The following is a 144,179-nucleotide window of genomic DNA, read 5'->3' as shown; positions in this document are numbered from 1 at the left end:
TGCGATCGACAGCAGCATCTCCATACACCTTTTTCAACCTCTTGTGGATGTTTCCCACTGTCTCGTTCTCACAGCACAAGAATTCTATGAGAGCACGATGCTTCGGACGAACGTCAAGTGTAGCAGCCATCTTGAAGACATGCTGTGACGGCGCCACTCACGAGAACAGGTTGAACTAAGTTTGAAAACAAGCAGGAAGGATGTATCTACACAATGTAAAACTTTCACACATACAGAATGAAAACTGTATTTTTACAAAAATAGTGTGCATTTCTTCTGGAGTGACCCTCGTAGATCAAAGAAAAAATAGTGGTAATGTTGGCAACACTACAAAGCACATTATACATTTAGATGTATACAAATATACAGTGAACAGGTGTGTACGAAACTGTGCTCTGTTAAACGTAAAAAAATGCATAGTGTTTAAAGTAGCGTAAAATTAGACCACAATTAATAGTGCCTAACGAAGAAAGAAACGAAAGACGTGTTAGAAGACGGCATTTCCTGATGTAGGTGAAAAATAAGCAGAAAGTACCTCAAGTATCTTTATTACAGAGCACTGATGATACTTTACTTTAGTAAAGCTGAACGCGTATGGTAAGAAAAACAGAATTTTCTTGTAGCAAAACGACGGAACAAAAATATTCTCCGGATCTTAATTAATTTTGACTACCTCAATGGGTAAACAGGCCGTTTACCTGTTTGCGCATTGCTTCCTTCTTTGTCTCCTCCCTAATTTTGGACCTCTTTACCGTTTGGTACTTTATGGTTCCCTCCACTTTCAGTTTTTTTTAAAATGGGTTTTAACACTTTTAACAGTTTCCCACTTTACTCTATTTATGTCTTCCAGTAGTATTCAGTTTATATATTCTATTATACGTATTTGACTGTAATCTTGTGTGCACCTGATACCTAGTACTTTTCTCACACTGCCAGTCCGCCCTAGGACTTCTGCGCTTGCGTATAGTGGCCTGTCGTATGGTTGGCTTTAGTGTGCAGTTAGCCGCGGCGCTGCTCTGATCCACAAATATATGGCATGATTTTCCCCACCGCACCGTATTTTGACGGTTTATTTATATTCCATTTTAGGTGCCAGCTGTTGACTATCCTCCTATATTATTACATCGTGGGCTGCGACACGATTTTTTAAATGCAGCGAAATTCTAGGAATTGGGGGAAGGTTTAATATCAATTGTTGTCCATTGTCATGCTGTAACAGTATCGGTTATTGCCACATTTGATACTACTTGCATTCAGCCGCTTTTGGCAATGATAGTACGTTCTTTTTATCAAAGGTGCTCCTTACCTGATGTTATTTCGCGGTTTCCTTCTGTTCAGAACTTCACCTGATGATGTAACTATCGTTGCGAAACCGGACGTGCATTTTAAATAAAGTAACCTTATATAGCTGTAACGGTGTTTTTTCACTCGGCATGAAGCTTTTTGTACTGGGGATTTCTGTTGAATAAACATTTGTGTAGAGTGAAACAGGACGTTACGTATCGACTCTCGTACGTTCATCCCGTGCTGAGACTTGTAATGGGTTTTTGGTTCTATTTAAAGTTTTTGTGGTGGTGTGTACGTGTTATTTTAAAACGTGTGAAAATGTAGCGGCAAGAATAAAAGTATTCTTTGAAAGAAAGAAATAATATCTGATAATTCTTATTTATGTGCCGCTGAGCCCGACTATAATGAATTATTTTGCCATATATTATCTCTACAAATAAACATTGAAATGATGTTTCACTAATTCAGTAAGTGACATTAAAATGTATGCACCAAAGAGTTAATAATCGTATATCACACCGAAACCTCTTCTCATAACAACACTGCTGTCGTAAATATTGTTATTTAAAGTCACTGATTAATTACTATGAGAAAAATTAATCTTACACACCAGCCACTAAAATTATTTCATTTGCGTAAAGTCTAAGATTGTTCTACTGATTGTTATTTTCACTCTTAGAATAGAAAAGTAATAAATTCCTGTGGGTTCTTGTCCTCGGAGTTCAAATATTGTAATATCGATCCAAAGAATTAATGTCTGATTAATTCTGTAGGTTTAAGGTGCCGCCCCATTTGCTGACGTAATGGCGACAGGCAAAGCACAATGTGGACTGCTGCGTACACAAAACATTTGTAGTTGGTTATCTAGTTAAGAATAAAAGTCCGTACACTAGAATTCCATTTAGTAAATTGTACGTTATATTTTTCTTTTGATGACTTATGACTACCTTTTACAATATTTAAAAGAACAGACGTCAGCTTCTCTTCGATCTCGTCCGCTTCACACATCATAGAGAACAACAGAAGCAGGAAAAATTTTCACAGACGATACAATGCCAATACATTCTTTTAGTATTATTATCTTTTGTTGTATGATTATTCTTTGTAGAAAACTGGTTATAAAAATACTGAAACATATAGTTAGTGGAAAATATTTACATTTCACAATATAATAATAAGTCTTTTGTCAGTTCTCAAAAAAATGGTTCAGATGGCTCTGAGCACTGTGGGACTTGACATCTGTGGTCATCAGTCCCCTAGAACTTAGAACTACTTAAACCTAACTAACCTAAGGACGTCACACACATCCATGCCCGTGGCAGGATTCGAACCTGCGACCGTAGCACTCGCGCGGTTCCGGACTGAGCGCCTAGAACCGCGAGACCACCGCGCAGTTCTCAAATATAGGTTTAAAACTCACTTCTGGAAAAACATTCATCACTTCATAAATCTCGAGCACTGTCGCATATACTGGTGACACAAAATATTGACGTTGACATGACAGATTATATTGAGGCTGAAATATCTGACACCACCAATGGTCGTCAAGCCACAGTCACTAAAACAATAAACTTTTTAAAAGGTTACAAAACTGGTTTTGACGCACTGAGTCGTCATTTTCAAATGTAATCAGAAACCTAAAAAACTGCATTAAAAATTGGACCCACACTTCTTTGAAATATAACGAAAAATGCACTGAAACCAGTAAACTGATGCAAAGGCAGCGGAAACGGGTCACAAGACGTAATGACAGTTTTTGACAGATTAGCCATTTCACACCTTAATACAGTGTTGGTGAAAACTGCATCGCGATGAAAGATATTATATACTCTTGAATTACGTCCTACAGTTATGGGACGACCATTTCACAAACAAAGGCTCCCACGTCGTAATAAACGTGCAGCAAGCCCGAAACATCACATAATTGCACTGTTCTGCTAATGAAATCTTACAAAGACGATGCACTCCCAAATTACTGAAAGTTTACGACGTGCGAGCCTTTCTTTTCAAATGATCGTTGCATTAGAGCAGGACGTAATGCAACAGTATACAGGATCTATAAAAAGAATCATCCGATTTAATAAAACCATAACTATTATGTTATTTGAAATACGTGCGTGAACAACATACTGTTGGAAAGAGCAAACTCGCGAGTTTTACATGGTTCCAGCTGGAGAGCAGCAATGTGCGCCAACTTCAGTTCTAGTAAAAATGGCGTCGAGACAACAAAATGTCTTCTACGTTTTGCGCAGTGCGGGTCAATAATAACTGTTCAGCTGACTTTCGTACTAGGTATGATGTGAGTCCTCCTACAGCACAGAGCTTTAGTCGATACTATGAACAATCTAGAGAAATAGGCTGTTTGTGTAAAGGCAAATCGCCGGGCCGTACCCGAGTGTCTGACAAAGACGTCGAACGCACCCGCCATAGTTTCACAAGGAGTCCACAGAAATCCGTTCGCCGTGGAGCTCGACAGCTCAACATGCTCCCGATGTCTGTTTGGCGTGTGTTACGTCAATCATTGCGAAATCATACAAAATTCAGCTACTGCAAGCTCTTCGTGAAGGTGACGAACGACAACGTGTGGAGTTCTGCAATTTCATTCTTGGCAAGATGGAGGATGACAGTTTTCTTCCACGCTTAGTGCTTAGTAACGAAGCAACATTCCATTTAAATGGAAAAGTGAACCGTTATAATGTGGGAATGTTGGGTACGGAACAACCACATGAAATTGTACAACATGAGAGGGACTCTTCAAATTTAATGTGTTTTATACAGCTTCACGGGAAAAGGTGTATGGTCATTTTTCTTTGCCGAGAACTTTCTTTTCCCATCGTTGGAGACTGCTTCGAACGACTTCATATACCAACAGGATGGGGCGCCACCACACTGGTATCTGGAAGCACGGTAATTTTTAAACGAAGGTATTAATGAACGATTGTATCGGTCGCACTAGACCAAATGATTGAGCCTTACATTACTGCCCTCCAAGGTCACCAGTCACTGACATTAAAATGTATGCGCCAAATAGTTAATATATCACACCAAAACCTCGTCCCATAACAACACTGGTGTTGTAAATATTTTTATTTAAAGTCAATGATTAATTACTCTGAGAAAAATTAATCTTACGCACCAGCCAGAAAAATTATTTCATTTACATTAAGTCTAAGATTGTTCTACTGAATGTTACTTTCACTCTTAGAATAGAAAAATAATAAATTCCTGTGCGTTCTTGTCCTCAGAGTTCAAATATTGTAATTTGTGATTATTTCTTGTGTGTGTGTGTTTGGGGGGGGGGGGGGGGGTTATCAAAGACTCTGCTTATGTGCCTCCGTTACCAACAACAATGAATGAACTGACACATCACATAACAGCAGCTGTTGAAGCAGTAACTCAAGACATGCTCGCTGCAGTGTGAGAACAATTTGAGCACCACATTGACATCTCAAGGGGGGCATACTGAACTCCTATGAAAAGGTATTAAATTTTTTTTTTGAGTTTCCCGTTCATCAAAAACAATATTTATTTCATATGTTTATTATATTCAGAAATATAGACGTGCCAAATCGGATGATTCTTTTTGATACATCCTGTATAATACCTTACAAGCCGATACAGTTTTCATCTACACAGCATTAAGGTGTGAAATGACTGACTGAACAAAAACTATCATAGCGACTTGTGACCGTTTCTGCTGCCTTTGCTTCAGTTTACTGGTTTTACTGCTTTAGAAAGCATCGCTCCTGCGAAACACAACTCGTCCTTTTTTCACATGATATTTTGCGAACCATGGATGAAGGGTATCAGACGGATGCCATATTCCTTGACTTCCGGAAGGCGTTTGACTCGGTGCCCTACTGCAAACTCCTAACTCAGGTAACAGCATATGGGATTGGTTCCAAAGTGTGTGAGTGGGTCGAAGAGTTCTTAAGTAATAGAACCCAGTATGTTGTCCGTGATGGTGAGTGTTCATCGGAGGTGAGGGTATCATCTGGAGTGCCCCAGGGAAGTGTGGTAGGTCAGCTGTTGTTTTCTTTCTACATAAATGATCTTTTGGATGGGGTGGATAGCAATGTGCGGCTGTTTGCTGATAATGCTGTGGTGTACGGGAAGGTGTCGTCGTTGAGTGACTGTAGGAGGATACAAGATGACTTGGGCAGGATTTGTGATTGGTGTAAAGAATGGCAGCTAACTCTAAACATAAATAAATGTAAATTAATGCAGATGAATAGGAAAAAGAATCCTGTAATGTTGGAATACTCCATTAGGAGTGTAGCGCTTGACACAGTCACGTCGATTAAATGGTTCAAATGGCTCTGAGCACTATGGAACAGCTGAGGTCATCAGTCCCCTAGAACTTAGAACTACCTAAATCTAACCAACCTAAGGACATCACACACATCCATGCCCGAGGCAGGATTCGAACCTGCGGCCGTAGCGGTCGCGCGGTTCCAGACTGAAGCGCCTAGAACCGCTCGGCTACTCTGGCCGGCGTCGATTAAATATTTGGGCGTAACATTGCAGAGCGATATGAAGTGGGACATGCATGTAATGGCAGTTGTGGGGAAGGCGGATAGTCGTCTTCCGTTCATTGGTAGAATTTTGGGAAGATGTGGTTCATCTGTAAAGGAGACCGCTTATAAAACACTAATACGACCTATTCTTGTGTACTGCTCGAGCGTTTGGGATCGCAATCAGGTCGGGTTGAGGGAAGACATAGAAGCAATTCAGAGGCGGGCTGCTAGATTTGTTACTGGTAGGTTTGATCATCATGCGAGTGTTACGGAAATGCTTCAGAAACTCGGGTGGGAGTCTGTAGAGGAAAGGAGGCATTCTTTTCGTGAATCGCTTCTGAGGAAAGTTAGAGAACCGGCATTTGAGGCTGACTGAAGTACAATTTTACTGCCGCCAACTTACATTTCGCGGAAAGACCACAAAGATAAGATAAGAGAGATTAGGACTCGTACAGAGGCATATAGGCAGTCATTTTTCCCTCGTTCTGTTTGGGAGTTGAACAGGGAGAGAAGATGCTAGTTATGGTACAAGGTACCCTCCGCCACGCACCGTAGTATGTATGTAGATGTAGATACTGTATTTTTCGTAGTATTTGAAAAAAAGTGTGATTATAATTACTAATGCAGTTTTCCTCATTTACGATTGCATTTGAAAATGACGACTCAGTGTGTCAAAACTAGTTACGTAACTTTTTAAAAAAATTGTTGTTCTAGTGAACTGTGCCTTGACGACGGTTTGTGGTGTCAAATAAGCATTTTAAATTTCATTCGGGCAAACTCCTTAATGACAATTATATCGCAACACAAAATACGCTGTGGTTAGTTGAACAGGTAGTGACGGAGCGCGCAGTCCTTGTGGCGGAGTCTTGGCTAGAGAGAGAGGGGGCTGCTTTCAGGAGGGCAGCAGCCAGTGGAGTGGGGGGTGAGGCGGCTGCTGAGTGCTGACGGTTCGCGCCGGCCGCCGGTAGTTGGCGCTATTTTCAGCGGGTAAACACATTGTCGGTGGCGCCCCAGTTCCCGAGTTGTGACGCGGCACCGCGCAATGACAGCGTGGGTTCGCGGTCGCTGTGGCAAACACGTGTATGCCCCACACTCCCACCAGACACTCCTCCTCCTTCTTTTTCTTGTTCTTCTGCTACCACTATTGACACGCCACCTCTCAACTTTTCTCTTCCCTCTCTTCCTCTCAACCATATTTTATCTTGCAGTTTTGCTTTTGTTTCATCCTTTAACCCATTCCATATCCTAATTTTGTCTCAATTTGACTTTTAACGTCTCTTAGCAAGACACATATTATATGTGGTAAAAAAAGGAGAAAAGAATAATTGAACTGGATGATAGTAATTGCGTGAACAACAATTAAGTGAACTGTATGTAATAAAGAGAAAGCATTATGTGTCATATTTTGTTCTTGTATAGAATTATGTACTCATTTTTTTTTTTTTTTAGAGATAATATCTGTGTCGGCGAGTAGTGAAACCGCCACAAACGATACTTATTAAATATCAAACAAAGATGAGAATATGTGACAAGTATAAGTAGTAGTGACCGAACATTAATTTCTCTGTTGTCTTCTTGGAATTACGTGAGTAGGAAGAGCCTGTGACGTTATATTGTAAGCTTTCGTAGCATTCTTTTGTCAAGATTGTGAGAGGGACGCCATTAGACATAGATTTGGAAAGGAGTGTAATAACTTAATTTGTTTAAATGTTTTGAATAGAGTCACTTAGTGAAAACTTTCATTATGATTTATAATAAGCTTGCCTGGTATTTTATCCCATCCTTTTAAGACGTTTTCAGCTATTTAAATATTATTCGTGGTGCAGAGCTGCGCTACGAACGAACGAGCCGCTGCCGCGGCGCATTCAAACTGCATTAAACGAAACCAACCATACTGCAAAGAAGCGGACAGGTAATAGTAAACTAAAATTGTTTCTTTCAGCTTTCGGAATTGCAGAGCAGAGCAGCAGATTTTATGATGTGTTTTTCAGGTTGAAGCGGGCTGCTGATGATATATTATTGACAATGCAAAAGATAATTTACCTTCATAACATAAAAGAAATCTTACTGTGCGTAGTTCTGCTCTGGCAAACCTTGTAGTAAAAACATCTTTTTCTATGATAATAGTCTCATGTTCTCTTGTTAGCCGTGGCACTTACTGGTGTTTTACTGTTAAGAAAAATCCAATGCAAAATTTTGATGTTGAACAATCATTCCGTATTGTAACATCAGTATTGATAACGAAATAATTTTCATTAACCTTTTCAATAACTGTAAAGTAAGGAAGATATGTTGAACTTTGTGGCGACTTACAGTAACGAAAAAATTTATTTAAAAGTTCATAAAAATATTTCTGAATATTTGTCGACAATTGATTTCACGTAATCTTACAGGAACAATGAAGTAATTCTGCAGCGATAAAATAATTTTACCAAAAGATGGGAACTAAATATTAGAAGTTATACATTCATATCTATTCATTTTTACGAAGAGACGGTGAACATTTATAATCGATAATACAATTTGAATGTGCCGAAAGTCATTAACAGAACTTCGGCTGCAGTTTATGATGTATGAAATATCTTTGGAGCAGCGAAGTCAGAGGGCCACTTTACGTTTCCATAGCGACTGTAAACTGAATAAGACGAGAAGAATTTATTTCAACGACAAGAAGTTTCTCCTCTTTTAATGTAGTTCTACGAGAGCGTAAGAACTTTCAAGAATGGGTGAAGAGAACATAGTTGTGATGGAATTTTACGGAAAAAAGTATATCTGCGATGTGACCACTCTGAATAAAAGTTGCGAACACGCGACAAGGGTTTGCATCCACTCCCTTAAATTGAATCGCTTCTTTCTACTGCGTTCCAGCGGAACCTGATAGCAATATAAAAGCGTACTGCTACATGCTACGTAACTACTATACCCACAATCTTCTAACTGGACTGGCATTTGGTAGGAGCTCGGATTGAATTCCTTCTGCCTACCCAACCTCAGCTTTTCCTTGGTTCCCCGAATCTGCTAAGCCAAATGGCAGTACAGTTCCTCCGAAAACGACACTACTGATCTGCTTTCCCAATCCACTCCAATCCGAGAGTGTTCTCATCTCTAATGACATAGTCATTGAAAATTGAGCAGTTAGCATTCGTGGAGTTGTAGCGCCTGCTCCGTTCACAGCCACTGTCTACCATTATGGTGTGAGGTCTGAAGAGGTCTTAAATAGACCGAAACCGGTAACCTCATAAGAAAAGAAGTTTCTTGCGGTTGTGACTGTTCATACTGATTTGCAAGTAGTAAAAAAAATAACTGTTCTCTAAGCGAAAAATTATATAGTCGTTGATTTGACTTGAAATGTTACTTCCTCTCTCTCTTCAAAAATTTCCCCCTCAAATTTTATCCGCCTTGCACTAAAATGTTTGCCCTTCTCTGCTCTTCCCCGTGTCAAATTAACTATTCCCGTTGAGCGTAAGAATTATTCCGCTACGTTTTTCCTTACATGTCTTCCGGCAACTATTTTTTATTTATACCGAGTATGCATTTCGCGTTCTTCTGTAAACTTAATTTTTATCAAAATGTTTGTTAGGAAATATTCACCAATAAAAATTGTAATAACGTTGTGTCAGATATGGACAAAATATCAACCTGGTGTAAAAATTGGCACCTAGCTCGAAGTGTATAGAAATGTAAATCCGTAAACCTCATGACACGTAAAACTGTAGCACTTTCATATAATATGGGTAACGGGGTAGGATTGAAATCAAACATTTCATAAGAATATATGCAGATGTAATGGTGTACGGCGTGGAATGATCTCATATGTTTGTCATCGATGGATGAAGAATTATAGGTCGGGGTGTATAACTGACAGGAATCAGCTACGCAAGTAGCACATTACTTTTGGAGTGCACATGGGCTAGTAGATAGTCTGTGGTCCTCTGATAAACGCTGGTCAGTCAGTACAGAGATAACGAAATTAGATAGCCTACTTCGAAACTCAGTTTTGTAACACTAAATTGCTGAAGCTTTTACCGCCCTGTTAGAAACCTGTCACGATCAAAATATATTCGAAACCGAGAGCCGAATGAAACAGTAGTAGAAAACTCCGAAATGCTTAACATGGCATGGGGCTTATATCGAAAAGCCAGGTTAGACATCACAGAAGGGAGTGCCCTCATTGCAATCGAAAGAAATATTAAACCTTTCGAGTTCGAAATTGAGTCTGACTGAGCAATTATAAGGACGCGAGTACCCTGATAGGAGAGCTCAAATTATCCTCAGATGATTTTACCTATCGGTCGATGCTGTTCTACGAGCAACAGTCATAGAATGGTTCACAGAAAGTCTATTTTCATAGCGCAGAAGTATCCCGAAAGTAGAGAATTAACTGGTGGTGAGTTGAAACCCACATGCGACGTCTATAAATTCAATGCAGGTAGCACGGACAGACCTTCTTCCAAATTGTTTTGAACGCTTTCTCTAAACGCTGTCTTTAGCAACTATTGCCGGCCGCTGGTGGCCGAGCGGTTCTGGCGCTACAGTCTGGAAAAGCGCGATCGCTACGGTTGCAGGTTCGAATCCTGCCTCGGGCATGGATGTGTGTGTTGTCCTTAAGTTAGTTAGGTTTAAATAGTTCTAAGTTCTAGGGGACTTATGACCTCAGCAGTTGAGTCCCATAGTGCTCAGAGCCATTTGAACCTTTTTTTAAGCAACTATTGCGACAACCGACACACAACAGCTAAAGACAGTGCTGGCCTTATCGAGAGTGTCAGTATAGGGCATGGACTGGCGATCATGATGTCATTATAAACACGGATGATTACTAGAGATAATAAGTCAATCAAGAAGGCTAGGAGAGTTTTTGTAGTGCAAAGAGCTTCCCACTAAGACAATGAATGGACATAATTTAGTTCCAACACAGTGAAAGCAGAGGAATTACAGCCGGCCGGAATGGCCGAGCGGTTCTAGGCGCATCGGCCTGAAACCGCGCGACCGCTACGGTTGCAGGTTCGAATCCTGCCTCGGGCATGGATGAGTGTGATGTCCTTAGGTTAGTTAGGTTTAAGTAGTTGTAAGTTCTAGGGGACTGATCAGGAAAAGCTGAAGCCGATAGAAAATAGCGCTTTGGGGAAGTGCGTGCCAATAAATTGGATCAGGGACAGAAAAGACCGACCATGATTTAACAACAAAATTCAGAAAATACTGACGAAACAGAGTTGTTGCCCTCACACTTGAAAACAGAACCCAGAATATGGACAGCAAAAGCTAGTGGAAATGCGTGTGTCTATAAGAAGAAAGATGCGCAAAGCATACGACAATTTTAATCGTACACTTTAACGAAAGAACCTGCCGATAATCGTAGAATATATCGGTACCATGTAAAATCTCTAAGCGAGTTGAAGGGTTCTACTGTATTTTACCACATAACTCCCCCCCCCCCCCCCCCCCCCGTCCGCCCAAGCATATACCCCTCCTGTTAAGAATGTTCATCATTAAAAAATTATTTTATTAACATCGCGCAACGTGCTCGATCGTGTTCAAAGTTGCAATCGCCATCCCAGAATTGCTTTCCAACAGTGGGAAGCAAGAAGCTGCTTAAAACATCAATGTAGGCCTATGCTGTGGCAGTGCCAAGCAAAACAACAAGGGGTGCAAGCTCACTCCATGAAAAACACGACCACACCATAACACCACCGCCTCCGAATTTACTGTTGGCACTACACACGCTGGCAGATGACGTTCACGGAGCATTCGCCATACCCACACCCTGCCATCAATGGCCACACTGTGTGCCGTGATTTGTTACTCCACACAACGATTTTCTACTGTTCAATCGTCCAATGTTTACGCTCCTTTGATGAAGCGAGGCGTCGTTTGGCATTAACCGGCGCGATGTGTGACTTATGATCAGCTGCTCGACCATGACATCCAAGTTTACTCACCTCCCGCCTAACTGTCGTGTTCAAAGATGCAATCGCCATCCCAGAATTGCTCTTCAACAGTGGGAAGCAAGAAGGTGCTTAAAACATCAATGTTGGTCTGCACTGGGATAGTGCCACGTAAAACAACAAGGGGATCCTGATGCAATTTGGAATTCCTGTGTGATGGTCAAGATAGATGTTTCCCTATTAAACATTACGACCCTCTTCAACTGTCGGCGGTCTCTGTCAATCAGACGAGGTCGGCCAGTACGCTTTTGTGCTGTACGTGTCCCTTCACGTTTCCACTTCATTATCACATCGGAAGCGGTGGACCTAGGGATGTTTAGGAGCGTGGAAATCTCGCGTACAGACGTATGACACAAGTGACACCAAACCATCTGGCCACGTTCGAAGTCCGTGAGTTTCGCGAAGCGTCCCATTCTGCTCTCTCACGATGTCTAATCACTACTGAGGTCGCTGATGTGGATTACCTGGCAGAGGTGGCAGCACAATGCTCCTAATATGAAAGCCGTATGTTTTTGGGGTGTCCGGATACTTTTGATCACATAGTGTATTTCTAGGTCAGCTTGTTACAAGTGGTCATAACGTCGGAATATTCAAACTACACGGAAACAAGTAAATTGAATGTGTTATCTTAGCCCGATACAAACGAAGTGAACGTTGCAGGAAGATATTTCTCCGTTGATCCTAACTCAGTTCGGTACTGGCGGAGGTACAAAGATAAACTCGTGGCTTCAATAGCCAGGTCCAGATCTTTCGATGGGTCTGAAACAGGGAAATATCCCGAAATTGATAATGGTGTAGTTGCTTACGTTAATGAAATTCTAAATGATGGCTGTGCTGTCTCTTACGAAATGATTCAGAAAAACGTTCGCGAGATAGCTGCCACGTTCAACATTGACAGAAAGGATTTTAAAGCAAGCGTTGGTTGCGTGATTCGTTTTGGTAGAACGCAAAATCTCAATCTACAATGGAGAACATTGTTGTGCCTGCGTTTATCTAGAGACTACACAGATCAGGCAATCGAGTTCCGTCGTTACTTAATGCAAGTGCGACAGCAATACTAGTATTCGCTCCCCCAGATTGGTGACGCCGAACAGATGCCAATGTTTTTTGATATGCCGCATGACACAAAAGTTGCTCCAACTGGCTCAAAAAGTGTTCTTGTGAAGCAGCTGTGATGTTGCTCATTACAAGCATTACGGTAAATGGCAATAAATTTCCATCGTATGCCATCTTTAAAAGGAAGGCATTACCAAAGGAGACTATTCCACATGGAATTCACTTACAAGTTCACAAAAGGGTTGGACGGCAGCAGATTCGATGGTGGACTGGTTGGAGAAAGTGTGGGGAAGACGAGCAGGGGCAATATTACAAAAGAAGTCCATTCTTGTCCTAGACAGTTTTCGGGGGCTCCCTGTGGTAGCTGTAAAGGAGAAAATCAGACGATTTTTTCACAAATTACTAAATAAATTCACAAATTACCGGGTAAATATACGTTTCACCTACCTAATACATCGTTTCCCTTCCTTTCTGAATCCCTGGAAGCACTTTACTCGTATAATCCTCTCCCTACTGTTTTCAAAAAGATTTTTCGAGAAAAAGGTGGGTATTATGCGATAAAACACAGTAATTAGTGAGTAGCTGCCATCTAGTGCGCCTACAGCAGACAGCAAGTGGAAAGCTAAAGTTTTAAAAATTTTTTCATCCAGGATGATGCATTAACACAAAATCATACAGACATACTACAGTTTCACCCTCGCACAACCTCCCTTGTGGAGGACATATATATAGGCATACCTTGCGTTGAAAAGCAACTAAAAGATTCTCTCCCCCAGTACAAAGTCCCAAGTGACTGGGAAAAAAACGTTAGGTGACTTCCGTAAACGGAAAGGATAAAAGAACGGACTCGCAAAATCGCAGACCAATATCCTTAACGTCGATTTTCTACATAATTCTTGAGCATGTTACGAGTTGTCCGAGCGAGGTGACACATTGGTTAGCACACTGGACTCGCATTCTGGAAGACGACGGTTCAGCCCGCTTCCGGTAATCATGATGTAGGTTTTCCGGATTTCTCTAAATCGCTCCAGGCATACTCCTTTGAAGGGGTACGGGCGACTTCCTTCCCCGTCCTTCCCTAATCCGATGAGACCGATGACCTTTCAGTTTGGTCTCTTCCCCCAAACAACCCAACCCAACCCATGCTACGAGTTGGGATTTCGTAGGAAGAGAGAAAATTTCTGTCCATAAATCAGGACTGATGTAGAAAGCATCGTCCATGCGGAACTCGGCTCACCATTTTCTCACACGATATACTGCGAACTATGGGTGACGGGCAGCAAGCTGATTCCATATTCGCCGGCCGGCGTGGCCGAGCGGCTCTAGGCAGTACAGTCTAGATCCGCGCGACCGCTACGGTCGCAGGTTCGAATCCTGCCTCGGGCATGGGTGTGTGTGATGTCCTTAGGTTGGTTAGGTTTAAGTAGTTCTAAGTTATAGGAGACTGATTACCTCAGAAGTTAAGTCCCATAGTGCTCAGAGCCATTTGAACCATTCCATATTCCTAGATTTCCGGAAAGCATTTGATGCAGTGCCACAATGCAGTGTTAGCGAGGGTCCCAGCATACGGAAAAGGTTCCCAGATATGTGAGTGATTCGAAGACTTTTTGAGTAGGAAGGCGAGTATTCATCGGAGACAGGAGTGGCGCAGGGAATTGTGTAGGACTGCTCTTGTTCTCTACATAGATCACGATTTGAGGTATAGGTATGGCGTCCGCGCCGTATCATTCGTAAGGAAATAAATGATTTGTAAGAGTGTTGTTCAAGCAGGACCAAGACTGATTTTCTGTGGTAGCTTTCGTGATAGTTTCCTATCTGTACCACGAATATTTGAAAAGATAGGGTTTTTATGTATAATGTCCTTAGGCAAAAGCACTCTCGTACCGGTAGGTTGGTAGTAATGCTCTGCTTTGTAGACGCTCTTTGCATTTCGCATACCAAACAATCGATGTGACGCGAGAGGTGTAGTACAGCGCAATAAAATTGTGGTCGTTTAAGCCACACAGTTACTGAAACTTAACGAAACGCTGCAGCAAGTTTACGGTGCAGATGCACTACCCCGTGCAACAGTACTTAGATGGTTCCAAGATTTTTAACAAGGTCGTCTTGTCTGTGTTAAGCAAGGTGGGCCTGGTATTCGACTTGTGCTGTGACTCAGGAAACCATCAACACAGCTGCTGTGATTGTCGGTGAGGATCAACAGATAACATTACGAAATAGCGGTGAACTGTTGAGAATCTCACATGGCAATGATTTTACGATTGTTGTTGTTATGGTCTTCAGTCTTGAGACTGGTTTCATGCAGCTCTCCATGTTACCCTATCTTGTGCAAACTTCTTCATCTCCCAGTACTTACTGCAACCCACATCCTTCTGAATCTGCGAAGTATATTCATTTCTTGGTCTCCCTCTACGATTTTTACCCTCCACGCTGCCCTCCAATACTAAATTGGTGATCCCTTGATGCCTCAGAACATGTCCTACCAACCGATCCCTTCTTCTAGTCAACTTGTGCCACAAGCTCCTCTTCTCCCCAATTCTATTCAATACCTTCTCATTAGTTATGTGATCTACCCATCTAATCTTCAGCATTCTTCTGTAGTACCACATTTCGAAAGCTTCTATTCTCTTCTTGTCCAAACTATTTATCGTCCATGTTTCACTTCTATACATGGCTACACTCCATACAAATACTTTCAGAAACGACTTCCTGACACTTAAATCTATACTCGATGTTAACAAATTTCTCATCTTCAAACAAGCTTGCCAATCTACATTTTATATCCTCTCTACTTCGGCCATCAGCAGTTATTTTTCTTCCCAAATAGCAAAACTCCTTTACTACTTTAAGTGTCTCATTTCCTAATATAATTCCCTCAGCATCACCCGACTTAATCCGACTACATTCCATTATCCTCGTTTTGCTTTTGTTGATGTTCATCTTGTATCCTCCTTTCAAGACACTGTCCATTCCGTTCAACTGCTCTTCCAAGTCCTTTGCTGTCTCTGACAGAATTACAATGTCATCGGCGCACCTCAGTTTTTTCTTCTCCATGGATTTTAATACCTACTCCGAATTTTTCTGTTGTTTCCTTTACTGCTTGCTCAAAATACAGATTGAATAACATCGGGGAGAGGCTACAACCCTGTCTCGCTCCCTTCCCAATCACTGCTTCCCTTTCATGTCCCTCGACTCTTATAACTGCCATCTGCTTTCTGTACAAATTGTAAATAGCCTTTCGCTCCCTGAATTTTACCCCTGTCACCTTTAGAATTTGAAAGAGAGTATTCCACTCAACATTGTAAACAACTTTCTCTAAGTCTACAAATGCTAGAAACGTAGGTTTGCCTTTCCTTATTCTTTCTTCTAAGATAAGTCTAAGGTCAGTATTGCCTCACGCGTTCCAGTATTTCTACCCATTCTTCTTCTACTGTATTTCTTTCCCCCATTCCTGTCAATTGTTCCCTTATGCTCTCCCTGAAACTCTGTAAAACCTCTGGTTCTTTCAGTTTATCCAGGTCCCGTCTCCTTAAATTCCCACCTTTTTGCAGTTTCTTCAGTTTTAATCTACAGGTCATAACCAATAGATTGTGGTCAGAGTCCACATCTGCCCCTGGAAATATCTTACAATTTAAAACCTGGTTCCTAAATCTCTGTCTTACCATTATATAATCTATCTGATACTTTTTAGTATCTCCAGGTTCTTCCATGTATACAACCTTCTTTTATGATTCTTGAACCAAGTGTTAGCTATGATTAAGTTGTGCTCTGTGCAAAATTCTACCAGGCGGCTTCCTCTTTCATTTCTTAGCCCCAATCCATATTCACCTACTACGTTTCCTTCTCTCCCTTTTCCTACTACCGAATTCCAGTCACCCATGACTATTAAATTTTCATCGCCCTTCACTATCTGAATAATTTCTTTTATTTCGTCATACATTTCTTCAATTTCTTCGTCATCTGCAGAGCTAGTTGGCATATAAACTTGCACTACTGTGGTAGGTGTGGGTTTTGTATGTATCTTGGTCACAATAATGCGTTCACTATGCTGTTTGTAGTAGCTTACCCGCATTCCTATTTTCCTATTCATTATTAAACCTACTCCTGCATTACCCCTATTTGATTTTGTGTTTATAACCCTGTAGTCACCTGACCAGGAGTCTAGTTCCTTCTGCCACCGAACTTCACTAATTTCCACTATATCTAACTTTAACCTATCCATTTCCCTTTTTAAATTTTCTAACTTACCTGCCCGATTTTACGATTATGCATGATCACATCCACAAGACCCATATTAGTGCGCGTTGGATGCCACGTCTGCTGACTCCTGAACAAAGGGCTGTGCGAATGGAGACTAGCCTTGAGGTGCTGCGTGTATTTGTTGAAGGAAGAAATGCGTTTCTGGAATAAATTATCACCGGTGATGAGTCATCGCTGCATCATTACGATCCTAAAGGGAAATGAACCAGCACAGTGTGGAAATCACCAGCAACACCAAAAAGGCGAAAGGGTTCCATCTGGAAGGAAAGTGATGGTGATCACATTTTTTGACTGTCATGGAATTACTTATCAGCATGCAGTTCCCCCTCTTGCTACTGTTTCAGCAGCACACTAAACGACGACATTAGCTAAACTCAGGAACCACATTGCAAGGAAACGATCAGAGCGTTCCCGGACTGACTGACGATTTCATCATGACAATGCGCGTCCTTACGTCGCAAATCAAGTCATGTAGTATCTGGCTCAATTCAACTTTACCTGTGTACCGCATCCGCCTTGTAGCCCCTATCTTGCACCCTATAATTTTTTTTTGTGTTCCCATCACTAAATGCAAAACTTTCGATTTGAGAACTTTGAAGCAGTGCTCAAGAAAAGTGAGGCGATTCTCAAGGAGCTGACAAAAGGTGGCCTGTACTGGTGTTCGAAGACTGGCAGAGACGCTATAGAAAGTAGATTGGAGTGATCAGTATTCAACGACATGCCTGAAATGATCATTCGAAGGAAAAAGTGTAGTGAACAAGGGCTCTAAAATGCATATCTGGAGGGCTATGAGCACTTCCTCATCTCCGATGCTGTGAAACAAATCTTTTGCTGCGAGCTCTTCGCTTTCAATATTTTTGGACTAGCTACTCGTAGTATGGACCAAAGCAAGAAAAACGTCCAGTAAACATGTGATCTACACTACTGGCCATTAAAATTGCTACACCAAGAAGAAATGCAGATGATAAACGAGTAATCATTGGACAATTATATTATACTAAAACTGACATGTGATTACATTTTCACGCAATTTGGGTGCATAGATCCTGAGAAATCAGTACCCAGAACAACCACCTCTGCCCTGTAATAACGGCCTTGATACGCCTGTGCATTGAGCCAAACAGAGCTTGGATGGCGTGGTCAGGTACAGCTGCCCATGCAGCTTCAACACGATACCACAGTTCATCGAGAGTAGCGACTGGCATGACGTGACAAACCAGTTGCTCGGCCACCACTGACCAGACGTTTTCAATTGGTGAGAGATCTGGAGAATGTGATGGCCAGGGCAGCAGTCGAACATTTTCTGTATCCAGAAAGGTCCGTACAGGACCTGAAACATGCGGTCGTGCATGATCCTGCTGAAATGTAGGGTTTCGCAGGGATCGAATGAAGGGTAGAGCCATGGGTGGTAACACATGTGAAATATAACGTCCACTGTTCAAAGTGCCGTCAATCCATACAAGAGGTGACCGAGACGTGTAACCAATGGCACCCAATACCATCACACCGGGTGATGCACCAGTATGTTGATGACGAATACACGCTTCCAATGTGCGTTCACAGTAATGTCGCCAAACACGGATGCGACCATCATGATGCTGTAAACAGAACCTGGATTCATCCGGAAAAATTACGTTTTGCCATTCGTGCACGCAGGTTCGTCGTTGAGTACACCATCGCAGGCGCTCCTGTCTATGATGCAGCGTCAAGGGTAACCGCAACCATGGTCTCCGAGCTGGTAGTCCATGCTCCTGCAAACGTCATCGAACTGTTCGTGCAGATGGGTGTTGTCTTTCAAACGTCCCCATCTGTTGACTCAGGGATCGAGACGTGGCTGCACGATCCGTTACACCCATGCGGATAAGATGCCTGTCATCTCGACTGCTAGTGAAACGAGGCCGTTGGGATCCAGCACGGCGTTCCGTATTACCCTCCTGAACCCACCGATTCCGTATTCTGCTAACAGTCATTGGATCTCGACCAACGCGAGCAGCAATATCGCGATACGATAAATCGCAATCGCGATGGGCTACAATCCGACCTTTATCAAAGTCGGGAATGTGCTGGTACGCATTTCTCCTCCTTACTCGAGGCATCACAACAACGTTTCACCAGGCAACGCCGGTCAACTGCTGTTTGTGTATGAGAAATCGGTTGGAAACTTTTCTCATGTCAGCACGTTGTAGCTGTCGCCACCGGCGCCATCCTTGTGTGAATGCTCTGAAAAGCTAATCATTTGCATATCACAGCAACTTCTTCCTGTCGGTGTAGCACGTTATCTTCGTGGTGTAGCAATTTTAATGGCCAGTAGTGCAAAATGCGTATCTGACTAGCTAAGCCCTGGTTCAGGAGAAGAGATGTGTCTCACAGTAGCGACGGTGAACAAGGCTCGTAGCTGTTAAGGTATGCATTTCAGAGCCCATGTTCACTGGACATTTTTTTGCATACAACCCTTCAAAATATGTGGAAAGCAAAGAGCTTCTAGTAGAAGAAATTTGCTTTACAGTATCGAAGATGAAGAAGTGCTCATAGCTTTTAAGGTAGGTTTTTCATTTAGGAGCCACGTTTGCTATTCTCGTTCTCGCAGTCGAGTGTGATAGTATCGTCAACCTGGCATGGGAATGGTATATACACGAGTCGTTAGTATATGAAAGAAGTGCTCGTACGTCCTGCTCGTTCCAATGTTCAGAAAAGAAAATGTGAATTTTAATACGAGAAAACTGCACGTTGGTGAAGACAATTACTAGTAGACAGACTCGCATCAACGCTAAAAAATATGGGCCGCGCTAGTAGCATCTGTGTGTCAGTGATCAATGGAATACACAATTTAACTTTATATTTTAAAAAATGGTTTCGTATACGGTATAGGGTGTGCAGCGGTCTGCGGCTGTTAGATGATGGCGCTATAACGTACGGGAAAGCGTCACTGTTGAGTGACTACAGGAGGGGATGGCTTTGACGGACCTTGTATTTTGTGATATGAATGGCAGCTTGATGCAGATGAGGAGGAAAAGTAAAACTTATTTTTCGAATACGAGTGGTGTGCTGCCTGACATAGTCACGTCGGTTAAATATGTGGGGAGACTTCTAAGAAAGTGTGAGGCCCCTTCCGCCGGAGGTCCGAGTCCTCCCTCGGGGATGGATGTGAGTGTTGTTCTCAGCATAAGTTAGTTTAAGTAGTGTTTAAGTCTAGGGACCCACGATTTCAGCAGTTTGGTCCCTTATAAACTCAGACACATTTGAAGATAAGAAAGTGTGTCTCATGTACAGTACAAACGAGATCGCGTACAGAACACTCGTACGACCCATTCTCGAGTGTTTGGGATCCCCACCAGTTCGGATTATAGAAAGACATCGATCGATGCAATTCAGAGATGCGCTACCTTTGTTACCGGTAGGCTTGATCAAAGTGGGAGTATTACGGAAATGTTCCGTGAACTCAGTGACAATTGCTGGAGGGAAGAAGAGGTTCTTCTCGCGAAACGTTGTTGAAAAACTTTAGAAAACCGTCATTTGCCACAGACTGCAGGACTATTCTATACCCGCCAACAAACATCTTGCGTATAATAGCATAGAAAAGATGAATCAGACCTTGCACGGAAGAACATAGATAGTGGTTTTTTTCTGGCATCATTTGCGTGTGGAGCAGGAAAGACAATTAGTAGCAGTGTTACAAGGTACCCTCTGTCACGCACCGTGTACTCGCTTGTGGAGCATGTATGTTGATGCAGATGTAAATGGAGATGGCAGAGTCCACGGAAATGAAAATGAAATGTCGTGTGACGAGGGCCTCCCGTCGGGTAGACCGTTCGCCTGGTGCAAGTCTTTCGATTTGACGCCACTTCGGCGACTTGCGCGTCCATGGGGATGAAATGATGATGATTAGGACAACACCACACCTTTTTTTTGGTAACGTAATAAACTTTTATTTACAAGTTAACAATAAATTGCTTGATTAAAGGCACGTTTAGGTTTTACACATACAGTAATCGTATCTTTTCTTTTCCTATAGTCTTTCTTGTATTTTCTTTATGATTTAGTTCTTTCTATTAAGCAATTTTGCTTCTAATTACGTACTTTTTTTTTATTTGTCGGTTTTGTAGTCTCTTTTTATTTAGCTCCAGTTCTGTGTGCACTTATGAGTGCTGTCTTTTTTTATGAATATTTAATGACATTTAATGAGATTAATTTGGTTGGCGCCAAATGATGGCGTTCTTTAGATTTGGCTTCAACCTATTGACTATGACATATTTTTATGGGTACACACAACAAACAATGTATATACACATAAATGGATAATGAATTTAGGGAGAGTTATTTGATTGTGGTTGGGGGAGAGAGAGATTGGGAGGGAGGGAGATAGAGAGTGCGAGAGAGAGAGAGAGAGAGAGAGAGAGAGAGAGAGAGGAAAACATTTGATACATGATAATAATCATTGCAAATCGTCATTTTGCGTTTAGTCACAACTGTTTATGGTTTCCACGATTATTAAAATGAATGTTAGTTGAATTTGAGCAGTACTTACATAATCACCTTTTGGACACGCAGGAGATCGCCATTATTTAAACACTTTACCTAGTTGTGTGACGATATGCTGCTGTATCGCACTCTTTCACATATGAGAACGCAGATGATGCACTGCCACTTTTCACACTAGCACAATCAACACTCATTTAACACGCACTTTGAGGATGTTGGAGGGTGTCTGCGTCAGCAAACGGTGGGGTGTTGAGGGGCTATGGGAGGGCGTGGTGTGTCGGCGTGGTGTGTCGGGGTGGTGGAGGCGGCGGCGGCAGCGGTCGCGGCTTGTGGAGACGGAGGGCGTTCTTGAAGGCGGCGTCCCTGAGCGGAGAAAATCTCCGAAACAGTCGGGAATCGAACCCGGGCCCTCTGGATTGATAGTCTGTCGCGCTGACCACTCAGCTACCGGGAGCGGACAGAGTCCAGGGAAACCTTAGGTCTATCGGCGCGCCACGAGCGGCGGTAACTACGCCACCGTGGCACGCCAGTCCCCCACCATCTGAAGCAGATTGTCACCAGCTACGGCTACGCTAGGCCGCCGTCTTCTCACGGCCACTGCCTACATAGTACGACATCGATCCGCACCGCAGCGTTCTGCCAAATCCGTCGTATTGCACTGCCGCATGGCTTTGACTCCATTAGCACTGGATACCTGTGCTACCGTCGCCTGTATAGTGCGACACCGATTACATCCTGTACTACACGCTAAACTTCTGGAACTTCAAGTGCCAATTTGTTCCATTTCGTTTATTTTCTCGTAACCTTTAATTTTCTTTATACAACGATCCATCGATTTAAGTTTTACTTCATGTCTAATGAATATTGTAACTATAAAAATATTCATTTATAGTGCATCTTAATGTTTTCGCGGCGCAATGACTGCTCCACTAAGTTTCAATTATGCAGTTGTATAAATTCAGCTTTTTCTTGTACTAATATTTCTGCTGTATACCATTCAGTTACCTTCAGAGTGAGCCGAGAGACTGATCCTCCACCAGTCACATCGTTCTTTTAAAGTCGCGGATCTTGCCACAGCGCATGCGGCCACAGGTACGCAGGCGTCAGAAACCTTGAACGACGGCAAAGAAGTACAATGTGCATGAATCACATCTCTGGCTGCGCACTCGATCCAGGCTCAGATGTCGATGTATCGCTCTGGGGTAACTCATCACTAAGAAAGAAAGTATTGATTGCAAAAAAAAAAAACGAACGGTAGCTAAGAATAATATGTGGTGATCACCCACTGACGTCACGTAGGCACCTCTACGAGGACCTGGGCATTTTAACTGTGCCGTAACAATACCTATTTTTGCTAATGAGATTCACATAAACAACCCATCACAATCTGACAAGAACAGTAATATAGATACTTATTACACCAGGGGGAAAATTACTTTTATTACCCATTGTTAAAGCTGTCAGTGGCTCATAGAGGAGTTGTACACGCAGCAATAAAAATTTTTGATCGTTTGTGCAGTAACATAATGTCTAACAGGTAGCGAAGGAAGTTTTAAATCTAATTTAAAATCATTTCTTCTGGACAGTTACGTCTACTTCATTGACGAATTTCTACTTTAAAAAAGTAATCATATATACATACACCGTAAGCGGACTCATTCCACATCATTTCGATAAAAAAATCGTTCAAATGATCTCTGGAACACATAACTAACTAATTACGGGACGCCTTTGTAAGTTTATTACAGAAAGCGCTGGATTCCATGCCTTATCCATGTAGCGTGCAGCGTCTCATACATCTGACAGACGATTTGTACAGTCCATGAAAGATGTACGGAACACCGCACGTACACCCTCTTCTTATAGCCAAATAAATCGGTTGTGGCAGAACATTATACTGATACTGGTCACCCTATGTTGTACGAAACCGTCGAAATTTTAGCGTCTGCATCATCTTTCTGGGACTAAGTGGTGAAAGAGGCAAGATATAATTCATGCACCTTGTACTTCTTTGCAGCCGATCAGCGTCGCCAACGCCTATGTGTCTGTAGCCGCATGCACATTGGCGTGGTCTGAGTGTTCAAAAGGACGTAGCGAGGGCTGGAGCGTCAATCTTTCGTTTCACTCTGAAGACGGCTGAACGATATGCAGCCGAGATGTTAGAAGAAGAAGGAGCTGAATTTATACGACTGCACACCCGATATTTATTTGTTGTTTTGAGTTACAGCATATAGGTGCCGTTTCGGGCAATGAGAGTGACAGTGTTCTTCCTCTTATACATTATTTTGGTTCTCGTATCGTTTTCATTAATTCATCACGAAACTTTTGGAAACTATCCATCTGGCTGATGGAAATCTTTGGTGCTGAAACATCCAATGTTTGACTTTTTGAGGATGGAGAATGACCCTTTAAAAATTGTCGTATTTGAGAATTCCCTGAACGAGAAATAACTCATCTTGAAGAGTAAGTATTGTGAATGTACTAATGAAATGCTAAGTAGTTGGACCAAACATACACGATGGCAGAAAAATGTTTTCATGCTATACGTCCTTAAAGGTAGCCGTTGCACGCTTTGATTGTCAAACGCAATCAGAAATAACACATAGTAACATTTGTCAAGAGTACCGGTCTGTTACTAAATGGGACTTAACTTGCTCCTTGAAATTTGATGTCTAGCAATTTATTTCCTAAACTTAATACAGTGAAATTCAATTAAATTTGCTGTCTCTTGGTAGTCTATGATATTGTCACTTTAACTGAATGCATATAATAGACACGTTGCTGAGGGTATGAGTTCCCCGTAATTAGCCACTGCTAAGCCGGACGATATTGTAGTCTTCAGAGTAGTGCACTGAGGTGTCTGCAGGCACTAAACTGAAGTAATTGCTGGAGCGGAACTGTGTAAAGGTCCGCGGGGCGTCGTGTTGGAAGGATTTCTCTGTCCGCCAGCGCAAGGCGGAACAGTGTAGTCTGCGGTTCACAGCGCTCCCCACGAAGCGCTGGACGAAGTGACGCGAAAGCAAGAGGCACCGGACGAGGTTGTGCCTGTGAGGTGACGGCACCTCACACCAACGACAACGAAACACCAAGAAATAGTTAATGTACAATAATAAAATTTCAGGAACATATTTGTCTAGGTAACATAAAGAATTAATATTCAATGATCACAGGTTAATATAAGGGTGAGATAAGCCATTGCAAATGTGAACTGCTGGTACATAAATAGCCTGTGTAGCCGCAAGAACGTTAAATGGAAGCATGCAAACGTTCATGCATTGCGTTTTACAGGTGACGGATGGAGCTCCATACCTGATTTTCTTGGTCGGTCGGCACAGGAAGGATTAATGCTGTCTGTGGATGACGCTCGAATTGTCGTCCGATGAGGTCCCAAATGTGATCGACTGGAGACAGATCGGTGATCGAACATATCAGGAACGCCATATGTTGGTGGGGATCTCAGTGGCCGGAAGTGAGGAATAATAAACTACTTTGCTTTAAGATTTCAGTGCGACCATGTATTACCTCCTCCCGCTCGCGACGGTGTGAATAAGAGGGGCTTCCTCGGTTTAAAGTGGCACACTGCCCAGTGACACATGCCTTCCTCTTACGTCGGGAGGAGCCCCCCAGTACGTGGAGTTCGGTTGTTTGTGGAAACAGACCAAACAGCGAGGTCATCGGTCTCAACGGCTTAGGGAAGGACGGGGAAGGAAGTCGGCCGTGCCCTTTCAGGGCAACCATCCCGGCATTTGCCTGGAGCGATTTAGGGAAATCACGGAAAATCTAAATCAGGATGGCAGGACGCGGGATTGAACCGTCGTCCTCCCGAATGCGAGTCCATTGTGATAACCACTGCACCACCTCGCTCTCTTCCAGTATGTCAGAGATGTCAGACGCAGCTTTCAGTACGACATCTTTTAACTGAGCGTGTTTTATATGACGACCTGATGGTTAAACTGGTTCTCCCACAGGGTTTCCCTCTATTTTAACTGATAACCTGGCGAATGTTGTTCATGTCTTAAGACTTTCTGTGGTGTCGGAAATTGTTGCCAGAATACTGGGTGCGAGATTTTAATGTGTCACGGAGTGTCGGATCACGTATTATTTCTAAGTCGTTATCCAGTACGATTATCTGTCCCTTTTTTAACAATGTCTTTACAGGTATTTTATTTAGTTATTCTGCTGTGTCTCGTTGGGATTTTATTATGGGATTTTATGAAGCTCACTTCCTTTACGATTCTTGTGCTGGGATGAAACGTAGTTTCGCTGTTTATTGACCTTTTTCCATAGATTTTCACAATCTTCTTCGGTATATCGTTAATGCAAGGGCGCTGGTGACCTTTCTGTTTATCGCCCTCCGCCATAAATCGTCGCCATCATCAACATACATGTCGACACGCTGTAGAGCGTGGGGCATTACAACAGCGGCATGTGGATGATCGTTATCCTATTGGGAAACACCCTCTGAAATGCTGTTTATGAACGGCAGTACAAATGGAATCACTAGACTAACGCACAAATTTACAGTAAGGATGCGTGGGGTAACCATGAGAGTGCTAGTGCTGTCAAACGAAATCGTACTCCAGACCATAACCCCAGGTGTAGGTTTAGTGCGTCTAGCACCAAACAGTTTGGGTACAGATCCTGAATTGACCTCCTTCTAAGCAATACACGGATACCATTTGCACTGAGCCAGAACCAGATGTCACCAGAAAGTGCAACAGATCTCCAACCTGCCCACCAATGAGCTCTCGCTAGACACCACTGAAGCCGCAAATGATGATGTTTTGGGTCAGTGAAATGTACGCTACACGGTGTCTGTCCCACAGCTGTCTTTGAAGTAGCAGATTTGTGACAGTTCGTTGTTTCATTGTGGTGCCAACAGCCGCTCAGATTACTGCTGTGGAGGCAGCACTGTGCACCAGAGCCGTGCACCGGACACGATGATCTTGGCTGTCGGTAGTGCCACGCGGCTGTCCAGAGCCGGCTCGTCTTGCGACCGCACATTCTCGTGACCACTGCTGGCAGCAACTAGGAGCCAGTGGTTACTTCCCTGCCAAGTCTTTCTGCAATATCGCGAACGGAACGTGCAGCTTCTCGTAGCCCTATTGCACAACCTCTGTCGAACTCAGTAAGATGTTGATAATAACGTCTTTCTCGCCTTATGTGTTGTGTGTGTGAATTTCTGAGGGACTAAACTGCAGAGGTCATCGATCCCTAAAGTTACACATTAGTTCAACTAACTTATGCTAAGAACGACACACACACACATGCCCGAGGGAGGACTCGAACCTCCGGCTGGTCTGCCCCTTAAGGCGTTCTTGGGTAACATCAGCTCACCACGTCCAATCTCAAAGGAAACTAACGCTCGCTACCTTTACAGCGCGTATTTAAAGCAAACCCGAGCTGCATCCTCATAGTGTCGCACAGCTTATTTTTGCTGGTGCAATTTTTTTCCTGTCAATGTAGCTGTTTACTTTTTGCTTGGCACATAACAAATTCTTCTTCTTCTTCTTTTCTTTAGCATTCGCCTCCGTCGAGGACGGGATCCGCTGCCCTCATGTGCTGGCAAATTTATTTCTATATAATTTTCCTGTGGACGCCCTCTCTGTCGCCGCGCGCGATTAGCCGAGCGGCCTATAAGGCGCTGCAGTCACGGACTGTGCAGCTGGTCCGTGCGGAGGTTCCAGTCCATCCTCGGGCATGGGTGTGTGTGTTTGTCCTTAGGATAATTTAGGTTAAGTACTGTGTAAGCTTAGGGACTGATGACCTTAGCAGGTAAGTCCCATAAGATTTCACAACATTTGAACATTTTGCCCTCTCTGTCGCCTTAGTCGTCAGTCACCCGACGGAGGGAAATTGTACGCGCCAACTATCTGTCAACTGTGTGAACTTCGTTCTGTATTTGATCGTATTGTAGCTGTTTGCGTATCGTATTGTCTGAGGCGGAAAGTGGCGACCAGTTCAATATTTGCCTAGACGATCATGAGAAACCGCCTAACAGCCACGATCATGGTAACCTGTGCACCACTCGCGGTCGTTAATAGACCGCCCGGTCTCGATCCGGGTCTTGTGACGAGAGTCAGGTTACATTCGAAAAACGTGAAAACAACGGAGGTCCAGACATTGTGAAGAAGGCAGTTAGGTTAATAATCCGAACTGCGCGCCGACCAGAACTGACGCGACAGTAATATTTTATTGCAGAATACCGTGCGATGGAGCATTTCGTGCCAACAGACTGCGGCGTTTCTCTCAGACTGACGAGTAGCGTTAAACTGCTAAGAGCTCATTTCCGGCCCCGACATGCACGTTAGATGCCGTGGTTGGGAACGCTTCAAGTCTGAGGAAAAGCCATCGACCTTCGCCGTGTCGTTAACCTAACTTGTACTGTGGCGAGGTACACGAGTGCTCACAGTGCTTTCAGGTAGATATTACAACAGGCCCGAATTAATTTTGACGTAATTAGTGACATGGGAACTACATGCGATTATTGATTTACACGTAAGTTTCGTGTTGTAACAGTCTAAATTATGTTTTAGAACACTTATTACCAGTAAGGTTAATTTTCACGTCGCTGCTCTGTGCCGTAGGGGCAGTGCTTTTAGGGTTCCGCAGTTCAGTCTGTAAAAGCTTAACACTTGCAAGGTCTGCCTGTGTGTACAGGCTATTAGAACTCTTTTTCTCAGGAACGGGTAGAAGTATAAAGCTGAAATGTATGCCACATACTAAGATCTAAGGTTCCTTGGAGGTGTAAAGAAACTGAAGTTCTAAGTCAATGAAATCAAAGGATACGGCCATTTGTGTCATAATATTATATTCGCATACTCACTCATCAAATTCTTTGGGGTCCTTTCCATTGGTATAAAATCATGAAATCTGGCAAGAAGCAAGGTTTCACAGTACAACTAAAGGAGAGAAAAAACCGAAAATTGTTAAATTGTAATTATATTACATAAAAAATCTTTTTGTGGTTAGAACTTGCATTGCATTCATCATCCATTAAGAGCGTAATAGAGAAATATTCCTGCAGCGAAACATAAAATGTAAATTGTAGTCACGTTTTAATAAGTAGATAAATTTCTGTCTCTACAAACATAAACTGAAGTCCGCTGCTTGCTTCCTCTTGCATGTCCAGTTTAGCCTTAGGAATAGAAGAGATTTTGAGTACAGATTTTGATATGTTCTTGGAATGACTGAGACCGATACGCTGTCAGTATCGATATCGATACCAGGCAAAAATCGCCTAGATTCTCGAGTCCTATTATGGATGAACTAACTGTATACATAGTTAAGTTTGTAGGGAACCCTCAGTGCGTGAGTCCTGCTCGCACTTGGCCAGTTATTTTATGTGTGGATGCACAGCTAATGTAAATTTCGCACAGGAGGTAATTTTAGTGAGCAGGCAGCTGTTTCCTTTAGAAATAAACACTGTATTTCATATTTTAGCTATTAATTACTAGTAATTTAGTCTCCTTGAGCATTATCGAGGTATATCACTATAAAAGTACTTAATGCATGCTACTTTCTGCTTATGTGTGGGGGAAAGGCAATGTGTGACTAGATCCCTAATAAGCTCTTCAGAAAACGGTACTGGTTACGGACACAGCACCTGCACAATGGGGTCCATTTGCAAAATTAAAAATGTGGAGCAGTTATCTAGGTTTTCCCTGTGTTCCAGTAAACAGAGTACATTACAGTTCGTTAAATTACTCAAGTTGAAACATGTGGCACGGATGACGTCTGAAAGTTACCTGTTCTTCCGGAAATTTAATTTGCACCCACTATACAGGATTTAGGGGTATATGTGCAGATATTGTGAGCATTGTTGCCTTAATATATACCCACTTCAGTGTGTTAGTTGCTCTTTCTGTCTGTCTAACAGTCTTCCCGCAAACACATCACACAGTTTACTATCTGATGATTTCTTCACGGTCATAATTGCACCAATTAAGTGAATTACGCCTGTCAGTATAGACTCAGCGTTTTGAATCCAACACGTCAACACCAGACCTGCTGCCCAGAGAAAAATGAGCCTTAATGGCTTGGAGATACCGACCATCCTAAAAACATACTAGCCCTAATAGCTATAATTATTGGTTGTAGAGGAAGTAAATACTGATGTAATGTTGTTTAACGCTCCTTCCCCAGTCTCTAATTAAAATATCTGTTATTATACTCCTAACACACTGTATATTGCTTTTACTAGATCGCAACAGTTATCGTCCCAATACTTTGGGTATCTTTAGTCTATTCAGCTTCTATTGAGCGAAATAAGATCGTTAACGCACATCTTTGCATGTCCACTGAGACATTTCCGCCATCGTTGGGAGGTTGGTTTGTTAACCAATGGGAAGAATTCGCTTTTGACAATTCACGAGTTGTTTCTTGTTTGAACATGTTTCCGCCATTCTGGTTATGTGTCTAGATGTGTTCTGTTCTGGTACTGATGAGAGTTGTGCCTTGGGAGGAACATTGCCGTGGTCTGCTATAGACCTGAGCTGGTTTGGATAGGTCGCTGAATTTTGGCCAGATTGATGCGAACTATAGCGGTGAGTGTTATCTTTTCAATCTTTGGTGTTTTAGATTTGTAGCTAGTGCCCTGCCCTGAAGTATTGAAGAGTTGCTGTCCTGTTATACGTTATATACTGAGGATGTAGCATTCCGACTGCTCTTTGTGAATTTCATGCATTTTTCTACTGATCTGAGGATCCAAGTGGGCTTGTAAATCAACTGTCTTCTTTCCGTATCAATATGTTTATATTAACGAACTACTTCGAGAATCATTACACCAAGTCGTTCCCTTGTTACCTGTCTGTGTTACAGCGTCATGTTGCTACGCCGCCGTATTACTTCAGTTTATCGAATCTAATCACAGGCCTTTAATATTCTTATGCATCAGTGAGCACTTACTGAATTAATTTTGCAAATACAAAACATTAGTAGCAAGTATTTCCTTTTAGCACGAAGTCACATTTCAGGTGGAGAGAAGTGGGTCGACGAGTGTAGTTTCGGCGATCGCTGTATACTAAACGTGATCTGGAGTGATCTGGCACCTTAATCAGATATTAGATGGAAGTCGTATTCATAAACTGTGTTGTTTTTTGATGGTCGTATTAACTGTTATGCCGAGAATCAGTGACTATAAACGTTACAGGACATCCTCGTGAGCACTGATGGACGCTGTACACCAAAAGCAAACACTTATTCAATTGTGGATCAGTCTCTTGATAGATAATTACTTACTGCTCTATGTTAAAATCGTGGCTATGAAAAATCCAGTTTCAATTGCGCTTAGACATTTTAAAAACAAATATGATGTCTTTGACGGTGCTGTTGTGCTGCTGAGTTCTTCGACATTATGCCTTCCTTTGACTGTGACCCCACCATCTGTGTTTCTACTTCGGTAGTTGCGCTGATGTAACGGACTGTAACGTGTTATGTATGCAATACAAGCGTGAAGATTGCACTACTTCATTTTTAACACAGATTTCATTTGTATAATAGCTGTGCTCGAGCGTAATATGAGTAGAGTTAGGGAAGGAGATGGTAGAAGCTGTGACGTTCTCGCTGAAGAGACAAGAATAGTTAATAATTTTCGATGCAATAGCATCGAACTTGGAACCATGGTGGAGAGAAGAAGTAATGCAGACACTCGAGTCTAAATATAGAAATAGCTTTTTCTGCGTAAATACTTTAGTACCGATATAGACGTTCCTATAAACTGCGGTTTCAGCTGTGTTGACTTCTTTAGAGTAAACATTGAGACGTATATTGTTTATTTTAGTGATGAAGCAGAGCACGCACTCACTTTTCATTAGTTAAATGTTGCATAGCTTTTTTTTAGTTTGTACCTGTGTGTGTGTGAGAGATGGCCGGGAAAGGGGAGGGGGGAGGGCAAGCAAAACTACTCACTGATTATTGAGGATGGGGAGGAGCGAATCTATTCAGTGATTTCGTCTAATGTGAATTATGAATTAGATATACCTCTCTCACTAAAACCGTAAAAAAATTATGTATATCGACAATCTGATAAGGTGTCAGGCTACCAGTGCTATGTTGTTCTACAAAGAGAAACAAATCATTAATATCAATAGTCATAAAATGGGTCCAGATTTAAAAGTTCTGCTTTTTTTAAACAAAGAGGGTGGAGCTGCTGACAGACATTCGGGGCACTCTCTTCGCCGTGGAGTAAAAATTCGGAAATCTGTTGTAAGAACTTATGGGACCAAACTGCCGAGGTCATCAAATGGTTCAAATGGCTCTGAGCACTATGCGACTTAACTTCGGAGGTCATCAGTCACCTAGAATTTAGAACTAATTAAGCCTAACTAACCGAAGGACATCACAGACATCCATACGCGAGGTAGGATTCGAACCTGCTACCAGACCGGTCGCTCGGCTCCAGACTGTAGTGCCTAGAACCGCATGGACACTCCGCCCGGCGTCGAGGTCATCGGTCCCTAGGATTACACACTACTTAATCTAACTGAAACTAACTTACGCTAAGGATAAAACACACACACACACACACACACACACACACACACATGCTCGAGGAAGGACTCGAACCTCTGACCGGGAGGGGGAGGGGGGGGGGGGGGGAGGGAGCCGTGCGCGAACCGAACCATGATGGCAGGGTGCCTGAGACCACGCAGCTACCACGCGCGGCGGCTTGGGGTGGGAAACTATGCTTAAAGACGAAAGAATCAACGATGATCAACGGCATGAGGAAGCAGAAGGCAATGGAAACCTTGTAACCTCCCCACAAAATAAAATAATATGAATAATATTCGCATTTAGTGTAACCTCAAAACAGAAAAATTCCTAAACCTCTCAACAGTAAAAAAAATATAATTATGTCGTTCACATTCAGTATAACTTACCAACAGGAAAATTGCGTAACGTATCAATAATAAAATGTGACTTAATCTCTCAATAAAAAAAAATGTGGGTCACTTATAACCTTTCAATAATTGACAGTCGATTTACCTGGTAAATTTTGGACGTCAGCAATGCTGCGTCATGGCCCTGATACATCATTCTGAATAAACTGAAAAATCTTACCTTAATTAGATCGCCGGATAACGCGTATATATCTGCTCGTATAAGAAATTTTCCTGGCGCAGCTAAGTGCAATGCTGCCCGATAGATTCGTCTTATATAAAAGGAAAGAACTGATTTTTCTTTTCAATAATCGGGATGGCCAAGGATTGGAGAAATTAGTAAATTCTTTAAATTGAGATGAATGTCAAAAGTTACTTTTTATGAGAAAGATTATTATTAACAGATTTGTTTTAAACATTTACATGGGACTTGATGTAACAGTACTACATATGCGCGAGGCCGCTTTTACCTTATCCTACAACGCTCAGGCTCCGCCATCGCTGCACACGACCAGCCCAGCCAACACGATACACCAGACTGCTCGCTAGTAACAACTTACTCCTACTGCTACACAGTTCCTACTGCAGTCAATACTGCTCTTTGGTCTCAGATTCTCTTACAGCTTACATATCGCAGGCAGCGCGTGAGCAATACATCGAAATTACATCAGCTCGAGTGCGCTAGCAACAAATTCTTTAATTATGGACCTCTTACAACCTCTGCATTAAAGACACATAGCGTGTATCCACAGGACGTGTGTCGCGTAATTGAAAAGGGTGTCGTGATGGCCTCTCCATTGGCAAAAGACTCCTGACTAGCCATCCATTTCGATCTCCGGGAGGGAACTGCCAAGGGGGAGGTAACCAGGATAGAAAGACTGAACAACCAACGAAAGGATAACGTTCTACGAGTCGGAACTTCGAATATTAGAAGTTTGAACGTGGTAAGAAACTAGAAAATCTGAAAAAGGAGACGTTAAGGCTGTCTAGATACTGTAGGGACCAGTGAACTGAAATGGAAATAAGACCAGGAATCTGGTCAGCTGAGTACAGGGAATATGAACAGAAGGACAAAATAATATAAAGGGTGTAGGATTCATTATGAATAGGGAGATAGGGTAGGAGTGAGTTATTGTGAACAGTTCAGTGATAGGGTTGTTCTCGTTGGGATCGACAGCAAATCAACGCCGACAACGATAGTTCAGGTGTGAGATAGAGAAAGTATATGAGGATATTGAACGGGTAATTCAGTATGTAAAGGGAGATGGAAATCTAATAGCCATGAGAGACGGGAATGCCGTTGTAGGGGAACGAATAGAAGAAAGGGTTACGAGAGAATATGGGCTTGATACTAGGAATGAGAGGGGAGGAAGATTAATTGAGTTCTGCAATAAATTTCACCTAGTAATACCGAATACTCTGTTCAAGAATCGTAAGAAGAGGATGTATACTTGGAAAAAGCCGGGAGATACCGGAAGATCCCAGTCAGATTGCAGCACGGTGAGACAGAGTTTCCGAAATCAGATACTAGACTGTAAGGCTTACCAAGAAGCAGTTAAAGACTGAGATCACAATTTAATTGTGATGAAGAGGAGGCTATAGTTTAAGAGACTACTCAGGAAAAATGAGCGTGCAAAGACATGTGATACGGCAGTACTAAAGAATGAAGAAATGTGCTTGAAATACTCTGAGGCTACAGATAATGCGATAAAGAATAGTTCACTAGCCAGTTCGGTTGAAGAGAAATGAACGTTCCCAAAGAGGGCAATCACAGAAGTTGGAAAGAAAAACATGGATACAAAGAAGGTAACCGCGGAGAAACCATATGTAACAGAAGAAATGCTTCAGTTAATCGATGAAAGAAGGAAGTATAAAAATGTTCAGGGATATTCAGGAATACAGAAGAAGAAGGCGCTGTGGAATGAAATCAATACAAAGTGCAGGGAAGCTAAGACGAAATGGCTGCATGAAAAATGTGAAGAAATCTCAAAAGAAGTGATGCTCGGAAGGACTGATTCAGCATGTAGAAAAGTCAAAAGAACCTTCGGTGAAATTAAAAGCAAGGGTGGTAACATTAAGAGTGCGATGGGAATTCCACTGTTTATTTGCAGAGGAGAGAGCAGATTGGTGGAAAGAGAACATTGAATGCCTCTGTGAGGGAGAAGATTTGTATGGTGTGATAGAAGAAGAAATAGTTGTCGATGTAGAAGAGACAGGAGATCCAGAATATGAATCATAATTTAAAAGAGCTTTGGAAGACTTAAGATCAAATAAGGCAGAAGAGGTAGCTAACATTCCATTAGAATTCCTAAAAATCATTGGGGATTGGCAACAAAACAATTATTCACGTTGGTGTGTAGAATACATGAGACTGGCGGTAAACCATCCGACTTTCGGAAAAATTTCGTCTGCACAATTCCGAAGACTGTAAGAGCTGTCAAGTGCAAGAATTATCACACAGTCAGCTTATGAATCGAAGTTTCGGACAATAATAATATACAAAAGTATCCAAAAGAAAATAGAGGATGCGTTGGACGATGATCAGTTTGGCTTTAGGAAAGGTAAAGGCACCATAGAGGCGGTTCTGGCGTCTCGTTTGATGATGGAAGCAAGACTAAAGAAAAATCAAGACCCGTTCATCGGATTTGTCGAATGGACAATGCAAAATAGTGCAAGATGTTCGAAATTCTGAGGAAGTTCGGGATAAGCTATAAGGAGAGACGAGTGATACATAGCATTTACAAGAACCAATATAGTATAAGGGTGGAAGACCAAGAACAAAGTGCTCGGATTAAAAAGGGTGCAAGACAGGGACGTAGTCTTTCGGTTCTACCGTACAATGATAGAAACTAAAGAAAGGGTCAAGAATGGAATTAAAATTCAAGGAGAAATCATGTCAATAATAAGTTTCGCTGACAACATTGCTATCCTCGTTGACAGCGAAGCAGAAATACAGCACCTGGTGAATGAAATGAACACTCTAATGAGTACAGAATATGGACTGACAGTAAATCGAAGAAAGACGAAACTACTGAGAAGTAGCAGAAATGAGAACAGCGATAAAGTTAACATCGGCATTGATGGTATAAAGTAGACGAAGTTAAGGAATTATGCTACCTAGACAGCAAAATAATCCTTTACGGACAGAGCAAGCAGGACATTAAAAGCAGACTAGCACTGGGAAAAAGGGCTTTCCTGGCCAAGTGGAGCCTACGAGTATCAAGCATAAGCCTTAATTTGAATAAGAAATTTCAGAGAATGTACACCTGGAGCACAGATTGTATGGTAGTCAAACACTGACTGTGAGAAAACCAGAACAGAAGAAAATCAAAGCATTTGAGATGTTGTGCTACGGGAAGAGTGTCGAAAATTAGATGGACTGATGAGGTAAGGAATGGCGATGTTCTGTGCAGAATCGGAGAGGAATGAAGTATTTGGAAAGCACTGACAGAAACAAGTGACAGCCCTCCGCTGTGACTGAGCGGTTCTAGGCGCTTCAGTCCGGAACCGCGCTGCTGCTACTGTCGTAGGTTCGAATGTGATGTCCTTAGGATAGGTAGGTTTATGTAGTACTAAGTCTAGGGGGCTGATGACCTCAGATGTTAAGTCGAATACTGCTTAGAGCCATTTCAATTATTTTTGAACAAGGGACAGGATACAAGGACATCTTCTAAAACTTCATGAAAAACTTCCATGGTACTAGAGGTAGCTGTAGAGGGTAAAAAGTTTAGAGGAAGAGAGAGCCTGGGATACATCGAGCAAATAATTGAGGAAGTAGGTTGCAAGTTCTACTCTGAGGTCAAGAGGGTGGCACAGGAGAGGAACTGGTGGTGGACTGTATCAAACCAGTGAGAAGCAGAAGACTGACGAATGAAGAAAAAGAAAAAAAAATAGTATCTCCCAACATGGAATAGTCGGTTTGGATACTCTTCACTGAACCTTCGATCAGTCTCATTTAGAAAAAGATCAAAAATTTCAGATACATTTATATTTAATTTGCGTTCATGGGACACTTCTTCAAGAATAAAGGATATTTCTGTGTGTCTCAGCCCCGACAGTATTTTGCATAGCCCTGAGATATTTATGTCTTTCACATTTAGGTCCTTAGATTAATGTTTGGTTTTCTCTTCCGCAGTCCTAAGATTCGCAAGAGCTGCTTTCAGGACGTCCAGAGAACGTTTTATTCCGACAGTGCTGAAATTTGTATTCTGCCAAAACCTGGCTGGTTCTATGAATAATCCAACAATTCAGTAGGAACAATGCCATAAAAATTAGCCTCAAATTTTTCGAGCCGTTCCGCGTAGCCCTTCAGAAATGACGATCTTACGTTTTTGAGTAGTGTATGTTGTATATATCGGTGACTGTGTTCTGTATCTGGTTATAGTTTTCTCTGAAATGTTTAAAAGAATTTACCCTACAGCGTGAAAGTTCTGTATTATACTTGCCAACTTCCATGTACTATGTTTGTTACGTATCTTCTATACGCGAGTAATCTTCGCTGTCATATTTGCTCCATACGATCGACATCCGTTCTGCTGAGTCTGCTACACTAGTTTCTGTGCATTGTATCTTTGAGGTGAGAGCGACCTCGACCAATGGGAAATGTGGGCGCTCCATACGGATGGCGAGTTTTGAGTTTCTTCTTGAGTTCTACTTTGTTCGAGACTGTTTTTGAGTGAAGGTGTGCCCGTGTGTGATATGACGTGCTAAAGAGCGTGGCTACATTGAATTGTACTGAGAAATAGAAAGAGCTATATGTGAAAGAGCTATGGTTTGTACTGGTGCACTTATAACCAGAATTGTATACAGGTCTTTCCACGCGTATACTCTTTAACATGAGGTAATATTTTTCTACAACATTATGCCTGACGAGCCATGCTGGAACAGTAGTATATCTAAGGCGTTAAGGTCGAATGAATAGCGGGGCATCGATTGTGGGGCATATTCGTTCTATTTACATACTGTATTTGATTCGTGACAGCATTTCATCCACCAAAAGGTTTTTCTGTCTTACATGTTTATCAGATCTACGTTACATATAAGTTCTTGTGCCAAGTAACGTCAATCTTGATGTTCGCTGTAAAACATCTGTGTTCTTATAAGCCAGTAATAATTGCAACGTTAATGAAATCCCATAACTTTACTTAGATCTTGTTCAGCTGACTCAATAGTTCGATGATTTTTGATGTGGTGCTCATTGTGTGAAGCAGTGGGGCTTTCTTTTGGTTACTAAATTATTTTCAGATCGTGGAATGTAAGTTCTCTTGAGAAATTAGAGCAGCATCTACTTCGTCACATCGATAGTATTTTGTGATAAAGTTACGTTACCAGTTCACGACAACAAAGTGTTAAAGATTTGTGGCTGGATACTGGGTTTGTTATTTTTATTCTGCAGATGAGGTGATGTGTAGATGTTACTTCAGGGGTCCGACGTTATGTTCAATAATGAGCTAATCAGTGATCAATAATAAATTATTTCAGACGCAAAAGAACATCCGTTGTTCAAAATTCGCGTTTTTGTACGAATTATACCTGAGGGTCATTTATTTCTTCATGTACTGGTCCACAACCTTAACGCGTGGTCTTAATGGGGAACCATTTTAACCACCTTAGACTGTCAGTTTTATTCCTTTAATACAGGTGCGTGGTGCACTAAAGAAATAATGCACCTCGTACAAACAGAATGTTTCCGTAAGAGCGTGAAAAAATGAAACAGGACATAGAGAATGCTCTAATGGATAATTTGAGATAGGTAACCTAGGGTAGGAGAAGTCAGCTTAAGGAGACATGGAAATAAACTTGTCTACCGCTTTGTCTAGCATTACTGTTCTCCAGCTTATTTACATCTAACATGCGTGCAAGTTTACACGTTACTGTGCTGATTACTTACTTGTACATTCTTTATTAGCCGGCTGGAATGGCCGAGCGGTTCTAGGCGCTACAGTCTGGAACCGCGCGACCCCTACGGTCGCAGGTTCGAATCCTGCCTCGGGCATGGATGTGTGTGATGTCATTAGGTTGGTTTGGTTTAAGTAGTTCTAAGTTATAGGGGACTGATGACCTCAGATGTTCAGTCCCGTAGTCCTCACAGCCATTTGAACCATTCTTTATTTCCTGCAAAGAAACACGGAGGACGGGACTGATTACCAGGTAGTCGTGATGTGGGTTTTGTTTACTTATCTTGCACATAAGGTGGCTCTCTTGTATCGTATTTACATTGTCTAATGTCAGAACGTGCTATGAATCAACGGCAGACCCATTCATAATTCAGTGCTATTGAGGGACGTACATTACAGTACGATGGACCAGAACTGAGACAATATTTCCTGGTCGCTGTGTCAGAAGGGGAGGTCTGTTCCACGGCTTGCGAGGTCAGTTGACCTGAACCTCCTTGATTATTTCCTACGGGCATATAAAGTCACTTGAGTATGAGACCGCAGTGTTTACGGAGATTGAATTACTTGCCGGAATTTTAGCTGCATGTGATGGGATTCGAAACACCAGGTTAATTTGTCAGGGTGCGTTAGAATCTTGTTCGCCGATGTTATGCTTGCATTGAGTTGATGGCCGTCAGTTTCAGCGTATTTTGTTAGATATATAGTTTCAAGTGGTACGTTCATTGTGTCAATATGCTTTTTGCAGTTAACGAATGTAAATAAGAAAGTAGACATTATGGTGATTTTATTCCTATTCTCTCCTTAAGCTGGCTTCTCCGATCCCAGGTTCTCTATCTCAAATTGTTCAGTCTAGCATCCTGTATGACCTGTTAAATTTTTGCACGCTCTTATGGAAACGGCCGACGGTGGTTAAAATGGTTACGACATCCAGACCAGGCCTCTTTAGCAATCTGTTCGTGGCGGCTGTCTCTCGCCCACGGCTCAGCAGTGAGCAACCGGACTCACGGGGAGTAGTGAATGAATGAGAGGACGTGGGGTGGGGAGGGGGGGGGGGAGGGGAGTTTTGTAGACCCTCGTCTCCAGTTTTCTAAGGTCCTCGTCGCTACTGCCTTGGAGGCCGAATTGCCACTGTTGTTACGGTTGACCGAGTTTGTGAGTTCGTGAAACGGCTTCAGGTGCAGTACACCGCTAAGACAATTTCTCCCTGCCACTATTACGCAGCTGTGCCCCAGGGCCAGGTAAATCGATAGGAGAACGAAGGTTCTCAAACACTCCAACAAATTAGTAACAAAGTCACACAAATACACAAATGAGTTAAAAAGGTTTACTTTTCTATCTGACTAGTTGTATAATGAGATGTGCAACACTGCACGTAGTACAACGCAAAAAAGGCCCTCAATGGCTCAGTGCAAGTGATCGTAGGTAAACTTCACATTACACAGCAAATGCCATTTACAACAACTGTTTGCTCACTTCTAAAGAGTTCACTAAACGATGCTGTCTGTCTAAATCAGCCCTGGACGATGATCTCTAACCAAGTGTGCGAGAGCTACTCTTCTGCCTTCCGAGAGGGGTTCTGTCTGTTGTAGTCACTGGCGGATTGTACTTGGCTGGTAATTGGCCGAGGCGAAGTCGACATCTTCATCATCGGCGCCGTCGGTGGCGCTGGTGGAATTCACGCAAGTGGCGGGTCTCTGTGGCACTGGCAGCAGTTCGCATCTTTGGGCCTTTGGTATTTTTGCCGTGGCTGCGTCTTGTTCGGACCTACAGCAAGGAGGAATCGAACCACGTAGGTTGGCAAGAGAATGTGTTGTCAACGAGTCTATTCTACTGCCGCTAATAGTTCTACCTAGACGTGTCGCTTCTCGGTGGCTAATTAATGCATTTTGCGGCAAACTTATTTGATGAGAAATGACAATGATATGAAACTTACATTTTTTTTAAACTGAGGAGTGAAGAACTGAGGCAGCTAAGTAAGAAATGTGATATTTTTACGAGTGGTGATAATCTCATTTTCAGACGAACTTTAAATTGACATAAACATACGTTTCATGATTATTTTATTCACGTGTTAAAGATAGAAACGCTGACTGTGAAAGAATACCACTTATTTTGCTTTTCACTAAAGCCTCAATGCCTAGTACCACTTTCTGAGCACTACGAATTCGATAATAAGATTCTGAACTGATCTGCCAGTGAGCTACTGTGGGTAGACTTCGTTCTTTTCACTGCAGAAAAAAGTTGCTCGCGCAAATGTTTAATTCCAAATCTTGACATAACCGGAACGTCGAACTGGTGACGTTGTAGAAATTTATGTTGTAGCAAATTTTTATAGCCGGCTTCTGTAACCGAGCGATTCTAGGCGCTTCAGTCCGGAACCCCGCTGCTGCTACGGTCGCAGGTTCGAATGCTGCCTATACGAGTCTACAAGACTTAATTTATTATGTAACTTATTGCTCAACCGCCTGTTACAATGCACGACTGTAAATTCTCTCCGAACTAGGCTTCCTGCAGTGACGTATTATAAAATAACCCAGCCATAATGATGCTTTTCGTCGATTTGAGAAAAAGTTGCTCTCCACTTTAAGCACTGCGCCATTAAGTATATACGCTTGCGTTTAAAACTACGTACGGTGAACTTACATACATCATTTATCTGAAGACAGCGCACAATTTGTCCTTCGCTTGCCCTACATAACGCCGTCAGACAGCCACATTTTACCAGAAGCCCTCAATATTCAAGTGGCGAGCGAGGATGAGCGCTCGTGCTCATTTAGCCGCCTCCTGAAGAGACCCGATTTAGACGTTGCCCGAGGGGAGTCAGATCACGTAATGAAATTATTTTATTCGAAGCTTCGTTAACTTGACAAAGAGTACATTTTTAATCATGGCAATTTCGAGTGGACTTTAAAGTCCACCACCACAAATACTAATTTTTAAATATTCACAGGCACGGTACAAGCTCATCAGATCAGACTGACTGGTATCAAACTTTGAACTTTCGAATTTGTGTGTATCTCGTCAAAACCAGATGGTAACTCAACATCTGTGTATAAGTTTCCAGAAATATGTCTGTGAAGTCTCGCCGTTACACGAAAACTTGGCACAATGGATCACAGCTTCTTGAAACTCTCTAAAGTGCAAGTTTAAAACCACGCTTACTGCAGTGGCTGTAACGGATCTTTGGCTAGTCTTGAAGGAGATTTCCTTCACACACTAATTAAAAAGTACGAGTAAAGCAGTTTATCCTGATCGGCCAGTAGATGTAGCGCAAGTTGACTTGTCAGATGTCTGCTATTTTCACGTTGCTGACACTCCTGATGAAAGAGACTATTCTCGTATATTTGAACTATTGTGTAGCTTTTTCCCAATTACAGAACCGTTACTTTAAGAAAAGGGGTTTTTCTTGCGGTTTTCTGTTGCTCGCTGTGGGGATGGACCTAAGGCAGTCGTAGCAGAATATGCAGTCACTCCTACTCTCTTCCTATTTTCACACAGACAAGGCATAAACCATTCTGCTTTGGACGATTTCCAGTCCTTCGCGGAAACTTATGACAGAACAGGACAAAATGTAGTTAGAGGTATAAGACTACATGGTCATGCTTTAGCAAGGGGCTGTTGGATTCAGATATAAGGGGGGAAAAAAAAGCTATAAGTCAAAATACTAATAGCATATTTGCTGAAGTACAGCATAAATTTTATCGCTGGCACTGCCTATAGACCATGTACATCTCTAAGCGAATTTGGAAGATCAAAAATTGCATCTCTTCCCCCTCCCCCTTTCCAGTCAGACTTTGGGGCAGGAGGAGCGGGGACAATATATCTTTTGAAAGAGTCGAAGGGTGTAAAAACTATCACCCGCAGAACAGCGAATGACTTTGTACTTCCAGCATCATTAAATGCCACGAACACTTCGCTCACTCTCCCTGTCAATAGTGATTAGTTTGTTGGCTTTGTGTGAGGGTGTAGATGGGTGCGACTGCGGACAGAAGTCTAGATACAAGTGTAGTGCCAGTTTTGGAGAAGCCACTGTAGAGGCTCAATAGCTGCTGTACTGCTATAGATAGGCACGCAGAAAATCAAGCCCTGGCGCAGCGATTATGGTGCATCGCCTAGCACGAACAATAGCGGACGTCAGCGCAATTACTCGTGTTAGGAGACAGTATCTTTGTTGACGACGATGACGACGACATTCCGTCGCAGCACTTAAGTAAACCATCTGCGCCTTCTAAAGATTAGATTGTAAATTTAATCGAGTGTGTACCCGTAATGTTAAAGTAACGTAAATTTCATTTGTACCAACACCCTATACGGAGACGTTCATGAAATGGACCGATAATGTCGCTTTTCAGTTTATTTTTTATTTATTGCTAGAACTCATGAACAAGAAGATCCGAAAGTTTCAATAGTAAAATCGTAACAAAAGTGGCTGAAAATTAAATCTGTGACGCTGCCTTTCTGCTACGTGCACTTTTCGAGGCAACACCAATACTACTTCGGTGAACGACAATTCCGTGAATTACTTTCAAGCAAACTTACACACGTTACATCTAGGCGGCTGTAATATATACTCTTTGGTTTTATAGATCATCTGTGACTTTCGTCCGTATCTTAGAAACAATAACAAACCAGCGGCTTTGTCTATGAAAAAGCAACGCGTTGTGCTACTGGCGGAGATGGCGGAGATGGCAATGCTATCAGACGAAACCTGTAAGTGTAACTGGCTTGGAAAGCGCAATATGGGCTACATATTTCCACATTATGTCAACAGAAGAACATCCCATTCGTTATGTGTGTCATATTCGCTGGTGTAAATATCTACAAGATCAGAGGGAGAACAACTCCTACATGTACTAGGAGAGGTTTCCAGATTGCATTCAGGATGTTGTCAGGTCCACTGACAGTCTTCTTGGCAAGCATTAACTTTTTACTCATGGAAAAATCCAGAATCCAAATTTGTCACCCCTACGGAAAAAGATGCCCCACAGTTGCAACTTGTGGTGCACTTCTTGTACTGACGAAAACGTAGGGAGGATGAAGGTATTAGAGAGGATGGACTTTAAGACAGGAAAATTCACTTAAGACGCCTTGAGAAACACAGATTTAGAGAATCTCTCTGCAACTGACTGCGTAAAGGAAAGAAGGCAGAAGAGAAACCTTCGAGGGAAAGAAAACTGTGAGTACGAATCTGCAGTCTTCTCAAGAAGTGACATGAAAAAATATGTTAGGCTAAATTTTAAACTGCATTTCCCGAAAATTATGTTTCTTAAAAGTTTTTGTAAGTTTTTCTCAGAATTTATGAGCGCTATAATTATGAAATGCTCTACACTTATTTTCATAAACCCAATAAATGTGTCAGGAGTAGATTTTGAAGTTATGAGCGTAAGCTGATACATGGGGCAAAGTGCTAGGAATATTACATTTACAGGATTATAGTTAAAAATTATTTAAAATTCTCCTGTTCGATACATTCCAAAAATCTAATGAGATAATTTTGTAGAAATCTTTTTGATTGTTTCTGAGAAAAAGGTATATATATATTACTTTCTGAAAATAAAATTTTTAATTCCATTAAAAATTATATAAATAGTCCAAGTAACTTAGCACTAAATGCGTTAATTTCATATAAAACATGGTAAAAAATTTCAAATCTTGAAAATTGCAGATCTGGTTCATCTTTCAAATAGTGTGTGTTTTTCATGAACGTCCCCCTTAACTCCTGCCATTCCCGCTATGCTGTACTTCCTTGTCATATATCTTCGTAGTGAGCGCCAGTCTGTTTTTTGTCAGTTAAAATTATTGTTTCACATGTAAGTAGGATTTTATTAGATTGTTGAATAATACACCTTGAATTACATTTTTTAAAAAGTTTCATAGAAATTACACCGATGTCAGTAGATACCGCAGCCAACAACGAATTTTCGCTCTGAAGCGGCGTTTGTTATGATTTGAAACTTACTTGCTGATTAAAACCGTATGCGGGACTGTGACGCCGACCAGGGACCTTTATCTATCGCCGGATAATAAAACAAACTGTAATCCTATTTAATGGAATTTATTTAATTTTGAAATTAATTTCGCAGGGTGCCCGCCAGTGAAGTAAGGGAGCGATATTAAAATTCGTTGGTTACAACAGCATACAGAGAGAGCGTCATGTCGTAATCCCTTATATTGTTTCTCAGGATTGTAAAACATTAGTATCTATGAGTCACTGACAGTTTGAATATCTGAGCACGCGAAGTACGGTTTTCTCTCTTGAGGGCAGGTCCTGAGAATTTGATGACTACTGATATTGGAGAAAAACACACGTTGCTGTAGATTTGAAATACATTCCGGAACAATGTGTTTTCGTAAAGGAATCGCTGTTTTAAGCTTTTACGACAGGAATAAACTAGTAGACAAAATTTCAGTATTAACAGCAATCACAGACGGCAGGAAGTGATCAAAGAGAATCAACTATAAAATGTAAATAAAAGTTAATAATAGTACTGAATCTTTTTTAATCTTTTAGCATAGACAATATGATTTCACAGACGGCTGTGTTAAAGGTGTCACGTAGGTACGAGGAAGCAAGGTTAGCTACCGAGCGACAAGTAAACAGTAAGCTATGCTTTAATGAAACTATAAGCTTTATATGGTCTTAGTAGGTGTTGAGTCTACGCGAGCTGTTACTTCAGGCACTTTCATGTAGTCAGAAAATGTCTAGCGCCATACTAAGATTAACAGTATTAGTGGAGTCTGACATTGTCAGGAAGGAGGCAGATCTCGTAACGGAAATATTAAATAAAAATTTGTTACCAAGAAAAGCTTTCAATGCCTAAACCACAATTTTCACCATACAATTACAGCATGAGTACTAGTTTCTGAGCCTTTCTACAACCCTCTTCAGATATGTAAATAAGTAAAGAAAACACAGACAAAGGAAGTATAGTATAGTAAACTAGTATATAAAACAATTTATGACAGCTGTACAAAATACACTCCTGGAAATGGAAAAAAGAACACATTGACACCGGTATGTCAGACCCACCATACTTGCTCCGGACACTGCGAGAGGGCTGTACAAGCAATGATCACACGCACGGCACAGCGGACACACCAGGAACCGCGGTGTTGGCCGTCGAATGGCGCTAGCTGCGCAGCATTTGTGCACCGCCGCCGTCAGTGTCAGCCAGTTTGCCGTGGCATACGGAGCTCCATCGCAGTCTTTAACACTGGTAGCATGCCGCGACAGCGTGGACGTGAACCGTATGTGCAGTTGACGGACTTTGAGCGAGGGCGTATAGTGGGCATGCGGGAGGCCGGGTGGACGTACCGCCGAATTGCTCAACACGTGTGGCGTGAGGTCTCCGCAATACATCGATGTTGTCGCCAGTGGTCGGCGGAAGGTGCACGTGCCCGTCGGCCTGGGACCGGACCGCAGCGACGCACGGATGCACGCCAAGACCGTAGGATCCTATGCAGTGCCGTAGGGGACCGCACCGCCACTTTCCGGCAAATTAGGGACACTGTTGCTCCTGCGGTATCGGCGAGGACCATTCGCAACCGTCTCCATGAAGCTGGGCTACGGTCCCGCACACCGTTAGGCCGTCTTCCGCTCACGCCCCAACATCGTGGAGCCCGCCTCCAGTGGTGTCGCAACAGGCGTGAATGGAGGGACGAATGGAGACGTGTCGTCTTCAGCGATGAGAGTCACTTCTGCCTTGGTGCCAATGATGGTCGTATGCGTGTTTCGCGCCGTGCAGGTGAGCGCCACAATCAGGACTGCATACGACCGAGGCACACAGGGCCAACACCCGGCATCATGGTGTGGGGAGCGATCTCCTACACTGGCCGTACACCTCTGGTGATCGTCGAGGGGACACTGAATAGTGCAAGGTACATCCAAACCGTCATTGAACCCATCGTTCTACCATTCCTAGACCGGCAAGGGAAATTGCTGTTCCAACAGGACAATGCACGTCCGCATGTATCCCGTGCCACCCAACGTGCTCTAGAAGGTCTAAGTCAACTACCCTGGCCAGCAAGATCTCCGGATCTGTCCCCCATTGAGCATGTTTGGGACTGGATGAAGCGTCGTCTCACGCGGTCTGCACGTCCAGCACGAACGCTGGTCCAACTGAGGCGCCAGGTGGAAATGGCATGGCAAGCCGTTCCACAGGACTACATCCAGCATCTCTACGATCGTCTCCATGGGAGAATAGCAGCCTGCATTGCTGCGAAAGGTGGATAATACACTGTACTAGTGCCGACATTGTGCATGCTCTGTTGCCTGTGTCTATGTGCCTGTGGTTCTGTCAGTGTGATCATGTGATGTATCTGACCCCAGGAATGTGTCAATAAAGTTTCCCCTTCCTGGGACAATGAATTCACGGTGTTCTTATTTCAATTTCCAGGAGTGTATATAAGGAAAGTCGACTCCAATATTAAAATCGATCTTGTGAAATCCACTTAATAGGGTTGTTTTTACGTTTACTTAAAGCTCAAATCCTAAAAAAAAGAATGGAAATGATATGCATTCGTATTACTGGCCAAAAAGACTACGGCAATACGTAGATGAAAACTTCATCTTGAACATGCCAGCCGCGCGGAGTGGCCGCGCAATTTTAGGCGCCATGTCACGGATTGCGCGGCTCCTCACGTCGGAGGTTCGAGTACTCCCTCGGGCATGGGTGTGTGTGTTGTTCTTAGCATAAGTTGGCTTAAGTTAGTTTAAGTAGTGAGTAAGTTTGGTCCCTAAGAAATTCACACACACACACACACACACACACACACACACACACATTGAACACGCCAAACTGTAAATGTGCAGAAAAATTTAAGACCAAAAATATTAAAAAAACTTTGTACCTAAGTGAAAGTAATTTGAAATCTATAAAGATAATAAGGCAATGATGTTAAAATTGTAAGACAGTGAAGCTACGGAGTTGACTTTCCTTAAGTATTTTATTCAGTTGTTATACATTGTTTTGTATCCAACTTTACTGTATAAAATTTTCTTAGGCTACTTTTCCCTTACTTGTTCACAGAACTCAAGATAGTTGTAGAAAGGAACCGAAACCGAAACTGGTCATCATTCATTAACTGCATACAGAAAATTGCAGTCTAGGCATTAAAATCCTTTTACGTCAAAAAATTTAATAAGTTAATAATAATATATTAATAAATTAGTAACCGAACAGTATTGTTATGTACTTTTGTCAAAATATGGACCTTCTGAAATAACGCGGTTAAATGTGTATCCTCTTTTCCCGTTCTCCTGCACTCCACTAGCTGTAAACGTCAGCTGAGAATCGTAATCCTCTCTCTCATATTCCCACCTGGGAACGTACGTCTTCCATGCATACGCCAAACGCACAGTTTTATTTTATAGCTGAGTGTAACAAATGCGCTCGCGAACACCCACAGAGGAAGCAATTGCTTGTACAAACCTCAAGGTGTTGGCTGTTGTCTTCTCGCTTTACTTCTGTGGCATGGAATAGTGAGAAGTGACGAGTCACTTGCAGGACGCGGGCATAATCGCCGTGGTGCCGATGAACATGGAGTTCCAGGCCAGTGGGTCAGTTGAGAAGCTTATCTTGGCATCCGGCTCTCTGGCCCAATGAGATTTTCTGCGTGCCCCGCAAGAAGCTTTCCGCGGTTTTTCACCGGGAGTAGTCGCTTAATTGGAGAAAGCTGATTTTTCTTTCCCATCCTGATTTATCTTTCCAGCCGCCGAGCTACTTTTTTACTAACCACTGCGGTCTACATTTCGATAAGGGCGTACCTAGCAGCCAAGGATCTGTCTTCGCTGCAGTATCTGTACCAAACTGTCCCGGAACACCAGAAGCACATCGTGATTTGTAATTTACACAACGACGTCAAGTTTAAATTCGTATGGTTATTATGATGGACGCTTTACTCATTCATCTTTCATGTACAGCATTCTTCACACGGGGCAGTCTCTAAATGTTCTAAAATAAATTTCATTTTACATAGGTGAACATGGTAGTGGACCAGAGTCTTTTGGCAGATTTTAAGTTGTCATAGCGTTATTACTCTAGACATTGTTATCAAGTAAATCAATCAGAAAAACAATCATTACTCCGGTACACCCAAGACAATTACTACACTACTGGCCATTAAAATTGTTACACCAAGAAGAAATGCAGATTATAAACGGGTATTCATTGGCCAAATATATTATACTAGAACTGACATGTGATTACATTTTCACGCAATTTGGGTGCATAGATCCTGAGAAGTCAGGACCCAGAAAACCAGCTCTGGCCGTAATAACGGCCTTGGTACGCCTGGGCATTGGTACAGCTGCCCATGCAACTACAACACGATACCAGAGTTCATCAAGGGTAGTGACTGGCGTATTGTGACGAGCCAGTTGCTCGGCCACCATTGACCAGACGTTTTCAGTTGGTGAGAGATCTGGAGAATATGCTGACCAGGGCAGCAGTCGAACATTTTCTGTATCCAGGAAGGCCCGCACAGGACCTGCAACATGCGGTCGTGCATTATCCTGCTGAAATGTAGAGTTTCGCAGGGATCGAATAAAGGGTAGCTCCACGGGTCGTAATACATCTCAAATGTAACGTCCACTGTTCAAAGTGCCGTCAATGCGAGCAAGAGCTGACTGAGACATGTAACCAATATCACCCCATACCATCAGGCCAGGTGATACGCCAGTATGGCGATAACGAATACACACTTGCAATGTGCGTTCACCGCAATGTCGCCAAACACGGGTGCGACCATCATGATGCTGTAAACAGAACCTGGGTTCATTCGAAAAAATGAAGTTTTGCCATGCGTGCACCCAGGTTCGTCGTTGAGTACACCATCGCTCCTGTCTGTGATGCAACGTCAAGGGTAACCGCAGCCATGGTCTCCGAGCTGATTTTCCACGCTGCTGCAAACGTCGTCGAACTGTTCGTGCAGATGGTTGTCATCTTACAAACGTCCCCATCTGTTGACTCAGGGATCGAGACGTGGCTGCACGATCCGTTACAGCCATGCGGATAAGATGCCTATCATCTCGACTGCTAGTGATAGGAGGCCGTCGGGATCCAGCACGACGTTCCGTATTACCCTCCTGAACCCACCGATTCCATATTCTGCTAACAGTCATTGGATCTCGACCAACGCGAGCAGCAGTGTCGCGATACGATAAACCGCAATCGCGATAGGCTACAATCCGACCTTCATCAAAGTCGGAAACGTGATGGTACGCATTTCTCCTCCTTAGACGAGGCATCACAAGAACGTTTCACCAGGCAACGCCGGTGAACTGCTGTTTGTGTATGAGAAATCGGTTAGAAACATTCCTCATGTCAGCTCGTTGCAGGTGTCGCCACTGGCGGCAACCTTGTGTGAGTGCTCTGAAAAGCTAATCATTTGCATATCAAAGCATCTTTTCCCGTCGGTTAAATTTCGCGTCTGTAGCACGTCATCTTCGTGGTGTAGCAATTTTAAAGGCCAGTAGTGTAAGTGCGAACGCTGCTCTCTACTGGATACTGTGTGAAGAGGTCGACAGAGACAAGTGAGTAACACCCCTTTTCGCCCTGATTCCAGTAGTGACGCATCGTGGCTCGAGACTCGAGAGACTGAAGGCATTGGAGAGCAGTCCTGATCCGTGACTCACCATCAAAAGACTAACAGACGGGAACGTCTCTTACAATGACGTTCCAGATGTGTTCAGCAGGACTGAAGTACGTAGACAAAGGCGCCACGCACCGTTCCTGTAGTTATTCTAACGTAATTCAAGAACTGTGGGGTGGTTTATTGTCTGGCCGATGACACAGTCTCCCTGAGAGTGCTGTAGCTGGACAAACAAATGTATACAATGCAATAGTTATTTAATGTATCTTTGATGTCAAGAGGCGAGGCCATATACATCACAGACATCTTTTTTTATTTTTAGATCTAATCATTGGTTTTTCAACATTGCAACGTCCAGGACGTCCGGGTGATGCTTGGGGTTAGTTGGGACGTTGGTCGGCTCTTGGGAGCCTATGGTAATAGTTTCTAGCTGTTCTTCAAGGTCGTGGAATGGTATTCCTCTTCAGTTGTTGCACCGAGAGTTCCAACCGTAATGTTTGGCGTTAAGATCGCTACACATGAGGATCTTGTCAAATCGGTCGAAAAGATTCTTGAGATCTTGTTCTTCGAACTGCCATTGTGAGCTTAAGTACGCAGATACCATCAAGACAGTGCCAAGAGAAGTGGAGACATTCGCTGCTGTTGCGTCAAGAGACGAGAATTGAGGAAGTGCTAGTGGTATGGCTTTGTGAAGAAATATGGCCGTGCAGCACCCGCTGTCCTGCTCGGTCTGCTTTGTAACGAATCATGTTCCGAAGCTTAAATGTTTGAGTTGGTCACAAGCGAGTTTTTGTTAAGACAGGATGTCCACCTTTTGTCAAATGAGAAAATCTTCACTTCGTTTTTGTTCTGCCAACACTGTTGGCATTAAATATGCAAAGTGTGAGGTCTTGTAGCTGTTGAGGTTTACGGGCCATTATTGGAAGCGAAGGTATTCATAGCACTTTCGAAGAGGATCAATAGTTTTGAGGGACAGTCCAGTGCATCTTTAAATTTGTGATAAGTTTCGTTAAGGATTTTAAAAATATTAGTCTGGCTGAGTGATATTGTTGTTGTTGTTGTTGTCTTCAGTCCTGAGACTGGTTTGATGCAGCTCTCCATGCTACTCTATCCGGTGCAAGCTGCTTCATCCCCCAGTACCTACTGCAACCTACATCCTTCTGAATCTGCTTAGTGTACTCATCTCTCGGTCTCCCTCTACGATTTTTACCCTCCACGCTGCGCTCCAATGCTAAATTTGTGATCCCTTGATGCCTCAAAACATGTCCTACCAACCGATCCCTTCGTCTAGTCAAGTTGTGCCACAAACTTCTCTTCTCCCCAATCCTATTCAATACCTCCTCATTAGTTACGTGATCTATCCACCTTATCTTCAGTATTCTTCTGTAGCACCACATTTCGAAAGCTTCTATTCTCTTCTTGTCCAAACTAGTTATCGTCCATGTTTCACTTCCATACATGGCTACACTCCAAACAAATACTTTCAGAAACGACTTCCTGATACATAAATCTATATTCGATGTTAACAAATTTATCTTCTTCAGAAACGCTTTCCTTGCCATTGCCAGTCTACATTTTATATCCTCTCTACTTCGACCATCATCAGTTATTTTACTTCCTAAATAGCAAAACTCCTTTACTACTTGAAGTGTCTCATTTCCTAATCTAATTCCCTCAGCATCACCCGATTTAATTTGACTACATTCCATTATCCTCGTTTTGCTTTTGTTAATGTTCATCTTATATCCTCCTTTCAAGACACTGTCCATTCCGTTCAACTGCTCTTCCAAGTCCTTTGCCGTCTCTGACAGAATTACAATGTCATCGGCGAACCTCAAGGTTTTTACTTCGTCTCCATGAATTTTAATACCTACTCCAAATTTTTCTTTTGTTTCCTTTACTGCTTGCTCAATATACAGATTGAATAACATCGGGGAGAGGCTACAACCCTGTCTCACTCCTTTCCCAACCACTGCTTCCCTTTCATGCCCCTCGACTCTTATTACTGCCATCTGGTTTCTGTACAAATTATAAATAGCCTTTCGCTCCCTGTATTTTACCCCTGCCACCTTTAGAATTTGAAAAAGAGTATTCCAGTCAACATTGTCAAAAGCTTTCTCTAAGTCTACAAATGCTAGAAACGTAGGTTTGCCTTTTCTTAATCTTTCTTCTAAGATAAGTCGTAAGGTCAGTATTGCCTCACGTGTTCCAACATTTCGACGGAATCCAAACTGATCCTCCCCGAGGTCTGCATCTACCAGTTTTTCCATTCGTCTGTAAAGAATTCGCGTTAGTATTTTGCAGCCGTGGCTTATTAAACTGATAGTTCGGTAATTTTCACATCTGTCAGCACCTGCTTTCTTTGGGATTGGAATTATTATATTCTTCTTGAAGTCTGAGGGTATTTCGCCTGTCTCATACATCTTGCTCACCAGCTGGTAGAGTTTTGTCATGACTGGCTCTCCCAAGGCCGTCAGTAGTTCTAATGGAATGTTGTCTACTCCGGGGGCCTTGTTTCGACTCAGGTCTTTCAGTGCTCTGTCAAACTCTTCACGCAGTATCGTATCTCCCATTTCGTCTTCATCTACATCCTCTTCTATTTCCATACTATTGTCCTCAAGTACATCGCCCTTGTATAAACCTTCTATATACTCCTTCCACCTTTCTGCCTTCCCTTCTTTGCTTAGAACTGGGTTTCCATCTGAGCTCTTGATATTCATACACGTGGTTCTCTTCTCTCCAAAGGTCTCTTTAATTTTCCTGTAGGCAGCATATATCTTACCCCTAGTGAGATAAGCTTCTACATCCTTACATTTGTCCTCTAGCCATCCCTGTTTAGCCATTTTGCACTTCCTGTCGATCTCATTTTTGAGACGTTTGTATTCCTTTTTGCCTGCTTCATTTACTGCATTTTTATATTTTCTCCTTTCATCAATTAATTTCAATATTTCTTCTGTTACCCAAGGATTTCTAGCAGCCCTCGTCTTTGTACCTACTTTATCCTCTGCTGCCTTCACTACTACATCCCTCAGAGCTACCCATTCTTCTTCTACTGTATTTCTTTCCCCTATTCCTGTCAATTGTTCCCTTATGCTCTCCCTGAAACTCTGTACAACCTCTGGTTCTTTCAGTTTATCCAGGTCCCATCTCCTTAATTTCCCACATTTTTGCAGTTTCTTCAGTTTTAATCTACAGGTCATAACCAATACATTGTGGTCAGAGTCCACATCTGCCCCTGGAAATGTCTTACAACTTAAAACCTGGTTCCTAAATCTCTGTCTTACCATTATATAATCTATCTGATACCTTTTAGTATCTCCAGGGTTCTTCCACGTATACAACCTTCTTTCATGATTCTTAAACCAAGTGTTAGCTATGATTAAGTTGTGCTCTGTGCAAAATTCTATTAGGCGGCTTCCTCTTTCATTTCTTAGCCCCAATCCATATTCACCTACTATGTTTCCTTCTCTCCCTTTTCCTACACTCGAATTCCAGTCACCCATTACTATTAAATTTTCGTCTCCTTTCACTATCTGAATAATTTCTTTTATTTCATCGTACATTTCTTCAATTTCTTCATCATCTGCAGAGCTAGTTGGCATATAAACTTGTACTACTGTAGTAGGTGTGGGCTTCGTATCTATCTTGGCCACAATAATGCGTTCACTATGCTGTTTGTAGTAGCTTACCCGCATTCCTATTTTCCTATTCATTATTAAACCTACTCCTGCATTACCCCTATTTGATTTTGTGTTTATAACCCTGTAGTCACCTGACCAGAAGTCTTGTTCCTCCTGCCACCAAACTTCACTAATTCCCACTATATCTAACTTTAACCTATCCATTTCCCTTTTTAAATTTTCTAACCTACCTGCCCGATTAAGGGATCTGACATTCCACGCTCCGATCCGTAGAACGCCAGTTTTCTTTCTCCTGATAACGACATTGATATTATGAATTCCGATATGCTCGAGAACACGTGAGTGACATCGCTAAAGTCGGACGATTCCTGTGCTGAAGGTGAGGTGGCAGATGGGTTGCGGACTCTAGTTCGGGCTGAAGATACACCAGAAACTTGTGCTGACGTCGTCCTATTAGGAAACGTAGGAAAGTCCTTCTGGTTGCCAACTTTTGGCGGCAGAGGAGCATTGGCTGGTTGGTATTGGCGTGCTTGAGCTGTCTGTCCTTGTGTGGTGTACGTTCTGAGCGCCTGTTAAAATGTGGGACACCCCCTCCATGTGGTCGGGTGCTTGCCTTCACTTCGTACACTTAGGCTTCTACGTTGTTGGTTTACAGCTGCGCAGTACATTTGACGCATCTGGGCGCTAGTGAGTAATAAAGTGAGCAATAATTGGTTGTATGAAAGAAGCGTTGGCAACGCTAATATAATGCTGGTCCACCCTTCGGACAATAAGTTTCGACTTGGACCTTGGTGTTCATGATGTGGCAAATGTCATAAATCGAGTCAATAGTTGGTCCAGGCGGAAGCGAAACGTAGTAGACAAGTTGTCTCTTTAACCTGTTCGTTCGTTCATCACGTGACTCGAATTGATGAACGGGGGCCCCTGTGAATCTCATGGTTCGAAGTCCCTTTTCAACTTCCTCAGCCGTTATCTCAGCTGAAAAGTACTTTAAGTGTTTTCTATAGTATTCTTCCCACTCGTCTAATACAGGGTGCCTAAGAAGCTGTTTTCCCGGATCGCTAGAGAACAATTCAAGCAAATCATCTTAATGGAGTTTGTTACAGTAAGTTAATTGACAATATTTAACTTTGCGTATTCACCAAAGTGAGAGGCAAGAAAACGGCGACACGCAAATAATCAATGTCCTTTGATATATACAAGTTCAATGCAAGCAAATCAAAACAGTTCATAAGTCACTACTAGAGCGTTGTAATGACGGCTGGTCTTCTACTGCGGTCTCGTCCAGACGGCACGGCGCTTATATTCTCTTCGTATAGTTGCCGCTCCTGTCTTCGTATCGTCCTAGTCAACGTACTATTGGGTGACGTCTGTTGGTGAACAGTAAAAATACAGCTTGCATATCGCTGGTGTGGGAACATATAGGGTACTCTCTTTATTTCATCATCTTTGGCACAGACGGGCAGCCTTACTATGAAGTCACAATCCAAGACGGGCGACCCAGAAGACTGGTGCAGTTAAACTCCCCTCCCCTCCCCACCCCCATCCTATTGGCGGGAATTCAAAAATCGGCGAAAAATTCAAATTCGGCTATAAAATTAAAATTTTTTGGTTGTGAAGCACAAGGTCGGAGAGGGGTAGGTCCCATTGATTCAGCACTAGCGAGTAACTCTAACCAGTCTCTTCAATGACTACTGCATGTAGAGAGAATATTTTCGTTATTTGTCTAGGACTAGAGAGTTGCTCCCGCCAGTCTAGCCAGTAGCCCTATGTGGGAAGGATGGGTACTAATAGTAGTACACCAAACTATCACTGAAATACAGAAAGAGTGGCTTCTTGCCAGTCTACAGGCAAGTAGTTGCTGCTGGAGTCATATAGCAGCAGCATTGGGGAATGAACCACACTTACACGCAACATACATTTCAAGTAAGGACCATGAAAATAAGATACAAGAAATCAGCTCTCATATGCAGCCGTTTTTACAGTCTTTTTTGTTTCGCTCTATTTGTGAGTGGAATATAAAAAAAGAATGGTAAATACAGCGTACTGATAGCTTGCGAAGTATTCATAAACATGTAGATGAAAATTTGGTCTGTCTATTAATATGTCAGTCCATCCATTTATACGCACACAAAACTCAAGGAAGAATGTTCTATCTTAGTTATCAAGAAATTTGTTGCTGACCGCCTTTCTGTAAAAACTTTCATACTTGTCTCTAATTTCTTATTTCAGTTACTTCGCAAGATTTATCTGAGAGGCTGTAATATGTTTGCCCACAACACTTACAAGAAGCGGTATATAACTCACCTCCCAACTCCCCTTTGTGAGAGTGTACTTACCCGCCATATTCTCACGACTCTTCCAGTCTTCTATATATAGTGATATGTAACCAAGTCACAGGCCTCTGCTAATTTTCTCGAAATCCCATCACACTGCAACAGCACTAATTGATCATTTATAAAACTGTCTATCCCTCGCCCCGTCACTGGCTACGCAGAGAGCTATCACAATAAGGTAAAACAACACACTAACGATCAGGGAAAAATTCCCCACCATCCAATGCTCGCGTCCCCTGCAGATTGCTTTTGCAACCCTGCTGTAGACAGGATCCTGGATCTAAATACGTATTCCGCAAACCACTTCACAATGTAGACTGTGTCGTAGCAGTATTGTCGATTTCATTGTTCCTTTTCCAGACACGTGCATACTGACTGAGTAAAAGTGAATGTCTTTATGTCTTTGTATATACCCTTATCTTCTCTATGATCGCTACGCCAGATGTAGCTTCTTTTACAGCCAAGGAAGCCATGCTGGTGCACCTTTACTATAAGAGGTAAGTACAAAGAAAATCTGATACATCCACAATCCATCGCTATCGAATGATTGTCTATACCAAGTATGTCCCGGTAAACTCCTTTTTTCGTTTTCCCTTGATCGCTACACTAGACATGCGATTGTATAACGGTATCAGAGTCTTCGTTGACAGCATAGTGTTTCATGGGAAATACACCGCCAGTTTTGCCGCGCTGGATTAGCCGAGTAGTCTAAGTCACTGCACTCATGGAGTATGCGGCTGGTCCCGGCGGAGGTTCGAGTCCTCCGTCGAGCATGGGTGTGTGTTTGTCCTTAGGATAATTTAGGTTAAGTAGTGTGTAAGCGGCCATTTTTAAATTTTATGACCCATTGACGCACTCCACCTTCAGTGAATATGTTGTCCCCATACACTTCACAAAGCTGCCGATAGATTTCTATCGGTGTACGGTTTTCTGTAGTCAGAAACGTTATTACAGCACGCACTTCACACTTGGCGGCATTTTCAATTAACGCTGACATTTCAAACTGTGACAGTACCTCAACGGAGTACAGCACGAACCTCTCACTAGCACGGCAGGATGCCGACTGAGCGGCGGAGTGCCATGGCACCAAGATGGCCGCGCTAGCCCCGCCCCTAACGGACACAAACGAAAACGTAATGTACTTTGTGGATAGCCCTCGTATAAGCGGCATAAGAGTATGTAGCCGTTTTATTCGGCTGTTCTGCCCAGTACACCACCAGTTTGCGGCTGGTCCCGGCGGAGGTTCGAGTCCTCCCTCCAGGATGGGTGTGTGTGTTTGTCCTTAGGATAATTTAGGTTAAGTAGTGTGTAAGCGTATTGACTGATGACCTCAGCAGTTAAGTACCATAAGATTTCGCACACATTTGAACATTTTTGAACATTGCCAGTTTTATTAACGGTAACACGTAGCTTCCAAAACGCACACTATCCACTGAATCATTACATTGGCGCAACGGCTTCTCATCACCGAGCACAATTCACAGCTCCTGCAAGACTAGGGAAACATTCAGGATTTAGTCATAGCTGTGTTTTTGGCAGTGGACCGACCATGATGCCATATTCCTTCTAGAACAGAGTGTATCCACATGGTAGTACACATATGCATAGCACAATTATTTATGTAAGAAGCAAACCTAGTACCTACATGCGTATCTGACTGTCGTATATCGAGAGCCAGACAACCAAGGACAAGCCAGACCAAATCAATGTCGATGTTTCCTCCGGCTACAGCAGTTATCTTACTGCCTCTTGCACCTCGATCTGAATTGTAGTGTCTGAGTCTCCAGATGATGTGCTGACAGGAACTTGGTCAGTCACCTCCTACATTGTCAGTTTTAATGGATGGGTTACAACCCCATAGAAATACTCTTCTACTTTAGCTCACTGACCCCTCAGTCCTCTGCGTCTGCGCTGCTTCCAGATTCCAGGTAATGAATGTGACCCCGACGTACGCATTCTTCTTCAACTCGCTCCAGATGCTTTCTTCTAGGCATTTTAGTGTAGTTAACGCTTCCAATGACAGTGTACAGCATTTCTAGTACTATTTTTGTACAGTAGATTTAGTTTCATTCAGGTCAACTACCAGCCCTACCACGAGTCTTCCAATCTGCTTGCTGACAACTCCGTCACATGTGAACACTCCACAAATAAAACTAATATACTCCGAGCCATTGTACTGTATATGGTGGAGGATATATCACACCAGTATTATCGATTACCCTTCCATTCCAATCTCAAGTGCTGATCGAGTAAAGAAAATAATTGTATATATACTTCCTCATCCACCCTTTTGCTCCAGCAGAAATAAGCCATCTTACCCAGAGATTTTTTTTTTTTGCTACATTTTTGAAAGGACTATGACAACCTATACAATTCTAGCAGCGTTTCTATAACGCTTTTTATTCGTGGATGAGCCACGTAATACGAACTGATGTGGACTCACATGATTGGTGGAGACTATGTTGTGTTGAGCTGTCGAATCAATGTTACTGTCCAGCAATACATGTCATTTAACCGCTTACGGGACTACGTGTGTTATTCTCAGGATAGCAGCTGACTGTGAACTCAAGGTTACAGTGGAAGTGGACACTGTAAGGTGAGGTAGAAAGGTGAAGATCTTTCCGATAGAGTGGGAGAAGCTGTGTGGGGAAAAGTGACATACATATAAATGGACAGCTCAGTGTTAAGTACAACACATTCTGTTTCGGCCGTCCCGTCTCCGACAGCAGGAATGTTAGCGCATTATTACTCAGTTTGCTTGGTGTTGCTATGCAGAGCAAATTACTAAGCCGTCAATGTGTCATGCTCGACCGTGGTCTGCAGGAAGCGGTATTTGCTGCAGTGAAGTGACAGTAGGTGTGCGGTATTGTCTTGCTTAAGATAGTGGAGGCAATGGGATGGAGATGTGCTGTTTGCAATTTCGGTCACTCAACCTTCAACGGTCAACAGAAGTTCAGTGCAAGATGGTAAGTCTATTTCAGCAGATTTTGGATGCAATAAATGTAGAATTCAAAGCATAAAAAATAGTTATTTGCGAAATACTTTTGCATAGTCTCCAAACATAAGTCAGTGCTATTTAATTACAGCGATGCTGTGTGTGGTAGTCCCTCCCACCACTAAGACCACAAATTCCACGCCATAAACATCCCATACCGATTACTGAAATATACTTCCGTATCACTAGTATTTAGACAGGAACAAACTCGAATAGTCCATCTCCTTAGTTATAATTCAGAGCTGAAAAATTAGGTTCTTTTTGGTGGAGGAAGATGTAAACGTTGCTTCCAAACGTTATGTACTCGTGGAAATCCACGCAGAAAAAAAAAAAAAAAAAGAATACGATTCTGTCCAAATTCATAAGCCAGTAGTCATCTACAGAAGGCCATTGCAGTAACCCAGGATGATTGCTCATTTCAACGTCAATCAGTTCTGATTTAGGTACAGTTTTTATATTTCCGCTGCATCCATTCCAATTTCTCCGAAGATACACCCTAATCCCGACTATGGAAAATGGTACAATGTCTCTAGAGAGCAAAGACGTCCCAGTAGTAAAGTACAGATATGACAGTATTCTTCTGTCCAACATATTGCATACCTTAAGAAACCAATCACCTTCAATGGCCAATTACAATCTCATGAGCTTTTTAATGATTTATACTAAAGTAATATGACAAATGGCCATAGGCAACATTCCAGTTTTCTTTCCTCTTTGCAGTGCACCCCAATATAGAATCTAGTTGTTACTAGCTTAGTGGTGTGTACATGTCACAAAGTATTTACTACCGGATCATATGGAATTGTGTAGCACATATCTTAACTACTGTACTCTATCGGAGGACGTAATGATGTTTCATTGTAAATCACCGTGTAACAGTAGCTATCATATTAAGAGCACACGAAAGTCATTGATGTAGGAAAAAACAGGAAGAGAACGTATTTTAACGATTACGTTTCGTGCTTCACAATGTTTATTAACATAATATAAAAAATATATCATTACGACTGCAGTGGGCACGGGATAGTAGTATTCGACAGTCGATCAATGGAAACGTGCCGGATCTTCGCCTGAACCAAATTATTGACTATGAGCCGTGGCGGGGCTGGCGCTAGAGTTCTCGCACTTAGAATGGCATCGCTGCCATCGATTATAGTGTCACCATCTTTGCCTTCCGCGATTCAGGCCGGTGGTGGGGAGGTTACCAGAGAGAGAAGAGAGACAGCGGAGTGGATATTCGCAGGGTCGGAGGTGCCTTGTTGACGTTTACCGTGAAGCCTGTGGTACGACGCCTGTACGCTATGGGCAGTGTCAGCGAGAGATCCCGGCAGTGACTTGATGGGACCTCGGGTTTGGTATCGCGGTGGTGCACTGTTGAGTTTTGGGGTTTTTCTGCTGCGGGGCCATGTATAGGTTCTTGTTACTGGCCATTGAATTGAGATGTGTCTATAGCGTGACTTAGGAAATGTGTGATGCTCGCCGCTTTTGCATGTGAAAACGCTTCGTCTGCCTCGTGTCTGTGCAGGAAATTATGTGAAGTAAATAGCTGATACCACGTCGACTTCATGCTCTCACGCGTTGTTGAATATATTTCGGAATTACTGAATGGTGAAGATACCCCACGTGTAAAGCAAATGAAGCCATTTGCGCCATACTAAGGTACTGTTTTATACTGCTTAAATCTGTGTCAGTTATATGTAAAACGTCCCCTTAGAAAAATTTATACACGACTGTGCTTAAACTGACACACAATAGTTTTTAGCGCAACGCAATCTGACTTTCAATAATCCCTACAAAAGAATGGCCCTGACTAACGTTAACCTACATGTTTCACAAATCACATACCTCACAAAAATCTTCGTTACTCGAACTACTGCAATACAGCGAGCGCCACTACCGCCAGCTAACTAAAAGATTCAAACTACGGAAGTCACTAACTACAGAGGCACAGTTAGCAAATGAAAGATTTTAATAGAGAACAAACAATGTATTTACCTTAATAGTCATAATATATATATATCAGTTCATGACACCAATTCTTACAAATTTCAAATCTCCGCCATCTCTCTCCCCACGTCCACCACTGCTGGCGGCTCACCTCCAACTGCGCAACGCTACGCGCTGTTAGCATCCAGCTGCCGCTGCCCAACACTACAATGGCAGACAACAATGCAAACTAAACACATACTGCACACGGCACAGCCAGTGATTTTTTCATACCGAGCGCTATGTGGCGTTACCAATAAGAAGACCTAAACAGCCTACTTACATATGTGCCTTTATATGCCCTTCTTTAGTTGCAGAAGTTATAGGAGTGTGTAAACAGAGAGATATGTGGAAAGGGATGTAACGTTGAAACCCTTCCAACAAGTGAATACACTCGAACTCAGTATTACTAAAGGTGCCTTTCGATACCAGCACCTACCTTGGGTAATAAGTGCTATTCGGAAGTTGTCATGGTACTGTAAGTAATTATTGGACACAAAATTGTTTATTCTGATTATACTAAACTGGAGATGTAAGGTCGGTTGTGTGCCGCTGTAAATTACAATTGTCTCCTCTGTGTGGCAGCCTAGCATTGTCAGTGGCTTCAATCATTATTCCTGTCGTATTTATAGTTTTGTATTCGCGGGTTTGCTTAAGCTGACACTGTTGAGTTGTAAGACCTATAAACAGGCAAGTCAAACTGAGTATTCTATGAGCTCAAGACGATATTCTATTACGTGGTACCTTAGTTTGTTATAGGTTAGAAGTATTTTACGTGTTATTAATATTCTGCTGTTTGCTTAGTCTAAAGAGGAGCCAGTTCTGTGAAGTAGTCTTTTATATTTTATTAGTGTGTTACGCGTTGTGCCTTTTCATGTTAATTGTTTTTTTAGAAGCTACAAATGACTCTGTGTATGTTGCAGGTAGCTGAAACTGACATGTTCACGGGGGTCGCGTCCCGAGGGGGTTGGTAGTGGCTCATTTGACTACGGCACATCCGGCTTTCCTCCTCCAGTACATTTGTCTCGGTTAAATCGTAACTACGTTTGTCGAGTGGAATTAGGGTGTACTGTAATCACCTTATATGTTGAAGTTAAGTATCTCCCTTGCGAGGGTGCGAAGCTTCGTGGATATAGTCGTATTCTCACCTGTAAAGATTGATAGTGTTATTCATTTGTTCTCGTCACTTGTATGATTATTTATCTTGTTATACTTAATGTCAGTAAAATGTGTTAGCAACGTCCGAATTGGGACGTTGTATTCTCCTCTTGTGGAAACAAATTTAAGTGATTTTATTTTAAGTAGCCTTTAGATGCGAACATTTTGCCTCCATGTTTGCTGTTTTTATGATTTCCACGTTAATTAAAGTTACAATAAAGATAAATTTGGCAACGGAGGGTTTCGTGTATTTATTAGTTGCTAAGTGCAGGAACCCTACCAGACTACACTATTTCGATGGTCGTCTCCACAAAGCTCTCATCCAGGTGAGAGGCGGCTCGAAACTTGCAGCACGCCACGGACGCAACCTGGTGGGGGTAGTACTATGCTATGGGAGACATTCTCCTGCGCTTACATGGGACCCGTGGTAGTAATCGAAGACACGCTGTCAGTTGCGAACCACTCATGCTTGTGTCGTTCTCAACGGCGATGTCATGTTTCAGCAGTATTACTGCCCGTGTCTAGCAGCCAGAACCTTGCCACAGCGGTTTCAACAGCGTTATGGCGAGCTCACGTTGATGTTTTGGCTACTAAATTCGCCTGATGTAAACCGTGTGGAAGCCTTCTGGGTTGCTATCGGGGCCATTACTGCTTACATTAATCAGTAGCCCGTTAATTACATGAATTACATGACGTGAGCATAGAAATTTAGTCCCACGTACCTCCACAAAACTGCCAACAATCTTTCGGGCTACTGATATGCAGAATTAGTGATGTATTTCGTTCCAAAGACGCGGAGACAATCTATTAACCAGGTGGTCATAATGTTTTGGCTCATCAGTGAATGTTCCATTTCAAGAAAAAGTGATGTAATTTATCACGAAACATATGCTGACAACGAAGAGACTGGCACAATTACGGTGCCGTATTTGTAGCATAGTAATTAAAGGAATACGATAAAGGAGATTAGGACACGCACATTGGCATATTTGTAGACAGCCTTTCGATATAGATGAACTGCAGATGTATCGGGTTCTTCTTCGTGCAGTCCTCAGATAGTAAATGTACAACGGTAACGCTTCCTTGGCCATTAAAAAAATTATATCTGGTTTAGCGGTTATATAGGAGATTTAGGGCATATACAGAGGCATACATCCGTGTTTACTCGGTCATTACGCATGTACTGGAAACGGAACGATGAAATAGATAATACTGTTGCAACCAAGTCCACGATCGTCCAGTGGTTTGTGGAATACGCATTTAGATGTGGCTCCTGTCTATAATAGGGTTACGACACCGGTAAGGTACAGCGATCTGCAGAGGATTTAGAATTGGTGGGCGTCAGACCTGTATGTAGATAAATGTAACTACTGAATCTATAACAGCCAAAGGGACCTGCTATTATTATATTACATCACTGACTAAAAAACACTAGAAGCAGCAGCAATCGTAAAATCGTGCATCCACATGGTGGTAAATTTCTCCCTGAAAGTTAGTGTGCAGCTTTATCTCGTTGCATAGCCAGTAATGGGAAGTGGGATAGACAGACTTCTGATGGTGTGTGATGGGATTTCGATAGAATTAGCAGGGGTCTGTGACTTTGCTGGAGGTACACACACACACACACACACACACACACACACACACACATATATATATATATATATATATATATATATATATATATATATATAAATTTTTACCGAACACTGGAAGATTCGTGAGAATATGGTGGATGATTTTCTGACACGAGGGGAGCTGAGAGGTCAATTCTACGCCCCTTCTTCTACAAAGGTATTGTGTCTTGTGAAGTGATGCAATGAGAAAATTAGAGACTAATATTCTACTGAGAGACGATCAGCAGCAGAAGTTCCGTCTTTTATTTTCTCGATAAATAAGAGGCAACATTCTTCTGTGAGTTTTGTGTGCACATAAATGGATGGACTGACAACTTAATAGGTAGACTAAATTAACGTCTACAACTATGCACATACTTTGCAAGCAATCGTATCTACATCTACATCTACATGACTACTCTGCAATTCACATTTAAGTGCTTGGCAGAGGGTTCATCGAACCACAATCATACTATCTCTCTACTATTCCACTCCCGAACAGCGAGCGGGAAAAACGAACACCTAAACCTTTCTGCTCGAGCTCTGATTTCTCTTATTTTATTTTGATGATCATTCCTACCTATGTAGGTTGGGCTCAACAAAATATTTTCGCATTCGGAAGAGAAAGTTGGTGACTGAAATTTCGTAAAAAGCTCTCGCCGCGACGAAAAACGTCTATGCTGTAATGACTTCCATCCCAACTCGTGTATCATATCTGCCACACTCTCTCGCCTATAACGTGATAATACAAAACGAGCTGCCCTTCTTTGCACCCTCTCGATGTCCTCCGTCAATCCCACCTGGTAAGAATCCCACACCGCGCAGCAATATTCTAACAGAGGACGAACGAGTGTAGTGTAAGCTGTCTCTTTAGTGGACTTGTTGCATCTTCTAAGTGTCCTGCCAATGAAACGCAACCTTTGGCTCGCCTTCCCGACAATATTATCTATGTGGTCCTTCCAACTGAAGTTGTTCGTAATTTTAACACCCAGGTACTTAGTTGAATTGACAGCCTTGAGAATTGTACTATTTATCGAGTAATCGTATTCCAACGGAGTTCTTTTGGAACTCATGTGGATCATCTCACACTTTTCGTTATTTAGCGTCAACTGCCACCTGACACACCATACAGCAATCTTTTCTAAATCGCTTTGCAGCTGATACTGGTCTTCGGATGACCTTACTAGACGGTATAGTGCATGGTGGAGGGTACCCATTACGACTACTTTTCAAATTCTTTCCTATTCCACTCGCAAACAGAGCGAGGGAAAGAAGACTGTATATATACGCCCATATGAGCGCTAATTTCTCATATCGTGTCTTCGGGGTCCTTAGGCAAAATGTATGTTAGCTTCAAACGTCGGTTCTCCAGATTTTGCTAATAGTGTTCCTCGAAAAGAACACCACCCTCTCTCCAAGGATTCCCATTTGACTTACCTGGCGAGTGTAATCCGACTGCAGGAAAAAAAAAAAAAAAGATTACTCAGCATGCAAACGGACTGTCACGATCAATTTATTTGATTAGTCAATCAATTTGGTATCACTGACATGTCGCCAGGAGAGTGGGAGCGAGGATGAGAGAGCGACGATTATGATTCTTGAGTTGGAGTGGGAACCATATTTTTTCCCTGCAGTGAGATCTTTTAACGAATTTTCAAACTCCAGTTTACACAGGGAAATACAGCTATCTTAAAAAAAACTTTATTGCCGCATTTATAAAGCGATACGTTGTATTAACATGATATTTAAAACTCCTCTGTGCTGCTGTTTGACTACTTGAGAGATTTCGTAGGTGACGGAGCATATGAGTACCTTAAGAGAGTTTGAAAGTGAGGAGGCACAGGTGGCAGAGGTGGAGCATGTTCTTAGCATATTGTTATGAGCCAAAAATGAGTTTAGTATTCTACTGCTTTGATTCAGGATGTAACAGATATTAAGCTTATAAGAACAGATTTTTTTTTGCCAGACGAGAGAATACTTAGAGAAATTATACCCTATACCATACTGTTGTATAGGATTTTCACACAAAGAATCAACATGTAATGATGCTTTAGCGATGTGAAAACGCGCATATGCTCCTATTATTTCTGTCTTCCTAATAACGCGCATAAAAGGCGGAAATTTGCACTTCGCTTGAGAAATTCGAGGTGTATGGACGCCAACATCCTTGTGTCAGATTGGGTAAAGTGGGTTTTTTAAACTGGGGAGTCTTTGTCGTGGACTGAATTGCAGTTAGTGCTCTACATCCAAATCACACCTGCTTGTCTCGCAGTATATTAGGAGGTACTGACGCCTGTCGGCGGCCAGCGGCAGGCATGGTCACGAGGGCTCGCCCGATGAGAAGCCTCAGCCTAGCCTGTCGCGACCTGGCTGGTACAATAAAAGAGCCCTGCTAGCCAGTTCATTAGTTACACAAAGCACTCAGTAGATGGCGCTGGACTAGACTGCAGGTGACTGGTCAGTTTTCTCGTATTGAGATGCCATGTTCAAGAAGGTAAAGAGCACTACACTAGTAAAAAATCACACAACGTATTACCCATGTCTCAGTTGACTAGGCTGTGACTCGTGACTTGTAAACAGGTATAAGTATGCTTCATTGCCCAATGTTATTGCTACATGACTCTTGGATGTAGGGAGCATGGATTTACAGCAGCACTACTCCTTCGCATCGACCCTCCCAAGGACCAGGCAATCAACAGTGGTCGTACCACCCACTCCTTCCGGCTCCACGATTTTTACCTCACCATTTATGGTCATCCTGTCCACCTCACTCATACCCTGAAATATCTTGACCTCATCCTCGACTCTCACCTTTCGTGGACTCCCCATCTCCTTGCAGCCCAACACAAAGCCCACAATAGACTCCACCTTCTGAAACTCATGTCCAGTCAGATATGGGGACTGTATCCTTCCACCATCCTGCACACCTACAAATTCTTGATTCGCACCATCCTTTGTTGTGCCAGCATCACTTGGATTTTCACCCCTCCCAGATTCTATAAAGCCCTCAAAATATTAGAGTGTCATGCTATCCACCTCGCCTTTCGTGTCCACCTTCCATCCCCCACACAAATCGTCTATGATCTCAATGCCCTTCCCTTGTCTTCTTCTTTTCCTTGAACACATCCTCACCCTGTACATTGTCCACTGAGTTTGTCCCTCCCTCCTCCCCACCCCCTGTTGTCTCCACTCCTCTTGACACTCAGCTCATTGCCGCACCTACACCGTTGTGTCCCACCCTCTCTCTATCTCCACACCCTCCACTTCCTTTCCCAACACAACTTCCAGCACTTGCCCCTCCTGGATGATGAGCGTCACCCTGATTCCTACCCCTCCTACCAACCCTAACCCCACCTTCCCCCTCCTACTCCTCAGGGCTCCCTCTCCCCTCCTCTTCCCTTTCAATGCCCCCATCCCTTTCCTGTGCCCCTTCTGTGTCTCTGCACCCACTCCTGACTTGCCTTCCATCTCCCACCCCACCCATCTCCTGCCTTTTAGTGCGCCCCCGACCCCCTTTTCTTCTTTTCCTCCCAGCCCCTCCATCCTCCCCTTTCCCACTGCACCTTTCTCTCTCCTCTTTTTTCCCTTCTCTTAGGCCTCCCGTCCCTCGACAAGTTCCCAAGTTCCCTACCAGCGGTTTTTATTGTTTGTGTGTGCTCTGTCGCTTACAGTGGTTTTTTAAGTGTCTCTCACTCTGTGTATATTTATACTGTGGCCACCTTTTAACCTGTGTGTGACTCCTGTGTATTTTAAGCCCCCAACAAATTGCCAACTGTTTATTTTAAACTTATGTCGACTTTTTCTCACTGTCCACCAATGAACATCCCGGTGTCAGTGTCTACTTTAACTTCCACTGTCTCCATTTACTATGTATTTATATCCCCCTTTTTTCCGCCCCATTATGTATAACTTTCCACTTTTTTGTAATGCCACTCAGCTGAAGAGCGGAGGATTCTGCTGCTGCCAGCTCTCCCCCCGCCTATATGGGAGAGGAGAATGAAATTACAGTGGAAGAAACAACAACACTACGACAGCGGCTTACTGTCCTAGTATTATTATCTATCCTAATGGCTCTTCCAGCAACATTTACTTGTATATTGGCAGGAGGCCACTCCTCCTGCAATTCAATGTTACTCTACTGTCCTGTTATTATTACCCATCCTTCCCGCATAGAGCTACTGGTTAGACTGATTGGAGCATCTCTCTAGTGCCAGACTAATATCAATGTTTTGACTGTAGCTGGATGGCCATCAGTTTATTCGATATCTGTTAATGTGCACTCTAAAATCGATTGTTATAGGATATCCCTTTACAGAACGTGTCATTATCAACGTATGTGTACATGTGTTTGTTGTAGAGTAGAACAGGGCAGGATCAGGGTTCAGTACAATAAGTGCAATTGCCAAGCACTGAATTAATCATCAAAAGTACACTCAAACCACACATAATGGGTACTTGTTCAAGTAAGGTAAGAAGCATTACACTCGTAAAAATATCGTACAATTTATTTCCCATGTTAGTGTTGCTAGGACGTGACTGAAGACTCGTAACTAGGTGTAAGTGTGTTTCATTTGCCAGTGCTGTTGCTAAATGACTCCTGTACCTAGAGAGTAGGGATTTACACCAGCACTGGGACAGTATGTGGCTGTTCTCATATTATTATCCATCCCTATGTCCCTTCCAGCAGCAACTACTTACTTGTAGACTGCAGGCGCCCACTCTTCCTGTACTTGAGTGAGTGTTCGCTGTCCTATTTTTATCACCCACCCTTCTCATATAAGGCTAGTGGCTAGACTGGCTGAAGCACTTCTCTAGTGCTAGACTCGTCGTTGTTTTGACTATAGCAGGATGTCTGAGATCGTTCGATATCTGTTTGTTGTGCACTGTAAAATGGATCGTACTAATGTCTTCCTATACAGAACATATTACCGACGTGTGTTTGTTGTAGATTAGAAAAGGGCAGGATAAGAATTCAGCACAAATAAGCACAATTATCAAGTGCTGTATTGATTACTTAATTAATTTGATTTCAAAAGTGCTCCTGTACCACATTTGCCACATTACTCCCGTGAACTTATGTATGCTTGCCTTTTCTCCTCATGTAGCTGTTTCAAGTGTTGCTGAGCCAGAGGGTGACATTACAGGTCACCACAATTTTGGAATATTACGGAGAAAGTTTGTAGACACTTTTGAGCCAAATCTGAAAACTCTGCGTTGTAATGGGAGTAAATGATCGGGTTTCAAAATAGTGATACGGTAATCGTGTTGTGCAGTGTACATTAGGGCTCTGCTCAGAAAACCACGTGAAACACTCGACAGAGGGTCGTCCCCCAGTACCACTTATTTGGGTTGCTTCTTACGGCGTCAGTGTGTGGAGTGCATGAAGAGCTTTCATGATTTTTATTTTCTTGCAGGTGTATGAAGACTTATTGCACATTGGCAATAGTGCTTACAAGAAGTTGGTCAATTATTCTGTCAGTTAATCGACCAACTTTTTCATGTTATGCCACTTACGTCCCCTTGATAGGGAAAGGATGGAAGGAGTCAGCATCAAAACAAACGTTTGCACGAGAGCAATGAATAACACCTTACGACATTCCTGTTCCTGTGTGGTTTGGGTACATGTGTGTGAAGCAATAGCTGAGCAATTGTAATCGTTCATAAAATTAATGGTTCCTCGCCCTCTTGTTAGATTTTCTTACTGGCGGCTGTGCGGAGACGCATTCGTTCTTTCCAGTCCAAGCGAAAACATTCAGAGCGACGCTTTTATCGCCTGTTAATGACAGGTTGCTTACGCCTGCAATGCTGGTTTGATCCTTTAGAAATACAGCGTCAGTGTAAGTACGGCGGAGATGCTACGCTAAAACACGCCCCCCGCTCATCTCCCGGTGGCGGAGTCGCTAACGAATCGGTGGAGCGTTGTGTGCAGGGTTTAGCGGGCTGACAGAGCGGCGCCGGAGCATTCGCGAGGCGTTTTGTCTTTTGTGGACTCTCTCCTTAGTCGCACCCTCACAAGCTCAGTGAGAACGATGGTGTTACTTCTCTTGCAGAAGCTGTTGTTCACGAACTATTCATTAAAGTGTTCCCTGGCAACGACCAGACTGCAACCTTGCCTACTCACGCAGCGGTCGTGATGTTCATGGTCGCAGTCGTGTGCTCTCAAAATTGTATCGTCACGACATCCTGGCACCAAACGGTTCGGGAAACCTCGAATTTTTCGACTCACGGGTGGTAAAATCTCATGGGTCACACACTAAACTTCATGTGGAAGAGGACAGCAAATTCTCGTTTCTCTCCCCGTCACTAACAGACCGTGGTTGGGAGATTTTGACTGGACGAAGCAAGCTGTGCGTTTTTTCTTAAAGGATAAGTGAAGCTGAGATGAGAAGTACGCGTAGCATTCTGGTGCGAAGGAACAAGAGATTCTTCGATGCTGGTAGCCGATGCTAATGGACACGACTTTGTGTGGCGCATGCAATAGGTAAGGAGGTGAACTATTCATGCAACAGTTATGTGTTGCATGCGTCCCACTACGTTTTTCCTTTTCAATTCTACAAGTATTTTCATAGCTTTCAAAAAGTCAAAAGCACAAATTTTCAGAACTACCTGCATGTGACTAAGAATGCGTATGGGGCTAGGAGAAATAATTTTATACTTGTTAGTCCGCTTTGAAGACGTGTTATATTCAAAAGATTTTTATTTAAACACTTGTTCTCTGCTTTTTAGTCTTGTGTGTGTGCCAAATTTTTCAGTCAACTTCAAAACATTTTGATGAGATTGCAGCAGAGAGTTGTGGTAAATTTCAGGGTTATTTCAGCTTCTCCTCACCTGAGTCAACCGATACATTGCTTCCTTCTACAACTTATCTCACGAAAAGATCTCAAAGGTAAAAAATGAGAGAGAATCGAGTTCTTATGGGGACTTACCAGCAACTGTCGTCATCAATAAACATTTGAAACGCCCCTTAGAAAAATTGTACAAGACTGTGCTTAAGCTGATACACAATATTTTTAGCGCAACGCAATCTGACTTACAAAAATCTCTACAAAAGAATGGTCCTGACTAACATTAACCTATACGTTTCACAAATCGCTTACCTCACAAAAATCTTGGTTACTCGAACTACTGCAACATAGCGAGCGCCACTACTGCCAGCTAAATAAAAGATTCAAACTACTGAAGGCACTAACTACTGACAGGCATAGTTAGCAAATAAAAGATTTTGATAAAGAACAAACAATGTATTTACCTTAATAGTCATAATATATATAGCAGTTCATGACATCCAGTCTTACAAATTACAAAACTCCGCCATCTCTCTCCCCACGTGCACCACTGCTGGCGGCTCACCTCCAACTGCGCAACGTTACGCGCTGTTAACATCCAGCTGCCGCTGCCCAACACTACAATGGCAGACAACAATGCAAACCAGCCAGACTGCACACGGCACAGCCAGTGATTTTCATACAGAGCGCTACGTGGCGGCGGCGTTACCAATGAAAAAACCAAAACAGCCTACTTACACATTGACAAGTGGAACGGAAAACAGGGAAATGGCAGTGGTACACAAAATAATCTCCGCAACACACCAGACACAAAAGCGAGTTAATGTATCCTGTCATAGAGTTCTGAGCTTTGCTGAAGGTTTCAAATCTCTAGCTCATCGGGAAGTTGGTCCAAAATCAATTGCAAAATTTATACTGGACAAGGACAGACGAAAGTGACCTAATGAAAACGTGTTAAGAAAGGGTGCCTTGCCCGTTATAGATGTAGATGTATGGATGTAGAAGTGATCATGCTGTTCAAGATATCTCAGGATATAGGAGATCTGAAAATTCCACAAGATTTTGGACGGTAGTTTCGTGGATCATTCCTGCTACTTTTCTTGTTGATGAGTGCGCTTTCTCCAACAGATGGGCACAGTTTTTTGCTCTCGATATCTACGACATATTATGCTTATAAGAGGAACCTAACAGAGCCACCAATTCTGTATAGAATCGGACAAGGCATAAGAGGGGCACAGATCCTACACATGCTAAAATATTCTCTTTGTCGTGGCGACAAAAGAACTCTCTCCAACAGAGCAGCTATGTTTAATTCAGTTATTCACCCGTGTTCTTGTCAGCTATTACAAGAGGATTTCCACTATCCCACTGTTTGAGGAGTAGGTGGCAACGATTCGTCGAGATGAGACAGGACTGGCTGAAATACAGTACCTCACCTGGACCACAAGAATTAATTGTGTGACGTTGCAAAGAGTTATAAGAATAAAAACCATTAAAGCAAAAAAAAAAGGTTTCTTGAAATTACTGCAACTAGTGGCCTTTTATTTGTTCTTCAATTTTATTATCCCATTACAGGTTTCGAACCGCCTAGCGATTCATCGTTAGATGTTACATATTTGTTGATTGTTTCCAGCAGTGTGGGAGTCGTGTAGCTGTGGCAACATATATAAACGAAACATGTAAGCACCGAATAAGGCGAGAATTATTCACATTATGGGATCGATTTTGTTGCTTTAGTTACAATTACTGTTATCCGTTGTTCCGTTGTTTTTGCACACAGTTTTCTGGAAAACATTATGAATGTTTTACAGTGACGTTAATTTTGCTGCACTTCACACACTTAGCCAATAAACCATGGACTATTGCTAAAGTTGTGTCAAAGAGTTTGTGTTAGGGTAGAGTGTCTCTTTGTTCTGCTCTTGTAATACACACTGGCGATAGTAAGTATACATCTATTTCTCTGATGCAAAAATAACATGTAGTTATGTGGTAAAGTTGACATGTGCTATTTGTAAATCTATTGAACAACGAGTTTGGAAGATATTACATTTACACTTTCAACATTGAAGTTTCGTTTGACATTTCATTTGTCTTTTGTTTAACAAACATTTGATCAACACTTACGAAATAAACAATAAACATCTCAGCATTAATATTTTTTTTTAATACTGAAGAAAGTCTGTGGATTTATGAAGGATTATGAGGTGATGAGCCGCGGTACACAATGGACCGCAAACACGAGCAAGTGCATTTGGTGGATCTCTAGCGAATAGTACTTATGAGAATGGTCTGTGACAACAGGCAAAACCGCGTTCGTGAAAACGTGTTTCCTACGCCACAATAAAGCTGTGAAATCAGACTTCTCCTACATACACTCCTGGAAATGGAAAAAAGAACACATTGACACCGGTGTGTCAGACCCACCATACTTGCTCCGGACACTGCGAGAGGGCTGTACAAGCAATGATCACACGCACGGCACAGCGGACACACCAGGAACCGCGGTGTTGGCCGTCGAATGGCGCTAGCTGCGCAGCATTTGTGCACCGCCGCCGTCAGTGTCAGCCAGTTTGCCGTGGCATACGGAGCTCCATCGCAGTCTTTAACACTGGTAGCATGCCGCGACAGCGTGGACGTGAACCGTATGTGCAGTTGACGGACTTTGAGCGAGGGCGTATAGTGGACATGCGGGAGGCCGGGTGGACGTACCGCCGAATTGCTCAACACGTGGGGCGTGAGGTCTCCACAGTACATCGATGTTGTCGCCAGTGGTCGGCGGAAGGTGCACGTGCCCGTCGACCTGGGACCGGACCGCAGCGACGCACGGATGCACGCCAAGACCGTAGGATCCTACGCAGTGCCGTAGGGGACCGCACCGCCACTTCCCAGCAAATTAGGGACACTTTTGCTATGGGGTATCGGCGAGGACCATTCGCAACCGTCTCCATGAAGCTGGGCTACGGTCCCGCACACCGTTAGGCCGTCTTCCGATCACGCCCCAACATCGTGCAGCCCGCCTCCAGTGGTGTCGCGACAGGCATGAATAGAGGGTCGAATGGAGACGTGTCGTCTTCAGCGATGAGAGTCGCTTCTGCCTTGATGCCAATGATGGTCGTATGCGTGTTTGGCGCCGTCCAGGTGAGCGCCACAATCAGGACTGCATACGACCGAGGCACACAGGGCCAACACCCGGCATCATGGTGTGGGGAGCGATCTCCTACACTGGCCGTACACCTCTGGTGATCGTCGAGGGGACACTGAATAGTGCACGGTACATCCAAACCGTCATCGAACCCATCGTTCTACCATTCCTAGACTGGCAAGGGAACTTGCTGTTCCAACAGGACAATGCACGTCCGCATGTATCCCGTGCCACCCAACGTGCTCTAGAAGGTGTAAGTCAACTACCCTGGCCAGCAAGATCTCCGGATCTGTCCCCCATTGAGCATGTTTGGGACTGGATGAAGCGTCGTCTCACGCGGTCGCATGTCCAGCACGAGCGCTGGTCCAACTGAGGCGCCAGGTGGAAATGGCATGGCAAGCCGTTCCACAGGACTACATCCAGCATCTCTACGATCGTCTCCATGGGAGAATAGCATCCTGCATTGGTGCGAAAGGTGGATATACACTGTACTAGTGCCGACATTGTGCATGCTCTGTTGCCTGTGTCTATGTGCCTGTGGTTCTGTCAGTGTGATCATGTGATGTATCTGACCCCAGGAATGTGTCAATAAAGTTTCCCCTTCGTGGGACAATGAATTCACGGTGTTCTTATTTCAATTTCCAGGAGTGTAGTTGTGATACAGTATTCGTACCCAAAGCAAAGGACCTTAGCATTATGATTCCAAGGAGAAAGCACCAGACTGCGGAAGTGTTACAGTAAAGTCGACAGAAGAGTTTGATGGGGATTATTTGGATCGGCCTGTTTTCATTCCAGATCACTTCTGCCAAAAAAATCAGCAACAGGTATTCAGTAAGTTTCGAGTAGAATGTTAATAAATTCCAACGTCAATAAGTGAAACATTAACTGAACCTCATGAAGAAACTCTGTGACAGTAAGAGCAGAGAGTCTCATGCGGTTTTTCCTAAACGTCTGGCGCCTGCGTAAAGAAACAGAAATTTGTGTCCGGGGTCTGTTCCCCGTTTTCTAGGATGGTGAGACACAAAGTAAGCAAGTGGCGCTCTCATTCTCGTAATCTACAGTTTACCACTGGTAGACGAAAGTCAACGACTCTACGCCAATGTGTGTTTGCACAAAAAGGTCTTTAGGTATAACGGATACAGATTATCAATCTTACTTCGTAAGTGTCGGAAATGAGTCCTCTTTCTAGAAATATGCATTCTGAAGTTTACTCTTAGAACCTGCTGCGGGCGAATGGCGTGCCGGCCACGAACTTCGATAACTTTCGTCCGTCGGCACTTTTACATCCTTTTGGCAGGAAAATTTGTTTAAAGTCTATGCAAATATAGACCATCATGACGAGAACTTCATGCCCTTTCACTTCCTGCTCCTATTGTCACAGTGTTTCATCATGAGGTTCAGTTAACTTCTCACAGACCATCATGACGAGAACTTCATGCCCTTTCACTTCCTGCTCTTACTGTCACAGTGTTTCATCATGAGGTTCAGTTAACTTCTCACGTATTGACATTGTAATTTATTTACATTCTACTTGAAACTTATTTAATACTTGTTGCCGATTATCTTGGCAGAAGTAATCTGGAGTTTCAGTACGTTACTAGGCAATGAGATATGAGTTATAGTAGATCTAGCTTTACTTTTTTTTCTGTTTCCGTGAAATGTGACAAAAAACTTGACGTTTGCGCTGTTAGCTTACTATCTCAATCGCGTTTGAGAATAACTCGAAACCTGGAGTGATCATTTGTTACTGGCTTTGTAAGCCCATTAAGTGGAGTGTGCCTTGTGATGGCGGTTTCTCAGAGCTGTATTCTGTTTCGTGGGAAGACATGTGGAGCTATCGTGTGCTCGAATCGAATGAAGAAGGGAACGATAAGAACAGACTTGTCTTGTTCATGATACTCACAGTTCCAGGAAACACGCACAAGAAAGCAGGACAACGAGGTCATTGGATTACTCAAGCAAAATGCACCGTTGTTCACGTAAGCGTGCATTATACTTGTTCGAGTTTCAGGTTCTTTCGTCTTACGCATACCACGTCTGAATACTTCTCTACGTGACGAAAGCTTACGTTCTTCGCCTCATGTGTCACAGTACGTGAGAGCATTTTTCAACAAAACACTTACAACTTCCTGTTTACTCAGTCTAAAAATACAAGCAGATGGTGTATTCTAAATAGTTGGAAACGAGAAACAAAACAAAGAAGAAAATGCAGGAGACCAAACAGGAAATATAACACTGTATAATGACTCCACTGCTGACGATGCACAGTACAGTACAATTAATTGGAATATCGACAGTTTAATTTCTTGTTACGTTATGGTAATAACAAACACCGATATTTTGTTTGCTGGAAACAACTAATAGAAAGAGTTACCACAATTTTATATATTTTCAGAAAAATTTCCACGGTTTGACCGCTACTGTCTTAAGGTTTCCGCTACTTGCTTATCTGAAAAGGTGTTATCCAGCAATGATACTTCGCTACTGGGTTGCTTTGTGTATTATCGGCTAACTCGTTCGCCGATGGAAATTTAAAGATGCGTTTTAGAAATAAACATACCTGTTAATTGAAATTATATTTATTCTGAATAAAATTACTTTGCGAATTACGCCACTTCATTTTGCAAACCCAATATAAAAGTATAAAACGACTGCTATTCTGCCGAAAATTGATATGTGGGACTGTGGGTATGAAAAATATAGGTTAGTTCCTGAAAGAAAAGTGAAAACAGCAACCAGCCACTGTTAATAATGCTATTTATTTGGAACAGATAGCGTCACAGCTAGCTTCAAACCGACGCGTTCGTCATTAGACGGCTGTTCTGTTCGCCTGTTCGCTGATATCGTTCATCAGAAGAGATGACAGGAATGTATATCTTCTAAAAGAGCTTCGGTTATCACCAAATGTTTAGTGTTGTTGCTGTCCCCTTCAGTTCTAAGAATGATTCGAAGTGGCTCTCCATGCCATTTTCGTCTTTATATAATTGTTGCAACCTAAACTCACCACAACCTGCGTAGTATAGCCAATATTGTGAAAATATAACTGAGGCGACATGCAAAACGCTTAACGCTTCAGCCTCTTGCTTCCCATGTGTCGTTAACCTCATCAGCCGCCTGCGAGATATGTAGTTGACAACGAATGGTCATCTGAACCATGTCAACCAGTGGGTCCAAGGTCAACACCGATATCGCGGCACACCACCTACCGCTGAAACGTACCTGCAGCTCTTGTCGCTGTACGCAACAGGTAATGGATGAGTGTGACTTGAGCAGACGTGAAGGATGCCTCACAGACGTACGCGCCAACCTTACCGTCAAATCAATGATTCCGAAAAAGGGCACAATTTTGGCATGCGAGAATGTGATACTTCTAACTGGAAAATGGCTGCTCATCTGGTACGAAATGTTTCGGCAGTGTGTGCAGAATGGTTCACGGAAGGCCGTAGAACCCGACGAGATGGGTCAGGTCGCACCACCCTGACCACTCTCGAGGAGATCGACACATCATCCGAATAGCATTACAGGGCAGATCTGGATCTTTCTCGGCTCTGGCGCAACAATTGAACGGTGTAATACATCCTACGCCATCAGGGGTGACAGTCCGTCGCCGTTTATTGTTGCACGGGTTACGTGCGCTCCGTCCACTTCTCGGACCTACCTTTGACGAATGTGCAGAAACGTGCTAGACTGCAATAGTGTCTGGAGCGACGTCAGTAGGGACAAGAATGGAATCAAATAGTGTTTTCTGACTAATTCAGTTTTTGTTTGTTTGAAAATGTAATTTGATTCGCTTCAGGACGACTCCCAGACGTATCAGCGAATTGTACCATCAAATCAGTTTTAAAGAGGATGCATTGTATTCCAGGACAGATATGCGTCCTCCTCGGCTCTGGCGTAACAGTAGAACAGTGTAAGACATCGTACGCTATCAGGGGTGACAGTCCGTCGCCGTTTATTACGGCATGGTTTATGTATGCCTCGTCCACTTCTCCACTTACTTTTGGCTAATCTGCAGAAACCACGGCAACTCTGTGTGGAACGACGTCACTGGGGACAGGAATGGCATCACATAGTATTTTCGGACGAAGCCAGGTTCTGTTTGTCTTTTGTTTGAAAATGATGGCTGCATTTTTGTTCGCCGCAGACGGAAGGAGCGGCATCACAGTGACAGCATTCGCACAAGACATACAGCGCAAACTTAAGGCCTCATGGTGTGGGGTGCTATTGCGTACGAACACGAATCGCAGTTGGTGCGTGTCAGTGCACTTTGACCAGTGTGACCTACGTGAATGACATCCTGCGACCTGTAGTCATACCCTTTCTGCACAACACCCCAGACATCATTTTTCAGCAAGACAACGCACGACCAGATGTTGCTGCACGAACGCGTGCCTTCTTGGTGTCACACGATGTCAGCCTTTTCCTCTGGCCCACAAGATCACCAGACTCATCACCGGTTGGAAATATATGGGTTATGGTGAAGTGACGGGTGCAGTGCTGTGAGCCAATGCCAACCACCATAGATGAACTTTGGATCAAGTTGAACGTAGCATGGATGTCTATACAACGGCACGCCATTCGCGCCTTATATGCGTCGATGCCAAAACGAATGCAATACGTTATTAGGGCCCATGGCGGACCCTGTGCCTAATAGGCAGCAGGACACATACTGAACAGAAGTGACTGAAATGCTAATCCTTTCTCCAGAAGATACTAGTATACATGTCTTGTGAATACGAACGACCTGTATCTAGTCGTTCAAGATGTTCTGTTTTTGCCGGCCGTTGTGGCCGATCGGTTCTAGGCCCTACAGTCTGGAACCGCGCGTCCGCTACGGTCACAGGTTCGAATCCTGCCTCGGGCATGGATGTATGTGATGTCCTTAGGTTAGTTAGGTTTAAATAGTTCTAAGTTCTAGGGGACTGATGACCTCAGAAGTTAAGTCCCATAGTGCTCAGAGCCATTCAACCATTTTGGAAACCGCAGTGAAAATCAAAACTGTTTTCTTTATCTGCATCTTCCAGATACTTCTCTACGTATTCGCCTCTCCGATTTACACGTTTGTCGTAGCATTGTACAAGCTTTCCGACATCCTCGTCATAGAAGGCAGCTGCCTGTGCATTCCGCCACTTCTATACTTCTACACGTCTGTTTGCAGTTCGATGTATTTGCCAAAATTTTGTACTCACTACTGTCTACAAGTCCTAGAGGTTTACAACGGGAATTTACGAACATCCTGTATATCATTGCACGATTCATTTTATTGCAAACTGAATGACTGACCGTGGACAAACTATGCTTCACTGTGGTTTCAGCGAGTATAGCGTGGAAAGAGGTGGCGCCTGTAGAAGACCCTTCTGAGGGCCAGGGCACCCTCCTCTGCCGCAGATGGCCCTCCCTGCACTCCAAATAACGGCTGAGTTATGGGTCGCTCTCCCACAAGTTTGTATTCCTTCCGGCGCCCTTGTTTTGACAGTGGCGCCCGCGTGATATACGATTGTGGGCTGGCGTGTCGTGGGTACTGCAGCCCTCTCTGACTAGCAGACGGGCTGTCGGCTGTCCTGGGCGTGGCTTCGTGAAATCCGCCCTGTCCGGCGCCATTCGCACCGAGAGATGATGAAGACGGTGCAGGCTAGCATGAAAGACCAGTGTTGGCGGAAATTATAATACTGCGAGCATCGACGTTGGGGATGGAGGGCCTCCGCTTTGAATTATGGCAGCCTCAATCCTGGGAAAATAAGCTCAACAGACAGAATTTTAGTGAACCCCTTAACAGAACACACTGGTCGCTTTACAGCGCTGTAGGTGGCTGTAGTACTGGTACCGGGCTGTCGTGTTAGCCTCCACATTTGATGTAAAGTCAGGTAACGACGTCACAAGAATGGCTGAAAAGCACCGTTGTTAATGTTTTAATGCAGAATTTCCAAACTGTTTACAAACAATGACGTATTCTGACACCTATGTAATACAATTCGTAAAAAGATCCTAACCGACAAGGGAAAGAGACAAGTGTGACCATGTTGTCAGTGGGAATCAGTTCCAAACAGGTATTGCTACTGGCTGTGAAGGCACGTCCATATCAAGCAGTTGTAAGTAGGCTGTTTAGGTTTCTATATTGGTAACACCACGTAGCGCACTGTATGAAAATCACTGGCTGTTTTGTGTGCAGTCTGTGGCTGGGTGGCATTATTGTAATATTCGCTATTGTAGTGTTGAGCTGTTGGCTGTTAACAGCGCGTAGCGTTGCGCAGTTGGAGGTGAGCCGTCAGCAGTGGTGGATGTGGGGAGAGAGATGGCGGAATTTTAAGAGCGGACGATCTGGACGTGTGTCCGTCAGAAAGAGTAAATTTGTAATATTGGATATCATGGACTGATATATATTTTTTCAAAAAATGGTTCAGATGGCACTGAGCACTATGCAACTTAACGTCTGAGGTCATCAGTCGCCTAGAACTTAGAACTAATTAAACCTAACTAACCTAAGGACATCACATACATCCATGCCCGAGGCAGGATTCGAACCTGCGACCGTAGCGGCCGCGCGGTTCCAGACTGTAGCTCCTTTAACCGCTTGGCCACTGCGGCCGGCATATTTTTTCACTTTTTAACCCTATTGAGGTAAGTACATTGTTTGTTCTCTATCAAAATCTTTCATTTGCTAACTATGCCTATCAGTAGTTAGTGCCTTCAGTAGTTCGAATCTTTTATTTAGCTGGTAGTAGTGGCGCTCGCTGTATTGCAGTAGTTCGTGTAATGGAGATTTTTATGAGGTAAGTGATTCGTGAAACGTATAGGTTAATGTTAGTCAGGGCCATTCTTCTGCAGGGATTTTTGAAAGTCAGATTGCGTTGCGCTAAAAATATTGTGTGTCACTTCAGTGAATTCAGTTTTGCTCAGCTGTTTGAAAATCAAATATTGTAAGAGGTTTATCAGCACAGTAATTCATTAATTTTTCTAAGGGGACGTTTCAAAGTTTACTGGCGAACTTTGCGTAGGAAATTACATGCGACGGACATTTGGAGTTGGATACCATGTGAAAGGCCATTCCTCAGAGTCGCACCTAACGCTGCAGGGGGTGGGGGGAGGGGGGGGGGGTGGGGGGGGGGAGGGTAATAGCCCAGACAAAACGTAAAGTTGAGCAACCGTGTAGTGTTGTTCAACAAGTCTTCATTTTCCCTTTTTACCGACAAAGCAAGGTGTCAAGTGGGCGACCGCCGAATCAGGCTTTTGACCAGCAGTGTGCAGAGCGTTTAGTTGAGGCTCGAGGTGGTCCAGTAATATTTTGGGGGTAATTTTCCTACCGCAGCGTGGATCACTCATTCAGGTTACCGTGAACATGAACGATGGTGTTCCCGTTCACGCTCTCGGTGGCCAAGTGTTGACCTTTGTTCTACATCTTCATCAAGAGTATACTGTGATCACTCTTGCCTCCCAAAACAACCGCGTTCACAGGGCTTTATCCAGCTGTTCCTGGTTTGATGATGATGATGTTTGGTTTGTGGGGCGCTCCCGCGGTTATCAGCGCGCGAACAAATTCTCAACCGCTGCTCAGTCCAATCTCGCCTCTTTCTTGAATGAGGATGAAATGATGAGGACAACAAAAACACCCAGTCATCTCGAGGCAGGTGAAAATCCCTGACCTCGCTCGGGATCGAATCCGGGACCCCGTGCTCGGGAAGTCCTGGTTTGACGAACTATCACGCACCATTTCGTACCTCGCGTGGCACGCTAACCTGCCCTACCTTATAGTAAATGGCTCGAAATATATGGAACAGCGGGTGAAACGTAGCAGGTGACATCATCACAATCTAATAACTCAGCGCGATCTATACATCGATCAGTGGCTTCAGCTGGATATTGAATACCTGAAGAAACTTTTGAGCCTTCTTTCCCGCCGAACAGAGGCTACTATCAAGGCCAGAGATGGTGTAACATGGTGTAAGTGTGATGTCTCCGAGGGGGGAGGGGAGAGGAGGGGGGGAGTAACTTTTTTGTCTGGTGTGTTTATGCGTAAATAAGGTTATCAACTACATATCTCACAAGCGGCTCCTGAGGTCAACGACACGAGGGAAGCAAAAGGCTGAAGCGTTAAACATTTAGCATGTTTCCCCAGTTGTATTTACACAATACTTTAGTTTCATGCTGTGTTTCCTTTGTTTTAAATTCAATTATTGCGACCTAAATATGTTGAAGATGTATGATTCGCAGCTGTAACCTTTCTTCTTTTATATCTTGTGTTGTTCGTTATCTGCATTGCTCTTCTCTTTGTTGTTCCTGCCCTCCACAACAGATGAACAGTCAGCTTGTCTTGACTGCGATGCTGAGGACCCGGGTTCGTTGCCAGGTAGTCCTGGAGAGGCTTCCTTGGTGGTAGGACTGGAAATGATGTACTCGCCATCAAGATGCCAATTGGAAATGGAAATGCTGTGTGGCTAGGGCCTCACGTCGGGTAAACCGTTCGCCTGGTGCAAGTCTTTCGAGTTGACGCCACTTCGGCGACTTGCGTGTCGATGGGGATGAAATGACGATGATAAGGACAACACAACACCCAGTCCCTGGGCGGAGAAAATCTTCGACCCAGCCGGGAATCGAACCCGGGCCGTTAGGGATGACAATCCGTCGTCCGTCGCGCTGACCACTCACCTACCAGGAGTGGACACGATGTCAATTGAAGAGCTACGTGAATGAGAAGTAGGATTGTCAATAACTGGAAACTTAACAACGGCTGGTCGACCCGTGTGCTGAGACCATCCCGATCCACACCTCATCCCAATGACGCCAATGGCAGAAGATAACATTGCGACCAGGCGGAATCACCTGAATGCAGAGTCTGTTGTATTCATTATTGTTAAGCTGTATGTACATCATAGTTTACATTTCCACTGTGTACGAATGAAATTAAAAAGACGCAATACACATGCGAGCGCGGCGACTCGGCTTCTAACGCAACCCACATATTATGCTCAATTTAGAAAGTAAAAAGATAGAAAACGAAGTATAGGAAGCATACCAAACAGAGTGCTATTTTAACGAGACTGCTGAGGACAGCTGAGTTTACTTTAAAATTAGTGCGACAAGTGATAAATACATCTACGAGAGTGTGCTGAGTAGCAACGTCTCCGATATTTTTATGTGAAAGCTCTTAAAGCTTTTTAAAGAAAACAAACTTTATTAATATTCTACATGTTTATTATTCATGTCTAAATATTTATATCCTAACATAGCATGTGGACGAACACATTTCTCCCAACGAGAGACCAGTTTGCTGATACCGTCACTGTAGGAAGTTAGGTTGACGGATCTTCTACCTCACCTGTCCTTGCAACGCTCAATGGCTTTCAAGTGGCAATTCTTAAAGGTGTTTCTTAAGTTTTAGAAACAAATGAAAGTCGGTAGGGGCCAAGTCGGGACTGTATGGAGGATCGTCGATGACAGTGAACCCTAGACGTCGGATTGTTTGAGAAGTCGATGCGCTCGTGTAAGGTCATGCTGAAGGAGAGTGTTTGGGCGAACTCTTCAGATTCGTGCTTTTACTTTTCTGAGGGTCTTGCAGTTTATGATGGTGACTGTACACGCTATGGTGACACTCCACACTTACCTGAGAAATGTGTGGCGATTTTCTCGGATGAGTTCATCAACCCGATTCCAACTAGTGTAGTCAGTTTCTGTACGCAGTCGTCCACTCCGAACTCTTTCATACACGTTGAGATTAGCACTACCATTTCTTCACTATAAGCACGAACAGCCCGACTTCGCTCATGACTGAGGTCATCACCGAGCAGAGCTTTCATTCTTCTATGAATTTCAATTGGGGGAACAGTTTTAGCGGTTAGAAACTTCATTAAAGCACGCTATTTCCCACGCACCGACGTAGTTATATGACGCACCGCCATGTCACACACAAAAATTCAGGGCCCTCTAGCGGCTCCGTCCAGAGCCCACAGGAAATCAGTATGTCAATGAAAAGGTTCCCAATTAAGGTCCTAACTTAGTAGTGTGTTTTCGAGAGCTTGGGTGTAATTATGATAGTTAAGAACTATTTAACTCGTCTGAAATAGTAACTTGTTCTCTGCACAAGGGGCTGTGATATATGCTACAGGGCTCGTATTTCTCGTTGGACTCGAAGGAGGGCAAGTGACACTGTAAGACAAGTGGAATGGAGACACACGAGGAATCACTCAAGCGACTATGAGTTTGCAAATAGGGAAAGCCACTGCCACAGGTGACTTTGACAAAGGGCAGATTATTATGGCTTAGTGCCCAGCAATGAACATCTCGGAAACGGTGAAGTTGGTCGTTCGTTCGCTAGCTGCTGTCCTAAGGATTTGTGGAAAGTGGTTGAAAGATGGTGAAACATCGAGTAGGTGTCGAATGTCCTCACCTAATCACCGAATATCGAGTTCGGAGCCATATTCGCTGCGGAAAACATGATAGGCGGCGATCTGGGGCAAATCTGACGACAGAGTACAACAATGGTGCATACACAGTGGTTTCTGAGCACATCGTCCAGTCCACATTGTTCAACATGGCGCTCACCAGCAGAGGAGCTCTATGTGTTCTCATCTTAACCCAGTGACATAGTCAATTACGATAGCCGTGGGCACAGGATCACCGAGATTGGATCGTAGATCAATAGAAACGTGTTACGTGGTCAGAAGAATCGCGTTTCTTGTTACGCCTGATCGATGGTGGTGACCAGATTTGCCGCCATCCAGGAGTACGGCTGCTCGAAGAGTGCACCGCGCCGTGGACGCAAGCCGTTGGGGGCAGTATTGTGCTGCTGGGGTCATTCACCTACGCTTCCGCGTCCACAAACCCACAACTTCTAACTTACAGCAACTGCTTGAACGTGATTGCTATCGGACAAGAGGGTGCTTATTGAAATAGGTTGGAAGAATCCAAGAATAAGATTTTTCCACTTTTATTGATACGTTTATACGCCAGTGACAGCAAAGTGGGATTTACATTTATCTTTCGAAAGATTTTATTACGATTCACTAAGCTTTGACCTCTACTCATACAGAGGCAGTTATATAACTGGATATCAAAGCTTCACTGGCGAGGGAATTACACTTGTACACACATGCTGCACACGGCTCTGTCACTGGTCTGCAGTTGACTGCAATATTTGTTCATATTCATTGTCAACTACCTGAGGTACCCGGCTTCGCTCAGGGAATTGATATACATGTTATAACTATGTACAATACTCGTCTATAAACAACATTTTTCGTTTTGTTATCCGGGTGTTCAAAAAATGGCTCAGATGGCTCTAAGCACTATGGGGACTTAACATCTGAGGTCATCAGTCCCCTAAACTTAGAACTATTTAAAGCTAACTAACCTAAGGAAATCACACACATCCGTGCCCGAGGCAAAATTCGAACCTGCGACGTAGCACGGTTCCGGACTGGAGCGCCTAGAACTGCTCGGCCACAGCAGCCGGCACAAATTTTTCGTATTTCCTACTATAGTACGTATAGTCGACCATGGGAGAAACGGGAGTCTTTGAGGTTGATGCCGCGACATTTTGAAGTTTGTCCTTGCGCTTTGTTAATTGTAAGTGGGCATTGTCTAAAATATAAATCAAATCAGCTTTTTATTAACAAATACAATAAGTACACTTTACACACTTCATTTTCGATTTATGCCCAGTCGCTGTATCATTTTGACTACCCACACTTCACTGTTTCTTTTTTTTCACTCACTGCACTACTTTTTCAGTTCCTCCCTTCGTCACTGATAAGAAACTCACGTTCGACCCCACGACGGGTCTTTTTTTTCTATACTGCTACCACTGAGTGGTCCCAGTTAAAGAACGTACCCTAAAGGCTTCGAATGGTTCACAGTGTTCTCGATCATTCTAGCACATCCCTGAACATTGCGGAATGTTTTGGGAAGCTCTCAAATACTCTCGAATGTTCTAGAATTTTGTCGAATGATCTCGAGTGTTCTGGAATGTTCCAGAAATTTCTAGAGTGCGATACTTCCCAGCCCTTGTATCTTCAAAAGCACTCCATTCAGTTAAAAACGGGAACCTTCTTCACGGATGGGGGCTATATGGCTACCGTACCACATAACTCCCTTGATCGCACTGGGACTCGCTACTCAGTACACTTACATTTATAATATACTGTATGCTGATTGGAAACCACTCGCACTACAATTTTGTTCATTTACATTCCTCTGTTGTATGTAGTGCTATTTTTGTGTGTTATTAAATATATTAGCATATGCTTAGAACACTTATAATGAAATCGGGCTTCGCTTACTTCAATCTTTGAGAACTTTTCACTCGGTTTTTTTGTTACTTTTCGTTTTGCTCATTTTTTATTTTTTGTCGCACTTCTGTGTCTGCGTTAGCTTAATGAGAGACCAATTTCTCGTTAATACTGGGAGACAGAAACAGTGGCATATTCGAAAGTAACTGACACAATAGAAAACAATTGATGGATGACCATCATTTCAGATGGGCTCACGCTAGAAGTGGTGCGATTATGTGTGAACGCAGTGACGAGTGATAGCTCTGCTACGTGAATTGGATTAGACTATATACTTATGATTAGCAGAAAAACTTTGATGGTTCCGAGGATTGCTACTGAGCTGCGTGACAACCCTAGTATTATAACTTGGTAGGAAGACTTCTTCTGTAACCGTTTGTGCATTTGGTTGCTTAGAATAATTCATAGAGTTGACTCAAAATCGTGTTATATTGGAATCCCCACTGCTTGTACAACTTTTCTGTTACAGGTACGTATTTATTTCTCATAGAAGTGTACCTTCAAGAGTATCAGGAACTGTTGTCAACCTGTGGGAAACCATGCAACTGGCTAGGAGCACGAAAAAAGCATCAAAAATCTTATAGCACCAGAAGATACGAAGTCACATCGAGCGGTTCTTGGCGCTTCAGTCCGGAACCGCGCGACTGCTACGGTCGCAGGTTCGAATCCTGCCTCGGGCATGGATGTGTGTGATGTCCTTAGGTTAATTAGGTTTAAGTAGTTCTAAGTTCTAGGCGATAGAAGACCTAAGCTGTTAAGTCCCATAGTCTTCAGAGCCATCTGAACCACCACTTTTTTGAAGTCACATCAGTTTTTGTCTCTAAGAACAGTGTGTTTTCGTAGTCAAGTAATTCGTGTCTGTAGATAGTTTGATGCTGACTGTATTTATCAGCACTGCACAGTATCAGAGGCTATTAAGCCACATATAATTTAATTCTGCATGTTGCTAGTTAGTAGTTCATTTTTATTCCAGACTAATTGAAGATGTAGATACAATACCAGCTGTTATATAAAGCCATAATTTTACGGCGAGGTTTACTCTGAAAAATAATATTTTGCAAGAGAGAAAGCAAATAATGCAACAGTTCCTGTGTCTATTAAACAGTAATGGTCACATATTATTGGTTCGATAGCTCTTTGGGAACATGTGTGAAGCCTAACGGGAACGTTGTAGGCACACTCTTACTCTCAATAGAACACATTTAATTTTTCCTTTTATCACATGAAGAGAAACTATTTAACTGGTGAACCGAGGAAGCAATATTAGACAGGGAAAGCTCACCAAAAATTTCTCATTGATTAATACATTAGAGACTATGAAAAATGGACAAATACCGATGAATTTAAAGCAATAAAAATGCTGATGTATTTGAGAGAGAGAGAGAGAGAGAGGGGGGAGGGAGAGGGGAGAGAGAGAGAGAGAGAGAGAGTTAGAGGGAGGGATGGAGAGAGAGAGAGGTTGGCGTGGAGGAAGATAATGTGCTGACGCGGCGGATGTGTCATAAAAGAACCTGACTTAACTTTCGTCTCTCGTGAAGTTGCTTTGTGTATCTTAAATACACCAACAATGAGCGTGTCTCGGAAGGCACGTCGATTTCAAGGACTCGCTGCAGTAAGCGACTGAATGTCAATGAAGTTTCGCTGGACCGTGGAAGGTAACTCTAAATAGTGGCTTCTGTGATTTACTTACGAGGGAAACCAGCAAATGTATACTACCATATAAAGATAACTGGTTGTTTAACGTTGCTACCAAAAGTCGCGGAAAGCTCTTGACTGATTTACTTCAAATTTTTACCTAATGCTTTATACGCATTTGCTATGCTGTGCTGTGAAAACGCACGGTTTCATTGTCTCCCTCACACCAATTTTAACTACGATAACAGGGCATTTAAACCACTAGACAAATCGCCTCTGTCACTTTTATTCTTTCTCCTTGTACATAATTTTACACAATGTAAATGTCGTGTGACTAGGGCCTCCCGTCGGGTAGACCGTTCGCCGGGTGAAAGCCTTTCGATTTCACGCCACTTCGGTGACTTGCGCGTCGATGGGGATGAAATGATGATGATTAGGACAACACAACACCCAGTCCCTGAGCGGAGAAAATCTCCAACCCAGCCGGGAATCGAACCCGGGCTCTTAGGATTGACATTCTGTCGCGCCGACCACTTTTTTTTGGGTTCGGTATTGTTCTTTGAGCTTGGTCTGGGCGGACGTCACAAGATATCCGTTCAAGTTAATCGTTGATTCCTTTACTCAGTTTTTTTCTCTTTTATTACAGAGGGCGAGCAAGCCCTCTGACCAAACACGCTGAGCTACCGTGCCGGCGTTTTTTCTCGCCCCCACATGGCATCCAAGTTGCTTGGAATTACAGGAGTAAGCCACTACTCCCAGCCGCTACTCAGCTACCGGGGACGGACATTATACACAATAATAATTGCATACTAAACAATGTGTTGTTTAGTTTTCTTTCTCACAGTCGGTTTTAACAGAAAACAGGAAAGTTACATTTATGGCTAATTTTGTAATCCCCATATTAAAATTATGCAATAAAGGTTCACTGAAGCCACTATCCTTACAGATTTCGCAGGTGGAGTGATCTCTCTGATACTACGTACACCAATGTTCCCAACCTATTTATCCACTCATATTAAGAGACCTCAGTTCCAAATAAAGGTTTCGTTTGCAGTAATAATAAACAAGGCTCTAGGTCTGAGAGACAGAATGGAAGAGGAGACGGACAGAGGGCGCGGCAGAGAGGAAACTGACGGGGGGAGCAGGAGGCGGTGAGAGAAAGCGGGGAGGAGAAGATACACAGGGTGAAAGGAGAGGAGGTGATGGACGGAGGTAGGGGCAAAGGGAGAAGGAGGTTAGGACGTGTATCCAGTTCCCATACATAATTAGCAGTTGCCGAGCATTGCTGGGTTCACTATTTCAACTATAAAAACTGAAGATAGTACTATGTTCCGCTACTCTCATTTAAAATTATTAGCCGATGCATGGACCCTATATTTTTCTTTCCCTGAAGGGGATTCTCGAGCAAAGCCGACAATAAAAGATTCCCTCAACTAATTATTTCTACCCTAATGTGCTGTTTGCTCTTACTAGAATTGTAAAAGACGACCTTCTGCGCTATAGGTTCGCTACACAATAAACTGCAGATTTTTCCCTTCTTGCCGTTCCTGTTTCTGTATGGGATCGACACCGTTAGATATCGGTTTTGGCACTGTTAATGGAATTTGGTGGCCAGATGACCTTCCTGATGCCACACCCACCCCCCAGCCAATCCCCAACCCTTGGAAGGAATCCGTGTACACCATCTGTCTGCTTTTAGTGCAGATCTCATGTTCAACTGTGGTAACGTGTACCCACTGTATGCGTAACATGTGTCTAAGGCGGGGCGTGGGTGCTAGCTTGGTATTCACCTAGTTCCGAGGTCGACAACCTGCAGCTCGTGAGCTCCATGCTGCTCTTTGGATGTGAAGCTGCGGTTCTTTAGTTCCGTACGCAGATATTATTTATAAGAAAAAACTTTTTTAGTCGTTCTGAATCGATTAACGAGGATTAAGCACCATTTCTATCCCTCACAATCAGCCAATTGATCTCGCTTTTCACCGCATCCCTCCCCCGTGACACTGGTCACTGTGGCACCGCGATAAGCACTTGCTGAGTTCTGACAAGTCCGTTCATGCCAGTCGGCGATCACCGTACACGGCAGGCGACCACAGAGTGAGACAAACAGTGTTTCGTGTCTGAGTTATTCATCTTAATAATTCAATTATTGGTGAATTATTTATTCTATCAAGGTAAGTATTTTTAATTAGGAAATATCGATGTAAAATTTTTTTGGTAGATTATATTTTAAAGTGCAGCTTTTCGTATGCATAGAAAATAATTGCAAAACTTCTCATCTGCTGTTTTGGGTACCTGAATAATGATTTTAAAAATTCTTTATCACAGCCTTACCGCAAGCATGGCATGCACAAAAAAGAGAGACAGAGAGAGATAGATAGAGAGAGAGAGAGAGAGAGAGAGAGGGGGAGAGAGAGAGAGAGAGAGAGAGAGAGAGAGTGAGAGAGAGAGAAACTGAAGAAGAGCATCGAGAATTCAATCGGGATTGGAAGCAGTCGTTCGCTTTGATATGCAACTCAGATGGCCTTCCGACTTGTCTCATTTGCCACGAAAAACTCGCACACAATGAGAAATCAAATTTAGAGAGACACTTCACTACAAAACATACACTGTTTACTAGTGAATATCCAGCCAGCGAAGAACGAAAAAAGGCTGTTGACGAGCTCCAGAAACAGCAATCAAGTTCCATATTAAGTAACTGGACGCAATCTACAAGTAATGTTAACCTGGCAAGCTTCATAGTATCGCTAGAAATTGCAAAAAAGGGCAAACAATTCACAGATGGCGAGTATGTCAAAGATTACTTCATACGTGCATCTGAAGAACTATTTCGTGATTTCAAACACAAACCAGAAATCTTGGAAAAAATCATAAAGATCTGCCACTATCCGCTAAAACGGTACAAGATAGAATAAGTAAAATAACTTCAAATGTAACACATTTGCAGGTGGAAGACATTCAACTGGCTTCTGCCTTATCGCTTGCTATCGATGAGTCTTGCGATATAAAAGACACGGCACAAGTTGCCCTTTTTGTGAGGTGTATGTCTTCTCAAGGTCCGAAAGAAGAACTTATAGGAGTGCTACCGCTCTTGGGACAAACTACAGGTGAAGACATAGCGAGTGCCGTGCAGAAATGGCTCGACGATAATAAGATCGATTGAAGTGAAATCGTTTCAATAGCAACTGACGGAGCTAGAAGTATTACAGGAAAAAATAGAGGGACAACAAAGATTCTTCAGAGCAAAATAAACTACGAAATTCTTACGTTTCACTGCATAATACACCAAGAAGCACTTTGTGCGCAAACATTTCCGGCCGAAATAGTTGAGGTTATGAATTTGGTAATCAAGATTGTTTACAGTATCTTGTCAAAATCACTCTACCATGGTCAGTTTAAAGAATTCTTAAACGAAATGGAGACTCTGCATTCCGACCTCCTTCTTCACAATAAAGTGCGATGGCTTTCCAAGGGTACGGTGTCGAAACGTTTTGCTTTGTGCTTGAATGAAGTAAATACATTCCTCAATGAAAAAGGCATTAATCACTCTGAATTAGTTAACAGCTAATGGCTGCAAACATTTTACTTTATGGTGGATATGACGGCGAAATTAAAGGATCTGAATCTAAAACTGTAAAGAAAGGGAAACCAAGCCTATATTTTGGTAGAAGAATTGGTTTGTTTCAAAGGAAAATTAATTATTTTTGCAGAAGATATTCAGAGCGGTAAATTACTTTATTTTCAATTTCTAAAGCACTATCGCGATAAAACCAATGCAACTGTTGACTCGAGTTACTTCAGCACAGTTATTAACAAATTAAAGATGAATTTGCTGACAGATTTCAGCAGTTCAAAGCCAACAAAACCACTCTAGCATTCATAGTAAATCCTCTCAACACAAATAGTAACGAAATCCACATTGAGCCATTTGGAGTTCATAGTGTATCTCTAGAAATACAATTGATCGATTTAAAAAGTAAAGCTTTGTGGAGTGGAAAATTCACAGAGTTGAAAAACAAATTAGAAGAGTTGGAAGTAAAAATGTATGTACGCAACGCAACAAAAGTCGACAGTTTTAAAAGAAATGCCGCCATTCGACGCATGGAATAGTCTTCCAGATGGCTACAGTGAGATGAAGAAGTTGGCATTTGGAATGCTGACTATCTTCGGATCGACATATTTGTGCGAGCAAGCGTTCTCTTGGATGAATATAATTAAAATGAAAGTAAGGAGCCAACTAACGAATGAAAATTTAAGGTTGTGGTGGAAACTTAAAACAACAAGTTATGAGCCAAATTTACCCAAACTTTCTAAAACCATGCAAAGCCAACGCTCCCATTGAATTTGTTCGCTCGAATGCATGTTATCGTTTTTTTTCATTTTAAGTACATGTTACATTGTTTAGTAAAGTTCAAATTTTCTACTTGAATAACCAAGCTAGTGTTGTAAGTGAATGTTTAATTGTTTTAATATTTAGCTTGAATAATAAGTGATTATGTAATAATACCGTATATATATATATATATATATATATATATATATATATATATATATTATCTAATTTGTTATGAAAAAGCACTACTTATACACTCCTGGATATTGAAATAAGAACACCGTGAATTCATTGTCCCACGAAGGGGAAACTTTATTGACACATTCCTGGGGTCAGATACATCACATGATCACACTGACAGAACCACAGGCACATAGACACAGGCAACAGAGCATGCACAATGTCGGCACTAGTACAGTGTGTATCCACCTTTCGCACCAATGCAGGCTGCTATTCTCCCATGGAGACGATCGTAGAAATGCTGGATGTAGTCCTGTGGAACGGCTTGCCATGCCATTTCCACCTGGTGCCTCAGTTGGACCAGCGCTCGTGCTGGACGTGCAGACCGCGTGAGACGACACTTCATCCAGTCCCAAACATGCTCAATGGGGACAGATCCGGAGATCTTGCTGGCCAGGGTAGTTGACTTACACCTTCTAGAGCACGTTGGTTGGCACGGGATACATGCGGACGTGCAGTGTCCTGTTGGAACAGCAAGTTCCCTTGCCGGTCTAGGAATGGTAGAACGATGGGTTCGATGACGGTTTGGATGTAGCGTGCACTATTAAGTGTCCCCTCGACGATCACCAGAGGTGTACGGCCAGTGTAGGAGATCGCTTCCCACACCATGATGCCGGGTGTTGGCCCTGTGTGCCTCGCTCGTATGCAGTCCTGATTGTGGCGCTCACCTGCACGGCGCCAAACACGCATACGACCATCATTGGCACCAAGGCAGAAGCGACTCTCATCGCTGAAGACGACACGTCTCCATTCGTCCCTCCATTCACGCCTGTCGCGACACCACTGGAGGCGAGCTGCACGATGTTGGGGCGTGAGCGGAAGACGGCCTAACGGTGTGCGGGACCGTAGCCCAGCTTCATGGAGACGGTTGCGAATGGTCCTCGCCGATACCCCAGGAGCAACAGTGTCCCTAATTTGCTGGAATGTGGCGGTGCGGTCCCCTACGGCACTGCGTAGGATTCTACGGTCTTGGCGTGCATCCGTGCGTCGCTGCGGTCCGGTCCCAGGTCGACGGGCACGTGCACCTTCCGCCGACCACTGGCGACAACATCGATGTACTGTGGAGACCTCACGCCCCACGTGTTGAGCAATTCGGCGGTACGTCCACCCGGCCTCCCGCATGCCCACTATACGCCCTCGCTCAAAGTCCGTCAACTGCGCATACGGTTCACGTCCACGCTGTCGCGGCATGCTGCCAGTGTTAAAGACTGCGATGGAGCTCCGTATGCCACGGCAAACTGGCTGACACTGACGGCGGCGGTGCACAAATGCTGCGCAGCTAGCGCCATTCGACGGCCAACACCGCGGTTCCTGGTGTGTCCGCTGTGCCGTGCGTGTGATCATTGCTTGTACAGCCCTCTCGCAGTGTCCGGAGCAAGTATGGTGGGTCTTACACACCGGTGTCAATGTGTTCTTTTTCCATTTCCAGGAGTGTAGTATATGAATAATTATATAATTTTCTTAAGAATGAATAGATTAGTTTTTTTCGTCCAAAACCTTTATTGATGCAAGTACTATTTATTGTTGGCAAGAAAAATTTTTGTGGCTCTTTGAAAACATTGAAATGTTATAAATTCTAATTTCTGACTCTTCCGAGTCAAAAGGTTGCCGATCCCTGACCTAGTTGGATGTAGGAAACGACCTAAAAACCGTATCCAGGCTGGCCGGATAACCAGTCCTGGCCGTTAATCCATGAGGCGGATTTGATCCGGGGTTGGCTTATCTCTCCGTATCCCGGAAGCGGACGGGTTAGCGGGCTCGGTTTTCCGGGCGAATGCACAATATGTTGTATAATAGATAATTATAAAGTCAGCCCGTTTGTAGAGACCTTTGTTGTGTGAAATAAACGTCAGTACAGATATGAAATTCCATATGATATGAGTATTGAAGTTGCTGCTGAAGTCGTTGAGGTAGCAGTATGCACAGTCTAATTTAAATCACTGTGCGCTAGCGTATACATTTACTGGCTGATTAATAAATGCATGAAACATTCTGGTAGCGTTAGACGGTGGGCAGTCGCGTAGTTTTTCTACACTCGAAATTTTAGCTGCAGAAAGATGAAGTCACCAGTCAAGGAAACAATACTAGCAAACTTCTCTCGTGAAGCATTGGTACTCATGAATGGTCTGTCTCTTAGCTCCTCAAGCGGTTCCCTGTTAATGTTTCTTCTGTTCTTTCAAAACGCATTGCTTGTAAGGAAGGAGACCTGCCACCTCCTGTAGGGTAATAACGGAATTGTGCCGTGCGACCGCGCTTGATTTCGCGTAGTTCCCGCGGATTTGGAATCCCTGTGGCCACAAGAGCGCATGGAGCGTTACTGTCGCCGGTAGAGAGCAGGTCAGAGGAGAAGATAGTTAAGGGCTGCGGCGACATGGAGAATGGAGAGTGTGACACGGGCGGCGAGGACCGCAAGAGAGGCGGCGTGTTGTTGTGGCCAAGCGTCTGCCGTGGCCCGGCTGGCAAGAGTTGGACCTATGCTCACTGCGGGTTTGGCGGGGTCGAGTGCTGGGGTCAGTAGTGAACATGGATCCTTAATAGCTACTTCGTCAGGACGCACAGTACTCGGCGGGTCCTCTGCTCTTGAAGTTGCAAGCAGTTTGTGTCCATTGTGGTGCCGGGTCGGAGTCCGGTGCGATGATACTGCTGGATGATACCCGTGGGTTTCCGACTGCGAGTTATCTGCGTTACATCCTTCTCTCGGCGCTCTCTAAGAAAGCGTTTGTCAATGGGCGCTGGATTTTGCGAGAAATGACGGTGAGCACCCGATTGGTGTGCACGTCGCCTGGTGTCGTGTAGTAGCTATTTTGACTCCGTATCCTGGTTTCCTGTTGTTATAGATATGGAAGTTTTGACTGGTACTACTTGAGTCCAGTTCTGTCAGTGTGTGTGGGCTTGTGGCTGTCACTACCCCAAAATGATTTTAGAATCTAAGGGCATAGAATGCAAATGTAGTTCTTCTACTTACTAATTGTAACTCACATTTAATGAGAATTGTTCAATCTAGCTACCTTATTTCTGGGGCATGTCTATAGTTACCCCGTTGGCTGGTATCACGAGCTCGAGCTGTTTACTAAATTGTGTGCATCTAAAACAAATAAATAAATAAATAAATAAAATTCTGCATTCGTAGTATGTATATTTTACTAAATAATTAACGAGTGGTCTCTGTGTTACAGGACAGGCGATTGTATCTCTTGTCAACTGTGATCTTGTTAAAGATGCCTGTGTACCATTACTGATAGTTTTAATGAAGGTTTCGAGTACTGTGGTAGCGGCAACCGCCGTCCTATGTTAGTAGAGAAGGAGGAATTATTGCTACAGCTGTCGCCTCTGCCACCCCCTCCATTGTCATAAAATTGAACTACTTTTGTCAGTCATTTTGGCTACTTCGACGGCAATGGCGTTTTGATAATTACTCGCAATAGCCGATGGTCCACATTTGTGACATAATCATTTGATCATATGTTTTGCTGCGTGTAATGTAAATGTATTTTTGTTTTACTTCGTTTAATAATCTTTACAAAAAGGAAGTGATTTTATACTGTGGCCATTTTGATGTGTTTACCATCAGTTGGTTATTGAAATTTAGTCTTGTCAGTCATTGCTATTCTTGGATTTTTGCCTTTTAAAAATAAACTCACTGGTGTTTTTAGAAATGTTAGTTGATTCATTATCGTTCAGTACCTTTCCACACAACACCAGCTCCCTACCGAATATCAGGAATCAGGCCTTGAATTTGGGAAAAATTGCACAAGCAAGAGAAAACTGTAGCCCAGAAGAAGCAGGCAGTTATGAATCATACAGATACTGTCAGTGTTCCAATGTCACTAATCCAGGCCAGATAACTGGATTACATTTTGGTCCCCAGATGCAATACAAAAAACAAAGACAGGATCCGGATTTAGTAGTGACTTGGGGATAATGATTATCGACAATGAAAATTTATTACATCATTGGTATTCATTGACAAAATAAGCTAACAAGGATACAATTAATTATGACTCAAGTCTACATACATTATGAGCTTGGCGCAATGTGGTTATCTCGTAGTCCTAATAAGCATTTACAATCTATTACAGATAATTTGCAGCCTGTGAGCGAAATCTGCATATCCAGAATTTATTCATACAACAGATTTAACTTAAGCGCATGAAGGAGTGACAGGTGTAAGGTGAGGCACATTCCGAGGAGACGAGATTCATAAACAACGATATAGTGCGCCACATAAAAAATGTATAGAATGAAACCCTATCTTCTAAACCCAGAAAACACCGAAAATGCAGCATGCAGGGCACCTGCTACCAATATGTAATTTTTTAAAATTGTATGTAAATATTTGTAATTTAAAAGCTTTATTTTAATAAGTGAGGACATTACTTCACTGTATGTGTACATTTAGGGAGAAGTCTGTTGTTTCATTGTATTTGTCTGTGTTTTACTGTGAAACTTACAAGCTCGGGGAAAAAGCCAAAGGAATTGTTATTTGCATCGACTAGCAACGATAATAGCAGTACTTGTTCGTTGTAAAATCTTTGGGTAGGCAGTTCTTGCGCAGAGTGCGCGGAGAGAGGGGAGACCGTTTCCAGCGCTTGTAGTGTGCGGAAGTGTGGTGTTAACGCTATCGCAGTAGAGAGTACCAATTTCGGCGCATCATGTACACGCACCAGCCAGATGTATAGAGCAGGAGTACGAACAGTGGACGGGCGGAAGAGGCTGTATTAATTAGGATTGCCCGTTCCTATAATTAGCCATAGCTCCACAATATGCTACCGTCTTCAACAACAGCAGCAGTTCCAGCAACACAGTGTCGTCTTCGGCTCCGAGTTTCGTCGTATGCACAGCACTGAAGTAAGACTGTTCATTGGTAGAAAGTATTAACGGCTAACCCAGCAGCGCCACTGAATGTGATTTAATTGATAAGATTTATTTAAATAATAATCAGTTAGACTCAGGGCGACTGAGTCCTCTTTGCCCCCAGACATTGTTACCAAGCAGGATCCTTGTTCCTTTTCTCCCTAATATGCTAACTCATTGTCGTAAGAAACAAATTGAATAGTTACAGCCAGTTTATTAATGAACAATTTCTCTTTTAAGAATTTTAGCCTCAGTCTCCTTTCAATTAACTGTTGTAATAAAAATGGTTCAAATGGCTCTGAGCACTATGGGACTTAACATCTGTGGTCATCAGTCCCCTAGAACTTAGAACTACTTAAACCTAACTAACCTAAGGACATCACACACATGCAAGATTCGAACCTGCGACCGTAGCAGTCGCGCGGTTCCGGACTGCGCGCCTAGAACCGCTAGACCTCCGCGGCCGGCTAACTGTTGTACAACAGTGGTTTCAGTATATGACTAAAGTAAAGCAATTTCATTTTTAAGTTTGAGAATCAACCACTGGAAAAAAATCCAAATCTAAAGAAATGCACAAATTAAGAGTACAGAAGTTTTATTTATTTTCCATATAGCTTGGAGCACATGGCTGTTTGGTTTGGTACGTATTCTAGTATTTAATTCTGTTCAAGTCAGTAAAAAAAGGCTCAGTTGTTCAGACAATAATATGAAATCCAATTTGCAAAATAAGTAACGGCAAAGTAAAAAGTGCTCGCTATTTTTCTAAATTTCTTTGATGACGTTGTGCTGAGGTCACTGAAAGTCATTTTTCACGTAACGAAGCTAAGTACTAACATACAGTTGAATTGCATATTTTCAAATCATTAGTCGATTGTCTTTTTCAAAATTTAATCGCAAACAATTCGTAAGAGTTGTTTCTCAGTTTTCTTTATCATCACATACTCACTTAAAATTAGTGTCAAAAAACGTGACACCCTTCATTTGCCACGTCAGTGTTTAATAATACATGTTTTTCCTTCTCATCATTTTGTACAGGCTTTTGGATGTAAATTGCCGTAGTGGACTGGCGACCCTTAATTATTTCATTTTCGTTCATTACTGTGTAACTTCTGAATTCATGATCAGTGGTACCCCTTTTCTGTTCGGTGTTGTTCGTGAGTGAATGCACAAAATAACTTCCATTTTTCAAATTATAGCCCTGTTCGGTTTAATTGCTTTTATTTTTAGTAGACTTTCCATCAGAATGGTCGGTTGTACAGTTTCCTCCTACTTATCGGTATCACTTCTTCGGGAAAGACAGCCTTATACAATTAGAAAAAAATCCATTAGGCATAAACGCGACCCACGGTCATATTTTATATCGCAAGCAGAATATGACGATTAGTAAGAAGGGGGTTACAAGTCTCTATCTTGACTGGTGGCTTGTGGCCTTCGAAATAGGGATGGCTGTTATAACTGAAACAACCAGATTTCGTTCATGCCGGTGTTTTCGTCTCCAGTTTAATGTGACTTAAAACCACTCACAATAACCAGTTTTTGAAATAACCGATTTTCGGCCTTCTATTGCTGTTATTTCCAGCAATAACCCTAGACGTAGAACAAAGCGAGGAAACTTCTATTGAAAGTGAAGAAATAACAGATCTCGATCGATATGACGTTGATTCTGTGTTAGAAATCAGTCTCAGTGTTTCCAATAAAGATGGCGAGGATGTTTTTAACCTTTTAAAGCAAATGGAGCATTCATTGCTACTGCACTTCGTAAAATACTTTCGAATTAAGAATGGTGCCATTTTGGAATGTAACCAATGTCCGAGGACGGAACTGCCGTACAGACCAAGTGGGGGCAAATTTTGCACGCTGCACGTATAAACATTTTGTCCAATTTACCACACGACACGGCAACAGGTACATTATTGTTTCAACAATGATTTACTAATTCTTATATCATGTTTTTGTTGCTTCTTTCCAATTGTTGGCATTGTTATTAAAATAGCACTTTTCGCTTTTCCCATTTTCTATAATAACCCATTATTTCAAAGCAATGGAAATTTTACACAAAGATTACTCATTTGTAAAATAAGTTTCATTTAAAAACCAAAAAAAAAATTATCTCTGCCAAATAGATATGCCGTTTTTACTCAATTATAAATAAAAATGAAATAAAATATATTATAGTCGATACGAAACGAATACCAAAAAATATCGGTTATTCAGATCTACTGTATCGGTATCGGTTTTAGAAGGTTAGTGTTTCCAATCTCTACTTTGAAATCAGTACACGTCGGAGAATATTTTTAACAAATGGCGTAAAAAGTAATAACCGTACAAAACTGACAATTCCATCAAAATGGCTGAATATGTATACATATGGGTATTCTTTAACCAGGGAATAGTGTGATGAATCATGCTAAAGTAATACTAACTCGAGGCGACGAACATGTCCTTTAAAAGGATATGGGCGACTGGGTTCGAGACTATCTCCGATAGTAAACGCAGTCTCAGCAAACATCACTTCACACGCTACTATTGCCGACATGAAAGAGGCCATGAATTTCTATGATGCACGGCTATGGGTACAAAGCAGCCTATTTGCAGTTGAAGCCTAGCGACTGGAGATTCCGAATCATTGCAGAGAAGCTTGTGTATATGCCTGTGAGATGGGATTCACGGAAAAGGAAATATATGAAGGAGTAGACCTCATTAACCTGCTGTAATGGATTTACTGAATTAAACAAGTGAACAGTACATGCAGTACACGAAAAATCCTTCTCTGTGTGTACGATTACTAAGGCGTAGGGAATCACGAATCTCCACAAACCAGAAAAAAATGAGTTCTAATAAACACGAATCTTTCTGCTGAGTATCGAAATACGACACCGCACTTCTTCATATATGCCGAAACAATGAAATGGGAACACACAACCCTGAACTGAAAATGATTACAAACACTGTAATGTAACTAAATACACTATGTGATCAAAAGAATCGGGACACCAAAAAAACATACATTTTTCATACTAGGTGCATAATGTTGCCACAAACTGCCAGGTACTCAATATTAGCGACTTCAATAGTCACACATCGTGAGAGAGCAGAATGGGGTGCTCAGCGCAACACACGAACTTCGAACGTGTTCACATGATTCGGTGTCACTTGTGTCATACGTCTGTACGCGAGATTTTCAAACTCCTAAACATTCCTAAGTCCACGGTTTCCGATGTGATGGTGAAGTGGAAACGTGAAGGGACACGTACAGCACAAAATCGTACAGGCCGACCTCGTCTGTTGACTGACAGAGAACACCGAAAGTTGAAGAGGGTCAGAATGTGTAATAGGCAGGCATCTATCAAGATCATCACACAGGAATTCCAAACTGCATCAGGATCCACTGCAAGTACTATGGCAGGAGGTAAGAAAACTTGGATTTCATGGTCGAGCAGCTGCTCATAAGCCACAAATCACGCCGGTAAATGCCAAACGACGCCTCACTTGGTGTAAGGAGCGTAAACATTAGACGACTGAACGGTGGAAAAACGTTGTGCGGAGTGACGAACACGATGCACAACGTGGCGATCCGATGGCAGGGTGTGGGTATGGCGAATGCCCGGTGAACGTCATCTGACAGCGTGTGGAGTGGTTGCACAACAATATCCTTGAAATGGACTAGCCTGCACAGAGTCCTCACCTGAATGCTATAGAACACCTTTGGGATGTCTTGGAAAGCCGACTTCGTGCCAGGCCTCACCGACCGACATCGATACGTCTTCTCAGTGGAGCACTCCGTGAAGAATGCGCTGCCATTTCCCAAGAAACTCTCCTTCACCTGATTGAACGTACGCCTGCGAGAGTGAAATCTGTGATCGAGGCGGTGGCTCAACACCATATTGAATTCCAGCATTACCGATGGAGGACGCCACGAACTCGTAAGTCATTTTCAGCCAGGTGTAGGGATAATTTTGTTCAAATAGTTTATTTCGATGCCTGATGTTGGTAACAAGTGCAGAGAGAAGTTCTGCCGGAGAAGATGCGCTGCAAAGGTCGCGAGTTCAGCTATGAGTGTAGTATCTGAGCCTGCCACAGGTGATTGTGGGAAAACAGGTCAGGTATCTTGGTGCCACAGCAGGAAAAAAGTTCCCTCCTGAGCCTTATACACCGGCGACCATCCTCATCTGCACTCTGGCCTATCTCAGAGTCGGTAGTACGTTCTTAGAGAATCGGTGCCTCTCAAGCTCGGGAAGCAGAGTAGTACAATGGGGAGAAAACAAGAGGGTGCTGTGCTGCACTGTTTGAAAAACGTCCGACAGTCACACAGGTCAAGCGCACCAGCAGGGTGGCTTTCCCAGAAATACAGACATGCGGGATGGAACGGATATACTTTTATTTTGCTACTGTGGGGTACCAGGTCTTTGAAACACGCCAGAGCTCTGCGCTCCATCCTGTTTCGTAACCTCATTACGAGGTCTGTGAGAAAAGCGACGAGGCTGCCAATAGTGCGAGCGATCTGGTGACGCTGTGTTGTCCTACTTGTATAGCCCAGTGTGTTCATCCCTTCCAGATGCTCACTACGAGTTTCAGCTCCCTATAACCATCATGTGATTTCTGAAAGCGCCATCAGTGCAGCTGTTTTTGTTGTGTGTTACGAAAATGGACCACCGGAATTTAAAGCAACGTAATGCCATCAAGTTTTGCGTTAAACTGGGTGAACCCGCGAGTGTGACCTTTGAAAACTTGAAAAAGGCCTATGGGTCAAAAGATAAGACCGACGTTTAACAATGTGGATGACGGGTGACCTGTTGAACACTTTGATTGTACGTATAATTTTGACAGAAGTTTTGCACATGTGAAAGTTTTATGCTAAACTGATGACGAAAAATCTCGTAAAAGAGCAGAAGGACAATCGAAGAAGCGTGTGCTTTGATCTTCTAGAGAGGATTTCCAATGACCACGAATGGTTCAGTCGTGTGATCTAAGGTGGTGAATCCTGGATTTTCAAGTACGATCCTTAGACAAAGCGGAAAAGCGTGGAGTGACACACTGAAACATCTCCTCGACCGCAAGAAGTTCGAATGAGCACATCAAAAATCAGAAAAATACTGATTTTCTTTTTGGGCATTAGGAGTATCAAGCATAAAGAATTTGTTCCTCCAGGAAAAACCATCAACCAAGTATTTTACAAAGATGACCTTGGGAGGCCCAGGAAAAGGGATCATCGAGTAAGATCGAACACTACAAACAAGTGGATGCTGCATCATGTGTAAGTAGGCTCTTTAGGTTCTTATATTGGTAACGCCGCCGCCACGTAGCGCTCTGTATGAAAATCATTGGCTGTGCTGTGTGCAGTCTGTGGCTGGTTTGCATTGTTGTCTGCCATTGTAGTGTTGGGCAGCGGCAGCTGGATGTGAACAGCGCGTAGCGTTGGGAAGTTGGAGGTGAGCCGCCAGCAGTGGTGGGTGTGGGTAGAGAGATGTCGGAGATTTGAAATTTGTAAGAATGGATGTCACGAGCTGCTATATATATTATGACTATTAAGGTAAATACATTGTTTGTTCTCTATTAAAATCTTTCATTTGCTAACTATGCCTATCAGTAATTATTGCCTTCCGTAGTTTGAATCTTTTATTTAGCTGGCAGTAGTGGCGCTCGCTGTATTGCAGTAGTTCGAGTAACCAAGATTTTTGTGAGGTAAGTGATTTGTGAAAGGTATAGGTTAATGTAGTCAGGGCCATTCTCTTGTAGGGATTACTGAAAGTCAGATTGCGTTGCGCTAAAAATACTGTGTGTCAGTTTAAGCACAGTCATGTATAATTTTTCTAAGGGGACGTTTCACACGACAGCGTGCAATGTCACACGGCCACTTCCGTGACGGAATTTTTGACCTCAAAAATCACTCCTGTTGTTCCACAACTGCCATTTTCACCTGATCTAAGTCACTGTGGCTTTTTTCTTTTCCAGAAATTGAAAAATGTATTAAAACGACGTCATTTTGAGAGACTGGAGAACATTCAAAAGAATATGACCGACATGTTGAAGGCCCTACATTTGAAGGCTCTCAGCGCTTCTACCAAGACTGGGAACAACTACTCCAACGGGGTAGAGCTACTGAAGGCAATTGCTTTCAACAGTACAATATTGTTCATTAACAAAATAAAAACTTTGGTGGATAAGAAATCAGTCTCACTACTTTTCTCACACTCCTTGTTCAATGACGATCTCTTTAGCAGCATCTGGTCTATATCAAAGTCTATAGTACATTCTTCGCGAATTGTTGAATCTCAAGCTACGGGAAGCAGACTAACTTCGCGAAACGTTTTGAAAATTCTCCATCATTCACACAGGTCAACCACACCACCAGGAGTGGCTTTCCCCTACATACTCACATGCGGGGTGGAAAGGGCGTACATGTACTTTTGCTGTAAAGGGGTACCAAGAGTTTGAAACTCATCAAACCGAAGCCCTCCACCCTAGTTCGTAATTTCATATGTCCTGTGCAAGCGCACTCAGCGCTTGTCACTTGTTTGCAAAGTTTCGTGTGCCTAAGGAATTGACCTCTCAGCGGCAGAGGTCTTAGCGCCGTTTCGCGTGTCATATCTCGGTCAGTTCACGAACTTCGGCCAGTGTGAGCCAGTGAGAGAGTATACCGGTGAAATTCAGCTGTAACGACACTGTATGAGCGAGTTAGCTTTCACACTTGCTTCTGGGTTCCGCACTGGAGTTACATAGCCGTTCTTGCGAACAGTGATGGTGCTTCAGTGTTGCAGCAAGCCGTTTGCTATAACTGGCTGAGACTGCTGCCGGCAGTAGGCTCAGCCGTACGACTTATTCGCCTTCTGTTCACGGGTTTTGTGATTCTAGAATTGTTTCGAGTGCTGTTTATTCAAAATGCTTTCTCGTGCCATGTACTTGTAGAGTTGCAATGGGACTTCTGTGCTCCTTCGTGACCCGTTTGAGTCCTTGTGCACACGTACATAGCAGTATCCATATATAATAGTTTCTACCGTAAATATAAACGGCTCTCTCTATATAAGACGTATAAATATTTTATACCTTTGTTTATGACTGAATTGGTTGACTGTGATTTTACAACTTGTGCATCGCTTACACTGATTATTTATATTATCCTTGTGAGACTACCATGGAACCTAGCCCCTTTTTCCTGTGTGGTTTGTTTTAGAGAAAGACACTTATTCACTTTGGAACCTCTTCACCATCTATCTCTCGCCACATTTTTGAGTAACCAGGTAAGAACGCAGCAACGCTGTTCTTGAGATGCGGCTTGGAGTAGTTCGACAATTTTCAGAGCCATCGTAGCTCGTTGTTTAATAATTTTTCAAGTGATAAGTACGAGAGATAGAAAGCATATCTACTATCCACGAACCGAGCCTATGAGATAAAACTGATTACACTTGTAATCTTTGTTGAGGCAGTGTGTAAACCTGGTATTCAACCTGACCTAGTTAGAAAAGCTTTACAAAAAATCCATGTTTCTCTTGCGAAGGTTCTGCAATGCCAGTAATTATTTTTCCGAGTCAAATTACAGTAACCAACTATTCCATCTTTGCAAATTTGCTATAAAAATCAGGGTGAAATTTATTCTAAACTTCATTTGAACTTCCAGTTAAAAATTTTACAAGACATGGTAGGCTTTTAACTTTTAGAAGGACGTTTCTACTGAACCGGCTCTCGGGTTTTTATAAACAGTACACCATTGATCAAACGGGAATACAAAAATTGGTTCAAATGGCTCTGAGCAATGGGACTTAACATCTATGGTCATCAGTCCCCTAGAGCTTGGAACTACGTAAACCTAACTAACATAAGGACAGCACACAACACCCAGTCATCACGAGGCAGAGAAAATCCCTAACTCCACCGGGAATCGAACCCGGGAACCAGAACGCGGGAGCGAGAACGCTACCGCACGACCACGAGCTGCGTGCTAACGGGAATACAGCCAAGTTGTAAGTCAGTATCATGAGTTGAGTGCAGCTCAGTTACGAGAGTTATCATTAGTCCGCAACGAATTTATTTGTGCGTCGCTTACAGTGAAACTGTGCACATTTTTTTTCGATGCCGATTTACAATGCAGCACTGATGTATGTTGATGAAACGCTTTCCATCGTATTCTTCTCCTACAGTAGCACGACGGGCAACCTACTGATATAATAAATTTGCAATATAGGTAGTTCAGTCCATGATCATTATCCACAGCTCACTATCGCATCCAGATCATCTCATTTTTTTTCATCACGAAAAAATCAATGAGATTCAGCTGAAGAGTGGAAAATGAAAGGGTTATAAGTGGCGAAGCTCACATTTGTCGGGAGAATGAAAAAATGATGTATGTCTCTTTGTACATAAATGCATCGCATCCAAAAAACTGCGAAGTATTCTGATACCACAGACTTACGCCGCTCGCCTCATCACCGCAAAAATGCGAAGCAAATTAGGAAATAACTGCTTTATTAACAACGTTCTAAGTCCCATCACAGGAAACTGACTTGTTCTAGGTCAAACTTTTTACAAGTTGATTCTTACAAAGACGAAAACAGCAAGCAGCCATTGGTAGTAATGCTGTTGAATTACACAAATGTGTCATGAGTGGTGAACGTTTAAGAACCACCGGTTTCGTCTTCAGACGGCTGTCACGTTCATATTTACTTTCTTGTTTACATTAAGATTTAGCTGCTTTTTTCCAACAAATAATGTAAAAAACATAAAATGTAAACATAAACGTGAACAGCTGTCTGAAGAGGAGTCTGCGGTTCGAAACCGGTAACGGCATTATTTGCGCAGAGAATTATCACCATTAGCAACATCTGGATGCTACTTTCTTCTTTCCAAGAATAAATTTGAATTTTGTACGCAGACATCGCCTCAAAAATATCAGTTTTCGAAAAAATGTCAGTTTTCTACAAAATAGCAGGAATAATGTTTCTGTTCGAAGTGAGAAACAAAACTGGCTTTATGTGGGTCGAGCGTGAATGGGGCAGATAGATTAAAAAATCTAAAAAGGGAAATTAACATGTTAAAGTTAGATGTAGTGGGAATTAACGAAGTTCCGTGGCAGAACGAACAGGACTTCTCGTCAGCTGAATACAGAGTTATAGCTACAAAATCGAGTCGCAGGAGTAGGTTTAATAATGAATAAAAAAAACACAGATAAGCTATTATGAACAGCATAGTGAATTCTCAGTTGTAGACAAGAAAGACGCGAAGCCCACACCCACCATAGTAGTACAAGTTTATATGCCAACTAGCTCTGCAGATGAGGAGGAGTTTGAGAAAATGTATGATGAGATTACAAAAAATTATTCAGGTAGGTAAGGGAGACGAAAATTTAATAGTAGGAAAAGGAAAACAAGGAAAAGTAGTAGATGAATATGGACTCGGGGAAAGGAATGAAAATGAAAGCCGTCTGGCAGAGCATAATTTAAATAATTTAATCTTAGCTAGCACTTGGTTTAAGAATCATGAAAGGATGTTGTACACGTGGAAGAGGCCTGGACACACCGGAAGGCTTCATACTGATTAAAGGCAGAGATTTCAGTACCACATTTTAAACTGTAAGACATTTCCGGAAGCAGATGTGGGCTCTGAACCCAATTTATTGGTTACGAAATGGAAATTAAAGCAGAAAAAACTGCAAAAAGACAGAAATTTAACGAGATGGGACCTGGACAGACTGAAAGAGGGGCAAATGAAGAGAGTTTCAGAGGGAGCATTAGAGAACGTTTGGCAAGAACAGGGGAAAAGAATACAGTAAAAAAAGAAGGGTAGCTTGAGGGGTGAAATAGTGAAGGCAGCAGAAAATCGGATAGGTAAAAAGACAAGAGCTATCAGAAACCATTGGGTAATACAAGTGATATTGAATTTAATCGCTGAAAGGAGAAAATATAAAAGTGTTATAAGTGAAGCAGGCGAAAGGGAATACAAACGTCTAAAAAATGAGGTCAAGGATGTAGAAACATATATCACTAAGGGTAAGATAGATGCTGCCTACAGGAAAATTAAGAAGACTTTTGGAGAAAAGAGAACCACCTGTATGAATATCGAGAGCTCAGATGTAAAATCAGTCCTAAGCAAAGAAGGGAAAGTAGAAAGATGGAAGGAGCATTTGGAGGGTCTATACATGAGAGATGTACTTCAGCAGTATATTCTGGAAATGGAAGAGGACGTAGATGAAGGTGAGAAGGGAGATATGATACTGCACGAAGAATTTGACAAAGCACTGAAAGATCTAAGTCAAAAAAAGGCCCCGGGAGTAGACAACATTCCATTAGAACTACTGACAGCCTTGGGAAAGCCAGTCATCAAAAAACTCTTCCAGGTCGTTAGCAAGATGTATGAGACAGGCGAAATACCCTCAGACTTCATGAAGAGTATAACAATACCAGTTTCAAAGAAAACAGGTGCTGATAGGTGTGAAAATTTCCGAACTATTAATTTAATAAGTCACTGCAGCAAAATACTAACATGCATCCTTTACAGAAGAATGAAAAAACTGATCGAAGCCGACCTCGGGAGATCAGTTTGGATTCTGAAGAAATCTAGGAACACGCGAGGCAATACTAACCCTACGACTTCTCATACAAGGTAAGTTAAGGAAAGGCAAACCTACGTTTCTAGCATTTCTAGACTTAGAGAAAGCTTTTGACAATATTGACTGGAATACTCTCTTTCAGACTCTACGGGTGGTAGGGGAAAAATATAGGGAGCGAAAGGCTATTTATAATTTGTACATTATCTAGATGGCAGTTATAAGAGTTGAGGGACACGAAAGGGAAGCAGTGATTGAGAGAGGAATGAGATAGGGTTGTAGCCTATCCTCGATGTTATTGAATCTGTATATTGAGCAAACAGTAAAGGAAACAAAAGAAAAAAATTTGGAGTGGGAATTAAGGTAGAAAAAATAAAAACTTTAAAGTTCGCCGATGACATTATAATTCTGTCAGAGACAGCAAATGACTTGGAAGAACACCTGAACGAAGGGGTGGTGTCTTGAGAGGAGAATATAAGATGAACATCAAAACCAAAACGAGGATAGTGGAATGTAATCGAATTTTCAATCAGGTGATGCTGAAGGAATTAGATTAGGAAATGAGACACTTAAAGTCGTAGATGAGTTTTGCTATTTGGGAAGCAAAATAATTGATCATGGTCGAAGGAGGGAGGATATAAAATGCAGACTGGCAATGGCAAGTAAAGTTTTTCTGGAGAAGAGAAGTCTGCTAACATCGGGTATAGATTTAAGTGTCATCAAGTCCTTTCTGAAAGGACTGAAAGGACGGAGTATAGCTATGTATGGAAATGAAGCGTGGACGATAAATAACTTAGACAAGAAGAGAATATAGGTTTTTGAAATTTGGCACTACAGAAGAATGCTGAAGATTAGGTAGGTAGATCATATAACTAATGAGGAGATACAGAATAGAATTGCGGAGAAGAGAAATTTGTGAGACAACCCGACTAGAAAAAGAGATAAGATGGTAGAACACCAAGGGATCACCAATTTAGTACTGGATGGAAGCGTAGAGGGTACAAGTCGTAGAGGGAGACCAACAAAAGAAAACATTAAGCAGATTCAGAAGGATGTAGGTTGCAGTAGTTATTCGGAGATGAAAAAGCTTGCACAGGATAGAGTAGCATGGATAGCTGCATCAAACCAGTTTTTGGACTGAAGACCCCAACAAAAACATTAATCCCGAGACACTACATTTATTTGTAGCAATACACGTGCAGAAACGCAGCATTAGTTTTTTTAACTAATTGAACTGTATCCAACAAAAACCAACTGTCGAATATTTTAAGTTATGGAATTCTAGTGGGAAGCGCTGCTGGGCATGACGACAATGTGCTTCTACTAATGTACTGCATATTTGGAAGACTTTCGCCATAGTTTGGCACCTGGATCGAGTCTAGAGACAAAGAACCGAGTACCGAGAACACAAATGCACTGAAGAAGCGTTCTTGAAAAAAAGTAGCTCTTAGAAGGTTTCCTTTTTCCACTCTCCAGTTACCTGGCCTGAATTAGTAATGTCGGGACTCTACTCGTCTCTAGATGACTCTTTATTACTTGCTCCATCTTCCGTTTCGCTCATCATTTTCTGTAATTCCGGGCCCGGTTCCTTTACACCACTGACTTTAGAAGAGGGCAGGTATATTTTCTCCTTTTAATAATATTTAATGAATGTAGCAAAATGCAGCCATTCTCATCAGTTCGAATCAGCTAATGTCAACAAACAACAAAAACAGTGAAATACTACAATTTAGTGGCAGGTTTCTGTTTCACTCAAACTTGTCTTGCAATAACCTGAAGGTTGCCCTCAAAGTGACATGAACGGGCAAGGCAGCAGTCACAAGTTGGAAGCAGAAATGTTTGACTAGATTTCATTCACCATAACCGATGTTTTTGGGAAGCCGGAAACTGTCGTTCATTCTTTAAATAACGATCACTGCACCATTTACTTAGACTGGTTCGTATTACGTTGTAAGGTAAAGTTCTCAAATACATTATCTAAAACACATTTTATGAAATTTGTGGCGGTGTTACAGGGTATTTTTATGACATATTTGCCAAAGATTATTAACCGTGTAATAAGGGCCCGTGAAAATAAAATCCATCGAATTTTGTGAATGAAAACTTGCTTTGCCGGTTAGCGGTCCTGATTATATGTTGGTTCGAGATAAAATTGTAGCCGTTGGAAACGCACGAATTGTCCCAGTTTCCGTGGTTTGTGACTGGTTGAAAGCTGCTCGCGTGGCTGCCAATCGACGACTACAACTAGTTTTGTCCGATGAGAGGAAATTCTGATCGGCTCCAAAGCGTTTAAGAACGCTGATTCTAAGAGATGAGTGCCCGCATGCACACGGCTTTTTGTGTTCAGTCTCGTAACATTCTCTTTGAAGAAAATGAGTACTAGATTCCCGCTTGCCTTTTAAAGGAGCAGTGCATCTCAACCTTGGGAAAATTTAACGCACCATAGCGTAATTTCATTCCCTTTCGCGATATTTCTGCAGAAAATTGTTGCATACATAAAGCCTGGAGTATCAAAAGTAAAAGGATCTCAGTGACCTCTGTTAAGTTCACTTTCAAAGTCAACTGACTTTCTCTCTTTCATACAGGGATCCCATCACAAGAGTCGAAAATTGATAGTCACATACTAGTCTTATTGCTATAAATGAGGTACACACTTTACCTTGGCTCATTTTAGAGGTGCGGTGGCATCGGTAGAAATAAGTATGTTATGCTGTGTCTTCAAATTAATTTCCAACATTTGTAATGTTTGAGCATTTACTAAAATTTATTAACAGTGGTACTAACTATCTGCAATGTATTGTCAATCAGGAACAAACTTTCTGTTACCAAAATCAATGAGACAAGCATATTAAATTTTTCACTATATGCGTATAATCAAAATATGTAAAAGAAAATACGATGTTGATGTCACGAATAATTAATAACTTCTTCAGATAACACTTTGTATCATTGCTTCGGCAGAAAGGGCCGATAACAAGCGGGAAGCAGAAATGTTTGACTAGATTTCATTCATATGTTTGGAAAGCCGGCAACTGTCAATCATTCTTTCACCAATTACGTATTTTTGTACTCTTAGAACGCCGCGGTTCGAGAATTTCTCATTTCTATTATCAAATATTTAAATTAGTATTTTATGTGTTATATTGCCTGTCTTGCTGTGCAGTCGTCTTTTTGAGGTTATAAGGTACTGTGCCACCCCCATTATTAGAAAACCATCCACCCACCCACACACCCACACATACAGACCATCGTCACTCATACTGTTTGTGAAATTTCACATTGTGTGTGTGTTTACTGCATAAAGTAAGAGGCACCGTACCGTATCTTACGACTTCAGAGAGTCGACACAGTTCAGTGCAAGAGAGGCGAACACACATGCAAACAGCGCACAAAATACTTATGTAAATATTTGCCCTTGACAGTAAGAATAAATTCTGGAAACAAGTAGTGCTAAGCATGAAAGCATACTACCAGGTGCACTGTTTCCTTATTTAAATCAAAAACATTTGAGCAACGCGAAGCGAGCAAAGGTGTCAACTAGCGTTTCATGTAGTCAAACAAAGAAAACACGCGAAATTGCGTTCTAATAAACCCAAAGGGTTCTGACAGTCGAAACTACCGCGAAGCTGTGCATGCGCAGTAGCGACATTTCGAAAACAGTTTCACTCGGTTGTGATACCTTTACACGATCGAACCTAACAAGGAGCTTCTGGCGTCGGAACTGTGACAGTGAGGTACCGGGTTAACCGGAACTCTCGAGGGACGACCGCGAGACACGCATCTGCGAGCGCCGATCCCCCACAGGGAATTTCCCTTCCGATGCGGCACGCACGTCTGTCCGATTTCCCGAGGGACTCTGACGTGCCTCGCCGCTGATCAGCCCAGTGAACGCCACTGTTTGCAGTGCGTGCCATCACCACACCGGGCTTGGCACCAGCTGTATACGCGAGATTGCTCCCACAGTTGAGAGTGGGCTCCTAGGAGGTGCAAGCTAGGTCACTGTTCTGTATTAATATACTGTCCGCCCCGATAGCTGAGTGGTTGCCGGCACGGTAGCTCAGCGTGTTCGGTCAGAGGGTTAGCTACCCTCCGTAATAAAAAAACTGAGTGAACGGATCAACGAACAACCTGAATAGATGTCATGAGACGTCCGCCCCGAACATATACAACGGACAAAAAGAACAAAATGAGTTTTTAAAAAAGTGGTCAGCGTGACGGATTGTCTTCCTACTGGCCCGGGTTCGATTCCCGGCTGAGTCGGAGATTTTTCTCCCCTCAGGGACTGGGTGTTGTGTTGTCTTCATTATCATTTCATCCCCATCCGGCGCGCAGGTCGCCCAATGTGGCGTCGAAAATAATGAGACCTGCACCAAGGCGGGCGGACCTGCCCTGCATGGGGCCTCCCGGCCATTAACGCGAAACGCTCATTTCATTAATATACTAGGCCACCTGAAAACTGTTAAGTTCCATGAAGCTCTTTTTATGTTGTGATATGTGGAACAGAGTTGACCAAGTGTCACTTCATGTACGGATATGTTTCGTTTGGGAAGAGGACGTGTGTTTCGTTTGTTTTGCGCAATTTATCGCCAACTGAAGTTCGTGCGTCGCATATTAGAATATTGTTCAAGTGTGTACGACGCATCTATTTGTTCGAACAAACTTCTCCAAAATTCTTAGACGGATTATCATGGAGCTTTCGCAGGTACCTTGGGCTTAGCTTGGGGCACAGTAAAGCCTTTATTTCATCGAAATCGGATAAGAAAAATAAATCATGATTGAAAGTTTTACGTAAAACAGTCGTATCGATGTGTTTTACTGTTTGAACATGCAAACCTCCAAAACTGCCAGAAGAATCTTCATAGGTTTTTACAGTGAGTATGGCTTTGGGTGCCTTATAAGCTTCGTTTCATAAAAATCGGATGAAGTGGGCTGCTTCATTATTTGAAGTATTCCATTGAGCACACCAGAGAACTAACGGTTCCTCAATCCTCGCCTGTACACCCCAGGTAGCTCAATGGTCAGCGTGACGAATTGTCAGTCCTCTGGGCTCGGGTTCGATTCCCGGTTGGGTCGGGGAATTTTCTCCGCCCAGGAACTGGGTGTTGTGCTGTCCTTACCATCATCCTATCACCCTCATCGACTGCAGGTTGCCGAAGTGGCTTCAAATTGAAAGACCGGTACCCGGCTAACGTCCTGCCCGGCGGGGCACCCTAGCCATCCGATGAAATAAACAAATCCTCGCCTCAGAGAAAGCCTTCCCAGTAGGGGGCGCGACTGAGCCGCCGCCGCCAGCGGCCTGACGGCTGGTGTCAGCGGCAGGATGGTTGGCGGCATCAAAAGAGGATCGGCTCTGCTTGGAGTGATGGCGCTGTGTATGGCCCCGGTTAGGTCACGTTGGCCGTTACGATTTGGTACGACGCCTGCTGGCACTGCAGTTCTCCTACGTTAATCACGAGGACACATTATTGCAGCGTTCTTCGCCCCGTGAGTTCCTTGAGCGCCAAAATTTATTTCACTTATGTGTTTAAGTCATTTTCCTTTCATTTGGGGATTCAGTTTGTATGAGCTAATGTACGGAGAGTCTGGTGTTTTTGAGACTCTGACGCATTAGGTGTTTCACATTTGGATTATGAGATCATCGTGGCGTCTCCCAGCCCGTGAGTTAGGAACTGGTTAAGTATATTAGATGCGACAAGTTAGGGAAAGGTGATGTTGGTGGTGTCTGGGTTTGTTTCCTGTCCCTGTATGTTGCCTACGGGTGCTGAGCGGAGTCAAGGGGCTGCAACGCCTGAGCTGTTGTTCTAGTAAGCGTATGCTCATAACCTATGCAGCAAATGCAACCTCGTTGATTGTGTGCTTCATCGTTACACATGTCGAGATCGGATTATCAGCTGGAGGTGGACCAGGGAGAAAACTGCTCAAATAACAAGAACTTCAGCAAACAATGTACCGACTAACATTTTCTTCAGACCACAAGAAAGTTACTACCCTCAGGCAAAAAATAACGCAGAGATTTGGATAATTGGGCAAATATACAAGTTACGTTTTTAACAATATTGGGAGTAATGCACATATTGAATACAAGATTTATATGGAAAATTAATTCGAGAAAACACAGTAAGAAATATGGTAACATGCTCCGAATTGTCTTCAACAGAACGGGTATAGGTTAGGAACTGGAGTCCTTGTGGAGAGGGGATGAGTTGTGTCACGTTCCCGACCCTCACCTCACCTGCAAGTCACACATGAAAAATAAATCAGTAGTACAGCAGATACAAGAGTATGGCGACAAACATCGAATGTCTGATACAAAGGAAGATCTTGAACTCCATAAGGATGCGTTTAGAAGGCTGGAACTGCCAAAAATAACAAGGGAGTGAAGGACTTCGCGATGTCGCTGTTCGGGACTGCTCTTCTGTCCACGTAATTTACTCTGGAAGGAACACACGTCAAGGATTTACTGAATGATTAATTTGGGTCTGGGAAATGGTGACGAGGAACCTCAGGCTGCAGAAGAATAAAGTGCGCGTGCTGGACTGCCACCAGTTGAAGGTGACAGTGAAGGTGTTAAATTGTGCTACTGCTAAAGACTCATTCTTTGAATGCTGTAATTTATGACTGCAATTATCTGTCACCTTATATATGCCATTTCATTGAAGCCATTCTTGTTACTGTTTTTGTGGAAAAAAGTAGTACATCTGACAGGGTAAAAGTATTTAAAATTGCATACATGATTGGTGATTCCGTGTGCGAAGAACTGTTAACTTTGATGGAGGTCGCCTTTCCTAAGCGAACACCTGATTAAGGGAGACTGCGAAAGGGCCTGGTGGTACAGCAACTTAGACGGTCCCTTAGTTTGTTCCAGTATTATGGCTGTTGTGACACAGGTATTGAACATCGAACCTGTTGGCCCTGTAGTTCTCTCGTGGAGCTGCTTCCTGCGAGCATGGCTGCCGACATCGTTTTTCAAAAATAGTTCAAATGGCTCTAAGCACTATGGAACTTAACATCTGAGGTCATCAGTCCCCTAGACTTAGAACTACTTAAACCTAACTATCCTAAGGACATCACACACATCCATGCCCAAGGATGGATTTGAACCTGCGACCGTAGCAGCAGCGCGGTTCCGAACTGAAGTGCCTAGAACCGCTCGGCCACAAAGGCTGGCAACATCGATTTTGCCATGCCTGTTGCCTCCTACTTCACCTCATGTGCAAGGAATTCAATTATGTAACTCTTTTACGGGATTCTGCAGCTATAATTGTAATCACCATCACCATATTGTGCAAAGCACCACACACACACACACACACCACCAACTCCAAAAAGTATCCGTCACATGTGAAGTTATCACAAAGACTGCGGATTTACAAATACAACAGTGTGACTGTTGTATTTCTAAATCTGCAATTTTTTGTGATAACAGTGTGGCTGTTGTATTTGTAAATCTGCAACCTTTGTGATAACTTCACGTGTGACGAATACTTTTTGATGTATGTGTGTGCGTGTGTGGCGATTTGTACAATATGGTGATGTACAAATGATATAAGTGCTGCATGTATTTTGGAATATTTGAAAAACTCAATCCTGCAACTTCGCAACCTAATAGCGCCGAATTTTCGATGGAACGAACACACCAAGAATATTTCCCCACAGTGGAAGAGAAAAAATCGATAAATGACAATAATGTAAAGTGTGTCTTGCAAATCATGTGAACAGCAGTCTGATGATGAACTTGCCAGTTCGAAACAGGTTATGGCGCTATTTACTTAAATAAATTGCAGTATTAATAGTGGCTGGTTGCTGTCTTCTTCTGTGTAAGAATCAACCTACATTAAGTTGGTGATGACGTATGAAGGTCCCTCCGCAACGAGAAACTCCTTTGTTTTAATGATGTCCATTCCAGATCCTGAATGATATCCATGACACCCTCTCCCTGTTTCTCGACAGTTCATAACATGCTGCCCTTCTTTGAACTTTCTCGAAGTACACCGTTAATCCTATCTGGTAAGGATCACAGAATGCGCAGCAGTACTTCAAAAGAGGACAGACGAGCACAGCGTAGGCAGTCTCTTTAATAGACCGGTTGTATCCTCTCAGTGTTCTACCAATAAAACGAAGTCTTTGGTTCGCCTTCCCCGCAACATTATCTACATCTACATATCTACTACCTGTACTTTCCAGTTTACGTTGTACGTAATTGTAGTTCCCAGGTATTTAGTTGAATTTACGATCTTTAGGGTTGATTAATTTATCGTGTAACCGAAGTTTAACTGATTCATTTTATCACTCATGTGGAGTACCTCACACTTGCCATTATTTACTGTCAATTGCCAATTTTTGCACCTTACAGATATTTTATGTAAAACGTTTTGCAATTGGCTTTGGTCTTCTGATGACTTTACTAGACTATAAACAACAGCATCATCTGATAAGAATCTAAGATAGCTGCTCAGATTGTTCCCTAAATCGTTTATGTAGATAAGGAAAAGCAGACGACCTATAACTCTACCTTGGGGAACGCCAGAAATCAGACAAGTAACTTCTGCTTTACTAGATGACTTTTCGTCAGTTACTACGAACTGTGACCTCTCTGACAGAAAATCACGAATTCACATGACTGAGGCATATTCCGTAAGCATGCAATTTGATTACAAGTCGCTCTTTAGGCACGGTGTCAATAGCCTTATGGAAAACTGAAAATACGAAATTAATATGAAATCTGTTTGCCCACATCGTCCCTAGATGTCGCTACTGTGGGCTTAGATGTAATCATCATTTACGCAAAAATTGTGATACATATTTCTGTATTATGCTGAAAGACACACTGCTCACTAGGTGTATATATTTGTATATTGTAGAACTGAGGATGGTCATACGGACTGAATCAAGTCATCGTCTACAGAACTGATATTGTGATCAAAGACTGGAATAAAAAACATTTAATTGAGACAAGCATCTAGAGATGTTGTCGAGTCCCCTACGCTCACTGACTGAATTAACATGACGGCTATATTAGAGTAAATACAGCTCGCACAGAGGCATTTAAGCAGTCATTCTTCCCACGATTCATACAAGATTGACACTTGGAATAAACCCGAACATGTGGCACCACGTTAAGTACTCTCTGCTACGCACTTCGCAGTTGTTTACAGATAATGTATGTATATCAACGTTCATCAGTAGTCTGCTCTTTAATTATCAATAGCTAAGGAATAAAAAATAAACCAAAGATTTAGGAACGTAGTTCTCTGTTTGATGTTTGCAGATAAAATATTTTAGTAATGTGCGGAAAGAAGCGTTCGGAATTGGTTGGTTCAAATGGCTCTGAGTACTATGGGACTTAACTTCTGAGGTCATCAGTCCCCTAGAACTTAGATTTACTTAAACCTAACTAACCTAAGGAGATCACACGCATCCATGCTCGAGGCAGGATTCGAACCTGCGACCGTAGCGGTCGCGCGGTTCCAGACTGTAGCGCCTAGAATCGCTCGGCCACCTCGGCCGGCCAATGTTCGGAATTCATTTGTCTATTAGCTGTGGCTATCGCGTGAATAATGTTACCTTTGGTCTTTGCAGAACACGTAATATTCACAAGGTATAAATAATTATTTATGAAATATGAGTTCTACAAGGACGCAGAATATTGAAATTATCGTTTTGATGTGTACTGTATTTGACTAATGATTGTAATCTTCAATAACGCAAAAATGATCAAGTAAATTAATTACTGTCAGTGATTCCGACGTTCCTGGAATATACTTGATAGGTAAATGAATGATTTTACTCTACTTAAGTCTTCCTTAAGGGTGTCATAAATGAACTTCACTTCTTTTGAGAATGAACAGCAATTAAACTACAGACGTTATTTTCTAGCCATACATGGCAGCCTGTTAACTATTTTATTACTTTCTCGTTTTCAATGCCTTTGGTATTCACTTACCTGTTTAGTGTTTTTCTCTCGTAATTGATCTGTTACATAATAATTTATTGTTAGTGTCACTTCATTGTACTTAGTGAAGTTTCCCTAAGTTGTTTACTGTTATGATTTTATTTAACTTTGAGAACACCGACAGCATCTAACGTACTTGCATGTGAGAAAAGCAACTCTATTTGTATTCCTCGATCCTAACAGGCACTTTCTTCTGATAGGAGCCTTACATATAGACTTCTTTCCTCATCCATTATTTTCAGTATTAATTCATTTCACAGTTCATCTGCCCATTTATAAATATTTTTCGGTAGCACCGTATTTGAAAAGATTCCACTGTCCTCTTCCCCAGTTTTCCGATTTTCACGTTTCGGTTCGATACGATGATGCAGTCCACACGCACACTCTCAAGAACTTCTTCCTCTCTATCACACTAATACCTGATGTCATTAGAGATCTTTTATCGAAGAACTCTTTCTTCGACTGTCCCTGCATACTTCTGACACCTTCCCTGCTTTGGGCATCGCTGTTCAGACCGGAGAACTCTTCGTCACGTGTAACGTCGTGCGTTAGAAAGTTCGCCAGCAGACTAACAAGGAAGGGTATTTTTGTCTTGCTCTCGTGGATGCCGTGGGTGGCACTCTTGGAGCTCCTTTCTCGTAGTTGCCATTGTGCATAATGGTCCGCGACCTTCTAGCCATACGCACAAAGCACGCCAGCAGGGAAGAACACGTGGCCGCCACGTGTCTGCCACCCTATTGTCGTTTCAGTCTGCGATCCCTGCCACACAATACGCTAAGCGAGTTCCGTTGTTAATGCGCGCCGAGTTCCTACACTCATATTAGCCTCGGTCTCCTTTTTCTGTTTCGTATGGAAATATTCCCTCGTAACCGTCTTCCGTCACTCCGTGCCTTTGAAACATTACCGTTCTTCAGCGCCGTTAACGAGAGGTAATTGATTTTTCCAGCAAAAAGCAGACTTCACCTGAATGTTCACTTCACTACACTGGTGTTCTGTGAAATAAAGTGGTCTTCGAAAATGAAACATAAATTTGTCAATGTTCTATCTCTATTTACGACGTTCTGTCTTCTCGTGATATGGATTGTCTTTAGCACTGCTCAGTGATTGGCTTTCGTATTTGGGACTATTTAAACATTTTAAGGAGAAATGGCTTATGTTTAAAAAAGTTCTAGAATCTTAAAAATATCTTTCAACGCTAATAAAATAGAAAATAATATATTCAGATGTTAGTTGCATTTACATATTGATATTTTATTTGTTTCTAGAAGGTCCCAACGGCCTTCATCACATTGATCCTTCACTGACTTCAGTAGGAGTATTCATTACTGATTTAAGAATAAAGTAAATCTCGGTGACTAAAACATTTCAACCTTTAAAAAATCTGAACGCTCACAGAAGAAAGCATTCGTGTTTGGCAGACGACACGCATTTTTTTCTGCATAAGTGAAGGAACATGTTATTAGAATGTACATAACTTAATTTACCGTAGTGACTTGCTAAATACACTACTGGCCAATAAAATTGCTACACTACGAAGATGACGTGCTACAGACGCGAAATTTAACAGACAGGCAGAAGATGCTGTGATAAGCAAATTATTAGCTTTTCAGAGCATTCACACAAGGTTGGCGCCGGTGGCGACACCTACAACGTGCTGACATGAGGAAAGTTTCCAGCCGATTTCTCATACACAAACAGCAGTTCACCGGCGTTGCCTAGTGAAACGTTGTTGTGATGCCTCGTGTAAGGAGGAGAAATGCGTACCATCACGTTTCCGACTTTGATAAAGGTCGGATTGTAGCGTATCGCGATTGCAGTTTATCGTATCACAACATTGCTGCTCGCGTTGGTCGAGATTCAATGACTGTTAGCAGAATATGGAATCGGTGGGTTCAGGAGGGTAATACAGAACGTCGTGCTGGATTCCAACGGCCTCGTATCACTAGCAGTCGAGATGACAGGCATCTTATCCGCATGGCTGTAACGGAACGTGCATCCACGTCTCGATCCCCGAGTCAACAGATGGGGACGTTTGCAAGACGACAGCCGTCTGCACGAACAGTTCGACGACGTTTGCAGCAACTTGGACTATCAGCTAGCCACATCACAGACAGGAGCACCCGCGATGGTGTATTCAACGACGAACCTGAGTGCACGAATGGCAAAACGTTATTTTTTCGGATGAATCCTGGTTCTGTTTACAGCATCATGATGGGCGCATCAGTGTTTGGCGACATCGCGGTGAACGCACACTGGAAGCGTGTATTCGTCATCGCCATAGTGGCGTGTCACCCAGCGTGATGGTATGGGGTGCCATTGGTTACACGTCTCGGTCACCTCTTGTTCGCATTGACGGCACTTTGAACAGTGGACGTTACATTTCAGATGTGTTACGACCCGTGGCTCTACTCTTCATTCGACCCCTGCGAAACCCTACATTTCAGCAGGATAAAGCACGACCGCATGTTTCATGTCCTGTACGGGCCTTTCTGGATGCAGAAAATGTTCGACTGCTGCCCTGGCCAGCACATTCTACAGATCTCTCACCAACTGAAAACGTCTGGTCAATGGTGGCCGGGCAACTGGCTAGTTACAATACGCCAGTCACTACTCTTGATGAACTGTGGTACAGTGTTGAAGCTGCATGGGCAGCTGTACCTGGACACGCCATCCAAGCTCTGTTTGACTCAATGCCCAGGCGTATCAAGGCCGTTATTATGACTGGAGGTGGTTGTTCTGGGTACTGGTTTTTCAGGATCTATGCACCCACATTGCGTGAAAATGTAATCACATGTCAGTTCTAGTATAATATACTTGTACAATGAATTCTCGTTTATCATCTGCATTTCTTCTTGGTGTAGCAATTTTAATGGCCAGTAGTGTACTATGCCATAAGTTGGCATCTCTTTGCTTGTATTGTGGGATTGGCGTATCTTCGCGAAGTGAGGACTGGCTCGACACGAACGCTATCGAGAGGCTCTGGTAGGAACAGAGAAGGCCTGGCGGGCAGTCAGTTGGAGCGAATTGTGAGGAATACATGTGCGACCCACATCAGCGATTGGTACGACGTGCTGGATGGCCATTAAAAGGGTGCCGTTAGGAGTTGGCTGACGGGCGATACGCCCTGTGTATGGGAAGCATTTTATGTAGGCGAAAACCGACGATGGTTTGGCAGATGAATATACTGATGCTAAAGGTTATAAAACCTCCGATACTACAGAATACTACACAAGTTAAGACAATAGCCTGCAAGGTAAGATCATGGCCTCTCTACATATTTGCAAACACTAAGTTATTTAAGAGTCGTTTTCAAGAACTAAACTGTGAGCGAAACTCTTAGGGGAAACACTAGATTAGCAGCTGCTCCGTCACATTTACTCGTCGTCACTATGTTAGAGCTTGTGTATCACAGACCGGGCTAATCACACACTTACAGCAAGGTGTATCTTAAATGTTACGCCAAGGAGAAAGGGATATACGTTAATTTGAGACCACGTTTTCCAGAATTTTGAGGGAACCGTGTCTCGTTTATCGCTGTCTAGTAGATACTTTTGAACTTGAAACTTTTAACTGAGGACTGGAGCATGTAGAGGAACTACAGTTCAAGTTTAAAAAATAGTTGACTATGTGTAGGATGGATATATACCCAGTAGAATAGTTCAGATGAGGGGAGGGGGGGGGGGGGGGGGGGACTCTTCGTTGTATACAGTTACAGTACAGAAGCTTCTAATGTACAGCGGGTATTGCATAATAGGTATAACGCAAATCAGAGGACTATAGATGCGGAGATGTTGAATGAAGCGCGTTCGGCTGTCGAGACAGAATGCATGTAACATTCAATGACTATTGTGGCAGAATACTGTCGAATGATCTTTCAGAAAACCCAAAGAAATTTTGCTCGTTTGTAAAAGTTGTTGTGGCACCAAATTTAGTGTCCAATCACTCACATACGAGACAATAACTGAAACTTAGCGTAGCAAAGTAAAAGCAGAAATGCTTAATTTCATATTCACATGTTACTTCACAAACGTAAACCCACGAGTATTGCCCTAATTTAATTCTGGCACCACTTCACATATGTGTGAAACGGATATCATTGTCAATGGTACTGGTTAATAAGTAGAAAAGCCCCAAGGCCCGATAGAATCCATGTCAGATTCTATGCCCAATTTCCATCTGAGATAGCCCCTCCGTTAACTGCACTGTGCAACACAATTAAAGGACCACATTCTTGAAACCCCGTAATCACCTTCCAATGCGACACATAATATTGAAATTTGGCTGAAAGAAGCCTACAATCATCACCTGCAACGATGCAAAACTTAGTGCCTGCAATCTCACCCTCGGGGTTGGCACTTCCAACAGCATGAAAAGTCGATACGTGCGGAAAAAAGGCCAGAGCGCAGAAGTGCATCTGAGACATTGGCACCAAATTCTACAAGAATTCAGCCCAACGCGTGACTGCACGCGTTACACGATGAGAGGGTCGTTACATTACCTCTTATACGCATTATACCCTTCTTTCGACGCCTCAATGGTGACAGCCAAAGTTGATATCACTCAGTTTTCTTCTGCATGGCTAAAGGACAGAATTCAGACACAACGGCCGCTCAGGATCGACACGAAAAGTCCTTGGTGGATGGCATGAGGTCATCAATGAATGCCTCCTCCCCCCCTGCCACCTCTTCGCTTGGAGTGTTGATTCCCAACGCATTTCGCAGTCCAAAATTACAGTTCGCAGTTCGATGAGCAATGTAACTAAGTTCTTGGCAACCTTTGACACTGCTGACGCCCTCGGACGTTTCAACTATTTATTGTGTAAGGACCTCATGGGCCAGCAGCTCCACTAAACGTGAAGGCATACCTTTGGAATGTAGCGCGACCACAATTTTTACTCTGTTGTACAGGATGGAACCACTATGGACCGTCCAAAACTAGACGACGAAATTTAAACTCAATCCGAGTGTTAAAGTACTAACAGTAATCTCAGACTTTTCGCAGATGATGCAGTTATCGACACTGAAGAGCCAAAGAAACTAGTACACCTTCCTAATATCGTGTCGGGCATGGACTCGACTGATGTCTGAAGTAGTGCTGGAGGGAACTGACACCATGAATCCCGCAGGTCGTCCATTAATCCAAACGAGTACCAGATGGTGAAGATTTCTTCTGAACAGCCGGTTGCAAGGCTTCCCAGATATCCTCAATAATGCTCATGTCTGGGGAGTTTGGTGGCCAGCTGAAGTGTACACCCTCAGAAGGATGTTTCTGGAGCCACTATGTAGCAATTCTGCTCGTGTGGAGTGTCACACTGTCCTCCTGGAATTGACCAAGTCTGCCGGAATGCACAATGGACATGAATGGATGCAGGTGAGCAGACAGGATGCTTACATACGTACACCTGTCAGTCGTATCTAGATGTATCAGGGGTCCCATATCACTCAAACTGCACACGCCCCCACACCATAGCAGAGCGTCCACCAGCTTCCACATTCCCCTTCTGACATGCAGGGTTCATGGATTCATGGGTTGTGTGCATACCCGTAAATGTCTATACGCTGCCTTCCGACCAGACAACATGTTTCCAGTCATCAACAGTCCAATGTCGGTGTTGACGGGACCAGTTGGGGCGTAAAGCTTTGTGTCGTGCAGTCATTAAGGATACACGAGTGGGCCTTTGGCTCCGAAAGCCAGTACCGATGATGTTTCGTTGAATGGTTCGCTCGCTGACACTAGCTGATGGCCCGGCATTGAAATCTGCAGCAATTTATGGAAGAGTTGCGCTTCTGTCACGTTGAAAGATTCTCTTCAGTCGTCGTTGATTCCGTTCTTGCAAGATCTTTTTCCTTCCGCAGCGCTGTCAGAGATTTGATGTTTTAGCGGAGTCCTGATGTCCACGGTACACTCGTGAAATGGTGATACCGGAAAATCCCCACTTCATCGCTGTTTGGGAAACGCTGCGTCCCATCGATTCTGCGCCAACTATAATGCCACCTTCAAATCCGCTTACATCTCTTTAATGTGCTATTGTAACAGCAGTAACAGATTTAACAACTGTGCCAGACACTTTTTGTCTCATATAGCCATTGCCGACGGCAGCGCCGTATTTTGCCTGTTTAAATATCTCTGTATTTGAATAGGCATGTCTGTATCAGTTTCTTTGGCGCTTCGGAGTATAACGTAGTATAGTCTGAAAGAAACTCCACAAATCCACAAATATTTAGTCAGATTTTCAAACTGGTGCAAAGATGTCTTCACAAAAAAAAAAAAGACAGAAAGAAAGAAATGTAGTGCCCTATGACAATAATATCAATGAGTCACAATGGGAATCAAGAAACTCGTACAGCTACCTGGTTGCATCACTTTGTGGGAACATGAGATGGAACGATCACATATGCTCAGTCGTGGGTAAAGCATGTGTTAGACTTCGGTTTATTGATAGAATACTAGGAAAATGCAATCAGTCTTCATGGGAGATTGCTCACAAATCAATCGTGCGACACATCCTAGAATATTGCTCAAGTATGTGGGACCCGTAACAGACGAGGTGCACGGCGGATATTGATCGTAATATAGAGGACAGCTCGAATGGTCGCTGGTTTGTTTGACAAATAGGAGAGTGTCTCAGAGATGTTGAAAGAACTGAACTGGCAGATAGACGTAAACGGTCAAGAAGAAACTTTATTAACAAATTTTCAGGGACAGCTTTGAATGATAGCTCTAGGGATGTACTGCAGTCCCCTACACAACGCTCCTGTAGGGATGTTGAGGACAAGATTAGATTAATTGTGGCATGAACTGAGGCTCTGAAAGAATCATTCTTCCCGATGGCTATACGTGAATGAACATGAAAAATCCCTAATATCTGTTTCATTGAGTCGTACCGTCTGCCATGCACTTCAGTGGTTTGCGGGCTATGGACGTAGATCTAAATGGAATGTGAAAAACAGAAGGAGGGGGAAGTGAAATAATACTTTCGTGGCAGAAGCTTCAGTGGACGTCGCCATGAAAATGTCAAAGCACACAGATTATTACAAGAACAGAACACCACGAACAACGACCTTTACGTCGATTCCATGTTTTTTGTTTAATATCAGCGAATTTCGTTATATGTCTGCTCAGACCCGGTGACATTTCAAGAGAAGGTAATACTTTGCTTTGTTCTTGTATTCGTTTCTGGGTTTTATTTCTAGCAAACAGAAGGAGCGATATTACAGACGCAGAGCAGCTGCGAAACAAATGTCACATTTGTCAGGAGAAGGGCAGGCGGTAGGGGAGCAATAAGTTTTATCCGTTTCCGTGACACGAGACGCGTATAAATAGCTTCCAGGACGGAAAGCATACTCTTGCACCACCGTTTCGACAGCAGCTAGTGGCCCAAAGTGCACTGTCGTCATCCGGGAATACTAACCCAACATTGTCAGTCGTTTCGTATTTGTTCCTGTCGAACCACGAAATGTTTATCTGTCGTAGCAGTGCAGAGAGCTCTCTTGGTTTTAAGTGTACGAAACCAGATTCAAAACGGTATTTTTTAAATTTCTGTTCGCAAATAAAGGATATCACATAAAGAAGGCAATTTTTAATTTACTAAAAAAACACATAATTTGTTTGAAAACTACTTGTATTTTTACGTCAATATCAAACACAAAGATGGCGATTAATCATGATACAAATTATAAGACAAATATTTTCCACGGCTTCGTGTGCACACGTAAACACTGTGGACGATTGTAGAGCTCGAATTTGATCCCAGTTCTTATCGCCATAGCGAGAGGTGAGACGAGCAGGGAATCTTTCGCTCAGCGACCTTTTTGTTTCAACTGCAGTATGGCAGGTTGCCCCATCCTGTTGGAACCACATATGTTCCACATTCAATTCTTGCAATTACAGCCATAAAAACTGTGTTACCATGTGGTGATAACGGTCACCAATCACTATCACCCAATTAGTCCGCCAACCCATAACCCGCATTAAACAGTGTCTCGTTCTGGATGAAGACACTTCTGACGAACCGTACGAAAATTCTCTGTGCCCTAAATCCGGAAGTTTTGTCTATTCACATCACTATTAAGCTGGACGTGTGCTTCGTCACTGAAGATTATTTTCTTGTGAAAATCAGTGTCGAATTCTTATTTTATGGAGACCCAATCGGCAAATGTTCCACACTTCAGATGGTCCATCAACACCAGCTCTTGGGCTAGTTGAGTTGTAGAAAGATGCAAATATAGAGCTTTTCTTAAAATTCAATGCAAACTGTTTCTCGGACTGCCTAACTTTTGAGAACGGCGGCGAAGAGACTGTGTTGAACTCGTAGCGACTCTCACACCGACAAGAGCGACGTTCTCTACCGATCGACGAGAACGAGGACGTCCAGGTGATATGGTGATCACTATCGATCCTGTATCTTCAAATTTCCTTACCGGTCTCAGCACTGTTGGCACATCAGGCGCATTTTGCCTGCCAAAAATTGCACGAAGTCTCCGAACGGTCTGTGCATAGCATTCAAAGTACTTGAAATGCACTTTCAAAATCTGGGTGCGTTGATCCATCGTGTATCGCTCTATTTTAACTGATAACAATACGTACTAATGCCAACTGACAACGACAGACGGTAATCGCAATGTCAACGGCTGACAACCGTTTAAATTTCAGGTTTGACAACCTAAAAAACTGAAAGAGGCCCTCATTTAAAAAAATTGTGACACCCTTTTGTCAAAACATTCAATGCAAAACCTTACATACTTGTATCAGCCAACAGGGTATTAATAGGTGACCACTTACACATGGTAAACAAAAAATTTTAGGATAAAGGTGGGAGGCACATGTGAAAGAGTTCACACTAGGTCAGAAAATTAGTATTGTGGCTTATATTTCCTAATCTTTTTTTAATTGGCTTCCAGCAGATTCTTCGTAGGTGTCTGTGATATGACATTAGTTATACGCAGAATGTTACTGGTTTACAGGAGGGAATTCGCTGAAATACATATGACATTTCATGAACTTCCTGGAACACGACATGCTTTGCATACATGTAATGCGGAATTGATGCTGAATATTATCTAAAGTGCAACCAGACACTCTTTATGATACAGTAACGATGAATACACAGTTATGATTTAATAGTTCACAAAACCAGCCATTGCCGTGTCATTGTAAATTGGCAGATACACACCAGGAGAAGAATCCAGATAGACTGTATCTTGTCCATCAGCATCTGTGTATTCTGAATCCAAAGATTTGTCAAAGTGGGATCCGATAAGCAGCCAGATCACGTAAGCACAGCATCAGCAAAGTAGATACTAGAGCACAGTACTACGGTCGCAGGTTCGAATCCTGCGTCGGGCATGGATGTGTGTGATGTCCTTAGTTAGGTTTTAAGTAGTTCTAGGGGACTGATGACCACGAATGTTAAGTCCCATAGTGCTCAGAGCCATTTGAACCATTTTTGAGCACAGTACGATACGTAGGGAGTTCATACAGGCAAGGAGGCCGGTTTTATTTCCTACATGACATCAGAGACGAGGCCGAGGTAGTTGCTCATAGGCACCTCTTTTCTGCCATAGGTTAACTTTCTAGCCGAGTACCTCGCAAACTATCGACCTCTGTCCCTGAAGACGCAAATATAGCCCCCCCCCCCCCCACCACCCACATTTATTGGTCTGTAGCATCGATGTACGCTTGTCGGTAGTGGGACCACTGTGCCAGTAGAGGAGTGGTGTGGGTGGGCAGGCCAGCTAGGTATTCAATGTCCATCTCGAGGTCGGTTGGTGTCTGTGGTTGCGCTGTGTCCTCTGCTTATGGCGGATTTTTCATGATGCCGGAGATGGAGTTCCAGTCTCTGGGTCCCCACTGTTAGTGATTGCTCATATAGGTGGAAAGGTGTCCCGTGCCGTGGTGGAGCGGCCTCGACGCCGCCGTGGCTGCGGATTTTGGGCTGTCTCGGTCTGGAGTCTGAAGTTGTACCAAGCTGACTCAGGGGCCGGCGGTATATGGTTTGAGGTGGAAGACGTACCAGCATGGCGTCTGAGCGACTCTGATGATGTCTGTTGGCCATCATGGAGCTCTCTTGAAGGTGCGAGCCCAGAGAACAGCAGCGGTAATGGCTGGACTGACTTGGATGTGTTGTACGCCACAGAAACTCAGAGAATGCTCAGTGTCTTCAGCCATGCAGCAGTTCCACCAGAGTGCATCTCTGCATTGGTGTGGTCCTGTAGGAGGCCACTCATACAGTCTACAGCGGATGCATTAAGCAACACAGGTACACCCAGCTCTCACAGCCCAATAATTCGGCTGTGGCAGAGCACTGCCTCTACATCAGTCACCCAGTGCGGTAACGAAATGTCGAGATTTTAGCGTCGATTTCATATTTTTGGGACTCACTGATGAAGAAAGTAGTTAAAATTAGTTATTGTGAAGAATTTAATCCATAGAGATAGCTCTTAGCTCGAAAAAATCATGAAGTCTGGCACTAATAAAATGGTACTGAAACAGAGGATGACAGACTAAAGGCCGAAATACTAAATGTCTTTTTCCAAAGCTGTTTCACAGAGGAAGACTGCACTGTAGTTCCTTCTCTAGGTTGTCGCACAGATGACAAAATGGTAGATATCGGAATAGACGACAGAGGGATAGAGAAACAATTAAAATCGCTCAAAAGAGGAAAGGCCGCTGGACCTGATGGGATACCAGTTCGATTTTACACAGAGTACGCGAAGGAACTTGCCCCCCCTCTTGCAGCGGTGTACCGTAGGTCTCTAGAAGAGCGTAGCGTTCCAAAGGATTGGAAAAGGGCACAGGTCATTCCCGTTTTCAAAAAGAGGCGTCGAACAGATGTGCAGAACTATAGACCTATATCTCTAAAGTCGATCAGTTGTAGAATTTTGGAACACGTATTATGTTCGAGTATAATGACTTTTCTGAAGACTAGAAATCTACTCTGTAGGAATCAGCATGGGTTTCGAAAAAGACGGTCGTGTGAAACCCAGCTCGCGCTATTCGTCCATAAGACTAAGAGGGTCATAGACACGGGTTCACAGGTAGATGTCGTGTTTCTTGACTTCCGCAAGGCGTTCGATACAGTTCCCCACAGTCGTTAAATGAACAAAGTAAGAGCAAATGGACTATCAGACCAATTGTGTGATTGGATTGAGGAGTTCCTAGATAACAGAACGCAGCATGTCATTCTCAATGGAGAGAAGCCTTCCGAAGTAAGAGTGATTTCAGGTGTGCCGCAGGGGAGTGTTATAGGACCGTTGCTGTTCACAATATATATAAATGACCTGGTGGATGACATCGGAAGTTCACTGAGGCTTTTTGCAGATGATGCTGTGGTGTATCGAGAGGTGGTAACAATGGAAAATTGTACTGAAATGCAGGAGGATCTGCAGCGAATTGACGGATGGTGCAGGGAATGGCAATTGAATCTCAATGTAGACAAGTGTAATGTGCTGCAAATACATAGAAAGAGAGATCGCTTATCATTTAGCTACAAAATAGCAGGTCAGCAACTGGAAGCAGTTAATTCCATAAATTATCTGGGAGTACGCATTTGGAGTGATTTGAAATGGAATGATCATATAAAGTTGATCGTCGGTAAAGCAGATGCCAGACTGAGATTCATTGGAAGAATCCTAAGGAAATGCAATCCGAAAACAAAGGAAGTAGGTTACAGTACGCTTGTTCGCCCACTGCTGAATACTGCTCAGCAGTGTGGGATCCGTACCAGATAGGGTTGATAGAAGAGATAGAGAAGATCCAACGGAGAGCAGCGCGCTTCGTTACAGGATCATTTAGTAATCGCAAAAGCGTTACGGAGATGATAGATAAACTCCAGTGGAAGACTCTGCAGGAGAGACGCTCAGTAGCTCGGTACGGGCTTTTGTTAAGGTTTCGAGAACATACCTTCACCGAAGAGTCAAGCAGTATATTACGCCCTCCTATGTATATCTCGCGAAGAGACCATGAGGATAAAATCAGAGAGATTAGAGCCTACACAGAAGCATACCGACAATCCTTCTTTCCACGAACAATACGAGACTGGAATAGAAGGGAGAACTGATAGGGGTACTCAGGGCACCCTCCGCCACACACCGTCAGGTGGCTTGCGGAGTATGGATGTAGATGTAGATGTAGCGGTCGCGTGGTTCCAGACTGTAGCACCTAGAGCTGCTCGGCCACAAACTTGGAAAGACGTCGCAGTAGTGCACCTCATAGTAATACGCCGATCTCCCAGCGTGGATTCAATTTATGTATTCTTTTTGTTTCTCTGGCTGTATGCACATTGGCGCGATCCGCGGTATTAAAATCATAGAGCGAGTGCTGGAGGTGCAGTCCAGTCTGTCGGCTCACTCTGAACATAGCCGATAAGTATACAGACAAATATTAGGACAAGAAATGGAGTGTATGCGGTTGCACGTCCGAAATTCAATGGATCGTATATTTCATTGCTCTTTATTTACTTTTCCTGATTCCTAAGTCAAAGTTAACTATTTGCCTATTCTGCCCCAACCCAATCCTCAAACCTTCCTATAGTTTCATTACACTAAAATAAAAAAAATAAAAATAAAAAAGAGGCAACTTAACTTATGTCATAACAACCACACAACAACCACATAATTCACTTTTGTTTATGGACATTTTGTTGAGATGCATTCAGAAGACAGCAGTAGAAATTTGTTCTTCTCTATATTTCTAATTTTTCTGAAGTACAAACAAACACTATAATCTCTGAAGATTTTGCAATCGAAAAGTATCAAGAACTTATGACGAAAACAAAAGACAGCAGGCTAGATGGAGCTGTTTCAAGCTGCCCCGCTTCCTGTCGAACCGGAAATAGTCGGAGGGTCCGGCAGAAGGGCATGAGAACCCCGCCTCCGGAAGATGTTCTCCGTGACCAGAACAGCCACGAAGCGATGAGCGGGCAGCCGAGGAGCGGCCAGAGTGATACTGAAACCTGCCCGAAAGCTGGTTGCCAGATGTCGCGGCATCTCACAACAGCTGCTGACTCACGTCGCTGGAGACGGGCTTCCTTCCTCTCCTGTGTAACCACGGGAGAGCAGATCACCCGCCGCTGTCACCGTCGCCCGTCCGACACGCCTCTACACGCCGGCCCTTAGCTTTGCTTGGCTTCGTCCGGAGCCAACGAGAATATCTCGTCTCCTCTAACAGTGTGCCCCATTCCAGCACAGAAAAAGGTACATCGTAAACTGTGCTACCAAATTTCTGAGATTTTCGTGATGCAGCCTCGCTACCAGTTTAACTGCCACTATGTCCTGTATATAAAAAATGAACAAATAAATAAAATAAATAAAAATAAACAGAATTTAAAGAAATAAATAAAAAAACAGCTTACAAAAATTGGCCTGTTTAATACATGAATCTGTTTAATTGTATCACTATTTTCGTCAGATTGAAGATCCTGCAAGACTCCCAGCGTAACATGGGCTCGAGAATGATCGATGGACTCGAAAATGGTCAACCTTATAAGAACAATCTGGCGCCCATAAAGCCTGAAGAGTAGCAGCCACTTCGCTACATGTGCAGCGTCCTGAAATCCACACGGGAACCACTATGAATACTCGGGGATTAAGATTATCCATCATAGCTACTGTTTCTGTCAGTCTCCTAGTTACCCTGCTCTTCATTAAATTGTTTCTTTACTTAGCCATAAACTGTGCTGTAGAAACAACTTTAACTCTAGAAAAATAGAGAGAGAGATTAATTTCATAAAAAAAACGTTAAGGGAACTCGGGGCGGAACGGGATACTTAATGTTTAACAGTTTGTATAAAATAAAGGAACAGAAGGAAACACTTCCTAACGTTATTAAAAAAAAACACCTTGTAGTGTAACCTAATGTACCTTATTTTAAAATCACTTAAAACAATACATTCTGCATTTTTTACAATTCTTCAAAGAAAGTCTTGCATATTTCCCTTTCTGCCCCACTCATGGGGCAGAATGGGATAAGGATATTTTTTGTTAAATTATTGCATAAAAGTTGAATATGAATTACGAATATCGTATTAAACTATGACAAAATGTTGTATAAAGGGCAATTCAGACTAAGGAATGTATAATTTAAACAATTAAAAAGTCATTCTTCAAAATAAGAAAATACACTCCTGGAAATTGAAATAAGAACACCGTGAATTCATTGTCCCAGGAAGGGGAAACTTTATTGACACATTCCTGGGGTCAGATACATCACATGATCACACTGACAGAACCACAGGCACATAGACACAGGCAACAGAGCATGCACAATGTCGGCACTAGTACAGTGTATATCCACCTTTCGCAGCAATGCAGGCTGCTGTTCTCCCATGGAGACGATCGTAGAGATGCTGGATGTAGTCCTGTGGAACGGCTTGCCATGCCATTTCCACCTGGCGCCTCAGTTGGACCAGCGTTCGTGCTGGACGTGCAGACCGCGTGAGACGACGCTTCATCCAGTCCCAAACATGCTCAATGGGGGACAGATCCGGAGATCTTGCTGGACAGGGTAGTTGACTTACACCTTCTAGAGCACGTTGGGTGGCACGGGATACATGCGGACGTGCATTGTCCTGTTGGAACAGCAAGTTCCCTTGCCGGTCTATGAATGGTAGAACGATGGGTTCGATGACGGTTTGGATGTACCGTGCACTATTCAGTGTCCCCTCGACGATCACCAGAGGTGTACGGCCAGTGTAGGAGATCGCTCCACACACCATGATGCCGGGTGTAGGCCCTGTGTGCCTCGGTAGTATGCAGTCCTGATTGTGGCGCTCACCTTCACGGCGCCAAACACGCATACGACCATCATTGGCACCAAGGCAGAAGCGACTCTCATCGCTGAAGACGACACGTCTCCATTCGTCCCTCCATTCACGCCTGTCGCGACACCACTGGAGGCGGGCTGCACGATGTTGGGGCATGAGCGGAAGACGGCCTAACGGTGTGCGGGACCGTAGCCCAGCTTCATGGAGACGGTTGCGAATGGTCCTCGCCGATACCCCAGGAGCAACAGTGTCCCTAATTTGCTGGGAAGTGGCGGTGCGGTCCCCTACGGCACTGCGTAGGATCCTACGGTCTTGGCGTGCATCCGTGCGTCGCTGCGGTCCGGTCCCAGGTCGACGGGCACGTGCACCTTCCGCCGACCACTGGCGACAACATCGATGTACTGTGGAGACCTCACGCCCCACGTGTTGAGCAATTCGGCGGTACGTCCACCCGGCCTCCCGCATGCCCACTATATGTCCTCGCTCAAAGTCCGTCAACTGCACATACGGTTCACGTCCACGCTGTCGCGGCATGCTACCAGTGTTAAAGACTGCGATGGAGCTCCGTATGCCACGGCAAACTGGCTGACATTGACGGCGGCGGTGCACAAATGCAGCGCAGCTAGCGCCATTCGACGGCCAACACCGCGGTTCCTGGTGTGTCCGCTGTGCCGTGTGTGTGATCATTGCTTGTACAGCCCTCTCGCAGTGTCCGGAGCAAGTATGGTGGGTCTGACACACCAGTGTCAATGTGTTCTTTTTTCCATTTCCAAGAGTGTATTTTAATGTCATTCTGAAAAATGTGCAATGCTTAATAACCACCAAACTACTAACAAGCAGTCCTTGTGACAGAAGTCACAAATCAGTATTTGCTCTTCATCTTCACTGTCTATGACTGCACACGAATTGTGTGCCCACCTGAAACACCTCTGGCATGCGACCCAGCCCTCATTAGAAACGGAGTAGAAGTCCCCACAGTAGAGACGCTCAGCACCCTCTCTCTCTCATTCTCTCTTCTCCATCATCTTCTCCTTTTTATTTTTCTTAAGATCTTTGATGTTCTGAGTTTTGTTTTTTTTGGGTGTACAGTTTGATATTTTTACCTTAAGTTGCACTGCACCTGACGTCTCTGTCCTGACATTGTTCATATTTGTGCACCCTCCTCCTTTCTGTAGGCCTACTTTACGCGCGACAGCATTCTGCAGTTCCTTCTTATAACGAGAATCTGATAATACGACTGTTTTTCTTTTCGTCTTGTAGTCCGCCGAGTATTTTGACAGATTACTGGGATTGGAATGACAGCCTCGAACGATATCTGGAAAGCTGAGTTGTTCGGCGAACATAGCTGGTTGGGAATTTCAAACTGTGAAACTGCTTCTTTGTTGAATCTCATTGCTCGAGCACCAGAAGTATTTTCTGGCTTGCGAATAGACAGTGTAGGATGCCTCGTAATAAATCCTTTAACCCAGTCTTGTCCAGTTAGACAAGTTTGTTTGTCAAATCTGTGTGGTAAGCCATTTCTTCCGGCTAGCTGATGGGCTAGTGATCTGAGATCTTTCATTGTTAGACCAAAAAGTCCGCTTTCCATAGACTTGAGATATGTTACCAGCTCATGTTCTTGTTCTGCAGTGAACACCTTTTCAAATTTCCTATCTGATTTGTCAAGTATGTAGTCAGGATTATTCGTAGCTTTAGGCACATATCTTTCCACTGTTGATTTCGGTACGTTGAAATGCATAGGTGCTATTAAAAATCCCATTTGGAAAGATGAAACGGCTGAAACTGCCATCGCTTTTACGTCCCATTGCTGTCTATCAGTGTTTTTCATGTACGTTGGCACCATCTGGAACAGCAAGGGGGAAAAGAAAAAAGAATACAGCTTGCTTTCTACTTGCATCAAAATATGACGGGGCAGAACGGGACACTATCCCATTCTGCCCCGTCCCGTTCCGCCCCAAGGTTAACAACTTTTACGGAGTGTAATAACTGACGTATTTAAACGCATTAAATAACTAAAATATATAACAAATGCCATGCAATTTAAGGCAATGTATCATTTTAGGGTATACTATTAACAATTAACAGCTTACCTGTCGCTGATCTTCACCAAACGTTAGAACAACGTGACGGACAACAATTCACTTATATCTCGCACTAAATAAAAATGGCTGTCCTAACTTCCCTTCCATTCGGAGAAATAGTTACATGCCCATACAACAGGTTGCACCACTGTGTAGTCTAGAAAAGAGCAATTTGCAGTTGTGCCCCGCTATTCCGTTCTGCCCCGAGTTCCCCTACATATAATAACGGATACGAACTGTCTATAGTAGACAAAATTTTTAAGTAGAGAACAAGTAACAGAGGTACCTCGTAAGACGACTGTAAAATCGCGAAATGTGAAAGTGAAAGCTACATTTCTCTCCCTCTCATAGGCAATTTATCATATAGGATTGGGCAACTGCTGGTCAAAAAATATGACTGTAAAGTGGCGGTCTCCACTGATAATAGTGTAAGGAAAAATTTAATTCATTACATTAAAACCGCAAATGGCCCCTTATATAGTTTAGATGTTCACATGATAACATTTGATGGATGTCCAATACTTTACATCGGACAAATTGGCAGGGCATTTAATATTAGATATAAATAATGTCTTTTAGGTGGCAAAGCTACTAATGTGCGTAATTCTATGTTCGGAGAACACTCGTTAACATCAGAGCACAATCCAAAAAGAGATGAAGAAATTGAGATCTTACATAAAGAAAAGGACGGGTGGAGATGAGATATATTAGAGGAATAGAGATTTTTAGACACACGATAAGAAAAGACTGCTTTCTTTTAAGCAAACTATTACAGTTGAGCAACACTGGTTTTCTTAACCGTTTCAAGCTGTTACTACCCTGCTACGATATTACCGCACCTGGCCTCCGGTGGCCGCTATCGGGAACAGGCGGTGACATTACAGTTAACGAGTGTAGCGGTGACTGAGGAAAACGCATTGCATTGTGAATGGTTTCAAGGCTGTTGTGCCCTCGTGAAATATCACGAAAAACACTAACGATATCCGAGCGAAGCGCCCTCACAGGCAGATGCAATAATATTGTGGCGTACTAATACTCGAGACTCTGTAAATACGATTCCACGGTACCCGTCTATCAACACCACTTCCTCTTCGGAAGTGTTGTTTCCCTCATGCACAATGTCGTAATATTTTTCATTATTTTTCCTGAATGGTCTTATTCTTTGAAGGGCTTGTTTACCAAAAGGGGGCACTACTATGTATCTTTTGTACGACGTATTCAGTGCTTTAATTTCCTGGTTAATTTTTCATTGGAATGCCACGTAATTTATTACTTTATCTAATGAATTTTTTGTGTCTGCTCATTTTCAAAATTTCAGACTATTTGATGGTTTTTTATGTTCGATTTTAATTTATCTGATATTACTTCATTACTGTTGTTTTATGCTGGTAACAACATGTTTTATAATTTTATGTTACTACGCGATCTCGTTGCAGTAAAAGATAAATATTACATAACTGCGTTTTTTATTACGCCATCGGCTCGCATTATGTAGCTCACTCTACGGTAGTCAACATAAGGACCGTAGTCAGATGATACGCATTTTCTTCGACGATCGCCTTTGTTCTACAGCCATAGGTATTTCACTCAAAGTTTTAATGAACTTTTAATGGACATTTTAATTACAATTTTGCATGTGACTTCAGTTGCTTAGCTTATTATTCATGTAACACGTTTTTTAACGTAATCAAGAAAAGTAATGGTTTCATTTTGGAATTGAGATTTTTAATTATCTTACATCATAATTGATAGATAAATTGTTGTTTGTTTTGAATTTGAAATTTAAAAAAAGAGGCCTTTCAGATTTGGCTTTTCCATCTGTTTATGAAATTTATAAATAGCGTAATGATTTCTCTAAGAAGGACGCCACTGACTACTTTCCGATGCCAGCCTAATCGTAGCTTGTACTCCGTTTTTAATTAGCTCGTCATAGTCGATACCTTAACCTCTGACCTATGTGACCTATCGAATACGGATATGTTATTACGGCGGTCCCTTGTTATTACCAGGAAGGACTAGGGGACGTGCGGGAAAAGGTTATCCACCATCTCTCTTTCCTTCACCTCCATAAAAACCTATAACATCACACAACACGACGTAATAGCTCGTCATAGAAATACCGGGTGACCCCCCCCCCCCCCCAAAAAAAAATCAAATGGCTCTGAGCACTATGGGACTTAACATCTGTGGTCATCAGTGCCCTAGAACTTCGAACTACTTAAACCTAACTAACCTAAGGACACGACACACATCCATGCCCGAGGCAGGATTCGAATCTGCGACTGTTGCAGCTTGGCCTCCCAGGTCCCAAAACCTGAGTCCGTGTGATTATTGGCTTTCGGGTTACCTGAAGTCGCAAGTGTATCGTGATCGACCGACATCTCTAGGGATGCTGTAAGACAACATCCGACGCCAATGCCTCACCATAACTCCGGACATGTTTTAAAGTGCTGTTCACAATATTATTCCTCCATTACAGCTATTGTTGAGGAATGATGGTGGACATATTGAGCATTTCTTGTAAAGAACATCATCTTTGCTTTGTCTTACTTCGTTATGCTAATTATTGCTATTCTCATCAAATGAAGCGCCATCTGTCAGACATTTTTTGATCTTTTGTATTTTTTTGTTCTAATAAAACCCCATGGCATTCCAAGCATTTTGTCAATTTGTACCTCTGTATCTACATTATTCCGTGATTTATTCAGTTTTCAAATTTATACTGACTTTTTGATCACCCGGTACTAGTATACACACCTCACACACATGCTTGACACGTTAAGGGAAAAAGATGGCTGTTATTTTTGAATTTCAATATATTCACGAAAATTACCATGCCGATAACAATCTACGAGTTAGTTCACTTTTGTAGGTCCAACTATCACCCTAAGTTAACATCCTGTTCATATGCAACCTACCTACGAAACCTAGAATAATCCGTACAGCACATGTATTTCTGTAATGTTATCTCCTTTTCTTACCACAGCCTTTTTCACTCACTAGATCACCTCTGACATTATAGAATATTCAACATAACTTTATCCACACTTAGTCGTAGCAAATGCGAGCGACATGATCTTTGAACGTTTTCCGATTAGCATGCTGAATTTGGGAAAATTTTACCAAACGTCTCGTCCTCTCAAGTTCGAAAACCCTCCGTAACACAAAGCAGGAAACCTCCATCTGCGGATAAAACTGCTGGTAATACGGGCGGGAAGACAGTCGTATCGGAGGGCCTTGTTAACACGCGCTAAATATAAACGACCTTTAGCTTACTGCTAAAACCAGCGATTGCTCTTAAGTGGCTTTAATTGGTGACTCACAGCGCAGTAATCTTGTCATCTCTCTTGGTAAGGGAGCGTCATCTACGTAGCCAGTAATATGAGAGAGACAATACATCACCGAAATCGCTGCGGCGTCATGTGTGAATTGCCTGCGTACGAGACAATGAAACAGTTCCGTCTAAACGCACTCAGAGATGAACACGTCTGTGTTTAGGGGGAGGGAGGGAGTGAACTGTATCAACCAAACAATAATGGAAAATGCGATATCCAACATTAGATACATCTGTCCCCACTGAATGAGAGGGTTTATGCCATTTTTAACGCAGATACCCCGATTTTGTACCTCTGACTCAAACAAAGGTTCCCCGAGAATGAATCGTTCCAAGCGTTACCAACGTGAAGGTGAATGCACGAGTTTGAACGCGTACCAGTACGGTTGTTTGTTGACAACTTAAATTAATTAAATCCACTTTCTAACAGAAAAGGAAGGTCAGTTTTCAATGTGTCGTCAAAAGTGGAGCACCAGATGAATTCTACCAGACTCGGTGAAGAAATGAGTCACGGCTGTATTGAAAGTACTGCTTTACTGATTTCGGGAAAGTATGAAAATTGCCACTCTCGATTCCCGGGCGAAGATTTTCAGTGCGCTACTTCCGAATAAGGCACAACGTGTCTTAACCATTCCACCATTACAAATCACATCTCTAGTGTGTAAGTGGTATACTCATCGTGGTGGTCGGTTTCCTGGTCACACGTATTTCATCAATCAAACCCCTAGATTGATGTTTTAGGGTTGGTGAGGGCCGGCTGTTGTGTCCGAGCGGTTCAAGGTGCTTCAGTCTGGAACCGCGCGACCGCTACGGTCGCAGGTTCGAATCCTGCCACGAGCATGGATGTGTGTTATGTCCTTAGGTTAGTTAGGTTTAAGTAGTTCTTAGTCTAGGGGACTGATGACCACATCTGCTGAGTCCCATAGTGCTCAGAACCATTTGAACCATTTGGTTGGTGAGGAGAGTAAAGGAGGCAGTAGCAAATTTAATGTGCGCAATGAATACTACGATGATGTTAATAATCAGTGAAAACCACCACAGTTGTATTGATACATATTTACTCTATCACGACTTGTTTCATTCCTGTAGAACTTCATCATGTTGCCGATTTGTGCCAGTAAAACGATGTAATATTAGAGACAAAATCTGGAAGCGACCACCATATTTTGTCTCTAACGCTACGTACCATAACCAGGCGTTTTATATCGTGACACTGGCACAACTCGCCAGTCCCGTGATGTTCGAAAAAAACGAAACTGGTAGTGATAAAATAAATATATATCAACACACCTGTGGCAGCGTTCATTAATCATTAACATGTGAAGCTCAGCATGATCAAGATTAATTTCCTGATGGATGTTTTTGTCATTGGCACGATCAGCATGCCATACCAATGGAATAAGAAATTTGGAGAAGGAAGTGGAAAATTTTGGTTTTGTGAATCTTATTGAAGTTATGTTTGAAAATCTACGAGACCTTATTAAGTGACTAGGATGGATCCATGTACTGTAAGTACTCTGTAACTTGAAAACCAGCGAGAAATGGACGCATTCATTCAGTTAAGCCTCGACAGTAGTTAGAAATGGATCAAATATTGATATTAATTTTTTAATTGACCATATATCAGTCCACCGAATGTTGCCTATTTCTCCCAGTGCACATTAGATATGTCTATGTCTGTTAGTATTAAGTTTGCCTTGTTAGTATCTGCTGAACAACAAACATTCGAATTAAAAAATTTATGAAGGTGATCAGACTATTTCTTAACTATGGAGATGGGTGAAATGCCGCGTCAGCGCCGTGTGCGGCAGAACATTAGAACAGCAGGGGAAGAATATTTCGAGGAAGGGGGCTATTTAAAGTGGACGATGCATCAAAGGCCTCAAATTGCCCTTCAGCATTAAACTGTGACTGTGACCTCGCCACGGTAGGCAGGTATCGAGCGCGGAGCTGCGGATTACAGACGCTGACCCCGTACTCGAAATGGCGACGAATCGATTGAGTGGCCGGTTTATATTTCACACTGGCTCCTTCAACTGAATGCCCGAAGCATCTCAGCACGACCGGGATTAACACTTCCATGGTTTCCAACTTTACGATACCTCTTTGTTCGTTTAGTGATGCTACTGAGAGCCGTTAAATGCGAAACCAACGCCAACATGACAGTGATAGTTCGTCCGGTAGCTGTAAAGATGTGGAGGTTTAACGGGCTGTGGAGCTGAAGGTGCGTGTAATTCCCATGATGCGTTGTAGATGTCCGCGAAGGTAGGTCTAGATTAGCTCGATGTTTCTGACACTCAGGACAGAATCACAGGGAGACAGTCTTCCAGACTATGCCGTTTCCATAATTAGCAAAGAAGGCCTCCTAGAATCAACTGACGGAAAAGTTTTAACAGAGCTCAGTAATAAGATAAGAGTAAAAATAAAGCAGAGTGTTGGTAAAGACTTGGACATTATCGACTGATAATGACAAAACCTTGCGCTTTCACTATACGATACAAATAAAAGCTATTGGTAATTTGCTTTCCAAGTCTGTCAAAACTTTTTTCGAAAATGTTGTACACAAATTGAAGTAAAAAAAGTATTTACTCGGACCTTACAGATGACTGTAGGCATTCTGAAGAATATTAGTGGTTACTACAGAACACTTTTATATGTAGCAGACGCAGTTAAGAAATTGTTAATGTCATCAACACTATTTTGTCATCAGTGATTAAAATGCCGATAAGAGACAGACTATAGCTGACCGCATTATTTTTGCTGCAGTGAGATAGGAGTGTATAATTCTTAAATCTAATGGCTCAATTACGTTATTTATGAATTACACTACTGGCCAGTAAAATTGCTACACCAAGAAGAAATGCAGATGATAAACGGGTATTCATTGGACAAATGTATTATACTAGAACTGACATGTGATTACATTTTCAAGCAAATTGTGTACATAGCTCCTGAGAAATCAGTACCCAGCACAATTACGTCTGGCCGCAATAACGGCCTTGATACGCCTGGGCATTGAGTCAAACAGCTTGGATGGCGTGTACACGTACATCTGCCCATGCAGCTTCAACACGATACCACAGTTCATTAAGAGTAGCGACTGGCGTATTGTGACGAGTCAGTTGCTCGGCCACCATTCACCAGATGTTTTTAATTGGTGAGAGATCTGGAGAATGTTCTGGCTAGGGCAGCAGTCAAACATTTTCTGTATCCAGAAAGGCCCCTACAGGACCCGCAACATGCGGTCGTGCATTATCCTGCTGAAATGTACGGTTTCGCAGGGATCGAATGAAGCGTAGAGCCACGGGTCGTAAAACATCTGAAATGTAACGTCCACTGTTGAAACTCCCGTCAATGCGAACAAGAGGTGACCGAGACGTGTAACGAATGGCACCCCATACCATCACGCTGGGTGACACTTCACTATGGCGATGACGAATACACGCTTCCAGTGTGCGTTCACCGCGATGTCGCCAAACACGGATACGCCCATCATGATGCTGTAAACAGAACCAGGATTCATCCAAAAAAATAACATTTTGCCATTCGTGCACCCAGGTTCGTCGTTGAGTGCACCATCGCAGGCGCTCCTATCTCTTCAAAATGGTTCAAATGGCTCTAAGCACTATGGGACTTAACTGCTGAGGTCATCAGTCGCCTAGAACTTCGAACTACTTAAACCTAACTAACCTAAGGACATCACACACATCCATGCCCGATGCAGGATTCGAAACTGCGACCGTAGCGGTCGCAAGGTTCCAGACTGTAGGGCCTAGAACCGCTCGGCCACACTGGCCGGCGCTCCTGTCCATGATGCAGCTTCAAGGGTAACCGCAACCATGCGCTGATAGTCCATACTCCTGCAAACGTCGAACTGCTCGTGCACGTGGTTGTTGTCTTGCAAACGTCTCCATCTTTTGACTCAGGGATCGAGAGGTGGCTACACGATCCGTTACAGCCATGCGGATAAGATGCCTGTCATCTCGACTGCTAGTGATACGAGGCCGTTGGGATCCAGCACGGCGTTCCGTATTACCCTCCTGAAACCACAGATTCCAGATACGAGGCCGTTGGGATCCAGCACGGCGTTCCGTATTACCCTCCTGAAACCACAGATTCCATATTCTGCTAACAGTCATTGGATCTCGAGCAACACGAGGAGCTACAGACTACAATCCAACCTTTATCAAAGTCGGAAACGTGATGGTTCGCATTTGTCCTCCTTAATCCAGGCATCACAACAACGTTTCACCAGGCATCGCTGGTCAACTGCTGTTTGTGTATGAGAAATCTGTTGGAAACTTTCCTCATGTCAGTACGTTGTAGGTGTCGCCACCGGCGCCAACCTTGTGTGAATGCTCTGAGAAGCTAATCATTCGCATATCACAGCATCTTCTTCCTGTCGGTTAAATTTCACGTCTTTAGCAGTTTTAATGGCCAGTAGTGTAGTTGTTCGTTAGGACAACTTATTGCACACTTCTCCGTCCTCATTAACCGGTACAATTTTCTTCATAAATGATAGTCTCATTATAAACTATTGTCGCTATTGGACGCACGCGATCAGGTCCGAAAATCCGCGTTAAGCGTTTAGTAAGGGGGACAGGCGTGGGGGGGGGGGGGGGGGGGGGGGGAGTGTTACAACCACTGCGTAATGCAGAATTGACCACCAGGTGCCACGAAGGTCGGGTCCTCAGGAGAACTCAGTTACAACGAACGTAGCCTAGTAATTGTGTATCCCCTGAGAAACGAATCCATGAGTGACATTTCAGCCCTTGTAAGTCGGATGCTCGTGATGTGATGCTGAAGTGGAAACACGCAGGGACAACCACAGCTAATCCAAGAGCAGACAGACAGGGACCGCCCAACTTTGTGGAGGGTGTTTGTAAAAAATCGCATAAAATCGGTGGAGGGAATCACTTGTGATTTCGAAAGTACTACCGAAATTCCGGCTTGCGCAATGACTGTTCGTAGACTGTTAAAAAGAATGGTGTACAGTGGTTGAACAGCTCCTCCGAAGCCACATATTTGTGTAGTCAGTCCTGAGCGACACCTGAAATGGTGTAAAGAGCGACAGAGCTGGACAGTGGGTGGCTGAAAAGAGTGATTTGGAGTGATGAGTCACGTATCTCCTTAAGCGCATGTGTGACAACAGAAGGTTCGCTCACGCGTTTCCAGCGACACAACACAGTACAAAGTAATACTGGGAAATCACTTTGAGTTGTCAATAACAAAAAACTTTAATAATTTCGAACAGTAATAGACATTCCTTACTGGCACTGACTAACTGTAGGCAAATTTTGTTATGGCAATACTTACGTAACCTCATAGTAAGGTTTACTTATGAAAAAGTTTATTTACATAACCGCTACCAGTCACAAAATTTGTTACTACTGTATTATTTATTGAGCAACATGTTTCGGGGAATACCCCATCTTCAGGCTCAAAGGCCTTACAAAAACATATTTTAACATTAAAGTCATAATGGCTTTAAATTATTTTTTGCGATCGTGTTTCCAAGTTACTGTTACGTCAGTGAATACTTGTGACCAGTGACCAAGGACACCAAGAGAACCACGGGAATGGAAACGCCTCATCCCAGCACAACGAGACTGCGACGCCTGAAGAACAAAGACACCAACAGCTCTTATAAAAGGCTTTAATATGACTTTAATGTTAAAATATGTTTTTGTAAGGCCTTTGAGCCTGAAGATGGGGTATTCCCCGAAACATGTTGCTCAATAAATAATACAGTAGTAACAAATTTTGTGACTGGTAGCGGTTATTTAAATAAACTTTTTCATAATTTTTGATACAGTCACGGTCGAAATATAGTCATAATGGCTTTAAAAAGGTTTACTTACATCCAGAGAGTGTATGCCTTTTGCAACCTAAAGACGTTGAACATCATAATTGATTTCATAAATAGTCAAATAAACGAACAACCAGTAATTTTCAAAACGTTTGCAACGCCGGAATAAATATCACGCCAACACAGAACTGCACTTTGATATGTAACATATGTAAGTATCCCGTTTGTACGGTGGCAGCGCTATAGAGTGTGTCAATATCGCTGACAGCGCTCTGCACCCTCGGCAAGAGATTGTGTGGTTGGACGGACTGGCAGTTAGCGAGTGGATAGAGAAGTGTATGGACATGATATTCTTAGTGGAGACTCTATGTTGGTAGGACAGGCATTGTAAAGCGACATGGAACGTTGTATTTACAAGAATATACGCAAAGAAACGTATGATGATCGATGTTTGGTTGATTATGTTTGGGCAGTGAAATTATGGACGACTATATAATTTTTGGAACTGGATGTCACATGAATAAGGCGAAATTTTCTAAATACATTGTCTGCTCTTCAACAAAATCTTTCTTTCGCCAACCATATGCCTCCTAGCAATCAGAGTATATAGTAGTTAGAATATTTTTATTTATGTGGCTGTAGTTGCTACTTGCTGTAATTGCTGCAGTTCGTGTCATGAAGATTTTCTGTGACGCAAGTGACTTATGAAAAAGAATGGGGTTTGCACTGTTGGAATTCGCGATTGAAATTAGTTTAGGCAATTAACAGAGTTGGGGGTAGTTTCATATTTCTTTGA

The sequence above is a fragment of the Schistocerca gregaria genome, chromosome 1 (assembly GCF_023897955.1).
Source record: "Schistocerca gregaria isolate iqSchGreg1 chromosome 1, iqSchGreg1.2, whole genome shotgun sequence".
In the NCBI taxonomy this organism is placed as follows: domain Eukaryota; kingdom Metazoa; phylum Arthropoda; class Insecta; order Orthoptera; family Acrididae; genus Schistocerca; species Schistocerca gregaria.
This window is presented reverse-complemented; position numbering follows the sequence as displayed.